Here is a 138,961-nt window from a genome sequence, read left to right on the forward strand (position 1 = left end):
TATCCTGTGTCAATTCCCGAGCCGTGTTTATGTTGGTGAAGGATAATTTATGAAAAACGTTACAAAAGTAATTTAAAACACGTCTGTCATATTTAGAAACAAAAGCAAAAAAACAATGTTTAGAAGAATTAGGAAATAAAAAACATATATATGGAAAACAATCCTTTCAATATGGAATTCATTGAAGGTGGAAAGGCTTTGTAGATTATGAAATCATGGTCCATTGAATGTAGGATTACAAACTTTATAAAAGTATGAACAAGAATATCTTTTTATATTATATTTTATAAACCATTTTTTTAAACGATATTTTATTAATTATATGATGTGGCTGTTGATGGTTGAATTTTATTTTGAATGATTAAAAAAAATCCAGTCATCAACCATCTCCTCATATAACCTACAAAACATGGTTTATAAAGATTATCTATGTAGCATGACCCTAACAGTATTGGTATTTGGTTACGATTTTGGTGAAGTCTTAGTTCTCATGAATCCCAATTTTAAGTTTAGAAGGAATTAATATATACCTCATGTAATGAAAACCACATTTTAAAGCAGTCGCAATTTATCACAGCACAACTAGCTTTCATTACTAGTAGAAGAAATTGTAACAATTAGTGGATAGGAAACCGGATAGTGCAATCCACACACTAATTTTTATTTTTTACATACTATTTTAATTTTTAACTACTGGATCAAATAAATTGAAGAAGATCAATAACAAAAAATTAATAAGGATATGCGGAAAATAAAAATGAGTGTGTTAATAGCATTATCCTAGTAGGTATTTTGATTAAACGTATGGTATACAAAAGAGTGAGTATAGAAAGTTCCTTGTTTTTAAAACAATGTACAAACACTTTAAAAAAAAAAAAAAATTGCTAAGGAGGTTCTCAAAAGTTAGACTATATGTCAATTCATGTTTTTGTATAATGTTTCAAAATGTTGGCATAAGAATTAAATTTAACGGGTGAGATAGCAGATAGTTCATAGAAAATTACACTTTAAGAAAGTCTCCTTAGCATTTCTTTAAAAAAAAAATTGTAGAAAGAGAGAGGGAAAGGGAGAATATTGTTAGGTAAACCCACTACCCAGTCATGTTTTACTGTAAATGCATCCCATCCGTACACAACATATGGATATTTGAAGGAAATAAGTAAAGCTATAAATAGGACTTGTGTAACACGTAATTTTCTAAATCCTAAATGAACGACTTAATTAATTAAGAGAACTGTAATAGACACTTTAAAATTTATATTTTGCATGCCTTACAATTGTATTTTTCTTTTTGAATATAAAAATTTTGAAGTGTATAATAAAAAATTTAAAGTGGTTTAGAAAATTGTTATCGGCAATTAAAAAAATCTTATTTTGCACTTCAAGCTTTCTATAATTAGAAAGAAAAAAAATTTGTAAGGAATGTAGAATGAGAGTTTTTGAGTGCTAAGAACAGTTTCATTCTTTTAATTAATCTTAATAATTAAGAAATGATAAAATGGTAGAGGGACCACTAGATTTGTTGGCCGGCTTGAATCTATTGCCGTGCAATTGTAGCCGTTGACGATGTTAATTTCGGAAAGACAGAGGCTGTGTGTGTTACTGTGTCTCTTTGTGTGTGGGTCTGTAATGTATCACTTTATATATGCATGTGCATGTGTGCATATATGTATGTGCATGTGCATGTGCATGCACATGCATCCCTCAATCCTCATCTCATAAACTCATACATTTTTCAACTATGTTTATTAAGTATTTCTCAATTCTCATGACACATGCCCAGATATATATATATATATATATATATATGACAGAGTAGTAGAGTAAAGAATCTTGTGTTATTTTTCATGTATTTTCTCAAAGTTCTGCAGCGTGACATGTTGTTGTTGTTGTTGTTTCCTTTCATTTTAATAAACAAATAAATATATTTTGCTCCTCTGGAGTCTGGAGTTTCAAGTGTGGATCCAGATTTCAGACTTGAGTTGACTGAGGACCAGAGATTGCTAGGCTCGATCGGCTCACTGTTGGAAAAGGAAAGGAAAATACAAATATGGTAACAACTGGTGTGCAAGTGCAATTCCAGTACCCTCATGAGGAGAGATAAAATTCCCTTACCCTTGTTCCGCTGTATCACAGGGCCCAGTGGTCCCAAGACCCTCTGTTAATCATGCCCTTCATTTTTAAAAACCGATTCAACGATTCACTGCTAATTAATATTAAAATTATTATTTATCAAAACTAAAAACAAGTATATTAATTGTTCATATTTGAAGTACTTTCACACACCAGTGGATAGTGAGTGAGTTATACACACACACACTCAACCGAAGGAGTGAAGGGCGTATATTGTTCATATTCATCAAAACCACCAATACAATAGTACTGGCCGCCCAGATCGCAACTCCACGTGATATACGATCTCACTTGTAAGCTTTTGGGGGGCAATTTTGGTCACTCATGACTCATGGGAGAAACCAACTTAGCTTTAAATATTTTATTTCTTGCATACTCAAGTTGGCTGAAGGGGAGATTCTGGATCTATAGGATAAGAGCGCCAGCTCCCTTTTTTTTTCTTCTAATTTTTTTTGTAAAAAACACAAATATTGCAATAGACACATACATACATCTCTTATATATAAAGCTACAGCTCCATCTTGGTGTCACGGGCTTCTACAAAAATGATAGGACAAAAATGCCCCTCGGCCAGAAAAAATCAAAACGGTCCTATCCTATGGCTGGACTTTGATCTTTCAGTTTTGTCGTAGGCGGCGGACCACATGGTAACGAGCCAATCACGTGGAACCTTCTTTATCAAACAGCGACTCCACGGACTTTGCTGATTTTCCTGCTTCTTCTTTTTCTTTGGTTCTATTTTTCCTGAATCAAGAAAAAAGAAATCAAAAAGTTGCTTTTGGGTCTCTAAATATTTGCCCGTCTTTTCTTTTTCTTGTTTAAGTAATTAAGAATATTCCAATGAGTCTTCCTTTTTCCAATCTCCGCTCATTTTGTGCAACTGGATGTGGTTTCCTCATTTCCATTATACAGTAATTGCAGCGCTTAATTAATTTGTTTTTCTCGTTTCCTCGTCTAATCATTCATCATTTTTGTTTCATTTTGGTTTCACGTGCAACGTTAAGCTCAATATGTGCGCTAATTTATCCTGATATCATGAGCTTCTATCTTAAAACTAATTGACAATGAAAAAAATGACTCAGCTTATAAAATTCGCTTGGAGTTCACGTTCTTGAATATGTTTTAGTTTGCTTAATCAAAGTTCGTATAATTGTACGATAAGCTCCAAAGAACTGACCGCGCAAATTAGTTGGTCTTTTTTCATACCTGGTTCGGACTCGATTCAAACTGGGCCCATGCCTGGTCGCATGGATGTTTGGGTATCTCAAACTAGGCCTTGTTGCGTTCAGTAAAAACCCAACTAGGGAAAGGGAATGGCACAGTCCACAAGCCCTCTAATGCTTAATGTGAACTAGCAAGTGTCTAAACTGGCATTTTTCATTCCTTGGGCCCTCGAATGGGCCGAATATTTCAGTCCAACATAGATACAACGCATGTAGCAAGTGCTTCCTTATAAAGTGTTGACCGATAAACATGCTTAACTTTTTATGACAAATGCAATCATAAACGTTATTTTGTTAGAGCACATTTACTCTTCCCCTAAACAATCCAAAACATGCAATAGTTCTTTATTCGTATTTTCTTTAATAATTTGTTCAAACTTTGTCGTCAAATTAACATGAAAATGGGTGCTACTATCCAGGTGTGGATGTTCACGTACTTGGAGTCATAAATCGAAATAATACTTGGTTGTTCAAGTATGAGAGATAAACTACCAGTTTTAGGCGATTTCTTAAATAATTGATTCCTTATGTTGAACCCACTAACAGAAATGCATGATAACGTCATGAATCAGAACAATAGAGTAAGCATTGTTGCAAAAAGCCAAAAAATAAAGTAGAAAGGTATCCGCGTTTAAGGTGGTCTTTCCTCAATAAATTTTAAAGTTCAAAATTCACCCCAAATTTTACCTACAAAACTCATTTTATTTCAGAAATGGAAACCAATGGACAGCAGCACGTAGAAAGGTGACAGAGAGGAGAGGAGGGAGATAGTAGATGAGACTTGGAAGCATCAAAACGTAATTACGTTCTACACGCTTAGGAAATGGGACCTATATTACGTATATATTTGAGGCAATTAACTTACAAGCTACGCATCCTTCCTTTGCTTCACCTTCCCACTTTGTTGCTTTTCGGCAATTAATTTCCTTTAAACATCCTACTTGCACAGTTAAGTATTCCCCTCCCGGCTCCCGATCTTTCTATATAGCAAATATTTCAAGACAAAAAGTGTACGGCACACACTGCACGCATTTCTTTAATTCTTTTAAATATAACTCCTTTTTTCCTGGTTATTTACTAATAGTAGCTAAGCCAGTTCGGTCAGGGAAGCAGTGGGCGGCGTCCTTCGTTTGAGCTGTCGATCCTTTTTCCTCACTTCTCAATTTAGTTACTCAGCAATTGAAGAGTGGTGTGATCGCAAGATGGAAAGGCTTTCGGCAGGGTTGAGCCACCTCTTCATGACAGTCTTTCTGCACAATTTCGCCACGTTCATGGTGATCCCGGCCATCACCGACGTTACCATGTCTGCCCTTTGTCCTGGAAGAGATGAGTGCTCCATTGCTATCTACCTCACCGGATTTCAACAAGCGGTACGTGCAAATTTCTGACTTAGATACTATAACCCAAATGATCAACTAATCAACTTAATTGTCGACGTCTAATCAAATACATATCATTTTTAACATTCATAATCGTTTGATTATTCCCCGCAAGAAGCAAATTGATATCATATCATCTAGCTCTAGGCTTCTAGGCCTTACAGATATGTTCTCTTTTAGTGCACCAAACCAAATGTCCATGAAAGGATTTGATCCGCTAAACTAACTCAAGTGATGGTAACTGAAGCGACAGAAGTTTGTTTTTGTTTAAAAGAAACTTCCATTTCCTTTGCGTGGGCTATAATCAACTTTCAGATTCAATAATATTGGTCTTTCAATTTATGGAAGGTCTTTCAATTCAACGAAGTGGAGCAAAATTTCAAAATCATGGCCCCACACCCACACTTTTACTAGTTCACTCCAGTCCCTTCTCTGTTCTGCTTTCACCGCTTTCGTTTTCTCACTGAAATGCGGTCCACCACACCCCCTACTTCATATGTAACTATTCACATGTGCATATATATATATATATATATATATATATATTGTCTCTTCTTCTCTAAAAAGATTAAATTTGTAAATAAAATTTACAAACTAAATGATATGTCACCAATAGGAAATGAGCACGTTTATCAACGGTTAAGTAATAATCTTATCATAAATCTCTATGTCATTTAATTTACAAAATTTTATTTATAAATTTAGTCTCCTTAACATTAATCTTTTGTTATTATCCACATAACTTGGGATTTTTTGGGTCATACATTTAAATTATCTCCACATACTTTACTGTGAGACTGTAAAGTGTAAACCTTCTCGTAGATGTGAGCCATTAGGGAAGATCAATCTGTTTTTGTATATATTATGAAGAAGTGAAAAAATATTTTGCATTAAAATTTAATTTTATGATGAAATTTCAACTTCTTTCATACGTAACTGAGCAAAAAAATTTCTTAGCTAACTAGCTAGGTAGAGTTAGCATTGGAATATTGGAAATAAGTATGCCAAATGCAAGAATCTCAAAATATTAATGTCGAGAAAAAAGTTTGACATGCATGCAGTACTCTCTGCCCATCAGAAATTTCTCTTTGGTTTTCCACATGGGAAATGCATTTTGGCATTTTTCAATTATATTAACTCGTGGACAAACTTGCAAATATTAATATTGCTTGTAATAAAAATTAGTATCCGATCTCTATTTACTAATGTTTATTGACTGAGACTTTATTAGTTTTTAAATTTTGATTGAAGTTCCTAACATTGATGTGATAATCAATTTACATGTTTATTACATATTTTTAAAATAAAAATTAGTAATTGATTTAGGGTTTTAATATTCACACCTCTATTAAATCTTAATTAATTTTCAATTCAAACATTTCCAAAATAAATAAATAAAATAGAATAAGTTTGTACCCATTAGTTTTTTATAAAAAGATTCTCAATTTTTTAATCTTAAATGTACCCATTCATATAATTATCAATTTTTTTTTAATCTTAAATGTACCCATTCTTAAATATACCAATTTGTTATATGTAATATATACTATTTTTTAATATAAAATGTACAATTTTTTTATATAAAATGTACCCAATTTTTTAATATAAAATCCATTCAAAATTTTTTCATCCATTTTTGAACTTATATGGATCCATTATTTTTTCGTTGATTTAAGAATGTATTTATGTCAAGTTTAATCGAAGAAATTTACAAATGTTATTAAGCCTAATATCTTCTCTCTTTTTTTCTCTGTGTTTTGAAGAATGTACACACACGCACAAAATATAATAGAGAGTATAATTTATATTTTATTATTTTTAATCCCACAAATTATGTGTAACATCCCACATCGCGTAGGGGAGTGATCCTTAAATGTATATTCCCATCCCTATCTAGTACGAGGCCTTTTGGGAGCTCACTGGCTTCGGGTTCTGTAGGAACTCTGAAGTTAAGCAAGTAGCGTGCGAGAGCAATCCCATGATGGGTGACTCACTGGGAAGTTGCTCCTGAGTTCCCAAAAACAAAACCGTGAGGGAATGGTAAGCCCAATATCGTGCTACGGTGGTGGAGCGGGCCGGGGAAGTGGTCCGGCCCGGACCGGGATGTGACAATTTGGTATCAGAGCCTAACCCTGGCTGCGTGTGTGCCGACAAGGACGTTGGGCCCCTAAGGGGGGTGGATTGTAACATCCCACATCGCCTAGGGGAGTGATCCTTAAATGTATATTCCCATCCCTACTTAGTATGAGGCCTTTTGGGAGCTCATTGGCTTCGGGTTCCGTAGGAACTCCGAAGTTAAGCGAGTAGCGTGCGAGAACAATCCCATGATGGTTGACCCACTGGTAAGTTGCTCGTGAGTTCCCAAAAACAAAACCGTGAGGGAATGGTAAGTCCAAAGCGGACAATATCGTGCTACAGTGGTGGAGCAGGCCCGGGAAGTGGTCCGGCCCGGGGCGGGATGTGACATTATGGGTTATATTTAAAATCTCATTAATATAAACAAATACAATTTTTAATTTTTTAATTTTAATTTAAAAATATATATTAAGTTACACTATTACATTAATGTAAGAGACTTCGATTAAAAACTAAAAACAGATAAGGTTTTAGTCAAAGAATATTGATAACTAAGGACCGCGTCCAAAGTGTCCCTAAAAAATATCATAAAACCTCAATTTCTTAGCCCCCGACCAAAATAAAAGTGCAAAAATAAAAAGAAAAGCCTAAACAAAGGGGTTTACAGTTTATCTTTACAAACATCTCCACATTTGAAAAATGTAAACTGAAATCTGCACTTTTTTTTCTTTTTGTTTTCCTAAATCATGTGTTTATTTTTGTTCATAAATTCACTTTTGATTTATTTAATCTAATTGTTAAAAATAAACGAATGCATGCATGCGGAAAAAATAACGTTGGAAAATCACTTTTCTTCGGAAAATTTGATTAGGAATGGATGGAGGATTTTAACTGAATAAAAAAAGAAAGTGGGTAGAACTTAACAATTAGCCTATCCCTTCTCTATGATCTTTGGTTGAAAACACATTGATTTGTGCATGATTGATGCAGATCGTAGGGCTGGGAACACTGGTGATGATGCCATTGGTAGGTAACCTCTCAGACAAGTGTGGGAGAAAGGCTTTGCTTACACTGCCAATGATCTTCACAATTATCCCTTTGGGTAATCTTTCAACTCTTTGGATCCAAACCAACCACTGACAAAGATAAAGTGACACATGATATTTAGAGAACTTTAATGACAATACTTTGGCTTTATTTATTTTATTTTCTTTTTGCTTAACATCAAGCTCTCATTCTAATTTTTGATTTCTAGATAATCCGACGTAGTTATTATTGACACTTCAAATTAGTTATTGTATATTTTTTCTTAATTCAAAAAATTAAGAATAACGAGTTCGATATAACTATTTTAGACTAATAATAACTTATTATTGACACTTCAAATTAGTTATTGTATATTTTTTCTTAATTCAAAAAATTAAGAGTAACGAGTTCGATATAACTATTTTAGACTAATAATAACAATTCCGAAAAGTAACCAATAAACGATTGATCAAGAAATGGGGTAATTGAACGCTTACAGGGATATTGGGGTACAGCAGGAGTAAGAGTTTCTTCTACGTCTACTTCGTGGTCAAAACTCTAACCGACATGGTTTGTGAAGGCAGCGTTCAGTGCCTCGCCCTTGCCTATGTGGTAACTTTCTAATCTTTCTGTTGTATTTGGGCTTACTAAGGATATCAGGCCCATTAGTCATCGACTATTAGGCCGTACATCGTCCTCAGTGTGTTCAATGACTCGACTAGGTCCATTTTATTCTTAAAAACCAAAAAACAAAAAACAAAAAATAAAAACGCTCCACGTTCATATTGTTCGTTGTTTGATTTGAAATTTTGATGGAGGTGTGAAATATCAATGATTTTCAGGCAGATAATGTGGCAGAAGGGCGGCGAGCCTCGACGTTCGGAGTCCTATCGGGGATTAGTTCCTCTGCATTTGTCTGCGGAACCTTATTCACTCGTTTCGTCTCCACTTCCTCCACTTTTCAGGTCCATTAATCTCTCTCCAGGACTCTTTCCTCTCTGTTAATATGCATAATTGTGATATGATTGCATTATTTTTATAATTATTAACATTATTATTATTAGGTTGCGACTGTGGTGGCGGTTGTGGCAGTTACGTACATGAGGGTTTTCCTACCGGATTCCAACATAGACAAGAACCTTTCCGCTCCGTTACTGTCGGATGAAAAGATCAAAATTAAGGATTCAGCTGAAAATTCAAGTGCTCAGATATTGCAGCCAGCCAAAACATTGCCTTCCTTAAGTGATTTTATCTCCTTGTTGAAAACCAGGTCAGTCACTTTCCTGCTAAGTGTTGCTCTTATTTAATTTGCAGACTTGTAGTTCAAGTAAGTGATTACACTTTAACTAATTTGCAGCACGACGTTTTCGCAAGCTGCAATTGTTGCGTTTTTCAGTAATCTAGCGGATGTTGGCCTTCATGCTTCAATGATGGTACGTCTCTCATCCTACGAATTAGTAACTACTTTAATTTCCATTTTTTGCACTCTTTTATTGTTCGTTTGTTTTCAGTTTTTTACAATGTGGACATTAGTGTGATTAGTTCACAAAAAAATCGTTGTTTGTGGATGATTTGCATCTAATTATGTAGCGGTAAGCTCTATCGAACATAAGAAATGCTGAGATCGAAAATCATTGTTTGTTGAGTAGTACTATCTAAAGGCGCAGTTTCACTTCAACAAGGATCAGTTTGCTGACCTGATGGTTATTTCCGGGGTAGCAGGCACTGTTTCACAGGTACTGCATTTGTTTTACTGTCTTTTGATCCTCCGCATGCCTCCTTTTTCCGCAGTTTTGGTTTTATTTTCCATGGTACTAAAAATAAAACTTGATGCAGCTGGTTCTAATGCCCTTGCTGGCTCCAGCTTTAGGAGAGGAGAGGCTACTTTCGATAGGCCTCATTTTTAGCTGTGCACATGTAATATCTAGCCGTCTTTTATTTACTCACCGAAAGTAAAACTAAAATTTTTGACATGTCCATTTTAGCTAATCATTTACTAATCGAGTGCAGATGTTTCTTTATGGCATTGCGTGGTCCTTCTGGGTGCCATATGCTGCTGCCATGTTTTCCATCTTTTATGTGTTCGCACAACCATGCGTAAGTTTCGTCAAACTTTGCGAGTTAAACATTACTCAAATGTTGTATTTAAAGTGATTCAGTTCAAACTTCACAGATGCGAAGCATTGTATCGAAACAAGTTGGTCCGTCTGAGCAGGTAAATTTCTATATGCATTTCGGATGTTGCTTCCCTAGCCCTGCCTTTTGGGCTCCAATTCTTTTGGCAATGTATGACTTTCTTGTACATTGTTTTCAGGGGAAGGCTCAAGGGTGCATTTCAGGCATATGTTCACTTGCAAATGTTATATCTCCGATTGCTTTCTCTCCTCTCACAGGTGATTTGAAATTCCAATACTAGTTTTTCCGGCGAAAAGTTAATTCGAACTGAGAAATTCAAGTTGTTCTTGCAGCTTTGTTCCTGGCCGAAAAGGCACCATTTAATTTCCCTGGATTTAGTCTCATTTGCGTTGGATTTGCTGCGGTAAGAACCTACCAAGTTATTTGTATCTGTTATATATATGTTCTGCATTGACTTATTATTTCATCTTTGTATTTGGCAATTGGCATTAATTTGTAGATGATAGCCTTTATTCAAAGCGCGATGATTAGGGCTGCTCCTTCCCTTTCGAGCCAAAGGAACAGTGGCAATTGCAATCACACGGAGCCCTAGTTTTCGTAATTTGGAAAGTTGGAACGAAAATAGTTCCTGGTCTAGTTCCCGGCTGACCTTGGCACATCAACTACTGTAAAGCTCAAGGGTCCTGTTGTGCTGCTGGCTTAAGACTTTGCATCCAATTTATAGACAACGTAATTTTGGTTCATGTTTTGGAAGGGTGACATGGTGGGGTCTGGTTTTCTTGTACTAAAGTCACCTTCGGCACTGGCAGTAAACATGACGCTGAGAATCCCAATCCTTGAAATTCTCCGATCATATGAAGAAAAGAGATTCAGAAACATGCTCTGGTTTGTGACAGAGTGAAATTATACATTTCATGCCTCTTTATTGTTTTTTGGTTTTTTTTTTTTTTTGTTTTGCTAGGGGTGGGGTTCTTTATATAATTGAATTGATGGAACTTTGATGAAGCTTAGTGAATATTAAACTATAAAACTGTTATCTATGAATATTAAGCATCTATTTTGTCCACACACAAGATAAGAGAAAAACTTTAGATGCTTGATATTACTAATCAAGTTTAGTCCCCTGATTAAAGTAAGTACTCGCATAATTAAAGTTAACAAATAGAATCTCATGTTTGTTTTTGTAAAAAATATCTTACAAATGATATGGTTAAACGCCTTTACTACAGTTTTTTAGTAATGGAGCCTTGCATAAACTTAAGCAAAAGAAAGCAAAGCAAAGAGGGGAATCTCGTTTCCTTTCCTCGTACAATAAGCTTAAAACATACATATAGGGTGCTTGGAATTGGCTTTTTTTCTAATTGATTTTTTTATTTTTGTTGGCTGTTTCGCTGACTGTATTTTGGCGAGGCACGTGTAATGTTTACGGGAGAGGCACATGCAAGGCTTATGAGATATATTTTTTAAGATTGTTGGAACATGATTTAGTACATTATCTGTTATAGTACAAGTGATTCTAAATTTATTTTTTTAAACACTAAAAAATCTCTAGATTTAAGAAGCTTTAACGAAAAACTCTAGGTACTATTCACTTTAACGAAAAATTATATTTTTACTTTAAAAAATTAATTATAGTATTATTCACTTACACTATTTTTTTTTTTTTTTTTTTGTTAAAAATCAAAATTTTCAAAATATTTTAATTAATTTTCCTCTATATTTATGGGAGCAACGGTAATGGGTTCCCATGTCCCATCACATTAACATCTCTCTCTGCTCTCTATTTAGTATGTATCAGAGTATGGTCTCAAATCTCAAGTCAAACATATGATCAAGATGACACCAAAACATATGGTCCCAAAAAAAGGGAGCATATTAAATTAGAGTTAGACAACTCATTTTCTATGATCTAGATGACACCAATTCAAACCTAATTAATATTAGAATTTCACTACCACAATGTTACCGAGACGGCAACACCAAAACGTGGCGGACAATTGCGTGGGATTAAGAACAAATTAACAATAAAAAATAAAAAAAAGGAGAAACCATTTTGCTTTAGATTAAAAAAAGACAACTTTCTTTACATCGTGGAGGTATATTCTGAACAAGGGCAAAAGTGGCAGTCAAAACACATGTAATATTCTTGTTCATAAGAACAGACCAAAAGTGCTAATTACAATAATGTCTTGATTAATTTCAAGGTCATATGCCTAAAGCTTGCCCTCCTTCCCTAATCTTCCTTTTTAAAAAGAAAAAAAATCCCTTCGATATTGTAATTAATTTGCTCTAAATATCTAGATTTAAAAGGCATGGATAATCGTAACTTAATACTAAGGTTTAGTAATATTCATTTTCACTTGTAAGTGAGAAGTTTTAGGTTAGATTATCGCTAAAGATAAATTTGAACCATGTTATTGCTAGCTCATTATGATGTTTAGCCCAGTTTCAGACCTTTAGTGTAAATACTATCGTTTGTTAAAAAAATAAAAATAAAAGGCATGGATAATCTAATTCTATTTATTTTAAATTTTTGTTGGATAAACTGCTGGAATATTATCACGGTGTCTAATTTGTTCGGTCCTTTTATTACAAGGAAAATGATATTCATACCATGTTTTTGTACCACATTTTCATACCACCTTAGGTGACATTTGATGTGGACAGCCACATCACTTGAATTAATCATATTTTTAAATTTAATTCATTATTTAATAAACTAATTATTAAGAAAAATTAGTTAATTAAATGATGATTATGGTATACAAGGAGTTTTTCTCCTTCATTTCCTTGGGTTTTGCAAATTTTTCAAATGATGTGACTGTCCATATCAGATGACACTAAAATTGTATAGAAATATGATATAAAAACATGGTATGAATAACATCACTCTTATTATAAACGAAATTAGTTCAACTCTTTAAAAAGCAACTTTTCAGTTTTCTACCTAATTTTGAAAATGATTGTTGCATCAAATATAACGATCACGCAATAAAACAGAAAAATGCCACCAAGGCGCCAACCCACAAAATCCCTTAATTAAGCTACTAATTTTCTAAAAATGGTCAAATCTCAAAACCTTCTCTTCTTAATCCTCGCGTACGTCGCCCTCCACGTGTCCCATACAAATTTTTACTTATATACCGCGATACACCACCACTCACGTTTTCCCCTCGTAGGAAGATCGCAACCTCCCCCACATATTTCCTGCCTTTTACCGCCACCGGTTTTCACCGTTGGCTTCGTCGGAGGATCCGAAGCCTAAGGGAGACAACACTTTCCACCTTCTGACGGTTCCACAAAGTCAACGTCGGCCAATTCCTAAAACTCTCCAACTCCTGGTTCCTCCGGCAACAGCCAACGGCAGCTCTCACATTCATCCCTCTTAGTACTGGCATTGTATAACTAATGGCAGCAGAAGAAGATAAATCTCAGACGAAGGTTGTCTACCTCCACGGCGACCTTGATTTGAAAATTCTCGAGGCTCGATGTTTGCCCAACATGGATATGGTCTCGGAGCGCCTCCGCCGCTTCTTCTCGGCCTGCAGCAAACCTTTCACACGCCCGGCGGCCCACCACTCCCACGGCAAAATCATCACCAGCGACCCCTACGTCACCGTCTGCCTCGCCGGTGCCACAGTAGCTCGCACCCGCGTCATTTCCAACTCCCAGAACCCCGTCTGGAAAGAGCATTTCAAGATCCCCCTGGCCCACCCTGTCTCGCAGGTCGAATTCTACATCAAAGACAACGACATGTTTGGCGCAGATTTAATCGGCGTCGCGTCCGTCTCGGCGGTTAGAATCCTTTCCGGCGAAACGATCAGCGATTGGTTCCCTATCATCGGGCCGTTGGGCAAGCCGCCGAAGCCGGACGCGGCCGTTAAGCTCGAGATGCGGTTCACGAAATGCGAGGACAATCCCATGTACCGGCACGGTATTTCAAATGATCCAGACCACTTCGGGATTCGAAACTGTTATTTTCCGGTTCGGCAGGGAGGGCACGTGACGCTGTACCAGGACGCGCACGTGCCGGAGGCGATGCTGGAGGAGATTGAACTGGACGATGGCGTTACTTTTCAGCACGGGAGGTGCTGGGAGGATATCTGCCACGCGATATTGGAGGCGCATCATTTGGTATATATTGTGGGATGGTCAATATATCATCAGGTGAAGCTGGTGCGGGAACCGACGAAGCCTCTGCCGAGTGGCGGGAATTTGAACTTGGGGGAGCTGCTTAAGTACAAGTCCGAAGAAGGGTTGCGAGTTCTGCTGCTCGTTTGGGATGACAAGACTTCTCACAGCAAATTCTTCATCAATACGGTACCGTTTCGGTTTCAATTTCAAATTTTTTGACGTTTAGTTTTTATTGATTTTTTTTTTCGTTTTCTTGTTGAATGGCGTTCTTGCAATGAGTCACAAAACAAAGTTTTGAGTTTAACAACCATTGCATGAAAATGGAGCAATTAATTCAGCTGAATGAAGGTACAAACATTTGGTAGAAAAAAAAATTAAAAATGGTTTCGTGTTTGTCAAATGCAGCGAAAGCATACAAACCTGAGTTTCTTTTAGCATGAAGATCATAGAAGTACTCTAGAAAACATACCATTTGAACTCGCGTTGAGTAAAAATTGAATCTTTCTAATTAAAATCACTTGTGAGTAGTAGTGCTTCCTACATAAACAATCCAAACGAGCATGTTATAATTGATCGAATATATTTACCATTTTAAGTTGATACTACATCTTGTAAAAATTGATTTTGATTTGGAATACTGAGTTCTGTTACTTGTGTATGCAGAATGGAGTGATGCAAACTCATGACGAAGAGACCCGCAAGTTCTTTAAGCACTCTTCAGTTTCATGCGTGCTTGCACCTCGATATGCCAGCAGTAAGCTTAGCATTTTCAAGCAACAGGCATGCCTTACACCATGGTTCACTCACTGTTTAGCTTTTCATTTATCTATTGATCCACATATTTGAACAGAGTTTAAGTATGAATAATAATTTATGGACGATATTTACCTATAGTACGTTCTCACACATGATCTTCTTCTGTGTAGGTTGTTGGAACCCTGTTTACACATCACCAGAAATGTGTGATTGTGGATACACAAGCATCTGGAAATAACCGAAAGATAACCGCCTTCATAGGAGGTCTAGACCTGTGTGATGGCCGCTATGACACTCCTGAGCATCGCCTCTTTCGAGACCTCGACAGTGTTTTCCAGGATGATTATCATAATCCCACATTTTCTGTGAGTAAAAAAATTGCATTTTCCGTTTTGAAATCTAATGACTATAAATGAAATAGTTATTAAACGAACCCTTAGCTAAATGAGATTGTATGTCATGTATGTAGGGAGGAACAAAGGGTCCAAGGCAACCGTGGCATGATTTGCATTGCAAGATAGAAGGGCCGGCTGCCTATGATGTGCTTACCAATTTTGAGCAGCGTTGGAGAAAATCCACAAAATGGTCGGAGTTGGGCCAACGATTCAAAAGAGTATCTCGCTGGCATGACGATGCTTTGATAAAATTGGAGCGCATCTCATGGATACTTAGTCCCTCCCCATCAACTGCCAAGGATGATCCCGCCTTACGGGTTTCAGATGAAAATGACCCTCAAAACTGGCATGTTCAGGTACTACTATCTAACTGCATTTCCTTCAGCCACATGGCTTACATATAAATACTAATAAAATATCCTTACCATACTAGGCCTTAATTAGCAGTTGTTTGATGATTCGATTGGTAAATTGCCAGGTTTTTCGATCCATAGATTCTGGATCTCTGAAGGGATTTCCCAAGGATGTTTATAAAGCAGAGGCTCAGGTTGGCTATTCTTTCAGACGGCATGATCTTACTTCACAACATAGTTATTTTTACTGCAGAAATTAATCAGTGAATTTTGTGGTATTCTGTTTTACTGCAGAATCTTGTTTGTGCCAAGAATTTGGTAGTAGACAAGAGCATACAAACAGCATACATCGATGCAATCCGATCTGCACAACACTTCATATACATTGAGAATCAGTATTTTGTCGGATCGTCATATGGATGGCCAGCTTACAAAGAAGCAGGTTCATATACTATTACTATATATGAATTCCAATTAATTAGTAACAAGCGGTGTTCCAATAAATTAAATTTCTTAACAAATACGTTTTGATTCAGGTGCTGACAATTTAATCCCGATGGAATTGGCGTTAAAGATTGCGAGCAAGATAAGAGCAGACGAGAGATTCGCAGTTTATATCGTCATACCAATGTGGCCAGAGGGTGTTCCCTCCTCTGCTTCTGTGCAAGAAATTCTCTATTGGCAGGTAATTAAAGACTGAAGCCTTTTAGCTTCATACAAAGTCGGCTTAATTAACTCTCACTGCCTTGTAATTGATGGTTTACAGGGACAGACAATGCAAATGATGTATGAAGTCGTAGCAAAAGAGCTGAAAGCCATGAAAGTGGAGAATGCTCATCCGCAGGACTACCTAAACTTCTACTGTCTTGGAAATCGGGAGAAGGTGCCGGACACGCTATCCTGTCACGTGAATCAAGCTAACAGAAACGGAGAATCTCACACGGTAATTATACATTTGCAACATAACTTCAAAAAAGTTGAATTAAGTTAGGCCCTTTGCATACCAAACTGTGCAAGTGCTTTCAGGTTTCGGCGTCCCAAAAGTTTCAACGGTTTATGATTTACGTACATGCCAAGGGAATGGTGGTAGACGATGAGTATGTGATCATAGGTTCCGCAAATATCAACCAACGATCTATGGCGGGTTCTAGAGACACCGAGATAGCCATGGGCGCATACCAGCCCCACCACACTTGGGGTAAGAAGAAGCGTCATCCTCGTGGCCAGGTGTATGGGTATAGAATGTCACTTTGGGCAGAACACTTGGGGATGGTGGACAAATGCTTCAAGGAGGCTGAAACGTTGGATTGTGTGAAGCGCGTGAACGCTATCGCTGGAGATAACTGGACGAGGTTTGTGGCGGATGACTTTGCACCATTACAAGGGCATTTGATGAAATACCCGGTTGCGGTAGATGTCAATGGGAAGGTAAGTGCAATTCCTGGACGAGAGAGTTTCCCTGACGTCGGTGGTAAGATCCTCGGAGGCCGAACTACCCTTCCTGATGCACTCACTACATAACTTTAAACATTAGGCAGGCTGCAGACTCCTTCAATTTTTTCTCCCATGTTTATATTTCCATCACCATTCGATCCGAAAATGCTGACCTGATTGAAAGAAGGGGTTCCATACTATACAAAAGGTGTGGGAGCGTACAAGTATTAGTGACAAATCGATCGCAAGCACCCTATTACTGGAATGAATTTAGGGTACATAGCTCTTGTAATTTATCACCTCAATAGTGTATACCCTATTGAAATTAATTCAATTTATTTCTTCTTCTTTTTTTTTTTTTTTGTGCTTTTGGTTTATTTCTTCTTCTCCTTCTTCTTTTTTTTTTTTTCTTTTTGCTTTTGGTTTACCGTCAGAATGTAGACCCAATACATTTTTTTCTTTCTTTCTTTTTTAAGTTAATATTCTAACCTACCCTAAATAAAGAAGGGGACAGAACTAGAATGCAACACTGCGTACATACTATCTTAATGAATAGTGCAGTTCACACACTAATTTTTGCCTCTCACAACCGTTGTTAATTTTTTGTCATTGATCTTCTTCAATTCATTCAATCCGACACCGAAATTTAGAGGAGTGTGTGAGAAGTAAAAATTGATGTAGATAGTAGTACCCTATCCTAACTAACTGGCACAATTTGCGTTTGTACAGACATAACAGTTTAGTCACTACACTTATAACCTGTTTTAAGGTCTGTTTGAGACTGCTTCTAAGGGGTTAATAGTTTTTTACTACGTTTAATAATAAAATTAGAAGAGTGCTCCGATTTATAAAAGCACTTTATGAGAAAGCATTTTTTGGTAGTGTTTATAACAAAAAGCACTTGTAATAGAGGGACAAGTGATTTCTAAAGAAGCAAGCTCGAACAACCCATAAGTAACGAAATGAAATCAAAGCTAGCACACAAAATGAACAACTTTAAACAAAGAAGAATGATGAAAAAACAGGAAGGCGCTCAATATATAAATGGTTTCACCTCGCACATTGTCTCTCGTGGCAATATAATCTGATGAGTACAGAAGCCCTACTTTACCTCCCAAAAAAGGAAGCATAAATACAATTCATCAGACACAACTGAATTAGTTAACGGTAACTTTACCGACCATGCCAGCTCCCTGGTGAGGAGAGCAGTAGAAAGAGTACGAACCTTTTTCGGTCAAGGTGACGGCGTAGGTCTCCCCGGGGGCATTCAGGAGGTCCTCCTCGCTCATCGAGATCTTTCCGGCATCCACACCGCTAGGAACCTCGTCCTCGTCGAAGACAATGTTGTGTGGGAATCCAGCATTGTTCTTGAACACAATCTTCTCGCCGGGGGCGATGGAGAAGCTGTTGGGGACGAAGGCCAAGCCACCGTCATCGCTGCCGAGCAAGACCTCAATGGCCATGGCATTACTGGCGAGGATAGCGCTGGCTGCGGTGGCGGCGACGGCCACACCGACATCCTTGAGGGATGACTTGACGACGCACATCTGCCTTGGGGAGGCTGAGACCTTAACGGCAGCGCCAACCTTGGCTGCGCCGGAGGACTTGAGTCCGGTGAATGATGGGATAGTGACGGCGGCGGGGTTGACGGAGGCCATTGTGTGTAGTTGAGTGAATGTGTTCTAGGGAGCGGTCGCCTCAAGTTTTAAAAGGGATGATCAAAAGGGGAAGATAGGAAAGGGTGAGTTTTAATAGGGTGGGAGGGGATTGGTTATGTGTGGTGGAGGAATTGATGATTGGATATAGTGAACGAGTGGCATTGGGGGTGAGGTGGAGGCAGGGTTATCCGGTGAGGATGGGTCTGATTGGCTGGGGGAGATGCTATCCGATGACGTGGCAATTTGATTTAGTGATGGGAGGTGGAGAGTGAGAGCTTGCAAGTATGTCAAACTAGTGGAAGTGGATATATGGGGACAAACAATCTATGATCTACATGCTATATGAATGAGTGGCCAGGCTTATAGTTTGGGCTTAACTTGGTTCATGTGTGAGAATATGGACGTTCCAAGATATCATATGGAACTAAATTAGTTTAGTTTCTTGGTGCAAAAGGAACCAAATATAGGATTAAAATTATCTACTAGACCTTGTGGTTGGTTGTGTCAAATTTTAGTTACCACAAGTGATGGATTTACGTTATTTTTCTTAGTGAATTTTTTTTTCTTTTCATTTTCCATGTTTTATTTTTTCTGAAATTAGTGGTTTTTTCACCAACTTGCAAATTGTTAACAAATATCCTTACACATTTCCTAATACAAGTTGAATGGGGTAACGGAAATTCAAAGCCTGCATCATCAAGTTAAATAATTGGGTAAAGTACAAAAAACTACTTCAACTATTGGTGTCATGATACTTTCATACCTCATCTTTTAAAATTAATAATGTCATACCTCATCTTACGAATTTGTGTCAATGTTATACATTCCGTTAGCTTGGCCGTTTATTTCTTAGTTAAATGTTGACGTGGCTTGATCTGGGACCCATTTTTATTAAAAAATTATTAAAAACAAAAAAAAATCATTTAATATTATTTAAATATTAAAATAATAATAAAAAGTACATAAAAAAACAAAAAAAAAAACCTCTCCTTTCGTGCATCTCCCCTCTCTCTCTTCCCATCATCTTCCTGCAACCCAGAAAAAAGAAGAAGAAGAAGAAGAAGAAGAAGAGAAAAAAAAAAAAAAAAACCCAAACCAAACCAAACCCAGTTCATCCCCCCTCCCCCCACCACAAACCCAACCCCCTGCAACCTAGAAAGGAGGAGGAAGAAGAAGGAAAAAAAAAAAAAAAAAACCCCAACCTAACCCGAAGGAGGAAGAAGAAGAGGGAAGAAGAAGAAGAAAGAAGAAGAGGAAGAAGAAGAAGAAGAAGGGAAAAAAAAAAAAAAAACAACGGGAAACCTAGTTCGTCCCCCCACCCACCCAACCTGCAGAAGAAGAAGAAGAAGAAGAAGAAAAAGAAGAGGAGGGAAGAAGAAGAGAGAGAGAGAAAAAAAAAACAACGGGAGAAAAAGAGGGAAGCAGAAGAAGAGAGAAGAAAAAAAAAAAAACAATAGGAAACCCGTCCCCCCCACCCACCCAACCTCCAGAAGAAAAAGAAGAAGAAGAAGAGGGAAGCAGAAGAAGAGAGAAGAAAAAAAAAAACAACGGGAAACCCGTCCCCCCCTTCACCCACCCAACCTGCAGAAGAAGAAGAGAGAAGGAAAAAAAAAAAATACCCAGTTCGTCCGTCCCCCCCTTCTTTTTCTCCTCGCCCAGGAGAATAGGTTTGGCGAAGATTTCCCGATTCCACCTCAACGGGATTTGGGTTTTTTTCTGGGTTTTTTTTTTTTTTTTTTTTTCGTGGGTTGTAGGTAGTGGGTGCGAGGTTGGTGCGTGGGTGGGGGGGGGGGGGGGAGAAGAGGGGGTGGGGAGCAGGGAAAACAAATTGGTTTTTTTTTTTTTTTTTTTTTCTCTTCTTATTTTCTGGGTTGCAGTTGCAGAAAGGGGAAGAAGATGAAGATGGGGAGAAGGGAGAGAGGGGGGAAGGGACGAACTGATGTTGGTTTTTTTTTTTTAATAACTTTTCTTTATTATTTTAATATTTAAAAAAATATTAAATGTTTTTTTTTAGTTTTTAATAATTTTTTAATAAAAAATGGGTCCCGGATCAAACCACGTCAGCATTTAACTAAGAAATAAATGGCCAAGCTAACGAAATGTATAACATTAACACAAGTTCGTAAGATGAGGTATGACATTGTCAATTTTAAAAGATGAGGTATGAAAGTGTCGTGACACCAATAGTTGAAGTAGTTTTTTGTACTTTACCTTAAATAATTGGATGAAATGAAATTATAATACAAATTTCGTTAACTACGGGTTTTAGAAAAGTCATCATACACTTCAAATACATTAATAAAAGTGTCGAATGACTTTTTTGAAGTGTCTTTAACAACTCACTTAGCAAAATAACAAACAAATATGATCCGAATACTTTCTTTTCCCTTCAATGCTAAAATTGCTTCCAATTTGCTAGAGGAAAATTAACAGCAGCGAGCCGACCGACAGTCCGTACTTACGTGGCAATTACATTGGCCAACGCTCCCCCCTGCTACATTTACACTTCTAACCATTTCTTCTCCTTCTTTCTTCTCACTCCCAGCATTAACAATTTTTTCCAATATTCCATAGTAACTACACATGCTATGAAGCGACATGTATACGGTGAAAATACGTTAATTACAATTGGACGGACAACCAAGTAGGCAGCAACGTCCAATCAATAACTGACTCACACGATAACATTGGCAATCTAATAAAGCATATTTATGGCTACTGCTGTCTGTTAATTACATTCACGAAGATGGTCGCCGGTCAAAGCAAAACCGGAGAGTGAAGTATATTAGGATTCTGTTCTGTCACATCGGCTGAGCAAGTGTAATACGCAAAAAAAAATAATACATAGGTATTCAATTGTGAGTAATTTATGTACTCACTTTCTAATTTGGCCCAATAAAAAGCCACTGCTTCTTATTTTCTAAAGACCAAAAAAATTAATAATATGTCAATTATTTTTTAAAACAATAAAACATGTGATAGCATATTATGGATAAAATCAAAAGGGGAGTACCGAAATTAAGAACAAAATTGAAATACTGACTAGATCGATATCGAGCAAGCAAGGAAGGAGGGCAGAGGCAACCGACGTGAGAGGATGAAAGAGCACTGGGATATTGGCGCGGCTCAATCAGATTCAGGAGACCAACCACAACATACGTTCCTACGTACATGCAGATGCAGCCGTAAGCAGTTTTCTTCTCTGAGTGAAACCGGGCCAAAATCACAGTAACTATTTCAATAAGGTGATTATATATACGCAAAACACTATATTTTTCCTACATGCTGCATCAACTATATATAGAATTATTTAGCAAATGAAGAAAACAAAGAAGTTGAAGAGGACTGACTGCTGAGGAAGATATATATATTGATAATGACGATGGTGAAACTGAGGGCAGAGGGTGTGGTGAAAGCAATGAGAAGAAAATTGGGGATGTCATGGATCAACATTTAAGGAAGGAAGAGAGAGAGGGAGTGAGAGAAGCATATTGCAGTTGCAGGGTGGTGGTGGTGCATTAAAAACCTGCAGCTACCGAATTACAACCCTAATGCCAAAGGACCATAGCAGCATTCAATACCATGCCAACGTCCCATCCACCCGGCCCATAATATTCTTCTCTCTCTGTGATCCACGCTTCTACAGAAGCTAGCGAAGCGCAGAAAAAACAAGGTTGCAGTTGCAGGGCCTCCACATTAATAACGGAATCTCGCGCTCTGTTGGTTGCAGAATTATTTATTTTACTCTTCTTTTTATTACTAACAAAACATGCAGACCCATAGGCACACACCCAGCTATCTAATATGATAACATCTATCTAGCTCTGTAAGGGCTGCAACACCAGCAAAAACACAAACACATTAATCAAAATTAAATAAAAGTAAAAGGAAGGAATATCAAATGAATTGTCAAAGTAACGCCTCCACCATGCACCTCCCACAACGACCATGCAAAACGCTTGCTTTTAATTATTATCTCCCTCTTTACTGAACCAACTACTTAATCCATCTTAATTACTAGTTGTGGAATCTCGTCAGTATTCACAATTGTGATGCCATTTTTATCCCTTGCTTTCTGTTTACTAGTTAATAACCGCGGGATATGGAGACTGGAAGAGGGAGAGAGACTGACTTCAGTTGAGTTAGCCAAGCCTTGTAATTAATTAATTAACTCTTTAGTTGAGGAACATCTGATACATTTTCCGGTCAAAAATTTAGGAGACTAGGTAGGTGATGATGTTTAAGAACATTGAACTCTTTACATATGTAAAAATATTGTTTAGCTCCTTAAGACCAAACCCAACCTTAGACTAAATGCTATTTTTTTAGGTTTTATTCCCTCTCCCCCCCCCCCCAAAAAAAAACCCAACCTAACGCATGCTAAATGTGCGGGCTAAAAGCTAAAAACCAAATTCTCCCCAGGATTTAGCCCAGAAAATGGTGTGGGCACCACTAGTGAGACCTCACTCATATGGGCATGTCTCCCAAGATTTATTGAATCCAACAGCTGAAATCGAATATAATCAAATCTAACGGTAAAAAAAAAAAAAAAAGATCTAACGGCCCAAATTTAAATCCAACGGCTAAAATAATTAAAAAAAATCATTTAACTCAAAATTCATCCAAATTTAGTTAATTTTCAATATTTCTCGGAATTTAAATATTTTTAGGTTAAAATGTTCATAAAATTAAATTATGATAGTGTCCATAATTTTTAAAAAAAATTATTTTGAAATAAAAAATTAGCCTAAATTTATTCTTTAATAATCTCAGGCTAAAAAATTTAGGCTAGAAATGTTGGAGCATAAAAGTTGTTTCTAGGCTAAAAAATTTAGGTTTTAGCCCAAGGGTTGGAGATGGTCTAAGGGATTGTTCGATGACTATATTGTTTTCAATTCTTAGTTTAATAACCAATTTTACATCGCCACTTAGTATTACGGTTTAGTGGTATTCATCGTTATTCGTAAGTTAGAGGTCTTAGGTTCAATTATCGTCAAATATGAATTTGAACCACATTATTGCTAGTCTATTATGAAACTTAACCCACTTCCTCATCCTTTTAGTATAGATAATATCATTTGCTTACAAAAAGAAAAAGCCAATTTTGCATCACAAAACATGTATTGACCTAATCTCCAAACTCAATAGAGGTTTATAACTTTGACCTGGCCACTTGAGTTTTGTCACTTGCGGACCTAACCCGAACTCCAGGACCCTGAAAACATCCTCAAGGCGAAGCCAGCCCAACCTTTTTTATGAGGTAACAGACCCAATCTCCATGGAAAGTAGTGGGTCATGAATCTCCATCATCTCCTCTGGATTGGTCATGCCTGTACTGAGCCCGATAATGTATCTAATGGCCGATTATAATTGGCTGAAACCCCCATTACTTGATTAATATGCTCAAACAACACAATTAACTATTATTACGATTTTATTTTCTTTGAGGACTAAAATGTGAATAACTGCTACCTCAGTGGCCATCATCATATTCAGATTGGATAAGTGGTAGCAGTAGTAGTAGTTCGTTGGAGCCTGGTGCGTGTCTGCCAAGTACCCAAGTGTTAATACCATGTTTGCCAGTGTCAGACACGTGGGCCCGATACTCTCATCCACAACCATGCTGCACGTTTCATACCACTATTTACTATTTAGAATCTTAGATTAGATTAATCAATCATCTTTTTTATCCAATAAAATAGTAAAGCTTTGGTTTCTTCATGAAATAGCACCCACTATACCACAATTGACTTGCATGAATGCCTATGAAAATTGCAAAGGATGTAAGGAGTAATTAGCACCGGTGCACGTATGCTGATGAAAATTGTTACTTGCATCCAAATAAAATAAATATCTCCTACAAATAAGTAATAAATTCAAGAGAACTATGGTATGCATCGTAAAGGATTCTAAGCACAGACAGTTTAGTAACGAACTTATGCGATTTGATCAGAGTTCACAAAACCTAAGTGATAGATTAAAACAAAAGTTTATATGAAACCTCACTCTCGTCTTCAATAGGGCCTGCTCTTTTTTTTTTTTTGGAAGAAGCCCAAAGAATAACAAAGAAATGTCTTAGCGTTTGTCGATTACTTTCATTATGCAAATTTATTAGAGTAATGCTATTTTTACCATATTTTATACCACATTTTTTAACCATTTTAAGTGGCAGATTAGTTGGACAAGCTCCATCATTTAATTTCAATCTTTTTATTAATTAAAACACTTAAATAATCTTAGATAGAAGAATGAGACTCCTAATATACCACAATCATTATTTAAAAAGATTGAAATTAAATGATGTAACTTGTCCAACTCATTTGCCACTTAAGATGGTAAATAAATATGATATAAAATTATAGTAAAAATAACATTACTCAATTTATTGTCACCATGGAGTCTCTAACCACTAATACAGAATCTTATATAAGATTTATTTTACATAACTCGTAGCTCAAACATGACGAGGACAGTATATCATTTTTATTAAAACCCTTTTCTTATACAGCGGAGTATGAAATAGGTATGCTTAGATAAACCTCCACCGATTAAAAAGAAAAAAAATTTGAAGTTGACAGACCAATAAACAAAGACGTATATTTTACCAAACGCGTATGGTTGCGTGGAAATGAGACACTCCGGCAAAGCTGATTGGCTATGAGTGGAGGCGGGGCCCCGTGGTGATGGTATCAACGAATGAAGCCAACTTGTAAAGGTCCTAATCCAATTGACAATAAATATAATCTTAATTGATGAAGGATTATCGTTAAGTAGTATTTTAATGGAGGATGAATCCAATAACGATAAGAGCAGGCGGTGTTTCGGTGAGTGGTGGATGATATAAGCAAAGCAAAGAGAAGAATAAGGCAATTGTGAAGAATCCACGTCAACATCAATTGACACGAACTTCGCGGGGGGTGCGCATTGCGCTTCTATGGACTATTAATTAACCTTCTTCTTAAAAATTCCGACTACCAAAGGGGCAGACACACACACACAAAAACCGAAACCAAATTAAACCACGGGCTCAAAATCGGTAGCCATTCCTGTTTCTTTCCGTACAAGCAAAGACACTAGAAAATCCACTGTCGTTTTGTTCCTGTACAACTAGCACTAACCAGGTCCAGGAGGCAGAGGGAGGGACCGACCGAGGGGTTTTTGCTTACGCGGACTCGGAACGCTGCGTTTGGAGTTTAGAGGGGCTTCAGGTAGGTGCGGCCGTGGATGGTGATCGCGAAGAATAATCATGGAAGACACGGAGAGTTTCTGTAACAGGCCCGCTGACTTTTCGCCCGCTCCGACCCGAAAGCAGAAGCTGCAAGTGTGCATTTACAATGAAGTTCTTGGTCGGCTCCAGGACTCCGATGTCGGAGAGGCCAAGGTTCCTGGTTTCGAAGATGAACTGTGGGCCCATTTCAGTCGCCTCCCCACTAGGTAACCTTCGGAAACCTAGCGCGCGCGCTCTCTCTCTCTCTCTCTCTAAATTGTAATCGGTGGAACTGCATATTCCTTGTTGATTCTGGTTTGATCAGAATCTTTGATGATTCTTTTTTGGTTCTGTTTGGAAAAATAGATGGATTAAAAAAGATGTCACTGTCGCGTGACTGATTAAATTTAATAAATCCTTGAATTTTGAGTGTAAGTTCGTCACGTTTCGTTGAAATTGTGCGGTTGATGCTGAATAGGGAAGGATTTAAAGTGGCCATAATTTGATTGCTGAGAAAACCAAAGCTTTTTTTACTTTTTTGGTTGGAAGAAAGAAAGGCAAGGCTTAAAGCTTTTTAAGTCAAAAAGTTGTGAAAGATACTTTTTTTTTTTTTAATTTAATTTTTTTAGACTTTTATTATTTGGCTGTGTATATATTATAAATTCATCACCCTCCCACCTGCCTTCAAAAAAAAAAAAAAAAAAAAAAAAAAAAAAAAAAGAAAGAAAAGAAAAGAAAACATATGACCCGCCGACTCAAATACATATACGTGTCCGTTGTTGGTGTCAAAATTTGAGAAAATAATATAAATGTTTTTTTCTTTTTCAGTCGGCCACGCACTTGTTTCCCATTTCACAAATTTTGTTGTCTTACGTAATGAATTAATTTTTGTTGGTATACGTATGAGTGCTAGTATATTAATTTTTGTAAGCTTCGGTCGGAACGTTTGCTTGCACGATTGCATTTTTTATGTGATTTTTTTGTTGAAGATATGCGTTGGATGTGAATGTGGAGAGGGCACAAGATGTTCTGATGCATAAGAGATTACTGCATATGGCGCATGACCCGGCCACTAGACCTGCAGTCCAAGTTCGTCTTGTGCAGGTAAAGTTCGTCTTGGACTCGGAATTATTGGCATTGGAAGTTGTTTGCTTAGCCAATTTTTTATGCAGGTTCGTTCTGCTTCCGGCTCAAATTCATCGAGGAAAGCGAATGCTCAATGTTCTGCTGCTGCCAGCAATGAGAGGCACGGTTATATGAATATTTATTCGGAGTTGGCTTTCTCTATTGAAATTTGAATACATTGATCTTTAATCTCTCATATGACACGTTCTTTCCATATCTTATGCTTTCAGTCATCCACCGCCAGCTTTTGGTTTGTCACCTGATCTTCAACTTGCTCTTGAAGCTGAGCAGTTACACGTTGACCAGGGTGATAACTCTGTGTATGCCAGTCAACTTTTTACAAGGTATGTAGGTCTGAAATACGTTCTTTATGATTGTCATCATTTTCACACGATGGTGTACACGAAAGAAGATACTTCTCCATTTTGCAGTACAATGTTATCTGTTCCCGACTTACATTATCCGCACTGCCTTCTATAGCTATCATTTCTATATGTATCTAGGAATGTCTCCTATGATTTCACTGTGTATGAGAAGATCTTTGACAGGAAGGAATTACAGCAGATAAATGATTGCTATAGTTTTACATTGTTCTTATCTGATTAACTTTGCTATACTTCAAATTTACAGGTCGATGCATGAAATTACTATTTCCACGAATGACAAGCCCAAACTCCTCAGTGAGGTAGATTTGTTGTCGCCCTTTTAATATATCCTTAAAATTGCTGTTCTGCAATGTCAATCAATATATTGCGGTTTTCAATTTACATCATCTTTGTTGATATTTCTCGATGATGTATTGTTAACATGTTAAGCATTTCTTAGGATTTTTATAATCGCTTTCAAGATACGTTCTGCATAGTATGTGACGTGATTCACTTACAGTTCCGAATCTTCTGACATATATAAGGTGTTTATTGTTTAACTTCATATTTGATATTCTTTAACTTCATATTTGAAATTCCGACAAATAATGAGGATGGCATGCACTTGTTTTAGGAAATTCTAGTGGGCCCTGGTCCCCTCCCTCCACCCAATGTTGTTATGCTTAAAGATTACTTCCTCAAAGTGTATCGTCACCCTAATGCTCACTCTGATTCTTGACCTTTTCAGAGGGTCTGGAAGGCTTGTGACTATCTCGAATCCCTTGGCACTCTGTGTTAAACCCACTCAGGTTATCAATAAGAGGTAGCCTGTTTAGTCAGTCATGGTGGGTGATTTGTTGAGATTCAAGTAAATCGTTATCAGTAGAATTCACTATCAAAGTCAAGGTTGATCTATACTGTATTTTATTTGTCCTGCCATATCTTGTGCCGTAAATTGTCCCAAGGGAATCTCGTCTTTATATTTTTGCAGATAAAATTGACAAAATTGATGTTTATGTGTAGAACATTTCAGTTAATTCTGTTTGGAAATATTTTCTGTAATATTTTTGTGGTTGTTCCTTATAGAAAAATGATAGTTTGTGTATTCAAACAATGTTTCTAATTCACTGTTCAAAATTTTATGTTTTGCATCAGTTGACATCCTTATTATCTGACATTGGACTGAACATTCAAGAAGCACATGCGTATTCCACAACAGATGGCTACTCTTTGGATGTCTTTGTTGTTGATGGTTGGCCATGTGAGGTATTGGCTTGCCGTGTTCATATTCTGCTATAAAACAATGATAAACTGCTTGACATACATGTTTAATGTAAATTTGTAGGAAACTGAGAGGCTTAGGCATGCACTGGCAAAACAAATACCATGGAATGAGGTAGGTCCTTCAGTGCGAACTTAACTTTTTTATAGATTCCGATTACTGATAACAATTTTCATTCTCTAATTATTGTCGATTAAGCATGATATTTGTATTGCAGAAGAATCCTTCATTGGACTGTAACATCATTTCTCCTGCTCCGGATCAAGAGACTGCAATGAAGTTTATAAATGATCATGTAAGCACACTCAATGAGGAAAAGGATGTCTGGGAAATTGATGCAAGCATGTTGAGATATGAGAAGAAAATTGCATCTGGATCGATTGGTGATTTGTAAGTTCTGTCAACACTAAACATACTAGGTCATGTTTAATTGGTAAATGGGTACTTGTTAAATAGCTAGGTTAATTGACACAGGTATCAAGGTAGTTACTGTGGTCAAGATGTGGCTATTAAAGTTCTTAGCACTGAGCGCCTGAATGAAACTATGAAGGAGTTTACTCAAGAAGTCTATATTATGAGGTCGGTCATGTCACAGCACATCCTTACTCCAGGCTCTGAGTTCCCTTGTATTTTCTTTGTTGTTGTTTTTTAAGCACTCTCATTGTGCATCTTAATGCTTTCATTAATAAGGTAAATGCTCAAGAGGGAGAAAGGCCACTCTCAAAATCGTGTTTCATGCATTTAATCTTGCACTTCTCAAAATTGTATTGTCTTGGCAGAAAAGTTCGGCACAAGAATGTCGTTCGATTTATTGGGGCATGCACTAAACCTCCTAAGCTTTGCATCGTTACTGGTAATTTTGGATGAATTATGTGCACATTGAGTACCATGCTTTTGTAATTTATGTATTTATATTTGTTTATGCCCACACATGGTTTTCTGTTCAATTTGAGTTATGCCCTTTTATATTTCTTTTTCGTTCTCAGAATTTCTGTCTGGTGGAAGTATGTATGACTTTCTGCATAAGCAAAGGGGTGTTTTATCACTTCTGTCCTTGCTCAGAGTCGCAATTGATGTTTCCAGGGGAATGAACTACTTGCACCAAAACAATATAATCCATAGGGACTTGAAAGCTGCTAATCTTTTGATGGACGGAACTGGAGTAATAGATTCTTTGTGTCTCTTAAATATGTTGCATTTATATGTACTTTTATTTATCATACTTTTCTCAAAACTAAAAGGAGGCATGGGCAGGACGCGTGCGTTCTTGTCCTGTTACATCTCTTTCTTGACAGGAACTTATCAGGTTATTCTAAAGTGTGTGTAGATTTAACATGGTGATCAAATTTAATTAATTTGATTTTCTTGAAGTTTGAAATTATTGTTGACAGGTAGTGAAAGTAGCTGATTTCGGCATCGCTAGAGTACAGGCACAGTCTGGTGGTATGACTGCAGAAACTGGCACTTACCGTTGGATGGCTCCCGAGGTCTGTTTTCCCTAGATATTTATCCTTTGTTGTTAAGTATTAAACCATTTATTTGCTTCATTGGAATTAAGCATATGGATATCACACTAGTGTCTGACACATGATTGCTTTCTGTTGATTACGGAAGGTTATAGAACATAGGCCATACAATCATACAGCTGATGTTTTTAGCTTTGGGGTTGTTCTCTGGGAGCTGCTTACAGGGAAGGTAATCTCTTTTATACCATGAAAAACTATTCCAGTTAATGCTTTTGTTTATCTTTAAACTAGTTCATGGTTGCACAGACTTCACACCATCCTCTCTCTGTGTTTTGTGACTGAAATGTCAGCTTCCCTACGAGAACTTAACTCCGTTACAAGCAGCAGTTGGCGTAGTCCAGAAGGTACTACTTTTACTTTTTCCACAATTAAGCCTTTCTTTTATCTATGTCTTTCTTGTTTGGAATGGATTGATTTAAGTCCCCAATGAGTGGAAATAAGTTTCCTTTTCCTGATGAGAAGTTGTTCTATTTAGTAGCTGGTAGCCTTGTAAAAGTTGTGCCAGGAATTATAGCTGCGTAAAATAGGGTATCTTCTACTGGTCCGACTGATTTATTATTTCCTAGCCGGCGAGCTGGGCAGGCATAGCTTTTGTTTTGATAATGAATAAGCTCAAAACTAAAAAAGAAGTCCATTTAATTGAGTATTCTTGGTGCGTGAATTACACAGGGTCTGAGGCCTACAATTCCGAGGCACACGAATCCAGTGCTGATGGAACTGATGGAGAGATGCTGGCAGCAAGACCCATCATTGAGACCCGAATTCTCAGAAATTGTAAATATGTTGCAGCACTTGGCCAGGAAGGTACGGGGAAAAAGATCCAACACTCGTCTTTATGCTTCCTTATCCTTTCCATTCCTAATGAGCAATTCTAATATATCTTGGCACACTACAGGTTGCAAAGGGAAGTGAGGATAGACGAAAGGGAAAATCAGCTAAAGTAGTTCCTACTTTCAAGCAAGGCGGTGATGGTAGTGCCAAATGAGGAGAAATTCTTAGGCAGACGAGTGATGTGACGCGGCTGATCGTACCAAGGACTTGCGAGAGGATTTTGTTTCTAATACGTGTGTAAATGAGCTCTTCACAAGTCATTTCTTTCCCTCCAATCTATATATATATATATGCTCCGTTGAAAAACTGGACAAGTGTAGTCAAGCTAGCAAAAGAACGTGTCTCATCTACTAGATTCAAGTTTGAATTCCTGTCTCCTGGTTTGGATTTGAATGAATCAAATTAGATTACCCAATCAACGAAAATTCGTTCAAAACACCAACCTAATATGTAATATCTCACCATCCCAACTAAAATCCTTCTTTTTCACAACCAAGAAGCCACCAACCTAATTTCCCCGTATCCTTATCCTACAAAAATTCAAAATTGCACAACGATTTTACCGAGGAAATCAAAAGTAAATTGAAACAAAATTGCAACACAGAAACCGTAAATAAAAACCCATCCAAAAGTAAATAGAAACAAAATTGCATCAGAAACCAAATTAGAACCAACAAAGTGATTCCGTAAATTCAAAATCAAAACTGAATTAAAAACAAAACTGCAATAGAAACCAATCATAACATAGAAATACGTACCTTTCAACTTGTGGCCACTCACTACTATGGTTTCGTGGTATTCATTTTCACTTAGAAGTTAGAGGTCTTAGGTTTGAATCTCGTGGATGGCGAATTCGATACCTAATTAGGCTGCTTATTGTGTAGCTTAGCCAAACTCTCCCTTCTACTAGTGTAAAAATAGCGATGTACTCCAAAAAAATAAAAAAACTTAAAGTACTTGAGAATTCGAAAGTAGGGTTTTGACTTGGCAATAGGAAACATAATAAGCGGCAAATATTCTAACTTTTATTGCACTGCAGTTCCTTAATTGGAAGTTTGAAAAGAAAATCTTCAACTACAACTACTAGAGCAGCAGCAGCAATCGTATCAACAAGAAGAAGAGGACTATCAAATGGCAACGAGGGAAGGACAAAGTGTTACTCAAAGTGTTCAGAGAGCTCGATATTGAGTACCGGTTGCTGCCTCTTGATGTCAACGTCCGTGGCATGCCAAGTTTAACCTCCGACAAGCTTCCTTCAAATTGGACAACCTTGCTCCGACGCCAGCAAGTTAATAAACTTCATGTACGCCATCGCCACTTTCAAACTAAGACCTGCAGCACGGGAATGACGGATGAGGGTTCTTTGGAACACATGATTGATGAGAAATAACAAAAGATGGTTGTACTTTCAGACTAATGTAGCTTTAACATCATCTATTTAATTTCTTTCGGTAGGTTACTGCCGAAAAATAGTGATAGTTCGGTCGAACGTCCCCGAACAATATTTTAAAAAATAAATAAACAGTACAAAGACCCAGTAACATAAGATCCACAACTCCACACCAAAAAAACTCCTCTTTTATTGGGCTTTTGGCCCATCTTCCAAAACACTTTTCACCTCTCCATCGTTGCCCTCTGTCTCTCTCTCGTCTCAGAATCCTTCTCAATCATTCGTCAACAGACAACAGAGTCGAAAAGAATGGATGAGAAGGATGCGAATGAATTAACAGCAAGCCCTAAGACGACGCAAGAGCTAGCAATGGAAGGCCAGAAGCATTTGGAAGAAACTATCGAGGCAGCTTTCCAGATCCTCTCCTCCATGAACGACGAGCTCTGCAACCCCACCTTGTGGTCCACCACCGGCACCGCCTCCTCTAACACTGCAAGTGGCCCTTCTTTCCACTCAAACGGCGTCAATAACGGCGATTCGTCTTCTTCTGAAAACACTTCTTCCCATCAGCATGGAGACTTAGTTGGCGCTGGTGGTCCTGGCACCGGAGGAGCTCTTGAGGAGGCTCGATTTCGGTATAAGAACTCTGTGGGCTTGCTTCGTGCCGTTCTCGCTGCAATTCCCAACTCTCAGAAGGTGATTTCAGACACCCTTTGCTTTAATTTGGTTAATTTTCCATACTTGTCAAATTAAATAGTGAAATTGCCTGCATAATCACGTTTATGTATTCATATTTAACCAATGCCAATGATTCTGTAAAGTGTGATTTCTTCAAGTGTTATTTGTGTGATGGAGGATCCAGTGCAGTGTTTTTTATTTACAATAATCAAGAAATAAATTAAGTTCTTGATTGATTGAACCACTGTGTTGAACTGGATGAGTAGAGATTTCTGTTGATTTTGTGTATGAAAGTGACGAGCTTTAACCACTGAATTGAACGAAATGTTTGCTCCGTTTACCCGTAATCCCAAACTGCGTGAAATGCAGCAAATGCTTCAGGGCAAAACTTGGAATGTTATAAGAGTCAATACTTTAGGTATATTGTGATCGTGAATAGTTGTTTGTCTTGAGTTTATGTGTGTGTATGCATCTAATTGGAATGATTTTATTTCACATTGAGATGTCATAGTTTGTGAACCTTATAGTTAGCTAACGTACAGTTGTAAATTTTAAAATAGGCAACATCCAAAACCAGTTCAACTGCCGTCGGTGCAGAATCAACGGCAGATCAAGCTGAAATTGACAAGTTGGATGAGCGAGCCTCCAATTTGAGAAAGGTAAGCTTGATGATTTCTCATATACCATGTCTAGAAATAGATTCGCTAGTGGAGGGGTTGAACTTTGTTTGGAATTTTTAATCTTTGAAGGGCGCTACATTTCTTGCTCCAATATTTCTGTAAAAGTTTGTACTGACATTGTTTTTCTTTGTAGGAGCTTACGAACAAGAATGTGTACATCAAATTTCTTATAGATCAACTACGGGATCTTATCACTGACATATCAACGTGGCAAAGTCCTTGTTCCGTCTGATTTCAGAAACAATCTTCCTGCAGGTGATGCTGCTTTTGTATTAAGTTTGCACAATCAGTGAAACCTTAATATCCTTTGATTGTGTACGTTTTCCAATCAGTTCAGCGAGGGGTTTATTATGTTTCAATGTCTGATTTGAAAGATGTATGGAGAAACATCAGTTTTCTAAGTCTTCGTTTCTCGTCCTGTTGGTGCTGGGTGAAATTGTTTATGTGCATGATTCACTGCTGTGCATCATTTTTATGGGTGAGCGGTTGAGATTTAACTAAATCTTATTCGTTCTTTACTGTCTTTTGATGCTTAGGAGAACAAAGCTCTTTTTAATGCTAGGGTGATTAGGGTTACTGGGCCGAGCCCTGTTACATTAACCCAATTCATCTATTCTCGTTTCATTATTTTCTTTAAGCTCAAAAAGGCCTTTAAAATTGTTTACTTTGTAAAATTCTAAAGCTACTTATAAACCAAATTCTCTTTGATAATTGAAAGAAGTTAAATGACCAAATTAACCCTGTTTACAAAACAAACAAAAAATAAATAAAGTTAAAGTTATGGGCAATATAGTAAATTAAACATAAAATAATTTTACTTTTTTTTTTCCTTTCAAAGTCTTACCCAAATAAGCATTTCAGTTGCTCCTATTTCTTATTCCACGTTTTCCTCCCAAACAAAATAAACATGAACCAAAAACGAGCTTCCTAACTTCTAAAGGTAGCTAATTTATTGTCGTTCATACGCTGAGGACTCATTCATTCACTGAAAGAGCAGAAGAAGGATACACTTATTTCCCATCATAGGGCTTTCTACCTATAGATTAAGCCATTACCAAGGAGCTACTTCGTTCATAACTCAGTTGACTGAGGGGTAGATCGTGTCGATTAACTTGGTCCAGTAGCTATTCGATTAAAGATATGAAGAGCCTCTTCAACGAAGACAAATCATTTAAAAGTTGTCACCAAAAAGTTTTAGCGAGCTTTTTTTTTTTTTTTTCTTCTCCGTTAATTATTAGCATGTGAGTCGCACATTTGAGAGTAAATTTATCTTTTTAGCCTTAAATGTAAGGCTCACGTGCTAAAAATAAATAGAGTTGACAGAACTTATCCTAACAGACTTTACCACATAATTTTAAAGCCCAATTTTTGTGTTACAAAAACTATCTTCTAACTATCATGTCACTGCTACGACTTTTAATCCATTAAGCCTTAAAAAAAAGGTAAAAGTAAACTAAATTTGCAAACTAAATGATGTATCACTAATAAAAAAATTAACAAGTTAATTAATACTTAAATAATAATTTAATAATTAACTTTTATATCATTTAGGTTACAAAATTTAACTTACAAATTTAGTTTCCTACCCTTACTCATAAAAATACTCGTAGGCTTTATCTTTGTAAGTTTAAAGGGCTTCTTTTGTTAGTTAAGCTAGGTGGCGGGCCCCATCAAACCCACCATTTTGGAAGAGGATATTACGTGGATTTAACCGTACATCATGCAATCAATTTTTATCAGATACTATTTGTGTTTAATTTTAAATAAAAAATTTAATAATTTCTAATTGCACGATAAACGATTAAGGGCTAAGTATGAGGATCTTAAGATCTGGATGGGATCCAATTCCCACCATTTTAGCAAGGGATAAAGTAGAGCAGCTCGTTGTCCTTTAGTATGGTGTAAAACAGGACACGAAGTCAACTTGAAACTCCAAATTTCCCATATAATTTATCCAGAAAGAGATAAAAACCCATCCAATCTCAAAGCCTAAGTGCAAATCAAATGGCGGCTCGGGTGAAGGTGTACGGATCACCGTTGTCGACGGCGGTGTCAAGAGTATTGGCCTGTCTCCTTGAGAAAGGGGTGGACTATCAGCTCATTCCGTGAACATGGCCAAAGGCGCGCACAAGAAGCCCGACTGTCTCAAGATTCAGGTATCGTTTCCTACATAATATAGCGCATGTATAATATATAATATGTATGTATTATATATTCTCTAACTCAAAGACTCACGTTTAAGCCATTTGGACAAGTACCCGCTTTCGAAGACGAACATATCTCCCTCTTCGGTATATATCCTAATTTCATTGTTTTACTAATTCGGCAGCGCATTCCTAATTATGGATAATTTCATTGGGAGCTTGCATTTTAATATATAAATTTTTATACAATTTCCATTTAGAATCCAGAGTCATATGCCGGTACATATGTGACAAGTATGCAGATCAGGGAAACAAGGGTTTGTACGGAATGAATCCATTGGCAAAAGCGTCAATAGATCAGTGGCTGGAGGCTGAAGGGCAGAGCTTCAGCCCTCCGAGCTCAACGCTGGTGTTTCAGCTTGCATTCGCGCCGAGGATGAAGGCAAATGCAAGCTGAAGCAAGACGAGGGAGTGATAAGGCAGAATGAAGAGAAGCTTGCCAACGTGCTGGATGTGTACGAAAAGAGGCTGGGTGAGAGCCGGTTCTTGGCGGGAGATGAATTCTCGCTGGCTGATCTCTCTCACTTGCCCAACACGCAGTACCTGATGAATGCCGCGGACAGGGGAGAGCTGATTACTTCGAGAGAGAATGTGGGAAGGTGGTGGTCTGAAATATCGAGACGGGAGTCGTGGCAGAAGGTGGTTGAGATGCAAAAGCCCACCTAATTAAAGTTGATCAGCATTGCAGTTAGTTCACTTAATCGCAGACTTTGAATAAATTAAGTGTTGGTGTTCTTCAACCAGAAACCTTGTTGTTAGGTTTTGATGAGTTTGGAGACTGTTTTGGTAAAAGAGTTTGCACTCTCTGGTTTTGCCTTATGAAATCATGTTTGGCAGAATTCTTTTGCATGTCTTGATTAGTTGTATTATGTGTAATGGTTTTTCTAAATAAATTCTATAAGGTTCTCACTACAGCTGGATATGTAACGATTTCTTGTTAAATTTGTCAATCGTTTACCTTCACAAATCAATTTTCTAATTGTCTTGCTAAATTTGTGAATTTATTTCTTTAATAAAATGTTCTAAATTACTCTAATTTACGAAAAGAAGAACTTAAACCAGGTACACCGTTTTAAATGATGTAAAGTACATGTTGCTGTTGGACTTCATCAATGAACTAATCTATTATAATTCTTTAAAGTAAGTAGAGGCTTTACACAAATGTCAGTTCGCAATTCACAATAGAGAGTAATTCAATTTTTTTATAAGCTTATGCGAGGTTTTTAACTTTTTAATGTGGATAAGTCTTCTTATTTTCGAACGCTTCCTAACTCAAATACATGGACAATAAATACCAGGTGGCATAAAAGGCATGTGGTCGTCGGACTTCACTCGATCTTAAGTACTTAATTGACTCCTAATTAGGGTAAGTATTCTGGTGCAAGTGGAAATGAAACACCCTCCTCCCCACGTGGCTTGAATGCACCTAGCAAAGAAAACCGAAAAAGAAAGATCCCGTCGGCAGTGGCTTCTTTTCTTTCTCCTCTGCTGATTTTCCGAGAGACCAATCGCCGATGGAGTCAGATGCGAAGGGGAAGGGGGAGATAAGCGTGGAAAGATACAAGGAAGGCAACATAAAGAAAGCCAGGTTGCAGTCGACGCTTGCTGCCCTTGTCAGTGATCCTATACTTTCCGACGTTCCCAAAAAACCAACCTTATCCGATGTCGACACTCTCATCAGCCTCGAATTGGGCAGCGCCATGCGCATCTCCGTCCTAAAGCTCGGCGGCACTTCCTTCGGTGGGTACTATTCACCTCGGCATTTTCTCGAACACTTCATCTGCCAACTTTTTTTTTTTTTTTCTGTATTTATTAATGTATACTAAAGAAAAAAACTGATGCATTTGATTTGGGTTGACTGTGAAGATGTGGCAGTGATGAATTCTTCTACGATGAAGGATCTTAAGCTTGCAATCAGGAAGAAAATCAATGAGATGGAGCAATCTAATATGGGTCACCGCCACATTTCATGGTAAGTTCAATATTATTCTGTTTGTGTTTGAAAATGAATATGGTTATCTTGTCATCGTCTGCGGGTTGCTGATATAGCTGGGTCGCTTGCCCTTGTGACATTTTAATATAGTTTTTCCTTCTTTCCGGCTTTACGCCCCTTTGTCAACCAAAAAGATGGATATGATTAATTACATTTTGATTTGATGTGTTTGCAATCAGGAAGCACGTTTGGAGGAATTTTTGCCTCTCATACGACAATGAGAAGCTACTAGATGACAGTGCTCCAGTTCAGCATTTTGGCATACACAACCATTCTCAGGTTTCCCCTCCTATTTGGAATGCTATCTATTCGAATTGTATATCTATATTCTGTAAGATTGTTACTTAATTTAGGCAGGCTTATAGCAACGGTCGTTGAACTATATCTGGATTTGCATGTTGGGTTCTTAAGTTCAAAGTCTTCCAGTTTCACCCGGAGTTGCTTGTTATTGTTTTGGTGTTTGCCTCTCTGTAGGCCTTTTATGAATTGGTTTCGGGCGTTTCAAAAAAAAAAAAAAAAAAAAAAAGTCTTCCAGTTTCACCCGGAGTTGCGTCCTTGGTATTTTCCGTCATTCCTGTCTATTTAATTTCTGCTATCCATGTTCTCAGGTGCCTTTTGTTCCTTATATTGCTCCCAAGGATTCTTGTAAGCATTCGAAGAGGAGGAGACACTGCTTTCACGGCCTCAGCAAGCTTTCTTGATGCTTCATAGTATTAGCTTGGTATATCTGTTTTTTCCTTTGCTTAATCTTTCTTGCAGCACAGCGATGCGCAGCTTATGGTTCGTTATTGTTGTAAATACACAACATTCTGTTTTCCCCCTTGTTTCTAATGGATTAAACGCATTTTGCACTAAAATGAGATATCAATGGAGCTTCATTTCATACAAAAACTGAAAACCACCCTCGATACTCTTAACAAAATACGATAAAAAAGATCGAAACAAGGAAGGAGTTGCTAAGTGCATAGTGCATTGAAAGTTTGAAACTAAAGATTGAGATTTAGATCATTTCTCAGAGCAAAATGGTTGCAATAACTTTCTGTTTGGAAACCACAGACTACTATATTCTCTCGACAAACATTCGAAAAGCTAACTCAAACTGGAATCGACCTAGTTAATTTCCATGGCCAGCCTGAATCCTGAGCTGCAAACTTTCCTTGTACTCTTTCAACTCTCTCTTGTATCTTTCTTTGTCTTGCAACCCAATGTTCTGGTAAACCTGATAATTGACAGAAGAATGCGATAATTATGTATATGAAAGAAGGAAATTACGCAACTATGTATATATAGGACCAGCTAAGTTGGGATCCCATTTTACTGTACCAAAAAGGGGTTGGTGAAAGGACTATTGTAGGGGGCCTATATACCATGTATTCACCGTAAGGATCTCGTATATATTTCACTAATTTCCCATTTTGCTTCAGAATACAAGCATCCGATATGGTAAATACATGGTTCCCACGGGACCTATTGTCCCCTTTTTTGAAATAGTATAACAGACGCCTGCTACTGTGCTACAAGTATATAGGTTATCCGATTGTAGTTACCAGCCTCTCTTCTGCAGGGAGTTTGTTCCAAGACTCGCCAATCATCTTGGTAAATTCCCTCTCTCTGTTTGGGTAGAGGGACTTGAGCTTGAAATGCGTTTCAGCAAAGAAGAAATTGTAGCCGCTCCGGTTGGGTTTTGGGTAGTTGGGATCTGTCCTCCTCCTTGATCTCCTCCTCCTCCTCGAACCCGCAACACGAACAGATCTTTGGGGGGTGTAGGGTACAATGGCATTGACAGGTTCGGGGGATGGAGTTGGATTAGGAGAACCGGCTAGAGTCTGCTGGTTAGGGTGGTAGAGTACTCCACTGAGAGTCTCCGAACCGAATTTCACAGTTACGAGATAGCCGCAATCGAATTTCCCATCAATTGTTCCAGTACCTGAAAAATAAATTCACCATGGACATGTTATTATGCTAATTAACCGTAATTAAGTTCAAATTAGATAGATCACAGGTTTAGATCTTAGTTACATGCTCCAAACAGAAACCTCATTTGTGAATGATACGAGGTAACATAATTATTCGTCAAAAACGTGGGATTAAAATGGTCCCACTCCCATATCTGTCATGTCATACGCGTGGGGTGATATCGATCCATCAATGCATATTGTGACATACAAAATGTCTGCCAAAAAGTTAAAATTTTATATGGAGCCTGCATTGCTAGGAGCCGCATATTTGTTACATAAGATAGGAGTGAGGCCCTGGAAAATAAAACTCAAATCCACTCAGCTTTCTACATGCACATAATTTTAAATAAATAAATAATTAAAAAGCAACAAAAATGTCGTAACAACGACAAAACTTAAATTCTTATGTGTATAGCTTTATTCTTCCCTTTATAATTATGTCGCATTATATTATTATCTAAATGTTAAAATTAAAACTATTTGATTGAGAATTGTTATTGGTATTTTAAAAGTTTCATTATACATTCCAAACTTTCTATATTAAGGAACAAAAAATACACTTGTGATTCCAAAAATCTTATTCTACAATCTAAACTTTCTATATTAGGAAAGAAAAATACACTTGTGAGGAGTGTAGACTGAGATTTTTGAAGTGCTAATAATACTTTTCATTCGATTTTGTAATACTCTTAAAAGGTCGTCTTTAAAAACTTTATTCAGTTTGGAGATTGTTTAGTCATCCATATATGTTTAATAAATTGACAGCTATGGTAACATGTAACATCCTCATGATGAATCGTCAACCTTTTTAATTCATGTGGTGACCAAAATCGTCTTTAAATCGAATAATTTTTTTAGAAATACTTTTTAAATGATAATAAGAATCCAATTCCGACGTTTGTACAATTAATAACGTCACATAATCAGTGAATGAGGAAGGACTGCCTACATGTAGAGAACCAACCACAGGAGTCAACATAAAATGATAAAGCTTGCTAAATATTCCTTTTAAATAAACAAGAGTATTAAAAAAATACGAAAATGTTGGGGGGCAGAAAAACCATATCAAGCATTTGTGGTGAATGGTTGTGTGATTGAAATCACCTTATCCGATATGATTTTGTATCGAACAAAATGAACCCTATAATATACCTTCATCAGTGACCAAAAGCGGACAACCATTTATCGGTTTGCTCCCTTTGGCCCCTTTGCCTTTGGGGGAATATTCCACCAGCGCCAGTTCTGGTTTCTCTGCATACTCAGAACGGTTACTAATTAAATGGAAGATGCTGAAACAAAAACTAAAAATATAAAGGCAAAAGCCGGTAGAGCAAAAAGATACCGGAAAAAGGAAGCACTTATGAGCAAAAAGGTCATGATATCCGCAGTCCAGATACAAAAAGCAGAAGCCAATTGCATCAGTAGAAAAAAGAGGGTAAAAAACCAGAGCAGTAAGAAGTAAATGAATACCTGAGGGTGTTGGGGTAGATAAAGGACCCTGTGTCCTAAAATAGTGAACCTGTTCGTAATGGTAGAGAAGGGTTGAGTAGTGTTTCCTGAGCACAAACGAAGCGCTCGTTGTTGTGGGGGAGAACATGAAAACACCTCCCACTTCCCTCCATTTCTTCTCTGCAACTACCTACATATATAATTAACACATTTGAATTTCTTTTATCTTTTTTTTAATTGAAAACAATAATAATTCAACGTAGTGAAATGATGAAATCTGGATAAAATAGATAGCCAAACCTTCTCAAAGCCACCCCTCCTTGTTACCTCCACATATAATATGTGCAAATCTAGCTCCTTCCCTCCGATCACAGGAACCCTTGAGGAAAAAAAGGCAAAAGATACAAACATTAGAAAGATGGGGCAAAAAGCCACGTTATATAAATTAATTTTCTGATCATACTCAAATCCCCAAGAATAAATTAATTTTGCGGAGCATAAAATTAAAAAAAGAAAAAAAAATAGGAAAAGGAGAAGAAGGGTAGGGTTACATAAACTTGGAGGTGTTGATCATGAAATGGAAGCGCCGGAGAGTGTCCCAAAAAACAACAGCGTTTTTCACGACCTCCTCATGAGTGGCAAGTGGTGCTGGATAATGCAAACCCTGCAGCTGCGACCCCCCATTCCACGACTTCCGTCTCCCCGCCACCGGCGACATCTCCTGCTCCTCCTCTTCTCCGCCACACCCTCGCCGGAAAACCACCAACAAGGGTAAAAGTTTAAGAAAACAATAATGAGATGGAACAATTTTAAGTAAAGAGTGAAGAGTGTACGAAGAGTAAAGAACGCGATGATTTCCGGGAGAAGCTTAAGGTGTAATTAAGCAATACAGTAAATACTCTGACCAAAGCTGTTTTTCAATAAATTAAAAAAAAAAAAAAAAAAAAAAAAGAAATTGGGACGCGTGAGATGTAATGTAACGCTTGTGCCAAACTGGTTTTTTCTGTCATTTCGAAACCTCCTCTTACGCTAATTAATTAATTGCTCTCTGTCTCTCTCCCTACTCTCTCTCCCCTCCGGGTAATGTTTGAGTTGTTCGAAGACTGACATCTCTGCAGCTGTACGTAACTAGCTTGCTCTCTCTGTGTAATATCTCTCTGAGGACTGAGGAGAGAGAGAGAGAGTGATGGAAAGAGAGGAGGAACGAGAAACCTCACTTCTCTCTCTTGTCTTTGTGCGAAGTCCGAGAGAGGAGGTTTGACATGCACCCTCAAGGGGAGAGAGAGGGGTTTCTGTTGTGCCTATGAAACTGTTGACTGAAACAAAATCTTGGCGTACATCTGCTGGTAGATATCTGACCACCCTTCTCTGATTGTTTCCAGTGCGTTCAACCCCATCGGGAGCTTATCCATGCACGTTATCTGGACCGTCGATTAAGTTTGACTATTTGACTCCGGTCCATACGCTGTTTGGGGCCCGGATTTATCCATTGGCAAATACCAGATAGTACATGTTTGGTGGTTTATGTGCACCACTGCGTGGTGGTTGAAGATTGCCGTGCGCGAAAACCCTTTTCATCATTTATGCTGATCGGTCTCATTTTATCACTCCACTACTTATCAATTATCATTAATAATCCTGTGGGAGTAACATTTGCCCCCTAATGTTTGAAGAGTAATTTTATTCTGGTAGACAAATCATAATGTGATATGTTTAAAATATAGTTTGTGTGATTTTAATGAGGTAGTTTTAAAATTCAAAAGGCTCAACCCCCCAGCACCGCAGTACATATAGTCTAACCAGAGCTATGGTAAATATTGTTTGACTAATGTTGACTTCAATGATGATAACAATTCCAGCACTCGGGCGCTTCTAATGAACAATGGTTCTCCGTTTACTATATTTAGAATAGTAGTTGACCTCTTGGGGTAGGTCAACTGTATGTCCTCTATTTCTTAAAGCGAATCTGGGTTGTGATGATGTCTATATTTCAGACCAGTAATGATTTACAGTTAAGTTAAATAATGGGATACAATTGTAATTATGGTATTTAAAAGTTTTTTGCCAAAAAAACCGCAATTTTATATCATAATTGTTATGTTTGAAATTAAGAAATTTTAATGAGTTAGTTTTATGTACGCATCATATAGTGATTTATAGTTACAAAGAAACGAAGTAAAAAATTCCCCTATAATGGGATGCAATAGGAAATTATGGCCTTTAAAAGTCATAAGGATGAAGTAAATCCAATTTTTTGTCATTTAGTACTATATGGTAATGGTATTCTTATTTACTTATAAATGTAAAATCTTAGATTAGACTCACATGAATGTCAATTTTAATACCAATTTATTATATAACTTTATTTAAATCCCCCACTCTCCCCACTTAAAGCAACTATGTAAGGGGGTGGATGCAATCATGTCATCTTCTTCTGCCCTTCGTGGGCTTAAAACTGAGCCGAAATCGATAGCCCAAAACATATAGTTTGGTCAATTTTCCCAGTTTAGTACTATTCCATCTGTGGTCTCTGATAATCGATAGTAATCCAGGGCTTAATATCCAGTGCTCGAAATGCCTCGTAACATTTTGGAAGCAACTCCAACTTCTTGCACTCATTAGATGAAGGCTTAGCACAGCATGTTTTGTTCTGTTTTGTTTTGTTCCCCAACTTATAATACCTTGAATATTAAACTTCAAAAGTTAATGAAGTATCGATGAGGGCATTTGGTCTAGTGGTATGATTCTCGCTTTGGGTGCGAGAGGTCCCGAATTTGATTCTCGGAATGCCCCTATCCTTTCATGTTTTCCTATATTCTTCAACTTCCTCAACGTCTTTTTTTATCTATGCAATACATCACATATGGCTTCTTCAAACGCTTATATAGATTAGAAGAATGGATTTCAGATATTCATTTGATAGAGACCTCTATCATCGTTTACTTGATAATTAATTAAATATTAATATTTGCTGCGTAGCTCCATCTCCATGGCGTAATTCCAAAACGAGCTCCATACGACACAAGCATGGTGGAAGTGGGACTCTTATCCCACCAAATGAATGATGAGTCCTGTTTCTGTTCCTCATTCCTCCCAATTGGATAATGGATCCAACTCCAACCATCCAACAGCCCTTTCCTTTGTTTTGTTTAAGGGGAGGGCGAGCTATTATATACATATAATTAAATAACAAACTTGATTAACCATCCGGCCACATTGTCAAGATGTTGTCATGGACCTTTCAAACGATGCATGCTACACCTTGTTGTATATATCGTTTAGCTAGGTACCTAATGCATATACATTAGATTATAGCCTGTTGATCAATCGAGATTCAACGAGTAGTAGTGGGTCTCTTTCATTGCCAAAACATTATGGCTTGCTTTATCTGTTTCATTTTTCAACCATACACACTTGTTTTATATGGACATATCTATCAACTAATATCGATTTGAAGAGCATGGTCTAGTTGGGTTAACATCCCTTATTTAGAGATTTGTTTCCTTAATCCTATTGCAAAGATTGAAAGTTAATTTATCTTGGACGCGTAAATTTCACAAATTTAAATGTTAATAAGTGGAAGCATCTAGCATTTCATAAGTAAGATCAATCCATTTCTAAGTATACAAGGTTATGGAATTGTAATTTTTTTTTTCTTTTCAAAGTAATGGAATTGTAATTTGTTCTTACTATTTATCATAAGTACAATTATGAACGTAGACGATTACAAGTAGATCAAATATCAACAATCCATTGAATCCAATATCCATACGAATTACGATCCAAGAGACCAAATATGGGAGGGCACTCCACATCCACTGGCACTTTGCAAACTTGGCAAAGTAACTGCACCGAGTTACACCATGCATTCAGAGTTAGCCAGACTCGATCGGCTCAATATCCATTCGGAAGATTCTTAAGAATATACCCTCCTCATTGTCCTCAGTGCCCTCCCTCATCATTACCATCCATCCTCCATCACGCTCGTTTGATTGGGCCCCATTATCCATACCCTAATCCTGCAACTCCTTCTCCTCACTATATAATTCAGACAAACAGAAACCCTGCATGCTTTGCACTTTGCCGCAACACTTTATCATCTTTTCCCTCTCAAAACTCAAAAGCAAAAGCAATCCTTATCCCTCCCTCTTACTTTTTCACACTTTTGGTTTTCCGTTTCCAGAAATTATTCTGGTTACTTTTTTCACACTCTCTAGAGTCTATCGGGAAAGTTCAGAATTGTAAAAATGAACCATTCTTCTCCTCCTTGTATACCAACAATCTCAATATCGGACCAGCAACACCTCATTGAGAAACTTCAAGTCTTTAAGATCCAAGGCCGGGACAAACATGGTCGAAAGGTTCTTCGCATCGTCGGAAAGTTCTTTCCAGGTAATTATTCTCTAGAATCCGTACCTTTTTATTTTAGCGCCCTCCTTAGTTATAGGCCGACGCTACCAAACTCAGACAAATATTTGTTACTTAATTAGGACTTTACTAATTGGGTACTCTGAATTTACTATGGTTATGTTAAATGTTCATGACCAGCTCGAAGCGTGAGCAACGAGGCTGTGAACAAGTACTTGGAGGAGAAAATATTCCCAAAGTTAGGTGACAAAGCCTTCTTCACGGTGGTGTACGTTCACACAGATGTGAATCGCGGCGATAACCTTCCCGGAATTTCAACCCTGAGATCCATCTACGAGGCAATTCCGACCGCCATCAAGGATCGCCTCCAAGCCGTTTACTTTCTTCACCCAGGATTGCAGGCCAAGCTCTTCCTTGCCACCTTTGGTCGTCTCCTTTTCACCGGAGGGTACGTTACGTAAGTAAAACTAATTTAAAAACATCAATGCATATTTAATTAGGATGATAATTAATACGACAAATATTAATTAACAATTTTATCAAACGTTGACCCACGGGCCACGGCGCATGTTAGTGAATGGTAGTGGTGATGCGTGGCTTGTGGTTTTTATTGGTGGAGCTGCAGGTTGTACAAGAAGCTAAAGTATGTGACGAGGCTGGAGTTTCTGTGGGTTCAGGTGCGGAGGAATGAGGTGGAAGTTCCGGATTTCGTGTACGATTACGATGAGCAGCTGGAGTACCGTCCGATGATGGACTATGGATTAGAGAGTGATCACCCCAGAGTCTACGGGCCTTCCTCTTTGGCGTCTTCTACGACATCGTCCATGCTGGATTCGCCTGCTGTGTCCATGTACTCCATGCGTTGTATTGCCTAGCTAGGTTGCACCTATATTGGAGGATACCAGTTTGCTTTAGGTTGTTCACAGTAACTTCAAATTGTACAAAAAATTCAAGTTTGAAAATAACCGGTTTGATTTCTGTTTCGTACTCAGTGCCTCAGTTAAAATGTCTGCGCTATACGCAGCATAATCGCATTAGACTCTCTACTCTATAATCGGTTGCAGGAAACCCTTCTTCTCCGATGTGTTTTTGTTAGAAGTGTTTTTACTAAAAAATTGTACCAAGCCCTTCTTGACACAGGTGCGTATCCAGAAAACGATTCAATGAGCCAACCAAAGTCGTAAGTTTTTCAGTCAAACAAATTCAAAATCGCTTTTGCCCTCCCTATATATCTGTTTGGACCCAAATTTACATCATCGGCCTGTGCAATCAAGGCCGTTGAGTGAGCATAGCTTCCAATTATCAGATAGAAAAGTGAAGATAATTTTGTTATTGTTAAAAGATAATATTATGATTTTTATCATAATAATTATGTTTGAATGTGAATTATCTTGCCTTCTTCTTAAACCAGATAAACGTGATGCAAATAATATCTCTAACCTACAATTCAAATTAATTAGAGATATTCGGCATACGGCAATGCATCTAGACTTGGCATTTTGGACCCGACCCGTTAACCCGACCCGACCCGTTAATATTAGTATTTAGGTGGATGTTTAACGGGTCGGGTTGGATCTTTAACAGGTGAACCCGTTAAATAACGGATCACTTTGGGTCAACCCATTAGCACCCGTTAGTTGAGGATGTTTTAGTAATTTCAGTAAAGTCTTAACAACAAAAAATAAACTATGCAAAAAAAAACATAATAATAATTGTTAACGGGTGATCCGTTAGCTTAACGGGTCAGATTCGGATGACCTGTTAAGCTTAATGGGTTGGGTTCGGATGACCCATTAACTTAACGGGTCGAATTGAACCCAACCCATTTACAAGTCTAAATGCATCTACTACTGGATTAATTTCATGCAATTAATCTATGCATGAGATGAAGGTGAAATTGCGAGATAGTGATGTGATGTGCTTGGGATGATTATATAGGTAAACAAAGGAGTAGGGTTCAGCTGATGGACATGATGTGAAGGACAAATTAGCAGAAGATAATGGCGTGATAGTTTTTTGACCATTGATCATGTGATAATGGGATAAAGCCATTATTATTTGGTCAGATGTGATGTATTTAAATATTAAAGACTTGTGGCGTAAGGAGACTCAGGGATTACTCCTTGGTAGTCGTGATACATCAGAAGACTAAGAGATTATTTTCTAGTAATCGTGACACATCACGAGATTCATAAATTTACGGCTTGGACTACCAGCGAGAGTAGCATTATAAATACAAAGGCAGTGGCAACAGAAAAAGGTCTATCCAATTCAACACACAAACTGCCATGCGCAAACTTTCGCCCTACGCGAAACCTCTCAATAACCTTGAGATTTTTATTTTCTTTTTCTCGCCGACACATCTTCAGTTTAGATAAACAGCACTGTGAAGGCAACCGGCGATATCTTCAGTTTGGATAAATAGCACTAGAGCCGAAGAATCAGCCAATCCATAAACACCTTTAGTTTGGATAAACAACATTGCTTCTCGGTCGACTGATTACCTATCCAAGTCTCGGTCGACAAGGATTTTCAAGCCCTTGTTGGTAGAGGTCATCTCATCAGCCTTTTCGACGAAGTGAGGTGTTACCAGGTTACTACATTCGACACATTGAAAGCCGAATCTGATATTGAACTTCGCAGAACTAGCAGCCTTGTCTTCAGGGTCTAGAACCCGAAGGCCAAGACGTGTTCCTTCCTCGGCCGTAGTCCCAAGATCAAGAAGTTAGCGCTCAACGCAACATCAATACATTTTACTCCCCAACCGAGCTCGGCCGACGAGTTAGCACGCCCCGCACACAATCTAAGACCGCAGTTAGCTTATTAATTACTCGACCTACGAGCTTGGTAATTTTTAGGGTCAACAATATCACATAATATACAAAAAGGTTTTGTCTTGGTTAACTAACAAGCACCAAACTGGGACAAAGATACCGGCCCCAAAAGGCCACTTCTGATAGCAAAAGGACAAGATATGAAACCTGTCGTCCGGCCAAGCACGTGAAGTAAATAGGTAACGTGCAAATCACCATAGCTCTTTGGTGCTCAATTCCAATGATGAAATAATTTCAGCACAAACGGAGAATCCCTCTACCAATATTCCCAGTTCCCTACCAGAGGTCCAGAACTTTATTCTGCAAAACCAAAACTAATCACCACCATAATGTTTCATCTGTAATTGTACATCACAGTCGCTTTGAGACGAGCGAATCTGCCATGTAACCGGATCATATCCTCTTTTGTACTCAGAGATACACATCCGGTGACGTATCAGAGTTTAAATCATGTAAACATCACTAAAGTTACCAGGGAGTTGATACACAACGGTGGTATCTCCGTTATTAAACATTGACATATACCGGATTACTGCAGAGAGTCAACTGTTACATGGAATTCTAAGCGCGGCTGTACACACATCATAAACAAATATATGAAACAGAAAATATATCATATACAAACCGTTGTTTAACATTATGATTAACACCTGATAACTGCGATTACTTACCATTCAATTGAAATGATGATCCTGCCTTCACTGCATCAGCATGGATTTGGAGTTACCCAAAGAGGTAGAAAGCCGGCAGGCCAATGCACCTCATAATTCGAATTCCTTGGATAAGGGGGCAACTCTTGAATTGTTCCATCCCATAATTTGAAAATGCCCGAATAATATCCCCCAACTCCGCTCTCATTGTTTGATTCCAAATAATCGTCTGTGAAATAAACGCAATTTCCAAGACTTTCCGGAAAATCAGACGCCGACAATGAAAACGATGAGTTTTCGCCAATAAACACCATCCTATCACCCAAGTTCTCAACCTTGTCCCACCTCTCCCCCGCCCAATTCATCCTAAAAACGTCAAATTTTGCTGTCCTGTAATTTACATTTATACTGTCCACCAGAAAACCGTAATCAATCTCCAAATAACGACTCACCACTAACAAATCATCCCCTGAACTCACCAAATATCGCATGTCGGCCTCCTCTAGTCTCGGCGTTCGGATAATCCCAACCCTAGACGGAGACGGACCATTAACATCGCACACCACCACGGTTCCCTTCTTGTCGACGGCGTAAAACAAGCCGTTGACAGATATGACATCCTCGGAATACGACCGTGCGCCGTCGATCAAAGTCCAAGACAGGTCTCCTTCCCTGCAAAACACCAAGTCGCCGGTTTGATTGACAATCGCTACGGCTGTGAAAGTGAAACCGTTGGCTTCCAGAGAACTAGATGAAAGGACGACATTTTTCAGAAACGAATCGCGCATTTGCGTCAGGCTGCGCGCGTAGACGTCACCAGACGGGGATCGGAGGGCGTATTCTCGGCCAACTTCGGAGTAATCAAATCGAACAACGTTGGGGAAGGTGGAGAGCGGAGGGAGGTGGCGCTTGGCGCGCGTGAGGGGGTTAACAAGGAGGACGGAAGGTGTTTCGTCGAGGATGACGAGCCATCCGTGGAGGAGCCGCAGCGGCGCTTGCGGTGAGAGGCTTCTGGAAGGTGGAGGAAGTGGACTCTGCTGTTGGAGAGGTTGAAGAAGGCGCGGTGGGATTGGTTGGGCTGGGATTGGGGGAGCATCAGCCAGGGAAGCTGGGGAGGGAGGTGGTGCGGGGTTTTGGGGACGGAGGCTCGCCAGCTGTGACACACAACTCGGAATCGGAGGTAGTCGGCGTAGATTGTGAGCTTTTTGGAGATTGATTCGGCGAGTTCTGGTGGTAGTTGGGTCCAATCCACCCCCATTTTCGCGGGTAGACACGAAGGACCCCCACCAATCCACCCCCTGTTCTTCCAACTTTAACAATTATTTATTTATTCACGAGAATCACGACACCTGAGTTGACATTGGACCATTGGGAAAGTCGCTCGATTTGGAATTCGGAAATGAAACTGGGCCGTTAAACCAAGGCCCATAATGTAACTCTTCTCAATCAATTCTCTGTGGACTTGTGCTCTGTCAAAGTTAACGGACATCTGTGTACAGTGACTCAGCGAGTTTCCCCATTTACTCTTCTAAAAAGGGCTCACGTACGGTTCACGTGCTTCGTTTTGATGAAAATTTTCACGTGAAAGACCAAGGTCCCTTATTTTGCCAAATTCAAATATTGATGTTAACGGAATGTAAGTTCAGAAGCCAAAGATACAACTTGGCCGTAGTTTAAGGGTCAATGTCCCAATTTTCTCCTAAAAAATATATGCACGTCCATCGGCTATGGATATGACGAACCACGGGAAAAAAAAAATTAGGAGAGAAAGGAACCTGCGAGACAAATCAACTTTCATAAAACCCTTCTGTAATCATAAATTTCTCTCTAAGAAGAATTACACAGCAAGTAACCTAAATCATGAATGAAACTAGCCCACATCTTTTGTTTTCCCTAAAAGACATAAGAGCTAGATGCTGTATTCATTGAAGAAATAAAAGGCATACATTGCAGAAATCGGATTCCCTGTGGAAAAAAAACTTACTCGGCAACGACATTACCCGTATCAGCACTTATTCCGCTGCTGGTATTTCCATTGTTCTCAGCAGGACCTAAATCCGGATAGTTACGGTGGTTGAGGGAGTGCAACCAGAGACCCACAACACCTTCTTTATGCTCAGTGGATGCTATGTGAGTGTATATATGCTTCATCTTGAAGTCTTCTGCCTCTTGTTCATAGCCTTTCATTGACAGCTCTTCATGACTGTCTCCCCATTTCTGGTTATACGACGAAAAGAAGCACTCATCCAAGTACAATCCCACCTCAGGAGCTGTCGGCACATTGATGTTAACATCCCTGAATTTTTGTGCGTTAAACATACATGCTTTCTCAAAGTCAAAAAAACAAAAAGCATACACAAACATACTATGATCATCCAAATACTTACTTTTGCAGTGCTCTTTCGAGCAATGACTCTGGAGCACATCCCCTGAAGATTGCCACCGCAAGCCCGATCATCTTCCTAATCTGATGAAGCATGAAGCTCTGCCCTACAACCTCACACTTAACGAATTCCATAGCCTCAACTGTAACCGTGGTGTTTGCATTGAACGAAATGATGTAGCGCTGAGCAGCGGGGTCTACAGCTTTAGTTCTGGTGGTGAAGTTGTGGAAGATATGAGTCCCCTCATAAGTATTCAAAATTTTGTTGAACCTTTCCCTCTCCTTCTCACCATAACAAAACCCATTTCCTTTTCCACTTCCTTCCTCTGTCTTCCCTTCTTCATTAGCCTTCTCTTCACCAAAACTAAAATTCGTATCATTCAGTGACTCGGAATTCAAATCAGCAGCCTCTGCCTCATTGGGGACCACTCGATTATTCTCAACCTCAATTTCAGAAACCTCATTCTTATTAATACTAATGCTAATTTCAGCTTTGAGTTCAGAATTCGAATTATCAACCCCAGCATTCTGCGTAAGAACACTAAGGCTAACTTCATTTCTGGGCTGAGAAATCAAATTATCACCGCCAGCATTTCCGGGAAGAACCCTAAATTTTTCACCAATTTTAGATTCAACCATAGACTCATTGGTGTTCGACGAAATGCTTACCTCAAAATTCGTACCTCTCAATTCATACGTGCGCTTACCCATCAAGCCCCCGACTTTACGCCCTCTGTCGGAGCACTCCAAGCACTTAACAAACTCCTGATCAGACCCAAGACTAGCCAACACGCTCCCTCTATCGCGATGAGCAGAAGGATCAAGGGCAAATACGGGAATCAGATACACATACCTTCTCCGATCACAGAACTTCTTCGCGTTAAACGACGCCGTGACGCGTTTGTAGCCGAAAATCCGAATCTGAGGAGAAAGGTTCGAATTTAGGCGGTCGATGAATCCCGGCGGATCGACATAGAAGCGGCCCGAGACAACCTGGCCGACGGCGCTGACCCCCTTATCGGTGCGGGCGGAGCGGGCCCAATCGTAGCGCTTAGGGCTGTTGCGGTCCTGCTCGGGGACGGCGTTGGAAAGGTAGAGAGCTTCTTCGAGGTCCCCCTCGATGGTTTTGGCGCCTGGATTCTTTTGCATTCCTTGGTATCCGACGCCTAAATAAGCGAAGAAAATTGAAACCTTTCGGCGCTTGTACCGTGGCGTTTTAGCGGCGTTGGTGGTGGCGGCGGTAGCTTCTTCGTCGTCGCTGGTGGTGGTGGTGGACATTTTGAGCTTCTTGGGGTCTGGCTCTTGTGACTGCGGCGACGGCGGTGACCTAGTGGGTTTCGTATCTGGATTGTCAGTGATGTGAGTGGGGCTTGTTAACGTTGGTGGAGGACACTCCATTTCAATTAACAGGAAGTAGACATTTTGCAAACTTGCAGTTGTCACTGTACCCCGATAAAACCCTAGAAGGAGACCATGTTTTGCTTGCTATTTTGTTTCGGCTTAATTACTGGTGTGCCCCTGAAAGTGGCCTTCAATTTGCTGTGCGAATCATGCGACCGAACTTGGGGAGTTCGAAGTCAGTCTCGCAGGCCCAAGCGCATTAGTGGGTCCTTCTGTTTCGGTTGGGCCGATAGATAGGCCTAGATTGGAAAGGGAAATGCGAAGGCCCAAGGCCTTCTATAGTCTATAGTGAAATGCCACGTTTCAATGTATCCGTACCTCGTTTCTACGGTTCATGTTGCAGCACGAAAGCCTCCTTTTGGAGTATGAACATTCCCTCCAATCCTCGTCTCCCCTTTCCCCTTTCCCCTTCCCCACCAAATGGGAAGACAAACATCCGATCACCTCAACCCATTCCCAACGCACCTTCCCTTCCCTCCATCGCGTTTCGCAATCGAATCCTTTTTCTTCCTTTTACAGCACAGCTTTCAATATTCTCTTTTCACTTTTTCAACTTGTGTCGTTCGTCGGCGTGATTCGAATTCGGTGGTCTCCCTCCAATTTTCAGCTTTTTGTTTGTGCTATTTATGTTGCCCAACGGCGCAACCACAAACCCACAACCGCAATCGCAGCCAGCCGTAGAGCCTTCGGTACGTCTCTATTTTCTCCCCTTTGAAATTCGTTATTAAGAATTTAAGAATGCGTAAAAGGTCCGAAGCCCTGCATTTTTTCACATTTCAAGCTCATGGAATCATCTTGTAGTTGTAGATTTGCAGTTGAGCAAGTTAAATATACTTGTGCTTACATTCGTGTTTAGTTTTATTAATTTTAACCTGTATGACTTTGTTCTCGCGAAAAATCCTCTATTTTTTGTGCTAGTCAATTGGGATTTTATAGCTTTATGGTCATCTGGCCAATGTTTTGGTGCACTCATGTTGTTCATCCATGTAGGTTAACTGTTGGTGCCTTATTTGCAATCTGGTGCCGAGTTGGGAAATTACATCGTGAGTCGAATGGATCACCTACGCAGCAATGTATGCACGCCTTCTCAATCTCTCTCACTCATTCGCGCAGCGCGCACACACACACACAAGAGTAGAGGACTTCTTTTCTCTAATTTTCTATTTTGATACAATGCAGGATTCACGAGAAAATGCTCAGCAGACTGATATTGGTATGCTTTTGCCTTTGCCCGGCGATGCTTTCCATTAATTCTCTGTGATTAAAGGGGATAAGGGATTCAAATAGGCCGTATGGAAAGGAAGACCTTACTTTCTCTTGTGAATTTGGAAATTTCAATCACCAACATTAAGAATTATAACTGCACATGTTGAATAGGCATAGATTAGGCTCTCTAGTTATCTTGTGTTCATATAAATGTGGTACTTTTCTGACATTAGAATGCTTGGTTCATGGAGGACATTTTACGTATCTTCCTTTTCTTGACACTAAAGTACGCTTTCAGATTCATTTGCAGGTGCAGCAGTGCGCAATGGAAGAGAAATCCTTTTTCAGGTAAATTTGACAGTTTCCATATAATACTAAGATATGTTCAACAACTTGTTGGAGCCATTTTATACATAAAATATATAGTTGAAGTGATTAAACTGCGGTGTTCTGTATTGTTGGATAAGTAAAATGGTCGCAGCTGTATGTTTCAAACTTTTTTTTTTTAACTTAATACTGTAATGATGGTAAATTGTTTTGGTTGCGTTAAAGCTATTATAGCTCTCAGCTTAATCAAGAATATGGTTTGACTGAACTCTATCTACGGGCCTTCAATTGGGAGTCTCATAAACATGATTGGTGGAGAAATTTAGAAACAAAAGTTCTGGATATAGGAAGTTCTGGTTTTACGTCAGCATGGTTGCCACCAGCAACTCAATCCTTTGCACCAGAAGGTTGGATGCACAAATTTTCTAGGCTGGTTTCTTATTCTCTCTGCATATAGATGATTAGACCATCAAGTTTGTTTTCTTTTTCTGTTATTGTAGGTTACCTTCCACAGGACATATATTCCCTCAATTCTAAATATGGATCTGAGAACTTATTAAAATCTTTACTTCAAAAAATGAAGCAACATAAAGTTAGAGCAATGGCTGACATAGTTATCAATCATCGTGTTGGGACTACCCGAGGGCATGGTGGAATGTACAACCGCTATGATGGAATTTCATTGTCATGGGATGAACATGCTGTCACATCTTGTACCGGTGGACTGGTAATTGATGCGAGATTTATACGCACACAAATTAAACCCTCTTTTTATCAATTGTAGTAAGTATGTAAGTAGGGATCGTTCTGGACCGGGGATTAGGAGGGATTGTTAATCACTTGGATTTGACTCAAAAACGTAAAAACACAATATAAAACACTATACTAGACTCAAAGAATGCAAAACTAAACTTTAAAATACTAAGACAAACCAAAAGACTCAAAACAAGTTCAAATGACTCCAAATACTTAAAAACATAAAATAAAACAAAATCGAATGAATAAGACTTAGCAAAATATGGGGGGATTGTGGTTGGACGAGATTAAATTAAAGGCACAGATTCTAATTTAAAACATATAGGAAAGATGAATGCGATGAAAATATGGATGGAATGCTAGCTAGAAGGTTCTTCTCCACACATGTTACACTTGCATACAAGATTGATTTTCAGTTGGTCTTTCGATAAATTATGAAACTCAACACCCCGGGTTAATTAGGTCCGCTTAAATTAACCGTCAAGTTCTCCTTAAGTTAATGAATTGGATGGGTTTGCGCAACGTAATTCACAACATTCTCCAAAAGTCCTTTACGTGAACAGCACAATAAAGATACAATCAAAGATCATTAAGCAACATGAAAACTATAAGTGTTGACGAGGCCTTCGTTACTATGAACAGCATGAAACTAGTGCCAAAAATTCATTTAACGCGATTGTTTATAAGCAACCTCCACTACTTGTGAATATAAGTTCATAACTATTAGGTGAAACTCACTTATATTCTAGCATCATATTCATGCATGAAAATTAAGCGTGCACTCTCAATAAACATACATAAATAAGTTATCAATCAAACGGTTAAATAAATTGAATCCACAACTTATGAAATTCCAACCAAATGTAATCAATTCATATTGAAAGCATAAACATGTATTTCGAATCACCCCCTAGCTAAAGGGGGTTTAGTTCCTCATACGTACAAAACAAAGAGAATTGAAATTAAACATTGAAATCAAAGAAACACCTAAACATTCCAACAACTCAAACTTGAATTGTATGAACGTTTAGGCCCTCTTCTCTTCCTCTTCGTTGTGGCACAAGGTCTAAGGATAGGTTATGTGGTTGTGTGAAGTGTTTTGGAGGGATGGGGAGTGGTTGGAGTGGCTGCAATGGAGGAGAAAAACTGCAGGAAATGGAACTTATATACACGGCAAGGATGGGCAGTTTTGTGTTGTGGTGAATGGAATGAATGAATTGTGGCTGCAATGGATGCTTATTTATAGGTAAATAAGAGGGAACATGACAGCTAGGAAGTGGGTGGAAATGTGGCTGCAATGTTAGTGAATGATTATGAGTGAATGCATGTGGATGTGGCTAGGTTGGAAAGCTGGAATTGTGATGGGAAAGCCACGGCAAAGGGAGGAATTTCTGTGGCTGCATGTTTGGGTTTGTTTAAAGGGTGCATGTGGGTGAATGTTAGGTTGGAAATGCATGTGGAATGCTGGAATTAAGGTGGGTTATGCACGGCAAAGATGGGTTGATTGATTGAGTGTGCATGTGGCTGTTTTATGAAGGGAATGCTAGGTTGGAAAGCATGTGCAATGGCTGGAAATGAGTGTGTTTTGGACGGCACAAGGGTGAAAAATGAATGTGTGGCTGCATGGTTAAATGATTAATAGTGAATGCATGTGAGTGACAACTAGATTTGCTTGGTGGAAAGCTGGAAATGAATGGAAATGCACGGCATAGAAGTGTTTTGGTGCATGTGGCTGCAATGTTGTGCAATGATGGAGGAATAAGTGCATGTGGTTGAATTGGTGGTGAATGTGCATGGCAAAGAATGGATTTGGCTGCAATGGTGTGTAATTGGGCTAGGGTTTAAGTGCATGAAATGGACCCAAATTGCTCCCCCTTGCATGGCAAGGAATGGTGTTTGTGTTAAGCCCACGGCAAGGTGAATGTAATTGGGTTAGGGCCATTGTTTTGTGTCCTCAAGTGCATACAAGGCCTTCAATTTCATCCAACACTTGGGCTCCAAGCATAAGCTATCCATCCTTAGCCCAATAGTACTCCAAAAGGCCCCAAAATGCTCCACAATGCATCCTTTCGTCAAACACGTTCTATGATCCTGAAAACACACAAAAGAAGCATAAAGGACTAAAATAACTAAAGAAACATAACGTAAATGTACGTGAACAAGCCATTTAAGTCGCATGAATATGCTCCTATCAGTAATGAAATCTGTCACTGCTTGAATGACTCTGCATGATTCATGATGCAATGTCTGTTAAACTCATTGTATTTCTCTGTATTTTATATATCAGGGTAATCAAAGCACTGGTGACAATTTCCATGGGGTTCCGAATATTGATCATAGCCAACTTTTTGTTCGAAAAGATATTACAGGATGGCTGCAGTGGCTACGTAATAATGTTGGTTTTCAGGATTTCCGATTTGATTTTGCAAGGGGGTAAGACATATACATGCATAAAATTGAGTTTCGTTTCGTTTTTAACTGGGTTTATTCACTGCTTACTTTTTTTTTCTTGTCTTTGATTTAATTGGCCATTACATGTTTTCAATGTTACAATAGTTATTCAGCAAAATATGTGAAAGAATACATTGAAGGAGCAAAACCCATTTTTTCTGTTGGGGAGTATTGGGATTCTTGCAACTACAACGATCATGGCCTGGATTACAACCAAGGTATTGGATTATATGGTTTTGAGATGTGCAGGGTATTGGTCTTTAAGAACCTAATAAGGTTGACACTGCATATTACCGTATAAAGGGTAGCTTATCCTTGTTGATAGCATTCCTTTTTGCCCTTCCATTTGACCTGTATTGTAATTTGCTGTCGTAAATGGGTTCAGGGATCAAATCTCTTTCTACTGAGGATTTAGCATTGAGCTGACTGTTTGATCTTTATCATGATTGGTAATGTTACGCAGATAGCCACAGACAGCGGATAGTAAATTGGATTAATGGCACTGGACAGCTATCAACTCTGCGTTTGACTTCACAACCAAGGGGATTCTTCAGGTATCTTCCATTTGCAAACAGACTGGCATATCCAACCGCAGCTCCCTTAACACACACATACATAACAGTTTGTTAAGAATGGACGTCTGTAATCACGAATAAGGAGTCCTGGTGAACCTTTTATATATAAGAAAACATGTACTGGTGAACCTTTTTATTATATATCAGAAAAGAAAACATGTAGCAATCTTCATCAAAATCTTTCTTCACCTATGATTCTATGAATACTAGTACCCCTTCCAAGTATGTTCAGTCTGCTGTATCTGTAGTACTGGCTACCTTTTTTCTAGATTGTAATAACGTCCATACTCATCAAAATATCTCTTCATCAAAGAATACCATTTCCCTTTCCTTTTTCTTCCAGTTGCCACCGCTTCTTCCTATTTTCTTGTTTGGTGTTTGGATATTTATCCATGCATTCATTGCAGGAAGCTGTTAAAGGGCAATTGTGGCGCCTGCGTGACCCCCAAGGGAAGCAACCAGGTTTAATTGGATGGTGGCCTTCAAGAGCTGTCACATTCCTAGATAACCATGATACAGGCCCAACGCAGGTACGATTGCTATTCTGTTCTGCTGAAGTAAATATCATTGAGAAGTGAGAACTTAGACTTACAATCTTTTGGGCTGAACAAGTCAAGTTTGGGCCTAATCAACCCTGATTAATACTCTCTGCATACAACTACATTTTCACTGCATACAAAAGTATCTTGTTTATGTTACTGTAGTACCTATCTTTTCAGAAAGTGACCCTTTGGCTCCATAGTGAAAGTAGGAAATCCACTCACATTATAATCATTTTATCTTGCAGGCTCATTGGCCCTTCCCTTCAAATCATATTATGGAGGTACGAAAACTTGTTTATTAAGTTCAAATGCTTTGCATTTAGATGGGAAATCCAGATGCATGGTAGTGATGTCATAGTATTCTTGTCATTGTTGTTATTGCTGGCAGCTGCTATATTCTAATTAATATGGGAATAATTCTTTAAACCTACCTAAAAATTGGAGTGCAAGTTCGCTAACTTCCAAGTCCATGCTTTCCGCAGGGTTACGCATACATACTCATGCACCCAGGAATACCAACAGTTTTCTACGATCATTTCTATGATTGGGGTGACTCCATTCATGATCAGATTGTGAAACTGGTATGCAGTATACGGCCATAGGCAGTTCCCTGTTCGGACTTGATGCCTTTTGAACACACGTTTCTCATTTGTTAGCATTGGCACTTGTCTGCAGATTGACATCAGGAAGCGTCAAGACATTCACAGCCGATCATCTATTACGATCCTGGAGGCCCAGCCGAACCTCTACTCTGCTATAATAGGGGAGAAAGTGTGTATGAAAATTGGGGATAGTTCATGGTGCCCGGCCAGTAGGGAGTGGACACTGGCAGCCAGCGGCCACAGATATGCTGTTTGGAACAAGTAACTTAGAAAGATTAATTATAGATGTAGGATGTAGCTTCTACTTATAAGACGAAACACTATTTATTCTACGCACTGGGAACTGACTGGCGGCTCAATGCTTCCCATGGTTGCTAATACGTGTTTACACCAAATAGCCCTATATACTTAGATAAAGGAGGATGTACATGAAACGAAGACGCTGGAAGGAAGAGCTGAGACCTTGTTGTATCGTTAGGCCGTAGCTACTGCCCCCAAAATAAAGCAGTGTGTTATTGAGCATTGTCATATTGAGCGGTCCTCTATGCAAAGTTTGTGTGTTGCGACCATATCTCCAATAGCGATGCGCATCAAACAAAAATGATAAGAGTAAAACAGTAACTTGAAGCACGTCCAGTTGACTAAAGTGCGACTGATTATCATAAAGGCGGGAAAAAGGTGTGTTGTGTTCCAGGTGACTTGTATTATCACCTCTGAATAGCACGACCCATAAAAGCAATCATCCAATTTTATAGTAAAAAGAAGAGAAAGTTAACTTGGTCCCGTGAGAGAATATATGATGCCAACCCCACCCCCATATGGACACAAATATGTGATGCAATCATACAATTCTTTGGTAAAAAGAGCACAATTCTTTTAGTAAAAAGAGTACCACCAAATATAATAATATTAGTAGTATCAATGTGCAACACCGATATCACAATTATAATTCACAATGACAAATACTAGATGCACATGATAATAATATAGGAAAACTAATGGAAAAAATGTTTGAAAACTTTAAGTTTTAACGAAAATGACAAAATAAAGGGTAAAGTGAATATTAATAAGATTGATTTTTTAGTGTAAAAATATGATTTTTCGTTAAAATAAAAAGTACCGAAAACTTTTCATTAAAGTTCTCTAATAATATTGGCATATCATATGACGTGACAAGTGATGTACACTTGTCACGTAAATTAATGAATTTATCTTATTGAATGTTGTTTGTATGAGTCACTTGACACATGAAGTGGTACACTAGTATAGTCTCTCTTTGGTTAAATTAATTGGGTTACCTACTTGATTTTACTTATTTTCATTTTTATTTTGTATTTAGACAACTATATAGTTATTTTTTAGAACAACGACCCTTGAACAGTGATCTAATATATGGACCCGGCTTCTCTCTGCCCTCCTAGTTCCCATGCATTATCATCCCCTCCTATTTTGTGCGGTTACGGTTAAGCTACGTCAACATTTTATATTAATTTTTTTATAAAAATAATAAGACAAAAAACAATAGTAATATAAAATATTAACGTGACTTAACCGTAACTATATAAATAGAAGGGAATGGAAGTATATGAAAACTGGGAGGGCAGAGAAGCCAGGTCCCTAATATATAACCATTGAGTGCACTTGTTTTGCGCATTTTATTGTACAAGACTGATATATGTAAATCTATCACTTTTTTTTTATTACAATTACTGACTTGTTTGTATTTAATGGGTTTACAGAGATGTGGGAAATCATCATGTCTAAACTAAAGATAGATTTCAACATCATTTGTCTCTGTGGGCAGTACTTATATAGGTTCATGAGGAGTTTTAATCTATTAATTAAAAACCTTTCTTCTTTTCAAAACTATATTGTAAACTATGGCAATAGTGATGGTGGCGGTTCTCGTTCCAATGCTTTTCCTTGAACAGATGAAGGGATTAAACGTGCTTTCATCAATCATGAAGACGAAGAATAATATCTTATGTGAGTGAAGTGAAAGTGAAACTGCAGATTTCCTTTTCATCACTTGCAGCCTTGCAGAACATGGTAATTTTCCTTATTTTTTTCACATTGTCTTCTACCACAGTTACCCTGGGATTAAGGTCAACGGAAGAAAGATTACTCTTTGAATAAAAACAAGGAATATTGACTGAGCTCGTGATGTAACCCGCATGTGAGTGGCAAGCAGGTAAGGCGTTGAGGGGCATATAGCCAACAAAGGATTGTGACCACCGGCCCACCACAGCGGAAAGCGATCCCGCTCCACTCCAGAAAACACTAATTATTCTATTTTGCATGGCGTTTATTCAAAATTAATTAGGCATGTAGGAGGCTCGCATTTAATCATTTCTTCTCCTTTTCCGTTTTTGCCTTCAACCAGTTGAACCATTTGTTTATAATGACGTTATAGAGACGCTCCAAAAGAAGTCGAAGAAATGCAAGTGGTGATAAATATCACCCATCACCCAAGTTGTATGGTAATTAACCGTCAATCACGAACGAGCCAAAAGAGGGGTGTGTGGAGTAATGTTTCTTCTCTGCGTTGCTATGTAGGTATTATGGCAATAGGTACAGGCCGTGGGGAAGAAGAGTGGAAGATATCAGACAGTAGAAACGCATTCTCCTTCTTCTCGACTTGAGTAAGTGGTAGGTCTGCAATGGCCTCATCAGTCGTGACATTAAAAGACGTTGGTCCACCAGAAAACCATAATTAAAACACAAATCACTGACACTAAACACAACTGTGGCAGGCATGCATGCATGCCATGATCACTAATATACCCCTTTGTATTGGTATTGATTTAATCTTGTAATCAGCATCATTACACATCAGAAAAGAAAAGAAAAGAAACAGGAATCACTGCTAATAAAGATAACATTAATGTCAAAGATAACAACACTTGAGGAAGCCATAGCCATCACTTTTGGTCTGACAGCGTTCTAATGATATTTCTTGTCCATCATCAAATGCTACCTTTGTTTAGAGTCCTTGCCCTCCCTCATCTTGCTTCCTTCGCTTCCCCCGATATGATCTCTTAGGAGTTGATGACCCTAGCTATAGGTTAATTGATTTGGTTATGTTGTTTGGGCCCCCTCTGTCCCGCTCCCTTGTAAAAAAAACAAAGAACAAACAGAAATAGGCTCAGAAAACCCTAACTATAGTTAGATCGGATTAATACTACCAAATATTTGTAGAGCAAAATTGATCCCCTCATTGATGAGGTAAGAAACTAAAGATTTCAGAAATTGGGTATATATCTACACAAGTAAGCAAAACACAATCGGAAACTAGGGTTCCATTAGCTAGCTACTTCCCAATCATCAGCAGTCGCGGCACCAATCAATTATTAAAAAGAAAATTAGCCAAAATGAAGTGTAATTGGTCAAACAGAAACAAATTTCAAGAGTACACTGGTGATGGTTGCGCTGTTCAAGAGTGCTCAACAGGCAACATAATTCTTGGACCCTGCAAATTAACAGACCAATCAATTATGGGATGAAAAAAAAAACATCTGATTTGTACAAAATAGGAAAATGTAATGAACTGGGGAATCAGGATTAGCAGCACCATCAGAAACTGATGCCGTTGCAGATGAATAGTTCTTACCCTTGTGTCTCGAGGAAGATCGAGTACTGCGTAACGATACATATATATATATACCCTCAAGAGGGTTTTACAAAGAGAAGCCAACAGAACTCTGTTGGCAGTATGCCCACCTCCATCCATTAAACCACATACATACACAGCAAGTGAGGGAGAAAGAGATCGAAGAAAGAGGAGGTGGACAGAATGCCAAAGAACTCTGTAAGAAACGCTTTGCGAAACCCACGTGATCATCCACGTTTACAGAGCTCGCCACGAGACCCACGCATACAATTCTTCTAACACAGAAAGAGATGGAGATGGACAGCGATAACGTACGTATATATTGGAGAGGAGTGAAGGCTGATTAGGGTTAGGAGGGGCAGATGGTTCTATTTATTTTATTACGTGCTCACAATAAATGGGATGGGAGGTTGTGGGTGTAATTAATTTATTGAGAGCTAGGTTTCAGTACTCTTTTCACAGAGAGATGAGAGAGAGAGAGAGAGAGAAGGGTAAGTTAGGTTAAAAAGAAAATGAGAAGAGAAGACGGCAGAGAAGAAATCTGAACAGAATCGACTGATGGTTGGAATCCTACTCGTAGAGGGAAGGCTACAGGAGGCATATTTTACAAAGGATGGATATCAAACCCGATCATGTATCATCATCATACTTATTCTTCTCCCCACTTTTCCCCTCCCTCGGTTCTGATGAAACCCTCCCCTTCACTCTTTTCTTGCCTGCCTTCCTGTCCACGCTCACCCCCAATTAAATGGAGGCAGATTGTCTGCCCTCGTTTGGATGTCCTTCTCATCTTTTTTTATTTGTGTGATTACGGTTAAATTATGTTAACATTTTATATTTTTATTATTTTTTATCTTATTATTTCTATAAAAAAATTAATATAAAATGTTAACGTGATTTAACCGTGACCACACAAAATAAGAGGGGATGGAAATGGCACCAATCAAGAGGACAGACAATCTGCCTCCCAATTAAATCCCCTTTTCACTTAGAGATTTTTTAGTGTGTCAAAATACATTCAGGTAAACTAAGTGTTATAATTCAAAAAGAAAACTAATGAAAATAACTGGAAAACTTTGAGTTTTAACGATAAGGACAAAATAAAAAGTAAAATGAACAGTATCATGATTGACTTTTTAATATAAAAATGTAATTTTTCGTTAAAGTGAACAGTATCGATGCTTTTGGTTAAAGTTCTCTAATTCAAATGATTAGATACTTCAAAAATAAAGAAATTTCATGATTGTATACTTGAGAAAATCTTTTTAACCACTTATATAATAACATTTAATGTGCTAGCCTAACACACTAAAAAATTTATCCTTCTTGTCTCATCCCATACGGGAGCATTTTTTCTCACCATCATTTAGTGTGGTGTATGCTCACCATCCTATTTATTACCATTAGATGAGTTTGAATTTCTAGATTCATGTAGTGGATAAGTACAAATCTCAAAATTTAAACTCATCTAACGATGATAAATAAAGTGATTAGTATACACTACACTAAATAATGATGAGCAAAAATACACTCATTCCATACCACCTCTCTTCCCATCCCTCCCTCATTTCTGATGCCCAACACTACAAATCCAATAAGATACGTCACCTCTCTCTCTCTCTCTCTCTCTCGTCTTTTCTGAGGTGTTTAAGGAAGGAAAATCACTAAAATGAGAAGGAAACAAAACACCTTTTACTTTGTGTTTTGCGAAAATCTTCCGTTACTTTACGAGAGAATGGAGAGAGAGAGAGAGAGAGGGAGAAATGGGATGATACGACGGTTACGTGGTAAAATTTATTTGCCACTGTAGATTAGAATTAATATTTAAAATTTCTTTAATATGATTGAAAAGTTAAATAGAGGGTAAAATCTGAACTGCACTTCATTTTACATGGGAGAAATGTTTGAGCTTAGACTAAAATTAACAGATATTTTTTGGCACATTTGTTAAATATCGAATAGACTTTTATATTTCGTTCAAATTAGTGTTTGACAATTTCTAAAGTTTTATTTTAAATTTCTTTCATTTCTATTGAGGCTAATACCAATATCGATATTCGATATATCTAACGATATTTTCACAAATTTAAATATCAATGTTTTTACTAATACTGATATTATAAACACCGTTGAATAATTATTGCTCTTTTTATCTTAAGGCATACGATCACCTAGATCCCGTTTATCTTGAAGGATAAGATCGATTATCCTTTTTGAAAGGATGGGGAGGGGTGATTGGACTTACATATTTAGTAGAGCGGATGCTGAATAGATTAACTTATAAGTGGTAGAATAATTACTAATGTTATCGAGGTTTTGTATTATAGAACTTTGCACCAATTAATAGGCCGTCGTGTGGCCTTTTGTTAGGGACATGCTACTTTACGCCATCTCTAACTGAAGGGTCCAGATGACAAAAAATAGCCCGAAAACGGTCTCCAATCGATGGTCAAGGCAAAGGGCTTGTGGGCCTCACTAGACAAAAAAGGGCCAACCGGGCAGCCCAAATGAGCTAGTCAGCCGACCTCGGGCCGGGCCAGATTTCAAAAACCCAATGGCTAGTTGCTGACGTTAGCTAGCCGTTATTTTCAATTCTTTTTTTTTACAAAATTTGTTTAAATAAGGCCATCTCCAACCGAGGGCTGGCCAGAGAGCTCGTTTGAACCCCCTAGCCCTCCAAGATATTAATATTTTAATGAACATTACATGGCCATATTTGCCTCCATATCGCCATATGGCTCGTTTTAGTCCTGTCACAAAAAACCGTCTCCAACCGAGGGTCAAAGGGCCATATGGCTCATTTTAGCCCTGTCACAAAAAATCGTCTCCAACCGAGGGTCAAAGGGTCATAGAGCCAAACATAATTTATTATTTAAATTTAAAAACTACAAGAACTTAAATTTAAAAACTACAAGTTATATTTAAAAACTTCTACTTAAATTTAAAAACGATAAATTAAATTTAGAAACTACAAATTAAATTTAAAACAACATTAACCTAAATTTAAACACTACAACAACTTAAATTTAATATCCATAATCAATATTATCTTCATCATCCGTCATTGTAGGAGTATAATAAGAGGTAAACAACTGCCACCAAGTCATAATTTTTTTTTTTTTTCCTATCAAAATAAGCTTTACTCATTGGAGTGTAATTTGAAGTGTTCATTTCCATATTCTTATCATCCATCTCTTCTTGTATTTGTTTGGCCTGTTCTTCATGCCTACACTTCATTTCTTCCGCCTCAAGGGCATTTTGCTCCGCCATTAATCGCAATGAGGCCACCACTTCATGTTGAGCGGCGTAATCATCATTTGTCTTACCCTTTTCCTTCAACCTTCGCACCTTGTTTCGTCCCATAGCCCTAGATATGGAACCTTCACCCGAAGACGGATTTTCTACCCTTGTTTGTTGAATGGTAGAAGATCCATCTTCATCCATATCTAAAGCTGAGGATGCAGTTCCAAACATCGACGTAGGAGCTCTATGTTGAGGTGGATCTTCAAATAACACCCACCATTCACAAATTTCCCAACAACTGTGAAACTGAAAAGGTTTCGAGCTGCTCTCCATATGCAATTCCTTCGATTGGCGTACCTAGAAAATATAATTACAAAAATTAAAGGAAATTAATTAATGAAATTAAATGTAATATAATTAAATATTTAAAATAAATTGTAAAAACACTTACTTCGTCGTAGTAATTAGCACCGCTTTCATGTCTACATGCGGTTGCTAACAATGTTTGATGTCATTTGTTCAAACTTTGCTGAAGATGTTTCTTCCATCTTGAAAAACAACTCTCGTGGTTTTGGATATTCAGTGGAGTAGTGCCTTCATAGAATTCTAAGTATTTTTTGGACACAGGAGTCCAAACACCGTCATTTGTTTGACAATTCCCCCTCACACTATCTTTCGACACCCATCTATAAGCCTTGCAAAGAGTTTCATATTCTTTTCAAATCTAAGCCCTACCTTTCATTGCAGACGGGGCCATTTGAAAATTATTGAAAAAATTGAAGGATGGATTTTTGAAAAAGGAAAGAAAATATGAGAATTGAAATGGTGAATGAATGGTTTAGGTATTTATAGAAAAAAAAAATAGAATTTTTAAGAATTAAAAACAAAAAAAAAAATTCCAAAAATTTGAATCCAACGGTAACTAGCTTCAGTTAGCCGTTAGATTCAAATTTTTGTTTAAGCATTTTTTTCGAATATAACCGACAAGAATATATTTAATATAAATATATTCCTGTCGATTATATCCAATAGGATTGCTGAAATTTCTGGCCAGCCTCGGGCTGGCTGCATGTGACCAGCCCTTTGGCCATTTGGCCCTTTCAAATTATGTGGGGCCCACGAGCCCTCTAGGCGCCTTCGGTTGAAGACGATTTTCAGGCTATTTTCGGCCATCTGGACCATTTGGTTGGAGATGACCTAATTTTAAAAATTATTTTTTTCCCTATAACTTCCTAAACCATTAAACATTACATAACATTAAGTAACATGAAACAACATTAAACAATTTTAGACAATATTAAACAACATTAAATAACATTAAATAACATTAAGCAACATAAAAATTATACAACATAAAAATAAAAAAATTATTTAACAACATGAAACTTAAACAATATTTTTAAAAACATTTAACAATATAAAACTTAAATTCCTACTCCATGCTATTTTTGGCCCAAGGATGTGCAACAAGATCCTGTTGTAAGTACTTGTTTGTGGCACAGGAACGTATCATTCTATAGCGTTTCATGTACTCATTTATAGAGATATTACCAGTTCTTGGATTGAAAGGAAAATTAGGCCCATCATATATTTTTGCACAAGCCCTTCTTGATCTATTTGGATCGTCTTGGTTGTCGTCGAACTCTCCATCAATATACCCATCTTGCTCATCCTCCACAATTATATTGTGTAATATGATGCAAGATATCATGATGGAGTCCAAATTTTCTCGACTCCACCCTTTTGTCGGTTTTGCTGATGATCTTCCACCGTACTTGTAGAATACCAAAAGCTCTCTCAACATCTTTCTGGTATGCCTCTTAGTGTAAGGTAAACAACTTTTCGGCGTCATTCCAAAGGTTTGGAATTGCTTGGACAAGTGTCGCCCACTTTGGGTAGATGTCATTTGCCAAGTAATACCTCATATTGCACCGACGGTCGTTGATGTAGTAGTCAAGTTGAGGTGTTTTACCTTCCATCAGGGTATTGAATAGAGGTGAACACCAAGAACTGTAATGTCATTTTGGGATCCGGTTGCCTCGAATGACACATGGATTTGGCATGCTTTTTTGCCATCTTGTGGGATGGTTCTTCCAATCCCAATGCATGCACTATAATGACCCTATCGTGCTCAGAAACCCAAGGTATTCAGCTTTGCGAATAAGTAGATCCAGATATTCTTGATTTAGCTCGCGGAGGCACTCTTCTTTGTAAAGCTGAACAATTGTGTCACATAATTCAGCAATAGTATCAAGGCATCTAAACTCAGACATACCATGGGTTTCATCCATCGAATCAATTGGGGAGCCATAGGCCATCATTCGGAATGCAACAGTAACCTTCTGATGAGGTGAGAAATCAAGTCGACCTACTTTGTTCTTCTTCTATTGAAAGTATGGATTGACCTGCTGGACATCATGAAGTAAACACTCGAAGACATGACTCCTCATCTGGAAGCGACGTCTGAAATCCTCTTCTATGTACACTAAGTTGAGGTTGAAATAGTTATTCATCAGACTGGCATGCATCATCGTTCTGTTTCGTGGTTTGTAAGAACGACCAGCAATAGAGCCAACCTATTAAGGTTGTTCCTCAATTGGCTGATACACCATGGCCACAACCATGGCTGCTGCTCTGTTTTGTTTGTTGCGCCTTACTTCAGCTTCTTTATTAGACTCCTTATCTTCTCGTCTCATTTGCGCCCATTTTTCTTCCAATTTGGATTTGGATGAGGACCCCTAATTGGAATCCGAAGAGGATCCAAAGTTGGAATTTATTGCAAACTTGAATTGAAAGAGATTGAATTGAAATAGGTTGAATTCAAAGTTTTTTGAATTATAGCCCAATATCCACCCTATTTATAGCAAAAAAAAAAATTCAAATCCAATGGCTAGCTGAAGTCACTTAGCCGTTGGATTTGAATTTAAGTTATAGTTTTTAAATAATAAATTATGTTTGACCCTCGGTTGTAGACGGTTTTTTTGTGACAAGGCTAAAACGAGCCCTATAACCATTTGGCCATCAGTTAGAGATGGAGGCAAATATGACCTTGTACTATTCATTAAAATATTAATATCTTGTAGGACCAGAGGGTTAAAACGAGCCCTATGGCCAGCTTTCGGTTGGACATAACCTTATCCTTTTCTTTTTTCTTTTTTTTTTGACATCTCTACATCATCACATGGAAGGGACACCAAACTTAAAAACGAAGATCATATCAACTTGTTTTGACATAGGATGGTTAAATTGAGTTATAATGTTGGTCGTAGAGTAAATTATTTTTAGACATGTCTCGAGCTTGATTTACTAGGTTTAAATTTGCTTTCTTCAGTTGAATTTTTAAAATGATGCGCTAACTTCAGCTTAAGAATAGTAGTAAATGAATGACTAGGCATTCAGAAATATGTTGGTTGTAGTATATGAATAATGCTCGAGATTTCGAAAAAAAAAAGTGTAAGCTCCAACATATTAATGAACAGTTTGTAATGTGGAAATAGGTTTTCTATTGGACTATGTGGGAGTCTTGCATTTTAGAGGACCGTATCAAGATATAACAAAATTGAATATAGTAAGCGAGGATCTGCAACAAGGTCCCATGGTACGTGAGCCAACCTGTTAGTTTGTAGAAGTACTTAGGGGTATATTGTGGGCCGTAGTGTCATGTGTCAATGAAATGATATCATGACATGTGTACGTTTTATATATCTCTACATGATTTTGTATACTTAGTATGAAATATTACAACGACAACAACATATAATCAATATCATTTATATTACTCTCCCCAGCCAAAAAGCTAGCTTAATTTTGTTAAATTTTGACCTGGTTTGGTACTGAGGTGATTCTGAAAAAAGCTGCTATAAAAAAAAGCTGGGAGCTGTTTTTGTGTTTGGTAAACACTCAGCTTCAGCTTTTTTTCACAATTTTGGATGAAAAAAAGCCAAAAACAAGAAGCTGCAAAACCTAGCTTTGAAAAACCGGCTTTTTTTCACATCTGTTTTACATAAAAGTTTACTAAACACTTTAATACTGTTTTTTTTTTTCAAAAGCACTTTTACAAAAAAGTTTACCAAACACTCTGCTGCTTTATTTCACAGCTGCTTATTCTCACAGCACAGCAGAAACAACTTTTTTTCAAAGCACAGCAATACCAAACCAGCCCTTTATCACTCCATTGATTGAATGATGCTATAAAGAACTTCACAGAATTTGTATTTGACTATTTGTGAATATAAATTGAGCAGTTAAAAAGATCTAAGCATTTAAACTAAAGCTTAATGGACAAGCTCAGTGATAAGCTTAATGGACAACCTTGTTCAGTTGATGAAGGGGTCCAACAAAACCACTAAGTTTGGAATCCTAGGAACCCCATGATCATCTCCCTCCTACAAAATATATTCATTTTGACCTATACATAACGCACAATATACTACATTTGACGATGTAACTCAAAGGTAAAGTTTAGGTCAATCCTCTCCAATTATTACACCATACAGTAAATAGTCTTTTGTGCTTCCTTTCCATAATTCCACTGTGTGTATGCTATGCATCATGTGCAGCGCTTGCTTTTTAAATTTGTATAGCATCGAGTAGTCTCTGAGAGGTTAATTTCAGACAACAAATCTTTCCCTTTGTCGATTGATACGTCCTACTCATGACACCCACAAACCAACCCATATGCTCTCATCAAAATCACTTCCCAGGCCATCATCTTCTTCCTCAGTTTATTACTTCCCTGCTAGATCATAATATGTGCTTATTTTATATATTTATTTCTAAGAGCAAACTTCCACAAACTAAATCTCCCTAGCAATTAGCAATCCGCATGCATTTACTATGGACCAACCCAACGTCTATACTATTTATTGATTCAAACTACCCTCCAACTATACGGTCCATGCCCAATAAATATTTTCACTGTTTGAAAGCTTTCACAGGAAGGAAGGAACTGTACAGAAGTACCAGAAGAGCAGAAATTAGGATCCCACTCCCACGTAGAATAAATGTTCATCGACTGAAAATTGACATTATTTTGTTCTCATCTGACCTGTCAACGTCCCATTAGTCGCTCTCTTTCTCTCTGCGTCCATACCAGTTGTCATGGCTGAGTTTCTGTCAGAAGTGGCCATGATTGAATCATTGGGACAAGGAAATTACTTTTTTTTTTTGGTAAAACAAAAGAAATTACTTAATCACACTTCACGCTTGTTTTGCCATTTTCCAGAAGAAATTGTCAGTGATTTTAAAGTTTAAACTTTAGATAGAGCTAATATTAATTTTAATAATTAATCAACTGATCATCTGGAAAAGAGAGTGAACGATCGATCCCCCAACATTAGTTTTTCTCAAAACCCTGGCTAGGGTTTCCAATGCAACCTTCAACAAGCTCTTCTCTTATCCATCTTCCCTTGCGTACGTATGAAGACTAAGGGCTCGTGTAACTTGTAGGTGTAACCAAAAACCAAAAGATGTTGAAGTAATTAGGAATATTGATTAATTTTGTATTTAGGAATATTTATTAATTGAACTACCAAACTTACTCACCGATGATAGATTTTTTAGTGTATGTGGAACACAAAGATCAGTACACCACGTGTTATATTACAAATGAAATGACACTTGAGAAAAAACTTATCTTCACTTATATTATGCAACAAAAAACTTCTCTTCAAATTAACTAAAGTTATTTCCCATAGAATACTCCTCTCTAGCTGGTGCCATAGAGAATTACATGAGTCATATATGATACAAGTTACACACAAAATATATTGATTAATAATATGGCTTAACTTTTAAAGGGCAAATTAAGCATACAAAACTTTGTACACTGTACTGTATCTGTTTCTGTTGGACGTGAGAAATCAAAATAAATTTTAAGGTCAAGAATCGAAGGAAATAAACAGATGGAGTAAACTTTTCGGTCCTTTTAGTTTTCTGCCTCCTACTCCTAATTAGTCGATCTAATCAGCCTTGAAAAAAGTTCATTCGCTTTGTTTCCTCGACTCTTTCTCTGTGTGTGCAACTTAACGTGTCAACTTTTATCCCTACTTTTCTTCTTCTGTTTCCTTTTCAAAAGAGTGTATTTATATTAGGATTGAAGGTGGCAATGGAATTATGGGCTGGTGGGCACGAATATTTCGATTTGCAATTGCAGCATATATAAATTTGTTCATGAAAACAGAAGTTAAACATTTACTTTACCAAAGGTCAAATGATCAATTAAACGTAGCACTGTTTTCAAATGTGGTTGACTAGTCGTTCAATTTTGAAAAGCGGAGGACTCAAAAGAGAGCTAGAAGAAGATATATCGCAGAACTCGATGCATGGAACTGGAATAATCCACCCTTTTTTATGATTGTGCGTGAGCGGTGGATGTTTCTTTTCTAGTGGATCCCCTCCCTCTCTCGCATACTCTTAGCGTTTCCTCACATATTAGAGCATCTAAAAAAAGTTGTAAAACTGCTTTAAATAGTTAATTTAAAAAGGAAAATTTTAACGAAAAACTATCGGTACTGTTCATTTTAACGAAAAACCACATTTTTACATTAAAAAATTAATATTGATACTATTCACTTTACTTTTTATTTTGTTCTTATCGTTAAAACTCAAAGTTTTCAAACTATTTTCATTAATTTTTATTTTAAAAATTCATCGCCTACACACTCTATAATGAATTCTATATAATAAATAAAGTACAGCTTTTTTTTTAATTTATTGTCATTAATCATGGATTTGGATCTCATTCAGATTCAAATTGTGGGGATCTCAGATCTCTCACATTTTAGCTATTCATCGTGCATCGTGTGGTCATAAGTTATTTAATTTTTATTTAAAATTAAACACAAATAATACTTGATAAAAACTGGTCACGTACAATGAACGACTAGAATGTGAGAATCCCTAGGATCCGAATAGGATCTTCTTCCATTAATCATATGCTCAATGTTAAAAAATTAATAAAGCTCAATGATGATGAAAGTTTAACTGAGTGGCTAAAATAAACTTTTAACACCGTTTACTTACTAATTTAATAAAAAATTAAAGGTTTTTTTGGAAGATGCTCTTAGACATTTCACATTTAATTAAATTTTGAAAATTTTGCAAAAGAGAAACGAAGAGAGGCTGATTTGCTTGTAGGGTTTGGTCCTTGTTTTTTGGATTTGAATCCCATTTGGATTCAAATTGTGAGGATCTTAAGGATCTTCATATCTCAATCAATTATCTTGTATTATGTGATAAAAAATTATTTGATTTTTTTACTTAAAATTAAATATAAATAATACCTGACGAAAATTGATGACATGATAAACAACTAAAATATAAGTATCCTCTTTCCTTGTTTTTATATCACTTATACTACAGATGGGAACTATTTGTAAAAATCTAAAAGGTTTTTGCGGGGATGTCGTTTGGTTGTAGGTTTGGGAGCTATAATATTTGTGTTTGAGTTTTCAACCCAAGAATGATGGGGATATGGCGATCTTACGTTGATGGTGATGTTGGCGAATTACTGTATGCCATGTAATCTCTCTCTCTCTCTCTCTCTCTCTCTCTTTCTCTCCACATGGATGATGGATCAGTATATTCTCTTTCTTTAAGAAATGGTAATATTTTAGTGTTTGCATGCAAGTGGTTATTTCTTGATGTGACAACATCATTTTATTATGTAAATATTATCATTTAAACTAGTTATTCTATTTATCATCACTTTAAAATTATTTTTAAAAATTTATTTAATTTAATAATCGTTTAATTATTTATACATGTCAAATAACTAAGCAATTATAGTAAATTAATATTATGTGGTTGTGTAAAGAGGAATGTCTTTCATGCATTTTATGCATAATGCACGCTAGTAAGGGATATTTGTTAAGAGTTTGAAATAGAGAATTATTATTAGCATTCTAAAAAATTCATATAATATTTCAAACTTTCTGTAATTAGAAAGAAAAATACACTTGTGAGAAGTGTAAAATAAAATTTTTAAAATACTAATAACAATTCTCTTAAAATATTAAAGATCATCCTGGATGCTATTTATGATCTTTTGAAAGAATATATTTTGTAATATCTACTTTACTCTTTTCTTTACAAAAGTTTAAGTAACATTGGTAAAAGGCTTCATTATTATTAAGTTCCATAACATGTTATAACAGAATACCATTTTCCTAACTCAGTCAAATTCAGATTCCTGGTTTTGTTAAATGTTATCATTGTAAAACCATTATTTATTTTAATAAATCCTACTAATTTTTTAGATGAGATACTTTGGATGCGATCCCTAGTTTCTAACACTCTTTGACTAAAACTTGAATGATATTCAAAGTTTGATCAAAGTTCCTTGATATTGTACACCTCATTATATTACTATTAATATTAATATTTTTTATAGTTTTGACATTAATTGTTTGATACTTTATGAGATTTATAATCCTATAAATTTAAAATCCCTCGTTAAAATAGTATTAGAAACGGCTACAATAAAAAAATTCAAACATTTTGATTGAATAAATGGATAAAAACTATGTAACAGTAAGAAATAATAAATGGCAAAAGAATATATCCATAGTGTTAAAAAAATTGGTACGCTTTACAAAAAAAATTGGTACATTTCACATATAACAAAGTGATACATTAATAAAGAAACATGGGTACATTATAAATAAATTAGGGTCCAAATAAAAGATTAAAAAATTATGAGTATGAATGAAATTTTAAAATATATGGGCGCAAAAAGAAATTAATACATGGGTACAAATTAAAAAAAAAGGGTTGCAAATTAAAAGTTGATACAAACTAAAAATATAAATATATGATACAAAGTTTAGCCATAAAACGTAAATATACCATATGTAATTTTTCTATCATTGATTAATTATACAATGTCACGTGACGATAAACACATAGGCACAAATACAAATAAAACTTTAAAAAATGTGGGCACAAAAAGAAATTAATATAAGGGTACAAATTAAAATTGAAAAGAAAATTGGCACAAATTAAAAAAGGTTTGCAAATTAAAAATGGGTACAAACTAAAAATAAAAATATATGATAAAAAATTTAGCCATAAATATAAATATGTTGCAATCCTATTGGAATAGGAATGTGATTGTGTAAATTCTAGTAGATATGAGAATGTATCTTATAGTCCTATTAGGAGTAGATTACCTATTAAATGTTGTAATCCTAAAGGGTAAGGAATTAACCATCTCTACTACTATAAATAAAGGCACAATGAGATAAAATAACACACACCCACAATTACACATCTTTCTCTTCCATCCATTATTGCCGCACCTTTCTCTCTCTATGGCCTCCATAATTGTTCAGTAAATTATGTCTGCAAGATGTTATCAGCATGCTTTTGACACTACACTAAAGAGAGTTTATTCTTCAATCAGGGGAGTATTGCGTTTTAATCATCCTTTTCCTGATTAATTAATTTATTATTTTGAATTGATCTACATGTTATTTATTCAATTTAATTTTTCTTTGTTGAACGTGATACAACGCATTGGAGAAACAATTCTGGCTTTTCAAGAAGGATCTTCAACAAATTCAAAGACTTTTATCGTTTTCTGCCAATTAGATACGCTTAAAATAAAGTAAGATATTTGAAACAACCATGAAGCATGAAAACATTCCCCATGATGCATGAACCCCCTACATTTATATTTAGTTTCCGATATATATATATATATATTGTATATGTTTCATATATTTATCAATATATATATATATATATATATTTGTTTCATGCATTACATAATTATGCTATGTGGAATTTGTGAGTCAAAGAATATGAATAAATTAGAAGCAATTTAGGGTTTGTCAAACCTTAAATATGTCGAAAAAAAAAAAAAAAAAAAAAAAAAACAATTTGCGGTCAAGCCGCGTGCCGTCACGCCAAGCTCACCCCAAGCCAAGCCTGCAGCTCGAGCCTTGGGCGCTGGAACTATAAGGTACCAGCCCTTTGGGCTTTGTTGCATGCGTTGACCATGCCTCTGACCTGGGTTTTAAGCTTGCATGGCCCACTATTGTAAGCCTGATGCTTGATAAGCCTTACCTTTTGTCTCGGCCCACATTCCATCAACCAGAAGCTGACTGGGCTTGCTACTCGCGTATTGGACCAGGCTCGACTTACTGGGTTCCTTGATGCTGGGCTTCGGGCCTGCAACCTCTGACCCAAAAGCCAGCCCAGGCTGTGCTTTTGCTCATGCCTTATGCCACACTTCCTACAGCCCTTATACTGATGGGCTTTGTCTCCTGGCCCGCTGATCTGCAATCCAATTGGCTTGCTATGCAGCCGTGTTATGTAACCCAAGGCTTGTAATTTTTGCAGGGCCGTGTATTGCAGCCAACCAAAGTGTGTTGGGCTGCATTCATTTTCGACCCAATGCTATTTTTTTGGCATTTTAAATAATTTTAACTCGAATGTTATTATTATTTTTGCTTCTACAATCGACCCCGAATGGTCCCGATCTATTGAATTAATTAAAAGAGACCTGCAGTCCATTAATCTGATAATGAATCCAAAATTATTAACCTGAAGATCACTTTTGGACATTAACGATTAAATAATTTATTTTTATACTTTGAACCGTTGACATCCTTTCGTAGTCCCGAAGCGCTCATACTTGAGTTCCTGAAGAACCTCAAATCCACTACATTTAAATCAACATATTGCATTCTGTGTTCTTGCAAGAACCTCTCTTTTATGAACTAAATGTTCATAAACTAAATTGAACCTGTAGTTTCAAATTTAGTGCCTTTGAAACCCGAAATTTTCTTAAAACAATACACCCATGAAAACCCGACTTTTTTCATGAAAATCATGTCTTAGGACTCGAATGTTCTAACTTTAATGCTTATGGATGATTCCTTCCTATAACACTAATCACAATCTTGTTTCCTCCAAATTCAATGGATTGCCGAACCGTCACAAGTACGATTTTTCCTATTTTTTGGACGTTTCTAATATAAACCACTTTATGTGGGGTACAAAAGGTGAATCTCCACTTGATTATTAAAGTAGCTGAGAAACCATTGAAGCCAACAATGGCATGTAAGAGTTGAATAAGCCTCCGCCATGATCTTTATTAGAAGACTTATACCCGAAGCATTACAAATGGAAATACCTCCCAAACGAGGATTCCATGGCTCTTTGGCTCGCTCCTACAAACTGTTTAATCATGAAAGACATTGCCTGAAACACATCATGATTACGTCCATGAATGAGTACAATTCTGAAGTTTATAAATCCGATCGAATGTTGACTAGAGAATACTTTTCTCGTCATTCCTTGTTTCTAACTCGCTCCTGAAGCAATAAGTGTAGATAGTGGAAGTTTACCAGATTCTCGGATCTGATTACTACCACAAACGTGAAAGAAAGGTATGGACCCAGTTCGGCTGAAGTCTACCAAATAACTCGACCCAGTTCGGTCAAAGCCTACCGAATGGTAATGCACTACTCCGGCAGGGATACATCGAATGACATACTCTTTCACAATCCAATTTCGAGTTTGTTTTTACAACATATGGTAGAATCAGGGCCTACCAAGGTGTGGCATCATGCCCGAAGCATGATCCTTGGTACCTAAGACCTAAAACTTTAAGAATAAGGGATAGTATTCCCAAACCTCAACCCTGCAGAATCTACTTCCGTTTTGATGGGAATAGATCATTGGTTATGCACCTGTTCGTACCCCTACCAATGTTGTTGAAGACTACCATTCTAGTAGTCAATATGTGAGAATAATTTTGCTCCACCAAACATCGTTGGAAAGGCAAAATTTTGACATGGATAGCTTTGTTGGCCGATTCCCCTTAGTAAATCATTTACTTTGTGAACATTTTTCCATGTTCTTGGATTCAAGTTTAGTGTATGTTTTACTTATGGATAATCTTGTTGATATTGTCATCGAATATGAGTTACTTGAATCATGTTTCTTAATACATGTGACCAATTTAATTAAACACGTGATTATGTTGGAATGTGGGAAAGTTAGTTATCTGGATGAATGCGCATTACGCACATTAACTTTACATCTAAATCACATCTCTAACAACGACTTCAGGTCTATCCAACTTGATTAAGAGCATTGGCACGCTCCTCATTGTATGAATGGTACTGCATTACCATTTAATGGACCTTAAATTCTCCCTGACGTTGAGTTTTTAAGGATATTCGAGATGACAATGATAATAAATGAAACCACTGAAGAAAATAGAGTGAAATATATTTGCATCACCTCCAAGAATGAGCCTGAAACTTTGATGTGGGGCCAACGGGTTGTCTCCCAACTGGGAATACACCACATGTGGCCGCCCTGGAGCCTGGTGGTTGAGCAGTTTACTTGCTTTGGAACGACCTTTTGGGACACTTAGATCGAACAATGATACTACAATGCATCTCATTCTCTGAAGTAAGGATATTGTGCTTACAAACACACTTTGCCAAACATGCTTATTAGGGAAATTGATTTTCTATATCATTTCTCGCAAAAATACGAACGACTCTATTTTCACAATGGATTCAAGGGAATATATATGGACTAATCCAACCACAATGCGGACCATATAAATACTTATGGTTTTGGTTGATGAATCGACAAACTGGTCATATGTTTGTCCACACACATTGCTGCTAAACCTCATGGCCGATTAAGGGTTCACCACCCTACTTATCCCTTAAGGTCCTGGAGATTGGATGATGCTGGAGAGTTTATATCGACGGTTTTCGATAAAGTATTGCATGTGTTTTGGGTTTATAATTTGAACATCGAATTCCCATGTTCACCCCAACTAGCCTCGCCTACCAATCATAAAACGCAATTTAAATGATCACCCGAATTTTGGTAAACGTATCAAGTTTTCGATTTTTGCCTAGGGCAATGCAATCTTGTACGCAGCTATGTTGGTCCGCCTTGAGGATTATTGTCACCCAACCTATATGACGTTACAGTTGGTTAATGGGTGCGAACCTGACGATTTTTGTATTTACGCATTTGGGTGTGCATTCCATGTGCCAAGTTGTGTCGCTGCAACGTACCACCATAGGTCCTCAAAGAAAAATGTGTATCTTTTGTCGATCATGATTCTCCTTCACACTAGCTCTCTTAGAGTCCTTACATGCGATCTTTTTACCGCTCATTTGCGGGTTGTCACTTTAATGAGACAGTCTTCCCGCCATTAGGGGGAGATAAGAATGTGAACGTTCCTGTAGAACGGCACGAAATTGCGTGGACGTTACCCACTATGTCTCATCTCAATCCTCATACCGCACAAGTGTGATAAGCAAGTGCGATGAATTCTAGTTTTCAGAATGTTGCTCCAGACGCATTCCTTTAATCTACCTAAAGTGACGAAATCATATACCAGCTGTAAACATGCCTACAAGGATAGACATACTTAACGGATGTCAAGTCAACATCCCTGGAGGGTGTGCTGCCCTTATTGGACGGTTTGGACGCCCCTGTTGGACGGTTCAGTACACCAACAGATAGCCAATCAATCTGTCTTGGCCTGGAGCATGACATATCACTCGGTTTGTAGGATTCACTTTCCTAGAAGAGGAAGGCATGACACAAAATGAATCTAAACTCGATCGCTTTCAATCTCATAACATTAATCCGGATTTCTCCCAAGACTTAAAGTTCTTGGTCCAGTATACTAGTTTGGATGAGCTAAATGGAATTGAAATGAGATTATCATCGATGATGTTTTCACTTATATTGTAGCTACCAACATAAATGAAAAACGATGATATCGAATCGTGTTCCGTTTATTAAGTGACAACGTAGAACTGATTGGACAACTAAAGTTACAATCTAGGTCAAATTCCTTACCAAAGTGTGTATTGGACCTGTCGTTCCTACAATGTCCAAGATAACCCTGTTGTGTTACAAGTGGGAAAGTAAGCGTTATGAGATGAATGAAATAGTGCGATATGATGCACTCCTTACCGCGCAAGGTTTATCTCAAACGTCCTGTGATTGATAGCAGCATTATGAAATGTGGTTAGTGTTTTCTCCATGGGGATATAAATACGGAGATTTACATGTAAGTTCTCCAGGAATTACATAAACTGTTTCAAATAGTTCCAAAACCACGGAACACCCTCTTAACTTGTTTGAGGCATTCACTTACAATCCGACGGATGTGGTATACCCGTCTAAGTGATTATTTGATCAATCAGAGATATGAATTATGGCATTACGTGTTAAACTATGAAGTTTTATTCCAAATTGCTAGAGTTACAGTTTATGTCGTTGACACGAATCTCACTAAGACTCCAGAAGAGTTTGAGAAAATTGTAATGCACCTGAAGATGGAATTTGAGATGAAGGATCTTGGGAAAACTCGTTTATACCTTAACCTGAAGTTGAAGTATTGTTCTGACGGTATTTTGGTCTACCAGTCGAACTACATCCCGAATGTGTTACCTTTGAGTATACATTTGATCGTCTATACGTTATATGCAAATGAGACCCTTGAAGAGGTTATGGAATATGAAATTCCATATATGAGTTCAACTTTGCGCTTCGTTGTACTTAGCTCATTGTATTTAGACAGGATATTTATTTCGCTGTTGATCTTGGTAAAAGATGCAGCACCGCGCCTACATGTAACCACTGAATTGGTATTAAAGACGTACCCTGAAGGTACTACGAGGGCAAATCCCAATGCATCTCGAGCGAATCCAACCCCCTGATCCTCAGAAAGATGTTTGCCTTGTTTGTTATGTTAACGTTGGTTACTTATCAAACCCGCACAAGGCAAAATCCCCGAATGGTTATGTCTTTACCGTTAGGGATATCGCAATATCTTGGAGGTTCACGATATGACCTTAGTTGCGAAATCTTCGAATCGTTCTAAGATTCACCTCACTTCACTACGCCACAAATGAGACATGGTTAGAAGTTCTTGTTGAGCATATTTGAAGTACTTGTTGTGTTTTCATCCATCGTTGAGTCCCAATGACGATCCATGAAGGCTATGCTACATTTATCAACCCGACTAAGACATGATACATCAACGAAGTTAACGACAAGACATATTGCGTCTACATCTACATCAGCAAAGTATCAGGAGATTGAAGTCATGCAAGCCGATCCCAGACAACCTTGCCGACCTCTACACGACGTCATTGCCAAATTCAACCTTCCAGAAGCTTGTTCTAGGAATTGGTATGTCTAACTATTCATATGCAATGCTTGTAGTTCTCATTTGGGAGTTATGTCAAACTCAGGGGGAGTATCCAGAAGTATACTCACTTGATCTTAATGTACTTTTTTCCCCTACAATTATGAGCATTTTTCCCACTAGGTTTTTGCTACCTAACTAGGTTTTAACGAGGCACCCATCCTAGGCTGATCATACCCTCGTGAGATATTCTACTTGCGTCCAAAAGGCATATAGTTTTGACTTAATGCAACTTCTCACTTTTCTCCTTAGTCTATGGGTTTGATCTCACCTTGGGTTTTACCATAGTGAGGTTTTGTGAGTTTTACTTTTTATGAATTCTTCCGTTGATTTGAGACTCGCATTCGTTCATTGTGTCGACAACTTCATCAACTGTACTTGCTTCATCACTGAATACTTGATGTGCCATTTACTTAAGTATTTACGCACTCAAAGGGGAGTGTTGAAGTCCTATTGGAATTGGAATGTGATTGTGTAAATCCTAGTAGATATGAGAATGTATCTTATATTCCTATTAGGAGTAGATTACTTATTAAATGTTGTAATCCTAAAGGGTAAGGAATTAACCTTCCCTACTACTATAAATAAAGGCACAATGGGGTGGAATAACACACACCCACAATTACACATCTCTCTATTCTCTCTATTATTGCTGCACCTTTCTCTCTCTCTATGGCTTCCATAATTGTTCAGTAAATTATGCCTACAATAGAATATATTAATTGTAACATTTTTAACACTAAGGGAATATATTTAAAAATAAAAAAATATTTTATCATTGAAATAATTAATGATGTTATTAATACCCAATGATCTTGATCAAAAATTGAAAAGGAATAGGGTTTTAATCAATGGAGTATCAAAGAGAGGGATGAGAACCTAATTTCTCCTTTTTAGATTGTATATTTTATTATCGTGTAAAATGTATATATTAATTGGGGAATAATTTAATAACTATTCAATTTTATTTTTTGTATCATATTTATAGTCTATAAAAAAGTATGCGGGTTTAAAGGAAAATGAAAAGGGTCAAAGAAGAACAGTGGAACGGATATAAAATGAATGTACATGAATCGACACAAAATGAACATAATCAAAAGATGAAAAAAATTTGAAGTTTTAATTATTTTGATATTATATACTTCACTTCTCCAGTTCCCCCTCATCCTTATTCCTCCTACGGTCCTAACCCTCTCTTCATCCTTGTCCATTCTTTATTTTTCTCATGAACTTTTCCTCCATCTCTATTCTTGAAAACTAAAAAACAACTAACAAATCTTTACTGTCCAATCATCATAATCGGAATCATTCAATATTCAATTTGGAGATCATTTAGCTATTTATATGCATAAAACAAACGGAAGATTCATCATGATGATGTCATTTGTTACCAAAACCGTTGATTAATGTAACATGCGTAGATGATTAAACGATCTCCAAATTAATTAATTTTTACAAATATAATTTTTAGTTGATCATAAAGAGAATTAACATCGATTATGATGTTCCCTTGACAATGGACACAAACATTATCCAAAAAGAAATAAGTTATCAAAGGGATGTTAAATTAAAAGTCTAACATCATATGAATAATACAAATGAGCCCATTAGCCCAAGTACAGAAAAAATGCAAATGGGCTTGTTTGGGCTTTATATTATAGATTTGGACCTGCCTGAACGCATAATAATTTGTGCAGAATAAAATCAGGTTCTTTGACGGGTTGTTTCTTCATTCGAAGACATCAACTGTCTTTGGCAACGTGTGCGTGTGTGTTTTTTTTTTTTTTTTTTTTTGGACTAAATAATTAAGTTTTGTTTGTCCGTGCATTTGTATAAACAAGTTTTGAAGCAGATTGTACGGTATCACTTGGACATGGCATTTATCGGTCATCGTGATTGCATTAGTTAGTTAAGCATCGGATTCTCTGACTATATTACTGGATCATAGAGTAATAAAACACGGCATATCATATACTAACCTTATTGGTTACATATGACAGAGAAGCTGGTCAGCTTACTATTTCAACTTCATCAAAAGGTTAACTTTTGTAACTTGTCATCCAGCGCGTCGCTAAAATTACTGTTCTTTGTTGGTTTATTATATGTCATTCCACCGGGGCTTCTACCTATCTGATTCACAAGAGGATCCAATGCTGATAATATAATGGAGAGGTACGATGAATTGAGAAAGGGACTGGGTGATATCCGCTTCTGTTTTGGCAATGTGCCACCAATCCTTCCCTGGTCATACAGAGACGTAGACTCCGCAGCTGCCCGCTGTTTGGTGCTACCATCTACATATAGTAGATCATCTATCCTTGCCATTATGTTGAAGGCTATGCTTTCCATCACCCTAGAGTAGCTCTCAAGGATCGATTGCCCCACATCCTGCAGCACGCAGAAAATTAAGTTCTTCCGATTAGAACATAAAATTCACAGCATAATTTTCCGACTAGAGAACAACAATACAAGACAACAACATGCATTTTTTTTCAAACTAAGACTCCTCATGCATAACATTGAATTAGTAATCTTCCAGTTTCAATATTTTTGTTCATGCTTGTGACTGACGAGAAAATGTGCTCACTTGTATTCGAGCAAAGATGATAAAATTTGTTAGGCGCATACCTTGTTGTACTGAATCTTGTTCATGTCCACAGCGGTCTGTGGGAGGCCAGGGAACCATATTTTCAGATTCTGTAAGAGGGTATCTGCCCTATACGCGAGAAGCTTACTCTTTTCTATGTAATTGACAAAGCCCTTGAACTTTGCACCCCAGGATGACTTTGCAGAATTTACATGAGTTGGACAGGGTTTTGCGTGCTTATGCTTCCAAATGTGCACGGCAGCCTCAATCCTGTTTGCTATTTCAAGAGTGGTGTATTTGTAAGTAAATTATGCAACGGAAAAATTTATTCACAATTATCAACTTAACCACTTACCTGTGGAAGACATCGTCTTAAAGAACTAGGATTAATAGCTGAAGTTCTTCTGCAACTCTACACAACCGAAAGCAAGGCTCGCTCAATGGGGCTTGAATTTTCTGTAAACTTGCGTGTACTGTGACAGAGCAGGGACCTCAGTTTTATACTTCATACGATGGAATTCAATAAGGATCCCTCCCATTAAGTGATCCTTATCAAGGAGTAGCCTTATCGAGAATGTATCTGAATTGAAACTTTAATTAATACAACTCCTGATAAGTCTACCACAAGTGTCAATCCTAATCTCCTTATCATTCCAAATGTCTTTAATCAAATCACCAAAGTGTTTGCTCTCATATAGAACTTACAGTATTCCGATGAGAGGTCCAAGTAATCAAGAAGGCGTTCTGGGGACAACCGATCAGCAACTATGAGACGGTAAATGACTTTGCCTAAACAAGATTTCCCACTCTGAGGAGACTAGTAAAATGATGTCAACATACATATGGTAATAAATCAGATCAAATCGAGAAATGAACATCAAGCATAACTTAGCCATCTCATGCCTAGACCCCTAACTGGAAAGGATAGCCAATTCGAACACAGATGCATCTAAACTTCAAAAACGACAGCACTCAACATGGATAAAATCTAGACAATCTGGAAAAGTACAACGATGGTTGAAAAATTGACTTACCAAGCCTCAAAATAACTAGAGTCCATATTGGTTTCGAAAAAAAGCAACAAGAAATGAATGTGTTGATCTCTGCATATTCTATGTGCGCATCTAATATCTACACATGATTGGTCATGCATAGGAATAGATACAAAAGTACAGATTTTTTTAAGGAAATCTTGTTTAGGGAATTATGAGATGAATGTGGATGTGGACGTGCTTCATCCGTTGTTTAAGGAAATCTTGCTTTTAACTATTGACGTTGAGGTTAATTAATGATGATGTTATCTATACATAAATTAACAAAAAATGTGTGGAAAGTCAAAATAAGATGCGTATAACACTATCTTTAATTAATAATCTTGTACTTGTGCAACATCACCATATTATAACTTACTATCACCATATGTTAATTAAGATTTGTTCATGGAATCAGTGTGTTATGATTATGATTCTATGGCCATCTCATCCTTACAAATAACAATTGTTGGGCCCTGATTCATTTCTTGGATAAAAATCTGAGCAACTAATACTAAGACAAGTGTTAGGGTTGAAATTTCTTTTATCATGTGTGCTCTCGTAAAATGACACAACTTATAAAAAGTTATCGTATTAATTATCTTTCACATTTTTTTTATTGGAATTAACCATCGAACCACAAATATGAGTGTCATGAGATTCGATGCTTGATTTTTTTTCTGGAGAGCTTCGATGCTTTATTTTAAGCCCAAATATTCTGGGCTACAAACCAAAAGCGTAAAGCGTTGGGCGCAAGCCATGTTGTCATACGCTCGACATGCCACTGCCTTTGTACGCAATCCCCATTGCCCACCATCCCTTTTCATACACACATCATCAGTTCTCAAATCAATTCCATTTCCAATTTGCTCTCTCTCCTCCTCCTCCTCTCTCCCAAAACCTAGAAACACGAACGCAATGGGTTCCCTCCGTGCCCTAGACGTCCCCTTGCACTACCCTACCGCCCGCCGAGACGAGTCCGTCGTCGACGACTATAACGGCGTCAAGGTCGCCGATCCTTACAGATGGTAATACAAGCAACTCCACTTTATTAGGGTTCAAGATTTTAATCGCCGATTTTTTGTTTTCAAAGAATTTGATTGAATTTTGGGGTTTTCTTTCGTCGTTTAGGCTTGAAGATCCTGACTCCGAAGAGACGAAAGAGTTCGTACAGAAACAAGTAGAATTGACGCAGTCGGTTCTGAAGGAATGCGATACGAGAGGCCAGCTTGGGGAAAAGATCACCCAGCTTTTCGATCACCCGCGTTATGATTCACCTCTTAAGCGAGGGAACAAGTACTTCTACACCCACAACACTGGGCTTCAAGCCCAAAGTGTCCTCTACGTGCAGGTATTCCCTTTGCCTCAGAATTTGATTACCAACTGCATATGCTTTCATCCATTCGATATATTTGTCTGTTTCTTTAATTTGTGGTTTTAGGATAGTTTGGATGGAAAAGCAGAGGTGTTGCTTGATCCAAATACGCTTAGCGAAGATGGGACTGTTTCTTTGAACACTTATTCAATTAGTGAGGACGCCAAGTACTTGGCCTATGCCCTTAGTTCAAGTGGCAGTGACTGGGCCACGATTAAAGTGATGCGGGTTGAGGATAAGGCGGTCAAGCCTGAAACTATATCATGGGTAAGTGCTGAGTTTTCCTTGTTTTGATGTAATTAGAAACGAGTGTTATCAGTGAGACTATTTGTCGTTCTGAGCGTACGATTTTTTGTCAACGTTGGTTTCCAGGTCAAGTTTTCGGGTATTTGCTGGACACATGATCATAAAGGGTTTTTCTACAGCCGCTATCCAGCTCCAAAGTAAGAAGCATTCTGTATCTTTACTTTAAAGTGTGACATGTGAATTTTTATGCGGTTATATAATCAGAATGGTTGTTAGTTCAAAACTTCAGTTGTAAAAAATTAATGACTAAAAGTTCAAAGAAAAGGACAGAAGTGGTGTATAAATTGTTGCTTTACTTATTTGGTGAAGATCTATAGATGGTTTGGCAATTGCAAGGCTCTGCTGTGCTTAAGTTTGGGATGTGAGTATAGCAATGTAGATATGATGTTACAGAGACTATGGCAGTGGATAGCTATCTTAGATTTATTTTGAAATTTCCTCGATTGCAAAAGCTATGTAAAATAGTGAAATTAAATACTTAGCCTGCTCATTTATTCTGAAGAGAAGGAGAAGGAGAAGATATTGATGCTGGGACAGAGACCAACTCAAATCTTTATCACGAGTTATACTATCATTTTGTGGGTACTGATCAATCAGAAGACATATTATGCTGGAGGGATTCTGAAAATCCTAAATACTCGTTTGGAGCTGATGTTACAGATGATGGGAAAGTAAGTAGATTTATTATCTTCCTGGGTTTTATGGCTCTCATTTTCTTATTGTTGAAGCAATCGTAATATGTGTTGTTTTTGAAATGAAGATATGTCAATTTTTGTCTCCATATTTTTGGGACTCTACAATAGAATGGAGTTTACATTTTAGGATACATCAAATACTCTGCCCTAAGGGGAACTGCTCAACATGTATCGAAATTGCAATGTCAGTCACAAATATTGGCTTTTGGCTGTCTAAGGCATTGCTTATGTTTTGTCTAATTGTTTAGATCAGATTTTTGTCTAGCCTAGAAAGAGCAGATTTCTTGTGATATTATTTTTAACTAACATTTCTTTTAATTTTTTGTAATCTGCAGTATATTCTTCTGTATGTTGAGGAGGGTTGCGACCCAGTCAACAAATTTTATTACTGTGACATGTCTGCACTTCCTAATGGTCTTGAAGGTCTAAGGGGGAAAAACGATTTACTGCCAGTTATGAAGGTTATTGATAAATTTGATGCACAGTACCATGTCATTGCAAATGATGAAACTGTGTTTACTCTTCTGACAAACAAGGATGCTCCAAAATATAAGTTGGTCCGAGTTGATCTGAAGGAACCAACTGTTTGGACTGACGTTGTCCCAGAATCTGAAAAAGATGTGCTTGAATCAGCATCTGCTGTAAATGGTACCCAAATGATTGTTAGTTACTTGAGTGATGTGAAGTATGTTGTACAGATAAGGGATTTGAAATCAGGTAACTTGCTGCATCAATTACCGATTGACATTGGATCGGTTAATGGGATTTCGGCAAGACGTGAAGACAGTACAGTTTTTTTTGGGTTTACAAGTTTTCTTACCCCTGGTATAATTTATCAGTGTAATCTAGACAATGAAATTCCAGACTTGAAGGTATTTCGCGAAATTACGGTTCCTGGGTTTGAACGCTCAGAGTTCCATGTTGATCAGGTAGAAGCTTGTTGCACTGATATTTTAGTGTCACTAACTTGATCTGACTCATTCTAATCTATCTTCATTTTGTTATAACATTTTACCATAGTTCATTCTACTTTGTGATTAGATCAGTTCTAATATATCTTCAGTTCTCTGGTGTTTGAACCTTCGAGTGCTGTTTCATTGATTGGATTTTCCGTTCTCCAGGTATTCGTTCCCAGTAAGGATGGCACTAAGATACCAACATTTGTTGTGGCCAGAAAGAACATTAGTTTGGATGGATCACATCCATGCTTGCTATACGGATATGGTGGATTTAACATTAGTATTACGCCTTCATTCAGTGTTAGTCGTAGTGTACTTACAAGGCATTTAGGTGTTGTTTACTGCATAGCCAATATCCGTGGGGGTGGAGAGTATGGTGAGGAATGGCATAAAGCAGGCTCCCTCTCTAAAAAGCAAAATTGCTTTGATGACTTCATTTCTGCAGCTGAATACCTTGTATCTGCCGGTTATACCCAACCCAGCAAGTTGTGTATTGAAGGTGGAAGTAATGGTGGACTGCTCGTTGGAGCTTGCATAAATCAGGCGAGTTTTGTCTACTATTTAACCTGTTGCGAGTGATTAAAGAAAATGAAATAAAATAAAAAATAAAAATTTGCTTTCTTGCAGAGACCTGATCTTTTTGGTTGTGCGCTGGCTCATGTTGGTGTTATGGATATGCTACGGTTCCACAAGTTTACCATAGGTGAGTTTCCTTCCTTTTAATCCACTAAGACCAACTCCAGTGGTTGGGGATGAAGCTTAAAATTTTAAGCCATAACCCAAAAAATTGCCCTTCTCCAATGGTTATGGCTTAAAAGTTTAGCCTGAGATTATGAAATAATGATTTTAGCCTTTTTTTTTTTTTCCGGTAACTTTTTTAAAACTAAAATTTATGTGAATTATGTCCTAATTTATTTTTATGGACATTTGAACCTAAAAATATTTAAATTCCGATATCAATTACTAATACAAACTATAATTAAAACTGTACATAAACTTTAAAACAATATACCTTAGCAAATAAAAATTACAACAATTAGTAATACTAGTATTCGTAGGGAGTTGGTTGAGTTGGTGGTGGACTTGGGCAATAGACATTAGATGGATCATTAGATGAATCGAACATATTCTTTGTGGCATGGCTGGCGCCTTAAAATTTCTGGTTGCTTATCATGGGAGAACTTCTTCCCCCTTGGAGTATATTTGTTGAGGTTCTCCTTCATTACCTCAAACTCGAACCTTTCTTGCTCTAAAAGGTCTCTTGCATCTTCGTTTTCCATTTGCTTCTCCATGAGTAAGTGCCTTTGGACGAATTATTCATTTGTCTCCTCTCGCCTATTCTTCCAAAATCCTTCCACTAGCATTAACCATGGCTTTATCCAAGCTTCCCTTCCACAAGTTACATGCTTTGCCGATACTCTTCCATCAATTGTAAACACCTTAGTTCGATTGGTGTTGGAGATGGAATTAATTTGTCAAGGATTTTAGTTTATGCCGATTGCACCATCTTTTTGCTAATAGAAACCCTTGCCAAGCACAAAGCAACACCTTCATCATTTTACAAGCACAAAGCAACATCATGAAAAATTTGGAAAAGGGAAGAAATAGTTTTGGAAGTGGAATTTGATTTAAATTTTTGTGGATGGTTGAACAAATTAAGACGTGTTTATAAAGTTTTTGAGTGAAATTTGATTTCATTTAATTTGAGGACATTAATATAATTTTGGGCTGACAGATCTTTTTTTTAATCGTTAGATATTGATATCATTTTGATCACAGCAGTTGGATTATAAGTAAAAAAAGAAAAAGAAAAAAGAAAAAAAAAAAAAGAGGTTTGAAATAAGACCGTTGTTTGATCCAACAGTCATTATTTGGACCATTTGATCACAGTTGAAATAGGACTGTTGCCTGGGCCCCTTCGTGCTTTGTTGGCGTGTGGTGCTTGCTTTGGGAATTTGGGCTTCAGTTGTGGAGCCCACCTTCATGGGAGACAGTTTGGTGGGTCCAGAATGATTTAAGCCAAGCTTTTAATTTTTGGGGGCAATCTAGACCAAAGATTTATTTTCTCTTCAAGGCTTATTTTAGCCCTATGGTTGGAATTTGTGTGGGGTGATTTAAGACTTAAATTATTTAAGCTTTATCCGAACCATTGGAGATGATCTGAGTGTTTTCTTTTTCCTTTCTTTTACTGTATATGTGTCAACATATGTCTGATTTAAGAGATGTTTTCAGGTCATGCCTGGACTTCTGATTATGGCTGCTCTGACAAGGAGGAAGAGTTCCGTTGGTTAATTAAGTGAGTAATGTGTCTTTTTTTTTACTTTTTTCCCACGTCCTACTGTTGGTGGTGTTAATGTTTTTGATTGCAACTTGCGGTTTTACATATGGTAATTTTTTAAAGCAATGTAGTAGTAGTATTTCACTACCTTGCTAATTTTTGTTTCTGGAATGAGAGTAACTATTAGAATAAGAGGGATTATGCATTATGAGTCCTCTCTTCATCAATCTGCTTAGTAGGCGGTTTGCGATCATATTTATTATGTTTCTGGGACAAGCACAGATTTCTGGGTTTTCTTACGAATATAAACTTGTGCTTATCCTCTCCCTATTCTACCTTCTGCTTTCAGGTACTCGCCTTTACACAATGTTAGGAGACCATGGGAACAACATGCAAGCCAACCTCACCAATACCCATCTACCATGTTATTGACTGCGGATCATGATGACCGAGTTGTACCACTACACTCGTTGAAGTTATTGGCGGTTAGTCTCTTTTGCGAATAGAATCCATAAGACATTGATGAATGGGAATTTAAACCTGGTGGCCTTAATGTTATATTCTCACCGTTACTGCTGTTATCACTCATTATCAAACAAAAATCTTTTATTGATGTGTGCTCATCTTTGTTGTTAGACCTTGCAATATGTTCTGATCACAAGTTTGGAGAATAGCCCACAGACAAATCCGATTATTGGTCGCATTGAATGCAAGGCGGGGCATGGAGCTGGACGTCCAACCCAGAAAATGGTAAGTATTGGATGTTTTCGTTATTAGATTATTAGTTGTGTCATAGTCATTGTATTTGTTTATCTGCCCCTTGTATGAACAGATTGACGAAGCTGCTGACCGGTATAGTTTCATGGCTAAAATGTTGGGTGCATCATGGATAGAGTAGATTTTATCGATGCTGGAGAAAAAACATGAAAAGTACGCCTGATGATTTTATAAACGCCCAAGATTTTTGGATACCTCTTATATTCGACTGTCTGTAACCTTAATTTTTGGGCCTCCTGTGTTTGCTTACTCTTTCTGTGCTCGTCGGCCTTTTTTACAAAAAAAAAATAAATTGAAATGTACTTTTTATGAACTATGGTGGGCCCTATGTTCGATATTCCCTCTTTTTCTTTTTTTTTTTCTTTCTGTTGATGAACTAGAGTGGGCTGTAGATTTTAGTCACCTACAAATCACTATGAAATGACCATCTTATCCTCACATATGAGACTTACGTGCATGCTACTAACAGAGGAATGACGAAGCATTAATTCCCATTCAAAAGATTTCCCAAAACAAAGAATTTCTATTTTTCGCAGGATCTGCGTGTAACCCACGTTTTCAATTGGCTTTTTTGATTAAGCTTATTGTCGAGTCATTCTTGTTGCTCATTTTTTTTTAATATTAGCATAGAACACTCCAAAGATTTAGACACCTAAAAATAACTTTTGAGACCCATAATTGTTTTTATTTAGTTTTTCTACTTTCAACATAAAAATAACTTTTGGGACCTAATAAATGGTATGACTGCATCCAAAGGTCTTGTAATACTTTCCTCAGTTCCCATGTAAAAGATTTTCCAAAACTAAAAATTTCAATTTTTCACATAATTCGTGAAGCCCATGTTTGCAATGGGTTTTGTGAAATTTTGCAAAATTCATCATAAGCCTATTTTCAAGTCATTCTTGTCGCATCACATGTTTTATAATATTAATGTAGGACATTCCGAAGATTTTAGACATCGAAAAATAACTTTGGAGCCCTTATTATTTTTATTTAGTTTTTCTACTTCGACCTTTAAAAATTCATACAGAATACTTTCGAAACCCAATAAATTGTACAACTGCATTCGAAGATCTTGTAACTTGTTCCTCAGTTCCCAAGCAAAAGATTTTCCAAAACTAAAAATTTCAATTTTGTTATAGAGCCCGTGAGTTATAACCCACGTTTTTAATCAATTTCATGATTTTTTTTCAAAATTCGTCATAAGCCTATTTTTGAGTCTTTGTAGCGGCATCACATGTTTTTTAATATTAACGTAGGACATTCCAAAGATTTTATACACCTAAAAATCACTTTTGGGACCCGTAAATTTTTCTATTTAAACTTTCTATTTTCAACATTAAAAGTCCATAAAAAAAAAATACTTTCGGGACCCAATAAATGGTATGACTGCGTGACGACCCGTCCCTAATTTTCCTATGTAATTTCTCCCTTGACTTGTGAATTGTCTATTATGCCCTTTGAGGTAAGTGGTGTGGACATGTTAATTTCTCTCTTTATTTATTTTCTCACTTCCGTAATTATTTTGTACACATTGTTATGAGTATACGTGAATTTTTATCAGTGTGAAAACATTGTTATGGATAGATTTCGATTTCCTCTTACTGTAGAAAAATCAGAAGACTTATCCCTAGTTTCCTATTTATCCTAGCTGTGCCCTTCCCTTTGTGTCACTCACCAATCAACTCCCTCAAATCTCTCACCAATCCCATCTTTTCCCTCTACACTGCACCCAATCAGAAATAAAAAAAAGGAACTCTCTTTCTTTTTCTTCTCTCTCTCTTTCTTGTATACCATTCCCTCTGCAGCAACCCTATATGAGCTTCAAAGGTCACAGATCGAACCCAAGAATCTCATTTTCGTGCTCATCTGACTTCCACGGGCACAACCATACCCTTAGAACTCAATTTAGACGAGATTTGACTCGTTAACTCCGAAGGTCAGAACTTGGATGATTTGAGTTCGACGTATTTTCGAGTGAGTTAGGAAGTTTTGAAGTTTGGGGAAGCTCCTATGCAACTCCTTGAGGCTCATTCAACAATTTGGAAGAAGTTTGGAAGTGAAACAACTGAGTTTCAAAGAGTTTGCTTTTGGCTGGAACTTTTGAGGTGTTTTCTGACCACCTCCATCCACCTTTTAGACTCCAAAAATGTATAACACGATTCTACTCTTCATAAGCTTCAAATCCATATAATGTAGTCGAAAATGGTTAAGAAATGAAGAAGTTATGCAAGTTTGAAATTTTTCCAAAATCTAACGAAGTTGAGTTGTAGACGGCGGAGGAGGCGGCGGACGTCGGAGCTCGACGAAGAAAGAGACGGAATATTTTAACAACGTTAAGTAACGCCATTAAATTCTGTTAAGGACTTAACGGAATATTCCTAACGGCCGTTAGGCCTCTGTTAGGGTTCGCCTGCTCGTGGGGGCGCGTGCAAGGTCCAAAATTATTTCTAAAAATTTAGAGATGTTCGTGACGTCGAGTAGCTCGATTTCATGTATTTAAACCCTAGGTTTGAGCAAACTATAAGGGTTTTATTTAAGTTTCCGTATATGTGCTTTAATTAATTCTTTTATAGTTATTTCACATATAAGGGAAACGTATCTCGAGGACTTATAGGGCCAGGCTAGGCTCAGGGGCTACGACCCGACGACGTACTTGTGAGTGGGCAGTTTGTTTTTATACCTATACATAGTTATAGTTTCCATAAATGTGTATTTACTTCATTTTTACGCTTATATTTGTCAAGTATTCGTTATTGTGATATAAATTGTGATAAATGCTGCTATATGGTTGAGATATTACTATCGTGACATTCATACATATTTGTACATGCTCATCTGCTGCACCCTGGTGTTAGTACTCGCCCCAGGGCCAGAGCCAGTCCTTCATGTGTATGTTCACATCCGCACCATTCGCTCGCCTTGGATCCAAGTTAGGTGCCAGTTATGTCGGGTAGATTGCATTAGGCAATCCGACCTGTATGTGACCGTGCTTCTGCACCAGCCTTCACGTGATCGTTTTACTAGAGCGTATGGATTACACCCAGTCCTGTTCATATCAGAGATTATCTGTTCGAACTCGTGTGTCAGCTTAGATGGATGAGCACTTAGTTATACTTGATTATCACATGATTATATTACTGTGGCATTTCATATCTCATGACTTGGCATATTTCTTGGTTATATTGTTGTTATTGTTGTTTACATACCTATGCAGTATGTTTTAAGGAAACTATACTTGTTTTACGGCGAAGGGTTAGTATATTCGAAAATAAGGGTGTTCTTATAAGCATTGTTTTGCTGATCCACTCAACTTTGTTTTTCACCCCTCCAGGACCTAGATAGTTGTACTATTTGTGGTACTTTAGGATCATTTGGCAGTTCTGACATTATCTTCGGTTTAGATGTACGAACTTATCATTGTTGTGTAATAAGTGTACTTTAGCTGCTTTGACTACTCTTTGGTAATCGTATTGTCTTTTAAGCTCTGAAATTGTAGTGGGTTATTCCCATGACCGCGCACTCTTTCACTGTTCAGTATTATTAGTTCTAATTAGTTTTAAATTTATTTCACTTTTCACATCACTTACCCTTATGGTTACGTCACCTCACTGTGATGACCAGCATACTTCGACTTTCCCAGGTCGGGGTGTGTCAGATTGGTATCAGAGCCAATTCCTAGTAGGAAGTGTGCTGACGAGGACGTCGGGCCCCTAAGAGGAGTGGATTGTTAGATCCCACATTGCCCAGGGGAATGGATCCTCTATGCCTTATATGTACATACCCACATCCAATTAGTACGAGGCCTTTTGGGAGCTCACTGGCTTCGGGTTCCATTGGAACTCTGAAGTTAAGCAAGTTCGCACTAGAGCAATCCCAGGATGGGTGACCCACTGGGAAGTTCTTGTGTGAGTTCCCAGAAACAAAACTGTGAGGGTGTGGTTGGGGCCCAAAGCGGATAATATTATGTTATGGTGGAGTCGAGCCGGGATGTGATGGGGGCTCGGGCCAGGATGTGACAAAAAAATACTTTCGAAACCCAATAAATTGTATGACTGCATCCGAAGATCTTGTAATATGTTCCTCAATTCCCACGCAGAAGATTTTCCAAAACTAAAAATTTCAATTTTTGTTACATAACCCGTGAATTACCCACGTTTTTAATCAATTTCACGAATTTTTCAAAATTTCATCATAAGCCTATTTTTGAGTCATTGTAGCACCACATGTTTTCTAATATTAATGTAGGACATTCCAAAGATTTTATATACCAAAATCACTTTTGGGACCGTAACTTTTTTTATTTAACTTTTCTATTTTCAACATTAAAAATCCATAAAAAAAATACTTTCGGGACCCAATAAATGGTATGCCTATATCTAAGATCTTGTGACAATTTCCTCAGTACCCTACAAAAAATTTCCCAAAACTAAAATTTCAATTTTTTCACAGACTCGTGTTTTCAATCGATTTTGTGAATTTTTGCAAAATTCATCAAAAGTTTATTTTCAAATCATTCTCGTCACACCACATGTTTCATAATATTAATGTATGGCATTCCAAATATTTTAGACACCTAAAAATAACTTTCGAGCCCCTAAATTATTTTATTTAATTTTTCTACTTTCAACAATAAATTCCACAACTACATCTGAAGACCTTGTAACATGTTCCTCATTTTCCACACAAAAGATTTTCTAAAACTAAAAATTTCAATTTTTTTACATAATTCGTGAGTAACCCACGTTTTCAATAAGTTTCGTGAATTTTCGCAAAATTCATCAAAAGCTTATTTTCAGATATTCTTGTTGCACCACATGTTTCCTAATAGTAGTCTAGGAGATTCCTAAAATTTTAGAAACCTAAAAATAACTTTTGAGGCCTATAATTATTTTTATTTAATTTTTCTACTTTCAACACTAAAAATCCATAAAAATATTTATGGGACCTAATAAAAGTTACAATTGCATCCAACGTGTAAAACCATGCTCATTAATGCTGAAATCGTCGCCCGAAGGTAAATCCGTAAATCTCATTAATGAGGTAATCAACTAGGGGTATCATAATCACCTAAAGGCAGTACATGTCCATCGCCCGAAGGTGAAGTTGAATAACATGTCCATCACCCCGAAAGTGAAGCTGTATAAAATAGCATACATCCACACCGACACTAGCCTTGGCTAGTGAAGCTGTCCGACACTACTTTTGGCAGTGAAGCTGGAGGTATGTAATATATCATATCTCACTCCTCCATCATTTGTCATATGGCCATAGACATCTATACCAGTGGTGTGCAGATGTGTCGTATGATAACCCACTAGATAAGTACCAAAAACATATCTCAAAAACTCATATTAAATCTCAGAGTTCAAATGCACAAAGCATCATCTCAAAAAATCATATAACTTTCTAGCTCAAACCATCTTCATAACCATAATATATCCATAGAAATCCATATTGCAAATCCGATATTTCATAACCTTTAATAAAACGTAATTTTGATAAATTAAAATTTTTGTAAACCATGATTATAAAAGTTCATAATCCATAATATAAAAAGATATTCAAATAATGGAATATGCAATGCATGCTAGGCTAATATTTTGTAAGGCATAATAGTTAAGAAGGGGTCCACTCACAGTTATTTAGTAAAACTCTACTAAAACGTTAAAATTTGGGAAAACGAACTGCGGATTCGGATTCGGCATGTCGGAAAACCTAAAAAAGGACCTCGGGTTTCCCCCTACACGCCATCGCACGAACAGCCAAGAGGCGGCGGCCCAAATGGCCACGAGTAGCCGCACTCAACGGTCGACCACCTCGACTCGCCAGAAAGTTCAACAATTCTAAAAATTCTCAAATTTTACAAGAATGAAGATCTCAATGAGAGGAACAACTACTTTCATACCTGGGTTGAGTTCCAATTCGGCCGGAAAACACCCCAAATCGCCCTCGATCCCACCGGAACCTTAGAAATATGTGGATTCGATATGTCACCTTCAGTGGTCCGCCGCCCTTACAATTGTTTGGGCGGCCTCAAGGGGAGTTTAATGGTGGTGGTAATTGGAAGATGACGTTTCAGAAATGGTGGATCTCGGCAAGGATTTTTCGTGGCACCCACAGTGGGTTTTTCACCAAACTACAACTAAATTTCTTCTGATTTTGGGTGGAAATGGAATAGGGATGGTTGAGGAATGTTTTCCAGGTGGTGGATTGCCTTGCTTCGTCGGAGAAATGGTGAGAGGGCTGTCGAAATTCATCAATTTCGTCCGGTCGGGTCGAGTCAAAGAATGAAACCGGACTAAGTGATCCAGTGAGTCTCTCATCTCTCCCATCCCCTCATTTCTCTCCTTTTCTTCTTCTCGATTGCCCAACACTCCCCTCATTTCTCTTCTTTCTCCTCCGTCCATCTCTTTCATTTCCCTCTTTTATCTTCTCATTACTCTATCGTAGCCACACATGTGGCACCATCAAATTAATGCTCCAACAATATATGGAGCCTTCCAGATTTATGGTCAAATTACCATTTTGCCTTCGACTTCATTCGTTAATAACTCATTCGTTATAACTCCAAATTACGTTCCATTTACGCCCACGCGTTTGTAGCGACAAGTACTATGAGGATACACCGAGAAAATGAATCTTATGTGACACGACAAGGTGGTCAACAAAAGTCAACGTATTTGCCTCGAAGGGCATTTTCGTAAATTCACGTTTTAAAATTAGAAAAACTATAATTTTTGGGGACGGGTCGTTACATCACTTTTGGGACTGTAACTTTTTTTTATTTAACTTTTCTATTTTCAACATTAAAAATACTTTCGGGACCCAATAAATGGTATGACTATCCAAGATCTTATGACATTTTCCTCATTTCCCATACAAAAAGATTTCCCAAAACAAAAATTTCAAATTTTTCACAAACTCCATGAGTTATAACTCGTATTTTCAATTGATTCTGTGAATTTTTGCAAAATTCATCAAAAGTTTATTTTCGAGTCATTCTCGTCGCACCACATGTTTCATAATATTAATGTAGGGCATTCCAAAGATTTTAGACACCTAAAAATAACTTTTGAGCCCTTAAATTATTTTTATTTAATTTTACTATTTTCAACAGTAAAAAATCATAAAAAATACTTTTGGACCCAATAAATTCCACGACTACATCTGAAGATCTTGTAACATGTTCCTCATTTACACACAAAAGATTTTTTAAAACTAAAAATTTCAATTTTTTAAAAATAATTTGTGAGTTATAACCCATGTCTTCAATAAGTTTCGCGAATTTTTGCAAAATTCATCAAGAGCTTATTTTCGGGTATTCTTGTCGTACCACATGTTTCCTAATAGTAGTGTAGGAGATTCCTAAGATTTTAGAAACCTAAAAATAACTTTTGAGGGCTGTAATTATTTTTATTTAATTTTTCTACTTTCAAAACTAAAAATCCATAAAAAATACTTACGGGACCTAATAAAAGGTATGGTTGCATCCAAAGATCTTGTAATATTTTATTCATTTCCCATGCAAAAGATTTTCCAAAACTAAAAATTTCAATTTTTCACATAATTCGTGAGTTACCCATGTTTTCAATTGGTTTTATGAAATTTTGTAAAATTCATCATAAGTCTATTTTCAAGTTATCCCCGTCGCACCACATGTTTTCTTATATTAATTAGGACATTGCGAAGATTTTAGACACCTAAAAATAACTTTTGAGCCCTTAATTATTTTTATTTAGTTTTTCAACTTCCAACTTTAAAAATTCATAAAAAAATACTTTCGGAACCTAATAAATTGTACGGTTGCATCCCAAGATCTTGTAATATGTTCCACATATCCCACGCAAAAGATTTTTCAAAACTAAAAATTTTAGTTTTTGTTACAGAACCCCGTGAGTATAACCCGCGTTTTTAATCAGTTTCACGAATTTTCCCAAAATTTCAATTTTTTCACAAATTCCCTAAGTTATAACTCGTGTTTTCAATCGATTTTGCGAATTTTTGCAAAATTCATCAAAAGTTTACTTTCGAGTCATTCTCGTCGCACCACATGTTTCATAATATTAATGTCGGGCATTCCAAAGATTTTAGACACCTAAAAATAACTTTTCAGCCCTAAATTATTTTTATTTAATTTTTCTACTTTCAACATTAAAAATATAACATCCCACATCGCCCAGGGATGAGGATCCTGTAAGCCTTATATGTATATTCTCATCTCTACCTAGCACGAGGCCTTTTGGGAGCTCACTAACTTCGGGTTCCATCGGAACTCCGAAATTAAGCTAGTTCGGGCAAGAGCATTCCCAAGATGGGTGACCCACTGGGAAGTTCTTCTGTGAGTTCCCAGAAACAAAACCGTGAGAGCGTGGTCTGGGTCCAAAGCCGACAATATCGTGCTACGGCAGAGTCCAACCCGGGATGTGACAATTTGGTATCAAAGTCAATCCCTGGCCAGAAGTGTGCTGACGAGGACGTTGGGTCCCTAAGGGGGTGGATTGTAACATCCCACATCGCCCAGGAGTGAGGATCCTGTAAGCCTTATATGTATATTCTCATATCTACCTAGCACGAGGCCTTTTGGGAGCTCACTGGCTTCGGGTTCCATCGGAACTCTGAAGTTAAGCGAGTTCGGGTGAGAGCATTCCCAGGATGGGTGACCTACTAGGAAGTTCTCGTGTGAATTCCCAGAAACAAAACTGTAAGGGCGTGGTCGGGGCCGAAAGCAAACAATATCGTGCTACTGCGGATTCGAGCCAGGGATGTGGTGGAGCCCGGGCTAGGAGGTGACAAAAAATCCATAAAAAAAAATACATTTGGACCCAATAAATTCCACGACTACATCTTATTTTTGGGTATTCTCATCGCACCACATATTTTCTTATATTAATGTAGGACATTCCGAAGATTTTAGACGCCTAAAAATAACTTTTAAGTCCCTTGATTATTTTTCTTTAGTTTTTCTACTTCCAACTTTAAAAAGTCATAAAAAATACTTTCGAAATCCAATAAATTGTACGACTGCATCCCAAGATAATATGTTCCTCAAGGCTTAAATTACTATTATCACCTTCCTTATTGAAGTTTTTCTACGTATTAATCAAACAGGCATAATAGTCATTTTACTTCTTTGGTTACAATGGCAGACACTAACTTACAGTCTAATGATTTTCTTTATTTATAAGTGGATGTTAATCTTACCATATTGTTGTATAGATATAGATACATAATTGACACTTTAGAAACATGTGCAGTCAGCGAGAAGGCTCTCTTCTGGATAGCTGCGAAGCCTTCGATGTTGGTATGAGACTTTGTTTGCTTCCCGCTCTCAGGACAACCCTTTTTAACCTGTTTGGCATGACGTGTTACAAATCGGATAGTATTGTGAAAATTCATAATGTCCATTATTCTTTTTGTCATTCATTGATCATAAACCACCAAAAACGCAGCAACCCCCGATGATACTTCAGATTCTTTCACAGTTGCTCCACCTTGATGAGTAATCAAATTTAGAACATTGCTCTACAATGCTAAAACACCATGTTTTGACACTTGTAAATACATCACCTATTTTCAATACTACGTATCTTTTGAATGTATCGAGTGTTTTAACCATTAAATTTAATTTTCATAACTATTTATATCTTTTTATTTTCAATCTCAACTATTTATTTTTTGAATCATTCAATGCTAGATATTATTAAAAAAATTACAAGTTCAATACTTAATTATGATTTATATGCATACTTGCATATTCCTACTTCGTTAAAGCAGAATATCATGTATCATCATCATTGTATTAAAAAGAATCTGGTGCACTTTCAAATACAGCTTGTATAAACGCGAGGCAAGGTTGATACATATATCTCAAGGTTAATATAAAAGTTCTACTAATGGAAGGATCGACTCTCCATCGAACCAAATCAGCCGAAGGAGTGCTTTCACGAGCTCATGCCAATATCCACGACAGCAAGTCAACAACATAAATTCAGTGGTCCAAGCAAGATGACCGACCAAATAAGAAACATCCACTCAAAGATAAATTCAAAATAAGTCCTCAGTTACAGTCCCGGTCATATCGAAAACACATTTTTTCAAAACTTTGATCCATCTAACAATAACATCAACGTACAAAACCACATATTGCCAAGACAAGGGGCAGACATTAAAATACATCCGTTTCTGGCAAATCACATTCTATCTTCTCTTTTCCTTGGTGCACAGGTGATGATCTCGTCGACTCTAAGAATCATCTCTGCAGCCTCTGTTGCAGAGAGCAGGACGGCCTGCTTAACTTTAAACGCTTCTGATATGCCTCGTTCTGCCATGTCTCCTACCTGCCAGCGTCAAAAAAATGCCATGCATCAGATCATTATAAGAGTCCAGACACCCCGCAAGTAATTTCTCCCCATTAACATCATTCTGGTACTTACTGTTCCAGAGATGACATCAATCCCAGAAGTGCATCCTTCTTTCTGGTGCTCTGCACGTAGCTTTGCAATCAACTCAGCACTGTCCAAACCGGCATTGTCAGCAATGATAGTAGGAATGGCCAAGAGTGCCCGTGAGAAAGCTTCAATAGCATGAGATTTCTTTCCAGGCGTTTTCCTGGCCAGCTCATCAACTTCCTTTGCCATTATCATCTCAGGCCATCCACCTCCAAGCAAAACTCTGCTGTCATTGACCGTCTGAGACAGCACACACAAGGCATCATGCAAAGACCTTTCAGCCTCGTCAAGAACGTGATGGCTGCCAAAGTACAAACATATCATACAATCATCCAACGAAAAGTAAAAAGAACCAATTTTAACTCTTTAACTGCCGGGCCAAAACAAAAGCTTCCTACATCTTTTTGGAGTATACTTCAAATGTAAATCCTAATTACTAGGTGCTACAAGGAATATCCGTAAGTGGAAAGAAAGGGAAATACAAGTTGACAAGAGTAGCAGTTTCCAGTCAGCTAATAACAAAACCGTCAGTAACACAAGCCACAAATGTAATACCTGCTACCATAATTTTCGGGATTCCAAGGGGCATATGAGTCTCACAGAGACTCTCAGCCAGTTTAACTATGGCCTCAAATAAGATAAGCTACAGATGTATAGTACTCCATTTCATGTATTATCTCTCACATTTCATATACTATCTTTCACACACACACACACACACACCAGGTTAAAATTACATCTGTGCAGGCACAATAATATTAGCCAGTGCAGAACATTAGAAGAGAACAAAATGTAAATGAAAAAAATACCTCGCGCCTCTCAGCACTATTGTGCAAGCCTGACCCAGTTCAACTCCAGAAAAGTGGATCAACTTGTCCTCACCAATCATAATTTCCTCAATGAGCTTGCAGTGCCCAAGCTTAACGGACTCTGGGTTATCAAAGGTTGATGCAATTTCACCACCAGTAACTAAGGCCAAACGCTCAATGCCATTAAAATCAGCATGCTCAATTGCAAGTATTCCAGCATCTGCAAAGAGTTCTTCTGGGAAATTGTAGATCAACTGTCTGTTAACAAAACAGTTAATTCCATGACCTATGATCTTCTGCACTTTTTCTCTCATTTTATCTTTCTCAGCCCCTTCAATTTCAGCAACCTTCGCCATTGAATCAACACGAACACGTGCCCCATAAATCTTCACTTTGTCTGTATCCATTGCTGTGTTTGCGACCAAAATGTTTGCATTCTCTATGCGCTTCGGCTGACCAAGACCTATTTTCTTGTCAAGAATAAATCTGAAAAATAAAAACAGAAGTATAGAAGAAGTCATGAAATAACAAAAAGAATCCAAGACTCACATTCCAGAATTTCCAAAATTGTCAAAACTAGCAGTAAAAATAACATAAGCTCAAAAGTTCATTTTCCTTCTTACCCTTCATCTAAAAATGAATCTATAAGTGATCCACCGGGCTTCTTTATAATTTGGATAGCCTCTAAGTTGGTGCTTCCCTGCCAATGGAAACAGCTTGTTAAGTAAATGAAGACTAAAGAAAAAGATATGTTTTCAACATTCAGACTGAACCTTAACTACTAAACGTTAATTTACAATCACCTTTAGGCGCATCACAGCATCCACAGCTAGCTGTGCAAAATGTTCTTTGTCCTGAGAAAGAATTTTGGAGCTCAAAGTAGTCATTGCGATCTTCATTAGGTCCGACTTAAATTTTTCTGCACAATTCAGTGATGGCTTCACTTAGTTACAATTTTACAAGGCAAAGATAATGAATACGATGTCAATCAATTCAAAAGCTCCAATCTCAGAGGGCAGCATGCATAAAGACCAAACCCATCAAATTCAATATTGAACATCATGTAACTAAATGAAAGTTGATCCATGAGGTGAAATATTCAATGGATTGGACAGAATAAGGGAAAAATCAGTAGTGAATACCAGAGTCAGCCTTGTTATCCACAACCTTCTGCAATAAAGCATTACGAGCACATTCAGCTGCCATCCGATAACCTAAAAAAATCAAACTTACAGCATTAAAGCACTAAAGTTACATGGTACCACATAAAACTACAACAGAACAGAACTACAAAACTAGTGAGATACGTGTTTGCAGAAACCTAAGACAAACCTGAAATGATTGTCATTGGGTGAATCTTTGATGAAACCAGCTTTTCAGCCTCCCTTAAGAGCTCACCCGCCAAAACAACAACAGAAGTTGTCCCATCACCAACTTCATCATCTTGAACTTTTGAAATATCTGACTCTTGTATTAAGGATCATCACCAAATGCGAGATATATCTCTACCACTCCCATACACTTTCAGTACTTCAAGATCAAAGATAACTTGCCAACAACAGTTTTGGCCAAATAGATATGTGTCAAGTGATAAGTAGATAACTGAAATAGAAAAATATGTCTACAACCTGTAATAATCAGCATAAACAGTCACAAATTTAAAATCAAATGGTCAGGATACCAACAAGAACTTTAGCAGCTGCATTGTCAATATGCAGGGACTTTAAGATGGTGGCCCCATCATTAGTAACAGTAACCTCGTGTCCTCTTCCTGTTGATTGCAAAATTTTATCCTGTACAAAAAATATTAACAGGAAAGTAACTAACACAAGTAGGAAAGCATTGTAAAAGCATTAGTGTCTATTAGTTTGGCAACAGATTAAGTAAGAGAAACTCACCATTCCCTTCGGCCCTAAGGTTGTCTTAACCAAGTCAGCAATTGCCATTGCGCCCACAAATGAAGCCTAAAACAATACAAATTAAAGATAAGTTGTACACAGGGGGGGGGATAAGTCAGAATCTTGCCATATCCGTTTGAATTCGAATAACAAAATGAAAATTGAAATTTCCTAATCTACATCTGCCTACACTATTACATACTGAAAAACAGTATAATCCAGGACAGTAGCGAATCCCAGAAGGCCTTGCGAACACAACAAATTAAAGCCAAACAAAAGATTCAATGGAACACCTCATACATCCACCCTAATCCCACAAAAGTAAGTTCGAACAAATGCTGTGATTCTAGTCAAGAATATTATCCAACAAAATTTCAGGACACAAAATCTTTCAATCATTAACCATGAAATTCATAGAAATAACATTTTGTTTACTACAAAACATTGTGCACTTTCAAAGCACAGTACTGGAAACTCACCAGTCTGGCGCGCTCTCCTTTCTCCTCACTAGCTTCATCTTTGAAAATTCTCTCCACCTATCGCATTTACCAATAAAATCAAATTAAAAAAAAAAAATGAAACCTGAAAATAAAATGCCAAAGTTTAAACCCTAAACATTTGCTTACCGCCATGGAATAGAGATATCAAAAAACTTCGGCCGAAAGAAAACCTGTGAGATTTTACAAAACGGAGTAAAATCAAACGGCAAAAAACAATCCGATCACGCAAATCACAAGGAAAATGAGAGAAGCGAGGAAACTTGAAGCAAAGAAAATCTGAAGTCTGTAAAACCCTAAAACGCAAAATCTTAAGAAACGGAAACCGTGAAAAAGAAACTACCTGATCTTACCGAAGAGAAAGCGAAGACGGAGATGGTGAAGGGAGAATTGAAGACTCTAGATCCCGCCCAAAATAACTGGTTTCGGCGTCGAGGCTTTCTAAGTTGAACCGGCAGCACAGGAGTGAAAGAGAGTGTAGTAAGAAGAACCGGGTGTATACCTCCGCTGGGTTGCTCGGTTTTTCAAAATATGATGCATCAGAACAAGGGTTGTGGAACGAACGGTTGGATTGGAAGAGAAGGGTGGTCCAGCATGATTTCTAGCCGGTGATTGGAAATGACAAGTACCAGATGCCCTAGCGAGTTTTATATAAAGGTCGCACAAGAACCCTTTTTGCGTAGTCGCGCGAAATCGCAGGAAGGCCCTATTGCTCTTTTCCTGTTTCGCTTTTATCGTTTTAATTTTTATTTGGTTTACAATATATAAAAACTTTTAATTAGGTTTTATTCGTACTTGACTTTCTTTAAAATGGTTGAAAATTATTTTAGTGAAAGGCAGGAACCAGGAAGGCCCTATTGCTTTTTTCTTGTTTCACTTTTATCTTTTGATTTTGATTTGGTTTACGATATACAAAAACTTTTAATTAGGTTTTATTTATACTTAGACTTTTTCGATGCTTATTTTTACGATGGTTGAAAATGTTTTAGTGAAAATATTTGGAAAATTTTATTTGAACCCATCTAACTTCACTTTACACTCAACTTAAATTTTAAATGTTAACTGTCATTTTTAATCTATTGCATAATTATCATTAAGTACAAAATGAAATTAATAATAAAACTAAAAGTTATCAATAAACTCATACTCAATAATCAAACTCTACCAGCACTCAATCTTTATCCTATGTTCATTTTGACTAATGGATGATGATTTTGAAGTTCCGAATCCTTCAACTAAGATATAAATCGATTTATCCACGTTTTTTTCATTTGATTTTAATTTTTTTTAGAGTTTAAAAGTATATTGCTTGCAAAGAAGATCTTTGTTAACCCATGGATAAATTTCTCTATACGACTCGTAACTCTTCCAAAAGGCATTGGGAATTCAATACTACCACCAACTGAAACATAAAAATAATGAAGCTAAAACGCTAGTAAATAGCTTGGCATATACATAAAAAGAACAGACAAGGTAAAAACAACTGGAGTGAAAAAATGTACTTTTTGAAGTTCTTGAAAGCAGCAGTGTCATCCATCAACCAATGTGAAATGATTCATCTCCAAAAGTGAAGTCCAAATCCAGAACATAGTGATAATTAGCAAAATTGTTCTTACTTCTAACAACTTGAAATACAGCAAATACGACTTTGAGAAAGTCCTTGAGTTCTGCTTTGATATATATTCAAGAATAATTTAAACCGATGAACATGAACTCAACAGATAGCATATGATTGATGCATTAAGCAAATATGGTTTTTGCGTGGCATTAAAACAGAAGAAGATTGGGGCATTGATGATAACGATTATCATTTGTCCTATACAGATGAGAACAATGTATATCATTGTGACTATATTTTCGACTCTAGCGAGAAAAAAGAGAAGAGGATCACCATCTTGCATGGGCACTTTCTTCCTGAGAAATATTGAAGTAGCAGGTTTGCACACTTAAGAAACAGATATGAAAATAATTTCAAAAACAGAGTTGTCTCCAACTGATTTTGGGTTTATTTTCTAAATTGGTGTAAAGATAAATTTATATATTGAATTGGGTTCGTGAGGGTAGTTTAGGGAGATATTTGGGTTGAAAGAGATATTGATAGTGTAATTGAAATTAATAAGGGTGTAGAGAGTAAGTTGGGTGTAAAAAAAGATTAAATGGATTTAAATAAAATTTCCCAAAATATTTTTGAAATCAATTCTTTGTAAAAATACAAGTAAATTTTGTAAACGTGAAGGACTTCATGTGTTTTTAGAACTCAAAAACATTCTCTAAATGTGTTTTCAGTTATTTTAAAAGCACATCCAAACAACCCCTTAGTATTACAGTCTAGTGGTATTCCTCTCCAGTTGTAAGCGAAAGGTCTTAGGTTTGATTCTCGCCAAAAGTGAATTTGATACCACATTATTGCTAACTCATTATGAGGCTAAACTCATCCCCTCTCCCTGGTATAAATAATATCGATTGTTCCAAAAAAAAAAAAAAAAAAAAGAAGAAGAAGAGTACATCCAAACAACTACTCAATTTTTGCAAATTGAATCATATTTTAACCTATTTTTGAATAGTTGCTACATTTGAATTCGATCTTGCACATTATTATGCCTCTAAAATTTGGTCATGAGTATTGTCGTGATGAAATTAATTCAAAATTGTGACAAAATTGATAATTTAAGGGGGAATGTAGCAAAGGTATATATATACGATACGATGCTAACAAAAAACTAGAGAGTGGAGATGATTGAGAAACAACTTGAGGACAGGAGGGTCACCCAACCTGATGATAATTACTAATTAGGCATACGAAAACCTGGTACAATAACAAAAGGAATACAATCAATCTGTTATAGGAAAGAATTAATGTGACCTCGAGCTGAGGTCTTTGACATAAATTTATATATCGTAATCAAACAGCACCCCTGAAAAATCAAATTTGAAGCAACATGTCGAGTGGACTGTTGTTCTATCTTCATCAGCTAGAGCTAAAACTCCATAGCAGAGGCCCTTCACTCACTCCTAGTTTAGAGTTTAGAGGGGTCGTGTGCGCCGGCCGCTTGCTCTGCCACATAGCAGCGCATTCCTTGGAATAGGGTATTCATCCCTAATTGAAGTAGATGAAGTATAAACACGCAGATATAACTGTTGTCCAAGGTACTGTCGTGCCCAAAACTCTGTCCTCAAGTTCCACATTCCCACGTTATCTAGCGGAATGTATATAGCCGTCCACGACTTGGGATACACCTGCATTCAAAGTAATCTATAAATCAACCACATATATACACGTATGTTACTGTTTTTCTGTTTTTTTGTTCTTCTCCCCATTGTCATAGTTAGAATGTGAGCATCAAATGCACAAGGAGTAATTACGTACCTGAGTGGTGCAACGTGAAACCGCATCTCTGAGATTATACGCATTCCTGCTACCCGTTGTCCACTGCCCTCCATCCATACTGCAAATATTTGACAAGCAATTTCGAATTACTTATCAAGAAAAGACTGGATTAAATTGAGCATATGGAACTGAGGGTTGGGTATGCTTACCCAACAACAAAGAAAGAGTAACCATCAAGATGCCAGCTCTGAATTATATCTTCGTTGTTTTGGAACACAATCTCGACGAATGCTCTATAATCAGCACCCAGTACCGAGGTGTCAAGGTACAATCCCCCACCAGTAGGCCTGTCGGAGATGCTTCCAACACGGAAAACTCCTCCAATTTTGAAGTAGTCCGCGAGCTTCAAGGGAGTGTCTGCTGGAACAAACGACACGCTGTTCACCCCATATCTTTGCTTACCGCTCACTTGACCAGCGGAATTTTGTAGCACATAAGTTTTGGTTAAATTGATCAGTCCATAGTGGTATGAGCCCTGTGGGTTTGGCCGCGGTCCACTTGCTGTAAGATTGGTCCTGAAATAACATGCATGCGTAATGGAGAATGGTCAGGACTTTAGTCCAATTTGATAGAAATAGTATGAAACGAGAAAGTACCTGATAGAGCGGGCTTGGTTCAAAGACCAGTCGACTTGGATGGTAGGTCCACCAGGGGGTGGGCCAGAGACTTTGCCAGCAGAGTTGGCGTAATGGACAGTGCCGGTTGTGGTGAGGATTGGAGAGGTGAAACGAGAGGAAGCTACAAGGTAGTAGTCTTGTCCGGGCTGATCAGCTGTTACAAGAACGGAGTAAGATTGGCCAACGTGTACATCAAGGGATGAGTAGGTGGTTTGGAGGGTGTGTGTTCCCTCTACTTCTACCAGCTTCATTTTGTGGTTTTGAATGCGGAAGTTGAGGGAATTTTGCAACCCAATGTTTGAAATTCTGAGCCTGTATGTTTTTCCTGCAATGAGATGCATAATACATATGCACCATTAACAATCTAATGAAGATTAATGTAGGATGCTTGTGATTGTAAAAGTTGATATCGACATTAACTGTGAAGGCACACCTTGCTCAAAATTAAGAGAGAATCCACCAGGACCGCGGCCGTTGATAAGGATTCCATCAGGGAGAGGTAGCTTCTTACCACGGTCCAGATGAGCCTTCAAGGTCTGTACAAGACAAATAAAATAATCAACACTGATAAATTAACAAAGCAATCAAAACTAATCAAAGTTGTTGTCGAGGTAGACGTGAATGTAGTTACATTAACTGAGCTGATGAGCTCGAATCTATTTTTTTGCAATTTAAATAATATAAAGTAAAATATTAGCTTGTATCAAAACAAAGAGGTCGTTGAGGGAGGAAGTGTTCCTTATTCCAGTTGTATCAAAACAAAAATATTTGGCAGGTTCTGGCTACAACAATACTTCGCTGCTAGCAGGAAGTATCAAAACAAAAATATTTGGCAGGTTCTTGACTGCTTCCTTCCCTGCATCTTTCCTTCCCTGTTCACCGTCTTCCTTTTTCTCCTCTCTCTATCCAACAATTCTCCCACTATTTACCGAAGAAAGATCTAGGGCTTCATGATGGCTGCAAATCCTAAAATATTTTTGCATCCTACTAATTTTGAACAGATAAAAAAATTGGAAATTCCATATTTTCATTTGTCTCTCCTCCCTCCCCCTGTTTCTCTCTCTCTCTCTCTCTCTCTCTCTCTTCTCTCTCCCAATTTCTCCACTGCAAGGCTTCATGCTTTATCTTTCCCTCTTTCTGGCCCTTCCAGTCGGCAACCCCCGCTCAACCCACCATCTGTTCATGCCACCATCAAAATTGTAGCCTCTTGTCAACCATCATCCCCCACCACCATAGCCTAACGATCCTCGCAACCCAAATGAAATCTAAGGAGCTGGAGAGGAAGAAAGAAGAAGGTGCTCTGTTTTACTTGGGTTAAATAACTAAACCAGAGTTGAAAGAGATTTTGGAGGGAAACAAAAAAAAACCCACACGTGTTGTTCTGTGAACGTGCCGCGTCACTTTTGTGCAGGACTTCCTGCTGTGTTTACAGCAGCGAAGTATTATTCTTCTGGCTACTGAGATATGGTTTCAGAGATTTACTGTTCGGAATTATTAGCCTGGGTCACAGGTCAGGGAGATAATGCGAGTGACCCACAAGAACAAAACAATGGGCTACAAGTTATATAACATTAAGACAAAACTGGGTCACCAAATGGGCCATTTGGAGTGGGCAGATAAAGACAGTGACGTGCTCAACTCTGCGTTCGTGGTCCCACACACACACACACAATTATCCCGAGTCTCGCAACACCGATAAGGGTTACCGCAATTTCGATAACAAAAATGAAAAAGAAAATTGGTGCGTCAGATGTAAAATTTAGTCCTAGTTACAATTTTGGTCTCTAATCCAATCGTCATTATGTTGAGAGCTGGTTTTTTTGAGTAACACTGTTATAACTTAGAGCTCGGCTCTTATGTCTTATCTGCCTAAATTTTTTATTGTGAATGAAAATTTTATTGTTATTGTTAAAAATGATCGTTCTCTATATTGTGACAATTTCATGAACATCAATACTCACCAATGCTTAGTTCAACAACCAAACCTTTAATCACTTGTAATTCAAAAACCATTACTAGTTTTCCTTTTAGAGAAAATTTGGATTACTTTCGAATGGAATAAAAACGCATAAGGGCTGGTTTTACCGACATAGGATCACATATTTCAAACAGGTCCAGCTGTCTTGAAAAGTAAGCGGTTACATGCTTACCGACGTAAGCGCTTTATGGTTTTTGTTTGTTTTCTTCCTTTCTAAAATGCGCGAAAATTTCGGATGAAACAAAAAAAACACGCGGGAAAATGTATGCAACTAGGAACACGGATAAATTAATGTGTTTGATTTTAGTTGGAGAAGTAAAAAGAAGTGGAAATATAGGATTTACCGTGTGATTAGCCTTGTACCAATCACCAATAAGAACAGTGTAATCACCGGCAGGATCAGGGAAAGGGACGGGAATTCTGGGCCTGCTGAGAATTCGGATGCCTCCGAAGCCGCCGGCAGCCTTGTGGAAGGCGAGAGATGGGAAGTAGTAGAAACTTCCGATTTGGTCCTTGACTTGGAGAATGTAGGTGAAGTTCTTCCCCGGTGGAATTGGGCAGGTTGTTCCATACACTCCGTCCTCAAATGAATTCCTTCTTTGTTGGATTCCGTTCCTGTTTTTACAAATAGGATAATTACCCAAATTAAATAAACAATTAATTAGTTAAATAACCTCCTGCATCCTTTCACAGGAATTAATTAATTTACTGGATTTATTTTATTTTTTTCTTGTTCCTTGTGTCAAGAACAATTAAGCCAACAAACTTATAAAATCGTAGCATATTTTATTAAGAAAAGTCAAAAATAAAATAAAGAGCAATTTATATGTTAGGAATTCACCACCATATAGCGCTCTTATCTAGTAATTACTCATTCTACTAATGACTAATGACTAATGGTAGGAAAATTAAACATGAGAAGTCAAAATAAGAGGAGGTTGATTAACAAGAATCAAATGATTAAGCTCAGCCGCAGCAGAGGAATCGATTCGTTTTCTAGTTTCTAGATATAGAAAGCTGAGCTGGTGAGAAGTCACTAGTACCAGATTACTACCATTATTGTATTGATAACGAACCAGATCTAATTGAATTGTTCCTTCCATGCCTTCCCTCCAATAACAACAATTAACAAAACATTCCCCAATTCCCCAGATCTAAACTCAAAAGTAAAATATAAATACTAAAGAAAGATAGATAATAATGTGGAAACCAACAAAGGCGTCAGTCTGACTGTCTGAGCCGGAGGTGTACGTGCGCAGCTGCACTAACCCCGCACTCTAATCAAAGGCTTAAAAAATGAAGAGGGAAATCTTGTCTCTTAGGTTTTACTTCATATGTATTACAAATCACTAATCAGAGAGCCAGAGCAGAGAGAGAGAGGGTGTGTGTGCTGTGTGTTACCAGGAGAGGAGGAACGGCTCGTCCAAGCTGTTGAAGACGTTGATGATGAGATTATCATTGGTGACGGAGTGGATGTCTGGCCCCGGGAACTGTCCATTTATGAGTATTCCCTGAGATTAAATTCAACAGATCGGAGGAATCAGATACTGATTTGAGTCAAAGTATTAAACAATGCCACAAACTGATTAAAAGATAATTAGATTTGGAGGATAAACCTTTTGGCGAACACCGAGAGGGTAAATGTCGCCGTAAGTGACATTCCATTCGAAGAATCTGTAGGGATCTTCAGCGACGGCCATGGAGAAGAGAGCGGCGAGACATAGCAGTGCCCAGATGGCACCTTCCGCTCCGTTTAGCGGCATTTAGTTATGCGTACGACTATGTGATTAAGCTAATGACTGACGGAGAGATTTTGGAGGTGTTGGGATGGGTTGAAACTGGAATAATAAGGGAAAAGGAGAGCTGTGGAGAGTGACTTTCAAAAGAGAAGTGAGGGAAAGGGAAAGAGTGAATGGATTATGACATAATCGATGAGGACTGGAGGAGGAGGAGGAGGAGGAATGACACCTATATATTTAAGTGCGGTACAGACAACCACGGTGACATGGAGCATAGCCGCCACCGCAGAGAGGGAAAGCTAACAAAAGCATAATCTTTTTCTCCTTTTTTTTTTTCCTGAAAATTATATAGTATAATTTATATTGAAAAGAGGTGGCAAGAAAATTAAGTAGCGGTGGGTGTCGGTGGTGGTTTCTATTTGCATACCTATTAATTAATTAATATAACATCCTCTTTATCTACTAAAATCAATAAAAATATTATTATTACGTAATTGTAATAAAATATTTATAAAAAAAAGATAATGCTAAAATGATTAAATTTGTATATTAAATTTGTAAATTAAATAATATGTCATCAATAATAAATAAGTATGTTAATCAACACTTAAATGATTTAATTATTAACTTTTATTTCATTTAACTTACAAAATTTAGTTTCCAAATTTAACTTCTCTCGCATTACCGTAAGAAACAGGATAATGTTGGAGAAACTAAATTTGTAAATTAAATCATGTGTCAACAATAAGAATGAATACGCTTATCAATGCTTAAATAATAAATCAATTATCAACTTCTATGTTTTTAATTTTCAAAATTTTGTTTACAAATTTAATCTCTCTAACATGAGCATTTAAATATTTACATAAAAATAAAAAATAAAACATTTGCTTGCAGCATCTCATGTAACTATAATTTTACTCCTCCAACTTCTCCCCACTCCTTTTTTTTTCCCTTTTTTATATCTTAATTTACATTCAATTAAAACTCCGTTTAGATTATAATTTTAAAAAAAATTGTTATATATTTAAGTACACACATAATGTGTGGCTGTTATCCATAATTAAATTTGAATTATGAAGTGAATAAATTGGGAGTGTGAAGTGTGTGTCTGCCACATGGGTTGGGTTGGGTGGGTGGGTGGGTGTTTGTACTTGCGACTGTGTATGTCCGGAGGTGAGATGGTTGGGATGGGTGGGGGTTTCGCTTTGGCGCCATCCCAGGACCAAGAGAATGCATGTGAGAGAATGTGGAGTTTTTAACAAAGCGGGGCCCTCTTCTGCCCTCGCTCAACCCATCCCTCATCACTCATTAGTCAACTCAACCATTTTCCACCCAACTCTGATTTGCCATTGGCCATATACTTTTAATTTAATATATAATGCCTAATCCAAACCAAAACTTAACGCAAAAAAAAAAAAAAAAAAAAATTACATATATCACGGTCAATTAGAGACGATAATTCTAACCGTTAAACCGGATAATTATGGATAACCGTCTGAATGGATTGGATTTGAATATGAAAATTCGGGTATGGTATGGATATGGGGAAAAACTATAAATTTTATTTGGTTATGGTTTTGGATATGATTATAGGGATCCCCAATCCGTATCTGACCCGAATATTATATATATATATATATATATTTGATATATAATATAATTTTATTCAATTTACCAAACCCTCCCTATACTAATTCATTATGCATACATCAAACCCTGTGTTATCTTTATTATGCACCAAACATCATGCATGACCCATACCAACAACTTCATCAATTCAATACTCTTATTGTATACTCAACCTAATTAATTCATTGAATCATTTTATATATCAATTATCAAATGTTACAAGTTTATTAGATTCATCTCTCTTCAAGAGTCTCACTGTCAAGAAATTGGTGCATGTTATCATGAACAACTTCAAATATATTGTTATGTTTTTTGTAATTGGATGTTGCTATTTAATGACGGAATTAGTATCTACTAAAATTTATAATGCGTCAATTTGATGAATATATATATATATATATTTTTTATGAAGTTGGATATAACATATAACGGATTGAACCAGTGGATATGGTTATGGATAATCACTGATGAGTAATTTGCGGTTATATATATGGTTAATTTTCGTGGTTATGGGGATGGATATAACATTTATGTGACATCCCACATCGCCCAGGGGAGTGATCCTTATATGTATATTTTCATCCCTACCTAACACGAGGCCTTTTGGGAGCTCACTGGCTTTGGGTTCCGTAGGAACTCCGAAGTTAAGCGAGAAGGGGGCTAGAGCAATCCCATAATGGGTGACCCATTGGGAAGTTGCTCGTGAGTTCCCAAAAATAAAACCGTGAGAGAATGGTAAGCCCAAAACGAACAATATCGTGCTACGGTGGTGGAGCGGGCCCGGGAAGTGATCCGCCCCGGACCAGAATGTGACATTTATGTCCTCAAACCAAACCGTTGTTATCCCTACGGTCAATGCTCTCGTGAATCTTAGACGTTACCTCTACATTCTATAATTGTAATTTTCAACAGATATAGCAGCATCTTTTGCATGTCGTGATTTTACACATTTGCACACATCTTTTGTATGAGTAATGCTTGACAAATTAATTTCTACATTAAATTTTATAAATCAAAATATGGTCTACTATTTTTAGATCGTATTTTTCAAACCACATAACGTGACAATTAATTGTTCTTATTCCAAATTACTTTAGTATGTTATTACAGTTGTTATACATAATTTGAATGTCCACCAAAAAGTCACTTTGTTCACGTCCCTTTCTTTCTTTTCTAGTTATTTTGACATAAATGGGGTACGGTAATACAATATCCGTGGAATAAAAGCAAGTATGTGAAAGTTGGCGAGTCTTTATTTTTCAAGTTAACTGAATTCAGACTTTTTTTTATTAATGACACTATACCGGCCTTTTATTTCAACCACATTTTACCCACACTTTTTGCTCCTAGAATGTCCTAAAATGTTGTAGCTCAAGTTAACAATATTTGATTCTGTGAGTTTTTTCGACCCTTGAAAGAAATGGATAATCGTGGCTTACCACCACTTATTCCTCTTTTATAAAAAATAAAAATAACAACATTTGCTCCTAACTAATTACCAATTAAGTTACTGTTTATTAATTTATATTGTCGTAGCATAAATAAACATGCAAGAAAATCCAACCAAAGATAAAATAACAAGTGCAAGTTGCACATTAAAATTCATAACTCAATACCTAAAATCAAAATTCCTATCATATAGGAAGCGATTTGATCGCCCACGCGTTCGTTCTTTGTTTCCCGCAATACAAGAAGAATAGTTGAAGTAGTAAATTTAGTGATAAAACAAAATAAAATAGCAAGTTTAGGATCCACGCCACGAGGCTCACAACACGGCCACTCCCCGACGTAAAACATGCGCACGCAGTTTCTAAATTCGTTTTCAAATGCGGCCCAAAACCCAAAAATTTAATTGAAATATGTTTGTTTGCTTTGCTGGGGGTCCCATGAACAGGGCATGTTGAACTCAAACCATACCACCACAAAAAAAACACCAAATCAATCCTAGTAGACTGGTAGTATAGTAACGCAACACAACACAAGACAGCTGTTCCACAAAAACATTTATTTCAAAAAGGATTTATAACTTTTGTTCGACTCATAATCATGTAGTCAGTCAGGCTGAGGCCCACAAAAAGTAATACGATATGTAAGCAAACATTGCTCTCAAATCTCAATCAACCCACAACCTAATCCCTAATCTCTCTCACTCTCTCTCACATGGAAAATGGAATGGAAGTGTGAAGGCTACAAAAGTTCCTTACTTGCACTACAATTTAGCTGACCAGTTCTCAAAAATTCAAATATGATGACACCACTCTATTACTAATATGATGAGGATTCTCTCTTGATCTTCTTCGAAGAGGATCTTAAGAATCTTCATATCTTAACCGTTCATCGTACATCATGCGTTTAGTTTTAGTTAGTTACTATTTATGTTTAATTTTAAATAATAAAATTCAAAAAATTTCTAATTGCATGATGTACGATGAATGAGTAAGATGAGAGGATCCCTAGAATCTCCATAATTTGAATCAGGATGGGATCCAAATCCTACTAACATAACACTTTCCTTTTCTTTTTCTTAAAATTAAGAGGGCCTTAAACTGACCCTCCCAATTGCTTCAATGCATTCATTTCATACTATTGAAGGCTCACATGAAATTCGTTCAGTGAGATGCATGCAAGGGAAAGTAATTTCGGGTCACACGGTAAAAGACCTCTACAATTATGTACCAAAGGAAATAAAAGTAAAAGCACAATGAACACTGCTTGATTTCTTACGTATAAACAGTCATTCTTCTTTAAGTGTCAATTATAGTTCGACACGTAAGAAAATCTCTCATTGAAACTAGAAAAGGAATAGTTCTACCACATATCTGAATCGTCTACAAAGAGGAATGACCCCTTACATGCAAGGAACCAAATGTTTTCCAACCCGAATAGTTGAATACATAGGCTAACAAGTCATTTGCCCAACCAATCATGCAACACATAGAAGTTTAATGCAAAACGCCCTAAACCTATTAGGATAATTGAGTCTTCCATCCTCCTTGTTCGTGGATGAGACTAAAGAATGTGGTACCGGCTTCAACGGTGCAGAAGCCTATGTGTGTGCAAGCACAAGAACCAATGATATGGCAACACAAGCTTTAACATGATAGAAATTCCATGAATTGGAGCAAAAAAAGCTTTGGCCACGAGAGGAGAAACATAGAAGCGTATGAAACCAGTATGTAGAAGCTTTACTCAATCAGAGGAGATGTTCAAAGTGTGTTGGTAGAGGGGGAATATCTAACCGGTATATAGAAGTTTTACTCAATTAGAGGAGATGTTCAGAGTGTAGTGTGTAGGTACTAGGTAGTGTTACAGAACTAGATGCAGGGTGTCCGACACATCAACCCTCAAATATCCAGACACAAATACATAACACAATATCCGCTGGCCACTTGAGAATTATAAGGAAACATGAAACTGAAACAGACTTTAAGCACTTGATTCGCCTGCCCAAGATGTTTCATAACTAAAACAGACAACCATCCATCACAGGATCAGAATCAATAGAACGTTTTCAATCCCAAGCTCCAAGTCCAAGCAAACCACTAAATCTTGTTTACCTGAATTGAATTCGTACAGAACCTGACCTAAAATCTTTACTTTAAGCTGAGCAGTGAGCACTGACAGCAACAACGCTTTCTCAACCAAAAGTCACTCAAATTTCAACGTCAAAACCTATAACCAAGGACCAAATAACATGCGTCGTTTCCTTTATACGAAGTTTCGTGAACGAGATCAGAAGGTGAGCCTGGTGTGGTGAGGCAGCTGATATTTTCAAAATTTTCCGTATAATAACAAAACTTCTCTTACAAGTAATGCTCCATTGCCCACTCGACCTAGAAAACTAATTTGTTTTATTGATGAAAATCTTGTGACAAAATTGGAAATTACACGATTTAATCGTATCCTTAGGGTAAACATGTCAACTAAGCTACAGATGAGGAAACGTAAACAAGTAATTACCCGCTAAAACCAAATCATTACAAGTGTTGCAACGAATATCCAAACCTAGCTTTACCATTACTGTCAATCATGATTTTATACCATATAGCCTGCACGTTTAATCAGTAATCCAAACTCCCACATTGCTTGCTTTCAATACTTTTTGTTCCATTTCTTTCCTTCGTATCATTCTTCCCATCGTTATTAAGTCCTCGACTCCGCCCAATTCCCAGCTTTGGCAAACCCTTATTCAGCCCCTCTAGCAAAACACAAGCCTTGCACCATTTCTGCACAATAAAACAACAAATGTTCAGATTCTCTAACCAAACTCTACCCAAGTAACGAAAGCAAATGAGTATGCGTAACATTAATCAGATATCTCAACCACGTCACGTATGCTAGGGTAACAAACTTACCTGGCTGGAAATGTAACCGCACCGTTCACATGTCCCCTGTTCTGGCATTTTTGTACAAGTTGAAATTCTGAAATTCTCCCCTGATTTGATGATGTCAAGTATAGCCCTAGGTCTTCAGTTGAAAGAAGTCCAGTAAAATGTCAAACTAGGAGTACAGAATGTGCATACTGAAAATGTAATATAATAAGTCAATTTTTTTTTGTGAAAACTGAAAACTACAACGCCAACCAGTGAAACATTCTCTCAGCAAGGCACTCACCTGATTCTTTCTAAATCCTTGATGAATTCACGAGCAAAACCACGATATGCATTGGGTGAATAAATGCCTGCAATTTGACAAAAATGTCTTCTGAGATATAACGGTAAAAGCATTAAACATAGAAATATAGTGCAAATGGTGGTTGAGTGGAGGGAAAATAACCGAGGAAGACTTGAGAGGAAAGATAGATTACATTCAGTGGAGAAGTAATCCAGCCTCTTGAAATATGCATACGTGCAAAATTAGTCAAGGCTTTGCAAAGAATTCCAACTCAACGTTAAGATGAATAACAGAGATGAAAGAAAGAGAAAAAAAAAAAATCAGAGTATTGAATATTTCAGCAGCCAGGATATATAACAATCTCCTTCTCATAGGTGTATTTAAAAGGTTTGCATCTTGGAATTGACCCGTCTTCACCAGTGACAATTGAAGTGCATCTACTTAATCTGCAAAACAAAACCATAAATTCAGTTCAACATACAAACAAACTGAGGAAAAAAAAACCTTGATGGAATATGAACAATGAATTACCTTGCAATGTCACCTCTTAATATGTTCAAAAGAACTGTTTCAGCAATATCATCTGCATTATGTCCAGTAGCTAGCTTGTCTACCTTCAACAGTGCAGCACCACGATCGAGGGCCTGGGAGGTAAATAGATATATCCATTATGTTGAATTGTTCCTTGTAATCTCTCGCAACCAATAGAATTCGATCATGCCTTCCATCCTTAAAGAAAGAGAAAGCTCACAAATGCCAGCGTTTTGGAGGTGTTATATGCAGAAAGTTTCAATGACCAGTTTTAGTGCTTAAATTACTCATTCATAACTAAGTAACAAGCAGCATAAGTTTCTGTGGAAATATCATATATTGTCAAAAAATCAAAATGCCATGCTCATGTCTAAACACATCTATACAAGATGCCTAGAAAATGAAAAACAGCCAATTTCCAAGACAGCCAAATACCTGACGACGAAAAACACCACAAAAGGTGCAATTGTTCTTGAGACCTATCATCTTTACTATTTCATCCATGGTCCACCCATACAAATCCTTGTAGGAGACTATTTTCAGCGGCAATCCATACTGAAAGTAAAGATTCCAAACGAGAGTCAATTAAAGCTTTAAAAAGAGAGAAACACAAAGCATTAGACATGACCGAAAATTCATAGTCGAAATTACTTGACCTGGATTTCATTTCTTTTGACGGTTTCAAGAGAATCGTCCCTGTAGCCAGTAATGCCCTCATCAACTGACAAGAGGAAGAGATCCAAACCGTAATTGTGCCGCCTATTCAATTCGGATAATACATAAGCGAGGACAGTGGAATCTGAAGGCAGCAAATAACACGAAAGGAAATGAGCAGAAGGAAGTTAAGGTCCACATAACATAACTTTTACAATCCAAAACGGCATATAATTTATCACCACTCAGCAGCACTGGAAGCACAGCTTGATTAATTAATTTACCTTTACCGCCGGAGGCACCGAGGGCAATGCGCTCACCAGGCTTAAATAATGACCTGATGAATCTCCTGCTCAAACACCTCGTAGAAACACACCCTGCAAATCTTCACATACAATAACCGATTCAATTCAATTCTAGGGTTTTACTCCCTGCAAACCAGTAGGAGAAATCACCTGCTCTAGGGTTTTGGGTCTCCTGAGGGCGGCCCGTCTCTCATGACAGATGCAGCACTGGCGCCCCCCCCCCCCGCCTTCTTCGGCTTGCCGTCGGCTGACGACTCCATTGAACGTGAAGACACTTGGTGGAAGCTCAGGAGCTGCGAACGGATGAGGAATGTTCGCGGTTATTGTTTGCGACTGCGACTCAAATATTGAATAGGAGAGTAGTTTTGTTCCGCTCGCCTCTCTCTCTTTACTTTCGAAAACACACGAAGAATTTTGGCGTCTGTACATATTTACGAAGCTGCCCTTCACTTTGGTATGCTACTATTCCTTGGTACATATATATGATCGCTATCAAACATAAACGACTTTTATACGTCAACCACATGTCACATTCACAAGAAAAATTAAAATTCGTAATTCAATAATCGTAAAAGTTTAGAGGAGCCCGCACCAAATACTGACATTAACTAAAAAAGCCGTCAGCTAATCTATTAACTCAGATTCACAACTGATTTTTGTGTTTACAATAGAAATCAATTAATAATTTATGAAACTGGTTGGTTCCAACAACGAACCAAATGGTACATCCCAGGCAGATCAAACCAAACCCCCAATCCCAATTTGGACATCGACATTCTGATCAATCTGTAAAACAAATTTCAAATGACAACTCTAAAACACAAGTAAACCCACGATCCTCCCCGTTGGAAGCCATATACTGTCCATAGCAACACCCACCCGCCCGCCTGCAAGGCAGTATTAGCACTTGTCCTTCCCTGAATCACCCTCAAGCCGTCGCCGTATGTCCCTGCGTAATATTTGAACATATTCCTGCACAAGTGAAAAAGGCACAACCGTTTAAATACAGCACGGATTAATCTCAAGACTAGCACCTCCCACAAACGTCAAGCATACAACACATACACTGGAGAGATGCTCGTCCCTGCACAACTCATCCACAAGTTCTTGAGGACCACTTCCTCCGCCAGACAGCTGAACTGAATTTTCAACTAGAGCATGAAAAACGTCTCCCGGTGCATTCAGGTTTTCAATCCTCTGAACCACTTCTTGGAGATTAATCTAGAGCATAAAGAAAAAGAGCTATTACAAGTTGCAATTTATGGCTCAATTAAAAAACAAACCATAACCCTTTACGGCCAAAAATACAAAAACCCTCACTGTCCCAGAAAAGTGAAATGTTGATCCAAGACTTTGACGAATAGACAAGTTTTGAAGTCCATATACACACCTCAGAATTAGGGATATTATCATCTCTACTGAGACCTCGCTCATTGTGGGGTGGACGAGATTCAGGAACCAAAGCAGAGGATGGCCGGACGGGATTTGATCCAGCCCCAAGGGCGCGAGTTACAATGGGCATCATTTGTTGGAACATCCTGGACATATCAATCCCACCACCTTGGCCTCCTCCAAACAAGGTTCCCAAATCTTGGCTGTCAACCTGTTCAGCAATCTGATTGACAGCATTCCTCATCTGTGGATTCTGTGTAAAGTTCTGTAACATATTCCTCACTATATCGGGAGAACCCGCTCCTGTTTGGTCTGAAACACCTGCCAACAGACCATTCAGGGCTGGACTCTGCAGAACCTGAGACATCATGCTTCCCATATCAACTTGGCCAACAAGACCTTGCCCTCCCAATGTTCTACCATCTCTGACCTGCCCAACAGCAGGCACTGTTTGTCTTGCCGGCACATCACTTGAATTCATCCTACTTACATCAGAACTACGAGATGCAAGGGACTGCGAAACTTGCTGGCCACCTATTACTTGCTGATTCTGATTGATGGGAGAACTAGTTATTCCACCATCTCCATTCTTGGTCAGTGGTTTTGGCTGCCTGGCTTGTCTCTGATTGGATCAATGATACAGTTTCAGTAACAACCTAAATGAAAGTTGACTGCAAAGTATTTATTTATTTTAATATGTAGGAGCCTGAAAAAAAAAACAAACCAATAGTATGTACTCTTAATTGCTTCCCCAAGCACTACATCCATCATATTGTGGCCAAGTATTTATACTTTAAACTGCTGATATATCAAGACTAAAGTGGGGGGGTGGGGGAAATTTGGTTTGTAACAGATTTTTCTGAAATCAATGAAACAGATGCAAAATTATTATACCTTACGCTCCAAAACTCCGAGTCCTAAACCAAGTGGAACAGATTTCGCACCCTCAACTTGCTTCTCACTGGATTGTGGAGCATTTCCCCTCTCATCTTCTCTCACCATGGTGTTTTGGCCACTTGAAGAGCTTAGAGAACCTCCAACCGGGAATATTGAATTGTTTTTCAAGGTACTAACACTTCCTGAATCCTGAGAATTACGAACTTTGACACATTACGGTTGGGCATCGGATTACATCAGTGAAATAATAAATAAATATATAAAACAACCTAAATGAAGGGAATTCCAAGAATGTGTGAAACATACCTTCTGACCTTCACTTTCAGATGTGCAACCAGGTAGTGACACACCAGCTACATCGACATAGCCAGTACTTGGAGGTTCACTTCCTGCATAATTACGTGGTTCAACAGATGGATTCTGAACAGTGGACACATCCTGACCTGATTACAGAACAAAATAGCTTAGGAAAACTAGAATGACATTCTATATCCACAGAAGCCAAAGCACATACAGCAAGGTACCTGATTGAACTGTGTCTTCAGCTTGTGTATCGCCAACAAAATTTCTAAAATGTGAGTTAAGTTCAGCAACAATGGAGGAAAGCGAGGAGCCAGAAGGCTGCTGTGAAACTGAAACACCAGAACTGGGTTGTGACGCATTGGAGACTGAAACACCAATTTGGGAGGATGGAATAGTGGCACCAACTACATTTCTCACTGGCAGCACCCTGCCACCTGAATCCCTAGAACCAGATGGGATACCCTCCCCATTACTACCCCTAGCACCAACTGCGGAAATAATTTGTGCAAGTGAGGTACTCGATGGTAAAAAGTGTTTTGCATTGATACATAAAAGGTAAAAGCTTCAAGTCAGCAATAAATTTTACTTACCAGCATGTATATGGATGTTTACATTCCTTGGAGCACTTCCAATTCCAACAGGACCAAAACTCACAGGGTTTGATTGAGGTACAGAACCACCAAAGAGTGAGCTTGTTTGAAGAGGGAAAGGCTGCAAACAAAACATTATTCGCGGGGGTTGGTTGGCATCTAAACAAAATCAATATAATTAAACCAAAATTAACCAAACCTCAAAAAATGGATATACCAACAAAAAGATAAAACGCCGAGTTAAACAACCACACTTATTGAACTAATGGCCATACTTTGCTTCTCCACTATACTATCAAAATTAGTCCCCAATAATAATAATTTTCACTCGACTAATTTATATGTTTTCATTTGCATGTCTTGCTTAATCCATATGTGATAGTATGTATACATTCATAATAAATGCATCAACAAACCTGGACCATTATAGGATTAGGCCCTGATGGGGATATATAAACTGCTGGCCCAGCATTCACAACAGCTTCTCCCTGTAGATTTTTTTGCCACAACAATTATAAACAACTATAGCCTATTATTCACAGATTTAAACCAGGACATTGAGATCAAACTAGAACATACTGGAGACTGCCCCATACGAAGGGTCCAAATCGTTCGGCCAAGCTCAAGAAGAAGAGAACCTAAATGTTGCATTGCAAGTCCTAATTGTATAGATTCTGTCTGAATTTGACCTCTCACAGATGGATCAGGAGACGCTCCATCTTGTTCCAAGCGTCCTGCAATGTGCTACAAAGTTGCAGCAAATTAAAATTAAACTCAGAATCAGTTAACACAAGCAGTAAATAAAGATGAAATGGTCATGAATCTTTATCAGGATGAAGCTTTCCATTTTAATAAATGAGAGTTGGTAAGCATTTGAAAGTATGGAAACAATAACTTTCTTTGAGAATTATGTTTGGTACATGATATGAGCAAAAAACTTTACAATAGCTTCAATCTTCATATTACACGAGAATCTATTGAAATTGATCCAATCCACCAAACTGAACTGATCAGCTGGGCGGATTGAATAATGACTGTGGTAAGCAAGCACTTTAATAATCCAAGCCTCAAAAAGTTTGTATCCTTATAAAAAGGCAAGTTTTAATTCCTTTAATCATAGAAGACATGAAATCTTTGAACTGCATTGTTATACAATGCAATTGAAACTTAGATACGATATGCTCTAGCATGCAAAGGAACCCTTCTTCTACAACCCAAATGGGAAAATACAAAACTTTTTAAGTCCAAGACTAACAGTTAATTCGAGGGAAAATGATCATTGTATGTGTATGGTGCCATCATAGTTTCTCTGGCAAAAATAGCATAAACAGCATAATCAATAGGGAAAGATAAATTTAGAAGTCTTACAGATAGCGCAGAAACAGCATGATTGCTGAGTAGTCGCTCTACATGACGAAGAACAATCACCAATGCCTCAGGTGTGGGCATCCCCTGTGCAGTGGAAGGTAAGTTCACCCTAGATGGGTCTCCTGTATTGGTTGCAGATGTATTTGGCTGATAACCTAAATAAAACCAGAAAATTTTAGCTTATTCCTTATGTCTTACTGTATAGTAAAAGACTTTTTGGTTTTTAACCATTTTGCGATAATCCCTGCTCCATTCTCTTCATGAACTCGGAGAGTGTATCCAAAGAGTGTGGAATTGGCTGAACAGAAAACATAAAAAACATTAAGCAGTCACATACATGTCCAATTCACTTATAAGACATGCCCAAAAAATCATAACAATACCATATTTAATGAAGGCATAGGAAATGCTGCAGCTGCAAGAGGAGTTTGCACAGCTTGAGGAAAAGTTTGGAATGGTTGAGTAGGAAATGCCTGTCCAGACTCTGCTTGATGTCCTCCTCCGTTGACATTATGAGACCCTTCTGTTTCATTTCCATTACGAGGCTGACCAGGAGTGTTTGACTGTAGGAAAACCACACAAGAAATTTATACTTTTTTCCTAAGGAACGTTAGCCCATGAACACTTATGACATTTTCTTTAGTTTTACAAGATTACAGCAGTTTCAAGAAACTAGTAATTTAATCAATTTATTTTATCTGGACCACAATTGCAAGTGAGAAAAATACGTAGGATATTAGACATATCTGGTTGTAATTTCAAGAAACATTCATTGCTCACCGAAGTAGTGAACTGTGGGTTGCCTGTGCCATTAGTTGTAGCCTGGGTGCCAATTCCAATAGAATTCAGAACCGCGCCAATAAGCTACCAAGAAAGAATAAAGTATAATGTGCTTCCGGAAGTACAACTTTAAGGCTCCTCACCCATTTATATATAATACACACACACACACACACACACACACACACACACACACACATATAAATCCATTACTTTAACACAACAAGAAGCGAATACGAACCCGACTAAGATCAGGAACAGCGCCTTCACCTTGATCTCCAACATTAAATGTCCCAAGAACTACACTGTGAGATATCTGTCCAATGCGACCACGAGGAACACCACTAGCATCATTTCCTGCCAAATTACATCAAGAAGCTTATATACCAACATTGCTCAAAAAACAAATTACTCTAAACCTGAAATAGAAGTACCAACACTACTAAAATCAAATTACTTATTTACCACTATTCACATGTGCCTCGCCAGAACTTGTACCCGATGAAGGTTGTGGCTGGGATGGCTGCCTAATAACTAAGTGCAATGTGTGCCCATTTTCCAAATCTACAAGAGGTTAAGGGATCATATGCTGAAACTGATCAACAGTGGCTAAGATGTGCAACAGCAACCACATTGCAGGACAACAAGGATTTGATCATGAGGCACTCCCAAAAGGTTTAGCAATAGAAACTAAGTGGGGGATCAACAATAACTATTGTAATACCTAAAATTTTGAAAGCTTAAAAAAATTGAAATGTCATACAAGAGGTTTGTGTGTCAACATATGTATTGTGGTGATAAAATAAACTAACCAACCCAGCTGACAGATGACAGGTAGAGATCCAATTCAGTTACTCAAATTTCAAGCATTCTGCCTGGGTGAACATACTACACGCACCAGAATTCCTATATAAATCTAATGTAAACAATACATGTTCGGAATAGTAGGATACGATACTCAGAAAGAGGATGGTCATCTTTTAACACCCTTCCCCTGAAAATCAGCCGCTGCTGACCGACTGGTACACCTGTTTGATCAGCTATTTTTTCCTTGAACAGTGAAACTCGCATCTGAAATAAAAATGTATATGTACAAACATCTCAGTATATAAAATAAATAAGATCTTGAAGGGATCATATCTTGATAAGGGCAGGGACAAACATGTAGTTCCTAGCAGTTGGCTCACGGTTTAGATATGACAAATAACAAAACTAAAACCCATATAAGTAAGCATTACGAAAGACATGACCAAAGACTAGAACTCACATTTTTATCAACTTGAAAACTGTACATCTGTGAGTCTAAAGTCTTAATATTGATCTCAAGATTTGAATCAGAAGTGGCCCCAACAACATTGCCGGAACTGGCGCCTTCATTGGAGTGCTGATCTTCCATGCTAGTCGAAATGGTTCAGAAAGTAACCTCAAGTTTCCAACCTTTAGTATCTGCCTGTAGAATCAAACATCATTTTTCCTTTCAACAACAAAGATCAAACTTCCTAGTACAGTAGTACATAATTCGCAGAATCGACAAGCAATATAACAGATATTGTCTGATTTTGCAATACGAAATAGAATCCCGGATGATGCTATTGCTCGACAGAGCTGAATCTGAACGTGCAAACAAATATTTAGGGTTTTGCAGTCAAACCCTATAAGACTGGAAATTTCATTGATTTGGGAATTGCATTGGACCCTTCAAATGCCGAATTGCCGAATATCACGGGCTATATGTCATGCTGAGAATATAAATTCCAAACTCCAACAAACAAACAAACAAAACATTTGATCTTCAAAAAGCAAATCTACACACCCGACAATCGTTCAATCCTACGGCGATCGCAGGCCTCAACTGGCTGATGCAAAGTAACAACGTTGGAAAGTCCGGTTCCGGTGGTCTTCAATTACAATACAAAAGCCCCTAATTGCAAACTTGGGGAATTTTCGGAAGGTTCCAGTTCCGGTTCCGGTTCCTATTAAACGAGAGGTGTGTACGATATCTGTTGGAATTTAGAACTTAAAATGACTATTTTTTTTATAGCAAGCAAAATCCTAAAATGACTTGAAGAAAACAATTCTTCTTTTTTTTTTTTTTTTTTTTTTTTTTTTTAATTTAAAAGCTAATTTTCCTGTTGACTTCAACTTTCTTCCTCACATTTGGGATTAAATTAGGAAATGGCAAATACCAAGTGCAAGTTAAACTTGGGATAACTCAAAGTAAAAAAAATTGGGATAACTCATTCGTTAATGAACAAATTTCAAAAACCTTAGACGTTTGACTTAATTCCAAAATAAAATAAATAGATGTTTGTGGTTAGGTGACTTAAGCGTCTACATTTATTTACTCATGTCCTTTGATATTTAATTCTCACTTCGTAGAATTTCTTGTATTAGAAAAAAAAATTTAGAAACTGTCCATAAGATTTTGAGAAGGAATGAAAGTATGATTAGTTGTATATTATTGATGGTTTTATACTATCAACATTGAACAATGATGTTGTAATTTTCAAAACTTGCATGGATGTAGTGTTATTATTTTCTTGTTTAGTGCACGAAGAGTGCATATGAGGATGAATGAAAGTATGTTGTATATTATTGATGGTTTTATACTATCAACATTGAACAATGATGTTTTAATTTTCAAAACTTGCATGAATATAATGTTTGTGACAGCCCGTCCTGAGAATTTAAAAAACGTACGCGTGAAAAGACAGTTTTGCCCCTAGTTCATTTTCTTTACGTTTTGTGGTTGTTTTTGGGTTCCTTGTTGGCATGTTTTGGCCACACACCCTATCCTGCACCCACATCCATTCCCTTACCTTGTACTCCCCTGTCCCGAGCCCCATTCCTTTCCCATTCTCCTTGAAACGTACGGACACACACACAAACCTATCAAACCTCCACAGATCGAGGAAACCAAGACCATATTCATGCTCGTGAGGCTTGTGGGAGTCCAACCATACCTTTTTCAGGTGAGAATACCTTCGTTTTCACGTTGAACTCACGATGCCCGATTTTGGTACTGTTTATGCACACGTGATTTCTCACGTTTTAGGGAATTTCAAGCTTGTAGGAAGCTTGGTGAGGTTCATAGGAGGCTCGGGGTGGTTCGTTTGAAGGTTTTGGACGTCGGGATCACGAGTTTCGAGGTTGGCTGGAGTTGGGGTGATTTTCCAGGTGAGATTTTGTGGATTTTAGCACTTAAAAGTGGTATGATTGTGTTCCTCTCGTTGTAAGCTTCATTTTGGTACCAATTTCGTGAAATTTGGTTGAAAAACGAAGAAGATAGGACGATTTGAAAAATTCCCAGTTTTCCGGCGCCGGAGGCTCGCCGGAGAAGACGACTGAATATTCCGTCAAATTTGACGAAATATTCCTGACGCCGTTGACGGAATCCGTTAGGAATAACGGAATATTCCTAACGGCGTCAACAGACGTCGTCAGCGTGCCAGGCACGTGCCTGCGCGTGGCCGGCGCGTGTGGCCGTGCCTTGGCCGGCGCGTGCAACGGTGAAAAATTATTTTAAAAATATGGGGATGTTCCTGAGGTTGAGTAGATCACGTTGGTGTATTCATACACCCCATTTGAGCATTGTATGAGAAGTTATTTCTAAAGATTGGTTGTGTGCTTTGAAATTGACGTTTTTGTAGTTGTTTCGCATATAGGTGATACCTATCCTGAGGACGAGCGTGGTCACTCGAGGCAGGGGGGCTACGACCCTTCCACATACCAGTGAGTGGGCTTTTGGTTTTCTGTATATACCTATATACATATATTTTCCCATAAATTGATCGAAATGTCTATTTGTTATATGCCATGCATTATATTACCATTGGTTATACATAGTTAGTTGCATTCATACATATGCATATTGGGTGCTGCGGACGCACAGGTAAGTGCCATTCATGTTTACATTCAATAGTGGTTTGAGATGCTTAGAGAACTCATAATCTGCGCCCCCGGTGTTAGTGCTCTCGCCCGGAGTAGGGCACAATCCTTCATGTGATGTTCACCTCCCGCACCACATGCTCAGCTTGGATTCAAGTTAGGTGCACAGTCTTGTCGTACAGACCACATTAGGTGGTTCCGACTCGTAGGTGACCCGCAATCATTCGCCTAGCCTTCACGTGATCGTAGCACTCGAGCGCATATACATGTTACACCCAGGCCTGTTGTACAGACCACATTAGGTGGTTCCGACTCGTGGGCAGGTTTAGTTATTGAGATTGAGATTTGAGCTCTAGATTCAGCCGTACAGGTCACGTTAGGTGACTCCGGCTGCCAGACTATATGATATTGATATGATTTCTACCTGAGCACTTGCATTTCATTTTGAGATTTGGCATGGCATATCCTGGAGCATGATTGGTATTTATACATATCTATATATATATGTCTATTTTCTGGGAAGTATACAGGTTTTACGGCGAGGGGTTAGAATTTATTTATTAAATGGTTTTCGAAAAGCTTTGTTTTTGCCCATTCATGCTTTTGTTTTGCGCCCCTCCAGGTTCTAGTTGATTGGCAGGTTTGGTGGTTACCCAGAGGACTTTACCGGCATTTCTGACAGACGATCACCAGTGTAGGGCCACCTTCAGGTGTACTATTGTCGCAGGATTTTCTTTTGGACTGCTTTAGGCGTTATGCTCTGAACTTAGCGTCGCACTTGTTATTTCTTCATGTAAAACCAGTTTTTATTTATTCATATCACTATTTCCATTAGTATTTTATTAGCTTCCGTACTGTGCACATGGTTACGTCGCTCTCACGTGACGGCCAGCACGCCCTGATCTAGGTCGGGGTGTGTCAATGTTATTATTTTCTTGTTTAGTGTACGAATAGTGCATATGAGGAGGGTTTTTTATTTTTATTTTTAAGAAAAAACGTTAAAGTTGCAAATCTACCCTCAAGTCATGGGATGATGAAAAAAAAATAGCTTAGACATTGACACCAATATCAGTAAAGGCCACTGTATTACGTTTGAGCTAGCAAAATTGATGCCACTTGAGTCGGTCATACCAAGGGCCGCCAACTTTTGTTTTGACTCGAGAGGCTGTTGCACAATATCTGGGGGTTTGCCGGGTAAAATAGCACCTTCAATTCTGCACACACAATCTTTGAGTGGGGAGGGAGTTAACAATAAATCGGTAATTTAGAAACTATTTTGTTTTTAGTAATCCAGAAACTAATTTGCTTAGTCCCTTTAGTTATAAATGAGGGACGAGGGGCTGCCTACACGGGCATGAATCACATGATTAGACATATTCCGATTCTCTGATCACATTTATATCCTGCATCTTTGTCATTTATTATTTGATTCCACTGGACGGACTCGATCATTCATTGATCAATTAGTTTTATTATATAATTATGTTATAATATTATGAGCCATTCAATGTGTGGATGGTCAACCCACTACATCCCACTCATCCCACTCATCCCACTCTACATGTCCTTCCACTAGAAGTTGCCACTGCTTTGCCTATAAATCAAAGGAGATACGAAGAGAATAAAGATATAGAAAAAAAAAACGGAAGAGAGAAGCCAGAAGGCTCATGGCAGAGAGAGGAAAAAGAGAGGAGATAATAGAGAGGGTTATATTTGTAATTTTATTAGTTCAGATTATAATGAAAAGCACCACTACTGCCCCTACGCCAATCACACTGACAGTAGAAAAACCTCGTAAATTTTGTGTCTTATTTATTTATTCCACTGCACACACCGTCAATTTTACAGCAAATTATATATTGTAAATTGAGAATAAAATTCATAGTTTAATTTAATTGTAGGCAGGTTGTCTTTTTTCACTAACCTACTAATCTACTGATAATATTTTCTAATCACATATTTTATTGCTAAAAACTACTGGTTGGCCACTCCCAACTCCAAGGTCCAAAGTCCAAGGGCCAGCCAAAATTCCAAATGATTACGTTTGTAACGGTCCTTATTCACGTGCTTTTTCTGAATTCTGACCAGAAACCTCTAAAAAAATAATGTTATTATCGTATTTTTGTATTACAATTATATCTTATTTTTTATGATATCTGATGTGGACAACCACATTATTTAAATTAATTAATATTTAATTTTAAAATATTAATTAATAATTAATAAAAAGATTGTTAATTAAATGATGATTGTATTATACGAGGAGTCTCCTTCTTCCACATAAGATTATTTAAGTGTTTTAATTAACAAAAAAATTGAAATTAAATTATGTAATTTATCCAACTCATCTGCCACCTAAAATAGTAAAAAATGTAGTATAAAATTATGGTAAGAATAACATTACTCCTATAAGATTATTTAATTGTTTTAAATAATCTTCACGTAAGATTATTTAAGTGTTTTAATTAATAAAAAGATTGAAATTAAATTATGTAGCTTGTCTCACTCATCTACCATCTAAAATAGTAAAGAAATATAATATAAAATTATGGTAATAATAGAAATACTCCTACAAAAATGGTCCATGCCTAATGCCTTAAACGCACTCACAAGTCACAGCAGACAGACAGGCTCACAAGTTGAGAGAGAGAGAGAGAGAGAGAAAGAGAGAGAGAGAGAGAGCGAGCGCCTTAGCAATGGAGCATCAGAAATTGTCGGGTGGAAGCAGATGGAGAGGGAAGCCTATTCGATGCAGAGTTTTCTTTTCTTTTCGGTTTTTTCTCTTCTTTGATTATTAATTATTGATTAACTTTCTTGCTCTTGCTGCTAATGAATGCATGATTAAGTTCAAATGAATAGTAGTCTGACTCTGACTGATATGTGTTGCACTTGAACTTGCATGTTAATTAATAGCTGCGGTGAGTCGGAAGGCAGGGGAGCCGCTAATTCTGGAAGAGATCCTGGTGGCGCCGCCAATGCCTCACGAAGTCCGCATCCGAATTATCTGTACCTCTCTCTGCCACAGCGACATCACTTTCTGGAAAATGAAGGTTCCTTCTTTCCTTCTTCTTTCCTCCTATATAATTAATTAATAAGTAGTTGGTGCTTAATACTTCCAAAACTTTTTGTTTGTTAGGACTTTCCTGCAATTTTCCCCAGAATTCTTGGTCACGAAGCTGTGGGGTGAGCTCCAACGCTTTCCTATACGTCTTATTGCCATTTGCTTTCCAAGACATGATAAAGTAGCAACTAGCAAGTTAGGAACTGCCAAAAATTAAAGGGAAGAAAGAAAGGCCAAGTCTATCACTTTATTAATCTTTACCATGTCAAATGATGTATGTATACTTTTTTTAATTTCCTTAATCAGCACAAGTATAATCGTTAAGGGATCGGTCACCAACCACATCTAACTTTTGCTGCAAAGGGCAGTTAGAAGCTTTGGTTGTCATATGTTTCAGACACATTTGTTTGATCATCACTGCTGATATACTTGTCCATCAATGCTTATTTGTCATAGGGTTGTGGAGAGTGTTGGGGAGGATGTCAATGAGGTCTCAGAAGGAGATACTGTCATCCCAACTTTCATGCCAGAATGTGGAGAATGCGTAGATTGCAAATCCACAAAGAGCCACCTATGTACAAAACTCCCCTTCAAGCTCTCACCTTTTATGCCAAGACACGAGACTAGCCGATTCACAGACCTCAATGGGGAGGTTCTATACCATTTTTTGTCCGTGTCTAGTTTTTCAGAGTATACAGTGGTTGACGTAGCCCATGTCACAAAAATTGACCCTGCAGTACCTCCAAATAGGGCATGCCTTCTCGGCTGTGGAGTATCAACAGGTACACTAGAAATTCCTTATAATTCTTATTGAGATAGTGTGGTGTTTGAAAAATCTAGAGTTGTTCTAAAAAATCCATTTTTTTGTGTACATGTGTAGTCGCATCTCACTAAAAATTTAGATAACATCTATATCAATCTTTGACAAATTTGGCTTTAGGAGTTGGAGCTGCTTGGAAGACAGCAAATGTGGAGAAGGGATCAACTGTTGCTATATTTGGGCTAGGTTCAATTGGATTAGCTGTATGTTCTTGCAGAACGTAGTCTGCATATCTTTTTGCTACTTTTCCTCTTTATGATATGTGATTAATTGCATCACGTCCATTATTGAATTATCCAGGTCGCAGAGGGAGCAAGACTTTGTGGAGCTACTAGAATTATTGGAGTGGATGTGAATCCGGACAAATTTGAAATTGGTATTTGGATTCTATCAGAAGAAATTGATCTTACTTTTGTTAGCAAAAAGCTTTGTATTCATGTGAATGTGCTTTCTGCAAAGAATATAGACCTTATTGTTCATTTTCTTATCACCACTTATTGTTCTTTTTCTTATCACCACTTATTGTTCTTTTTCTTATCACCACAGGAAAGAAGTTGGGCCTCACCGACTTTGTGAATGCTGCAACTTGTGAGAATAAATCTGCGAGCCAGGTTTTCTCTAAAACTATGCCTGACTATTCAGAGATTGTAGTATTTAATTTTTCACCTCTGGTTCACTTGGTTATCCTACTAAGCATTTCCAGTTCTTTTTTCTCATGTAAAACAGGTGATCATTGAGATGACTGGCGGGGGTGCAGACTATTGCTTTGAATGTGTTGGACTGGCATCATTGGTGCAAGAAGCTTATGCTTGTAGCCGAAAGGTTCTATCTCTCACACACACAGACATTATCACTATCATGTCTTTTGCTGTCTTTTGTTGAACATCTTTCCCCTTCTGATAATTAGTTATCAAAACAAGAAAGTGCATAATTCTGATCATGTGGGAGCTAGTTGTTTTAGATTATAACATGCATCATATTTTATGTAAGTCTATGCCCAGAAGGCTTGTGAACCTCCATCAGCCGTCAGGATGAATTTAGGCGGCTATAATTTGTTTTCACTGAACAGTGTATTAATATCTTTCTTTTCAACTGCAGGGTTGGGGAAAAACAATCGTGTTAGGTGTGGACAAACCAGGGTCAAAGGTGAGCCTTCCCTCTAGTGATATCCTTCACAGCGGCAAAACCCTCATGGGATCCTTATTCGGAGGACTCAAACCTAAATCGGATATCCCTGCTCTCATCAATCGTTACATGGACAAGGTGATTTAGGAGTAAACTGTTTACTTGGATTGTTTTTCGCTTTACTGTAACTGGATATCCTTTTAATTTTTTGATTTTCATGGTATCAGGAACTACAACTGGATGAGTTTGTGACACATGAGGTGAGGTTTGAAGACATCAACAAAGCTTTCGATTTGCTCATTGAAGGGCAATGCCTTCGATGTGTAATCTATATGAGCAATGAGTAAATTACTTCTGTGTGTAACAGCCTTTACATTTATATGTACTCTAAGCTATCAATAAGCATGTAAGGTTTCATTTTCCAAATGAGTACTTATTTGCATCCCTTGTTACCTTTTCTTCTTATTTTCTTTAAGAGGGATACACATGAAAGAAAAATACTAAATAAACATTTAAGAGACTGCAAATCCACTAGATGCGCCAGTGAAGCAGGTGTTGGGGGAATCCTTGGTTTCCTTTGCTGAACCAAAATGCCTTAGCCTGTAAACCCCCGAATTTGCATCCCTCGGTCTTTCCCCTTCTATGGTTGCTGTGCCATATAAGCTACTGGTATCTACATTCCACTTGAAAAAGAGGGAGAAATCATCATCGTCGTAAACAGGAACCCAGTGTTTTCCTTGAAGCATCTCTACCACTGCATATGTCCCTTCCGTCAATAAGTCATATCTTGAGTTAGCACTCCAAAACGTGGCAGTTGGTCTATCTCCCTTTTTGAATGATCCACTTTTGGGTAAGTTGATATCCTCTTTAATAACCCCCAAAGTTTGTATCTGGGGGAGGTGAGTTGTTAGATATCCTCTATCCCACATCGGCCAGAAGGCTTGAGAATAAACCTTTTAAATAGAATTACCCCACTCTAACTAACACCGAGACCTTTTGTAATAAAATTTCATACTTGATGGATTGAGCAGGTGGCCAAGTGGGGACAATATTAATGTTGTTGGAGTGGGCCCATGGCCCGTCTACCCGTTGGAGTGGGCCCATGACCCGTCTACCTGAAATTTAAGATGATATCAGAGCCAGAAGACGGGCAATCAACTAAGAGCGTGAGTTGTACAAAGGAAAGAGTCTCCAGAACAATCAACTACGAGCCTGAGTTGTAATCAACTAAGAGCGTGAGTTGTACAAAGAAAGAGTCTCCAGAACAATCAACTACGAGCCTGAGTTGTACATAGGAAAGATGTGGCGGTAAGGGACCTTAAGGAAGGCCTTTGTCTCCCTTTGCCATGGAAAGAGTCTCCAGAACAATCAACTACGAGCCTGAGTTGTACATAGGAAAGATGTGGTGGTAAGGGACCTTAAGGAAGGCCTTTGTCTCCCTTTGCCATCGCTTTGGCTAATTTCTCGAATTCTTGAATGTAAGATGATGACGTGTGAGGACCATAGAGAGTGTAAGAGAATTTTCTCTCAACTGCGTGCTATAAGTAGTTCAGTACCGCCAGACATGCATGATATTCAGTACCGAGTTTGATAATCAACGTGAATCATTTGTGTCGTGAAATTACCCACCAACAGGTAAAGTCGAGACATCAGAATGTGGGCTAAATGTAGCAATGTTCATCATGACCCAAAAACTAAAGACTAGAGCGCGAGGAATGTGCGGTGGTTCCTCCATTAATTCCGGTACCATCCCATCCGTCCATCTGCGAGAGCTTTCCGGTCACAACGCCTTTTACGTCAATGAGCCGCAATTTACGGCTTCAGGGAGACAGACAGACACGATCACTCCTTCATTTTTCTTTTTTATCTTTTTGCTGTTTTCGATCCTTCCTCACCCCCCTCCCTTCGAATAGGCAAATTGGCTCGCTATCAAACAATAGAGAATTTGTTGATCAATCAACTGACTTAGAGATTAAATTTTCATTACGGATTAAGATTCCATATATGAAAGGATGTTGAATGTAAATAATATATGTTATATTATTACTGCCACATCCCAGTTCCGGTTCCGTCGTAGCACAATATTGTCCGCTTTGAACCCTGACCACACCCTTACGGTTTTGTTTCTGGGAACTCACATGAGAACTTCCCAGTGGATTACCCATCCTGGGAATGCTCTCGCCCAAACTCGCTTAACTTCAAAATTCTAATGGAACCCGAAGCCATGTGAACTTCTGGGAACTCCATGTGAACTTTTGGGAATTCACATGAGAACTTCTCAGTGGATTACCCATCCTGGGAATGCTTTCGCCTGAACTTACTTAACTTCGGAGTTCTAATGGAACCCAAAGCCATGTGAACTTCCCAGTGGGTAACCCATCCTGGAAATGCTCTCGTCCGAACTCTCTTAACTTCGGAGTTCCGATGGAACCCGAAGCCAGTGAGTTCCCAAAAAGTCTCGTGTTGTATGGAGGGGAGCATGTACATATAAGGCATATCACCCCTTCTCCGTTGGTTGATGTGGGATCTTACAATCCACCTCACTTAAGGGGAACCCGGCATCCTTGCCGGCACATTCGCACCGAATGGCAGAGTCACATCCTAGTCCAGGCTCCGCCGTAGCACAATATTGTCTGCTTTGGGCCCCAGCTACGTCCTCATGGTTTTGTTTCTAGGAACTCATATGAGAATTTCCCAGTGGGTCATCTGTCCTGAGAATGCTTTCGCCCGAACTCACTTAACTTCGAAGTTCCGATGGAATCCGAAGCCAATGAGTTTCCAAAATGCCTCTTTATATATGGAGGGGAGTATGTACATATAAGACACATTACCCCTTCTCCATTGGTCGAGGTGGGATCTTACAATTACTTCGTAGGAATATGAAGCATCAGCTCATGAGTTGTAAGAAACGGACGATCGATCGAGATAGTAAGATGAGTGGTGCAAGCACGATCCATCATTTTCCCAACGGACATCATCTTTGATATTTTGGTCCAATTGAAATAATGTAGGTATAAAGAAGCAAGCAGGTGAGATCCAAGTAGATACAACAAGATGACAATGTAAATGTTGTAACAATATTATTGAATTAATTGATTCAAAGAACCCTTCCACATTTTGTGTTAACATGCGTCTTTACATACTAGAACAAACTCACGATAAGAATAGAGAGGCAAAATTAGAAATTAATTTATGCTACTTTCGTTGCTGTATAATGTATATAGACTTATAATATCACAAGTTAAAAGTCTAAATTAAGAGATATGACTGATATTCCTATCTTGACCAATCAAGCCTCCACTTTCTTTTGCACCTCTGCGCATTTTGACATCATGTTACTCTACTTATCACTCCCACCTCCATGTTACTCTTCACTTTCACGCATGTACAACACTATATAGTACATGGATCCAAGTGACCGTCCGGATTAATTAAGGAAATGGGGATCCCTTGAGCATTTTCTTACATTACTTCATTTGCTTCTTCAATAGTTAATTTATTAAGTTACTCCAAAACAATATCAACATTGTAAAATTTGGCCATAAAACAAATTTACAAAGAACCATTCAGCATATAATCCCGTTCATAAATATGCATAGCATATATATATATATATATATATATATATATATATATATATATCTTATACATAAATACACACACACACACACACACACACACAGAGACCACACGAAGGGAATACAAAGGAAGAACAAATATCTTATTAATCAACAATAATGTTTAAATAACATACAAAAGAAATTGAAGGTCCTCCCAAACCAAAGAGAACCCTACAACGGAAACCCTAAACAAACTTGCATATAAGCCAATATACTCTCAATAGAAGATGGCAAATAAACCACCCATCACAGGGAGGAGGAAATTAACAAACCACAAATGAAACCACCATAACCATTCTTTCCGAACACAAGACAAGATTATATATGTTGTTTTTTTCTTAATCCCTTGATTAGTAGGAAGGAGTATCCTTCTCTTTCTCCTTGATGTCCTTGTGATCTTCCTCGGCCTTGGAATGGTACCCAGGAAGCTTTTCCTTGATCTTCTCCAT

At 37.6% G+C, this 138,961-nt stretch overlaps 17 protein-coding genes, 1 long non-coding RNA gene and 3 pseudogenes across 29 annotated transcripts in view; 10 read left to right on the top strand and 11 right to left on the bottom strand.

Annotated features, from left to right (window-relative positions):
• Nucleotides 1-4,227: 4,227 nt before the first annotated feature.
• LOC137714397 (uncharacterized) lies at nt 4,228-11,017 on the top strand. Of its 3 annotated transcripts, XM_088685695.1 has the most exons (14): nt 4,228-4,304; nt 4,441-4,726; nt 7,802-7,913; nt 8,337-8,449; nt 8,680-8,802; nt 8,902-9,107; nt 9,195-9,270; nt 9,487-9,573; nt 9,674-9,754; nt 9,848-9,934; nt 10,011-10,052; nt 10,152-10,230; nt 10,306-10,376; nt 10,473-11,017. In XM_088685695.1, the coding sequence occupies exons 2-14, from the start codon at nt 4,559-4,561 to the stop codon at nt 10,563-10,565; spliced, it is 1,338 nt and encodes a 445-aa protein (XP_088541821.1). In that variant the 5' UTR covers nt 4,228-4,304; nt 4,441-4,558; the 3' UTR covers nt 10,566-11,017. The 3 variants fall into 3 exon arrangements, with proteins under 3 accessions (XP_088541821.1, XP_088541822.1, XP_088541824.1); XM_088685696.1 differs by lacking the exon at nt 4,228-4,304 and having other exon boundaries at nt 4,338-4,726; nt 9,520-9,573; XM_088685698.1 differs by lacking the exons at nt 4,228-4,304; nt 7,802-7,913; nt 8,337-8,449 and having other exon boundaries at nt 4,354-4,726.
• Nucleotides 11,018-13,088: 2,071 nt separating this feature from the next.
• Nucleotides 13,089-17,392, top strand: LOC137744417 (phospholipase D delta). Its single transcript, XM_068484237.2, has 9 exons — nt 13,089-14,293; nt 14,771-14,887; nt 15,034-15,228; nt 15,333-15,614; nt 15,737-15,805; nt 15,906-16,053; nt 16,148-16,296; nt 16,378-16,554; nt 16,638-17,392. Exons 1-9 carry the CDS (start codon nt 13,382-13,384, stop codon nt 17,130-17,132), a joined length of 2,544 nt encoding a protein of 847 aa, XP_068340338.2. The 5' UTR covers nt 13,089-13,381; the 3' UTR covers nt 17,133-17,392.
• Nucleotides 17,393-18,056: 664 nt separating this feature from the next.
• Nucleotides 18,057-18,784, bottom strand: LOC137744409 (plastocyanin). Its single transcript, XM_068484228.2, has one exon. It carries the CDS (start codon nt 18,701-18,703, stop codon nt 18,203-18,205), a length of 501 nt encoding a protein of 166 aa, XP_068340329.2. The 5' UTR covers nt 18,704-18,784; the 3' UTR covers nt 18,057-18,202.
• Nucleotides 18,785-25,333: 6,549 nt separating this feature from the next.
• LOC137708928 (serine/threonine-protein kinase STY46) lies at nt 25,334-31,409 on the top strand. Of its 2 annotated transcripts, none has more exons than XM_068448094.2 (16): nt 25,334-26,137; nt 26,900-27,014; nt 27,083-27,156; nt 27,266-27,379; nt 27,666-27,720; nt 28,556-28,666; nt 28,746-28,796; nt 28,900-29,072; nt 29,157-29,261; nt 29,462-29,535; nt 29,669-29,844; nt 30,074-30,169; nt 30,297-30,377; nt 30,499-30,552; nt 30,878-31,012; nt 31,104-31,409. In XM_068448094.2, exons 1-16 carry the CDS (start codon nt 25,950-25,952, stop codon nt 31,191-31,193), a joined length of 1,692 nt encoding a protein of 563 aa, XP_068304195.2. In that variant the 5' UTR covers nt 25,334-25,949; the 3' UTR covers nt 31,194-31,409. The 2 variants fall into 2 exon arrangements, 1 of the variants encoding a protein (XP_068304195.2); XR_015956211.1 differs by having other exon boundaries at nt 25,471-26,137; nt 30,455-30,552.
• A 1,194-nt stretch (nt 31,410-32,603) lies between these two features.
• Nucleotides 32,604-34,310, top strand: LOC137707585 (mediator of RNA polymerase II transcription subunit 30). Its single transcript, XM_068446490.2, has 3 exons — nt 32,604-33,125; nt 33,668-33,766; nt 33,921-34,310. The coding sequence occupies exons 1-3, from the start codon at nt 32,739-32,741 to the stop codon at nt 34,017-34,019; spliced, it is 585 nt and encodes a 194-aa protein (XP_068302591.2). The 5' UTR covers nt 32,604-32,738; the 3' UTR covers nt 34,020-34,310.
• A 1,382-nt stretch (nt 34,311-35,692) lies between these two features.
• On the top strand, nt 35,693-36,970 carry LOC137725858 (glutathione S-transferase F11-like; annotated as a pseudogene). Its single transcript, XR_015956212.1, has 3 exons — nt 35,693-35,943; nt 36,030-36,078; nt 36,192-36,970. The product of XR_015956212.1 is annotated as a glutathione S-transferase F11-like (transcript).
• Nucleotides 36,971-37,301: 331 nt separating this feature from the next.
• LOC137710093 (U11/U12 small nuclear ribonucleoprotein 25 kDa protein) lies at nt 37,302-38,841 on the top strand. The gene is made up of 4 exons (XM_068449327.2): nt 37,302-37,731; nt 37,858-37,963; nt 38,164-38,263; nt 38,593-38,841. Exons 1-4 carry the CDS (start codon nt 37,506-37,508, stop codon nt 38,683-38,685), a joined length of 525 nt encoding a protein of 174 aa, XP_068305428.2. The 5' UTR covers nt 37,302-37,505; the 3' UTR covers nt 38,686-38,841.
• Nucleotides 38,842-38,937: 96 nt separating this feature from the next.
• LOC137742039 (high mobility group B protein 9) lies at nt 38,938-42,732 on the bottom strand. Of its 3 annotated transcripts, XM_088685115.1 has the most exons (7): nt 41,943-42,732; nt 41,692-41,770; nt 41,413-41,581; nt 41,285-41,299; nt 41,095-41,193; nt 39,532-39,911; nt 38,938-39,203 (listed from the first exon to the last, which is right to left on the bottom strand). In XM_088685115.1, exons 1-7 carry the CDS (start codon nt 42,107-42,109, stop codon nt 39,099-39,101), a joined length of 1,014 nt encoding a protein of 337 aa, XP_088541241.1. In that variant the 5' UTR covers nt 42,110-42,732; the 3' UTR covers nt 38,938-39,098. The 3 variants fall into 3 exon arrangements, with proteins under 3 accessions (XP_088541241.1, XP_088541242.1, XP_068337881.2); XM_088685116.1 differs by lacking the exon at nt 41,285-41,299 and having other exon boundaries at nt 41,095-41,184; XM_068481780.2 differs by lacking the exon at nt 41,285-41,299.
• Nucleotides 42,733-45,456: 2,724 nt separating this feature from the next.
• LOC137726933 (uncharacterized) lies at nt 45,457-46,746 on the top strand. Its single transcript, XM_068465889.2, has 3 exons — nt 45,457-45,783; nt 45,940-46,207; nt 46,385-46,746. The coding sequence occupies exons 1-3, from the start codon at nt 45,639-45,641 to the stop codon at nt 46,632-46,634; spliced, it is 663 nt and encodes a 220-aa protein (XP_068321990.2). The 5' UTR covers nt 45,457-45,638; the 3' UTR covers nt 46,635-46,746.
• Nucleotides 46,747-48,610: 1,864 nt separating this feature from the next.
• LOC148691040 (F-box protein SKIP23-like) lies at nt 48,611-50,571 on the bottom strand (annotated as a pseudogene). The gene is made up of 2 exons (XR_015956780.1): nt 49,265-50,571; nt 48,611-48,893 (listed from the first exon to the last, which is right to left on the bottom strand). The product of XR_015956780.1 is annotated as an F-box protein SKIP23-like (transcript).
• A 448-nt stretch (nt 50,572-51,019) lies between these two features.
• LOC137748162 (uncharacterized) lies at nt 51,020-53,145 on the bottom strand. The gene is made up of 2 exons (XM_068488262.2): nt 51,631-53,145; nt 51,020-51,539 (listed from the first exon to the last, which is right to left on the bottom strand). The coding sequence occupies exons 1-2, from the start codon at nt 53,022-53,024 to the stop codon at nt 51,224-51,226; spliced, it is 1,710 nt and encodes a 569-aa protein (XP_068344363.2). The 5' UTR covers nt 53,025-53,145; the 3' UTR covers nt 51,020-51,223.
• A 234-nt stretch (nt 53,146-53,379) lies between these two features.
• Nucleotides 53,380-60,037, top strand: LOC137747967 (putative alpha-amylase 2). Its single transcript, XM_088685909.1, is given in 14 exon segments — nt 53,380-53,716; nt 54,018-54,100; nt 54,207-54,240; nt 54,544-54,580; nt 54,840-54,967; nt 55,061-55,287; nt 57,604-57,749; nt 57,873-57,985; nt 58,231-58,286; nt 58,289-58,321; nt 58,750-58,872; nt 59,130-59,165; nt 59,367-59,465; nt 59,560-60,037. Coding segments are annotated over 13 exon segments (1,245 nt in total). The 5' UTR covers nt 53,380-53,716; nt 54,018-54,079; the 3' UTR covers nt 59,752-60,037.
• Nucleotides 60,038-62,221: 2,184 nt separating this feature from the next.
• Nucleotides 62,222-63,829, bottom strand: LOC148691041 (uncharacterized). The gene is made up of 2 exons (XR_015956456.1): nt 63,097-63,829; nt 62,222-62,955 (listed from the first exon to the last, which is right to left on the bottom strand). It is a non-coding gene; the product is annotated as an uncharacterized LOC148691041 (long non-coding RNA).
• Nucleotides 63,830-83,578: 19,749 nt separating this feature from the next.
• Nucleotides 83,579-84,502, bottom strand: LOC137741879 (rop guanine nucleotide exchange factor 1 pseudogene; annotated as a pseudogene).
• Nucleotides 84,503-85,896: 1,394 nt separating this feature from the next.
• LOC137736407 (uncharacterized) lies at nt 85,897-91,868 on the top strand. Of its 2 annotated transcripts, none has more exons than XM_068475684.2 (12): nt 85,897-86,193; nt 86,297-86,516; nt 86,607-86,807; nt 86,913-86,983; nt 87,355-87,517; nt 87,877-88,470; nt 88,663-89,043; nt 89,128-89,203; nt 90,733-90,796; nt 91,128-91,263; nt 91,415-91,528; nt 91,611-91,868. In XM_068475684.2, the coding sequence occupies exons 1-12, from the start codon at nt 85,925-85,927 to the stop codon at nt 91,674-91,676; spliced, it is 2,355 nt and encodes a 784-aa protein (XP_068331785.2). In that variant the 5' UTR covers nt 85,897-85,924; the 3' UTR covers nt 91,677-91,868. The 2 variants fall into 2 exon arrangements, with proteins under 2 accessions (XP_068331785.2, XP_068331781.2); XM_068475680.2 differs by having other exon boundaries at nt 85,898-86,193; nt 87,349-87,517.
• A 9,696-nt stretch (nt 91,869-101,564) lies between these two features.
• LOC137733805 (T-complex protein 1 subunit beta) lies at nt 101,565-105,912 on the bottom strand. Of its 3 annotated transcripts, none has more exons than XM_088685550.1 (12): nt 105,564-105,912; nt 105,340-105,383; nt 105,193-105,249; nt 104,714-104,779; nt 104,497-104,608; nt 104,148-104,276; nt 103,958-104,029; nt 103,619-103,734; nt 103,439-103,515; nt 102,816-103,301; nt 101,992-102,307; nt 101,565-101,895 (listed from the first exon to the last, which is right to left on the bottom strand). In XM_088685550.1, exons 2-12 carry the CDS (start codon nt 105,343-105,345, stop codon nt 101,749-101,751), a joined length of 1,584 nt encoding a protein of 527 aa, XP_088541676.1. In that variant the 5' UTR covers nt 105,346-105,383; nt 105,564-105,912; the 3' UTR covers nt 101,565-101,748. The 3 variants fall into 3 exon arrangements, with proteins under 3 accessions (XP_088541676.1, XP_088541675.1, XP_068329114.2); XM_088685549.1 differs by having other exon boundaries at nt 105,554-105,912; XM_068473013.2 differs by lacking the exon at nt 105,340-105,383 and having other exon boundaries at nt 105,554-105,845.
• A 2,035-nt stretch (nt 105,913-107,947) lies between these two features.
• LOC137729800 (L-ascorbate oxidase homolog) lies at nt 107,948-113,288 on the bottom strand. Its single transcript, XM_068468827.2, has 8 exons — nt 112,810-113,288; nt 112,595-112,704; nt 111,538-111,808; nt 109,649-109,751; nt 109,195-109,540; nt 108,748-109,113; nt 108,578-108,656; nt 107,948-108,447 (listed from the first exon to the last, which is right to left on the bottom strand). Exons 1-8 carry the CDS (start codon nt 112,954-112,956, stop codon nt 108,235-108,237), a joined length of 1,635 nt encoding a protein of 544 aa, XP_068324928.2. The 5' UTR covers nt 112,957-113,288; the 3' UTR covers nt 107,948-108,234.
• Nucleotides 113,289-118,398: 5,110 nt separating this feature from the next.
• LOC137732266 (cytoplasmic tRNA 2-thiolation protein 1) lies at nt 118,399-121,052 on the bottom strand. Its single transcript, XM_068471576.2, is given in 12 exon segments — nt 118,399-118,790; nt 118,920-119,031; nt 119,179-119,245; nt 119,372-119,412; nt 119,532-119,624; nt 119,710-119,822; nt 120,145-120,264; nt 120,366-120,508; nt 120,648-120,697; nt 120,699-120,748; nt 120,819-120,887; nt 120,890-121,052. Coding segments are annotated over 12 exon segments (1,062 nt in total). The 5' UTR covers nt 120,929-121,052; the 3' UTR covers nt 118,399-118,625.
• A 206-nt stretch (nt 121,053-121,258) lies between these two features.
• On the bottom strand, nt 121,259-128,044 carry LOC137732242 (uncharacterized). 2 transcript variants are annotated; one of them, XM_068471546.2, is made up of 18 exons: nt 127,812-128,044; nt 127,266-127,448; nt 126,952-127,069; nt 126,464-126,562; nt 126,240-126,355; nt 125,999-126,082; nt 125,602-125,781; nt 125,447-125,516; nt 125,219-125,373; nt 124,430-124,594; nt 124,267-124,338; nt 123,851-123,971; nt 123,482-123,748; nt 123,264-123,400; nt 122,955-123,146; nt 122,059-122,682; nt 121,734-121,889; nt 121,259-121,640 (listed from the first exon to the last, which is right to left on the bottom strand). In XM_068471546.2, exons 2-18 carry the CDS (start codon nt 127,392-127,394, stop codon nt 121,569-121,571), a joined length of 2,757 nt encoding a protein of 918 aa, XP_068327647.2. In that variant the 5' UTR covers nt 127,395-127,448; nt 127,812-128,044; the 3' UTR covers nt 121,259-121,568. The 2 variants fall into 2 exon arrangements, with proteins under 2 accessions (XP_068327647.2, XP_068327655.2); XM_068471554.2 differs by having other exon boundaries at nt 127,266-127,444; nt 127,812-128,028.
• A 4,438-nt stretch (nt 128,045-132,482) lies between these two features.
• On the top strand, nt 132,483-135,318 carry LOC137732257 (Zinc-binding alcohol dehydrogenase family protein). Its single transcript, XM_088685154.1, has 10 exons — nt 132,483-132,642; nt 132,800-132,936; nt 133,023-133,069; nt 133,404-133,729; nt 133,888-133,970; nt 134,068-134,143; nt 134,314-134,378; nt 134,494-134,589; nt 134,866-135,030; nt 135,120-135,318. The coding sequence occupies exons 1-10, from the start codon at nt 132,615-132,617 to the stop codon at nt 135,237-135,239; spliced, it is 1,143 nt and encodes a 380-aa protein (XP_088541280.1). The 5' UTR covers nt 132,483-132,614; the 3' UTR covers nt 135,240-135,318.
• A 3,274-nt stretch (nt 135,319-138,592) lies between these two features.
• LOC137737378 (uncharacterized) overlaps nt 138,593-138,961 on the bottom strand; it is a 2,218-nt gene continuing 1,849 nt past the window's right edge. Inside the window, exon 2 of the mRNA XM_068476834.2 lies at nt 138,593-138,961. This exon is cut by the window's right edge and continues 405 nt beyond it. Coding sequence (XP_068332935.2) covers nt 138,863-138,961 — 99 coding nt within the window. The 3' untranslated portion in view covers nt 138,593-138,862.

This window comes from Pyrus communis, chromosome 15 (genome assembly GCF_041283825.1).
Source record: "Pyrus communis isolate YQ-2024b chromosome 15, ASM4128382v1, whole genome shotgun sequence".
NCBI classification, from domain to species: Eukaryota; Viridiplantae; Streptophyta; class Magnoliopsida; order Rosales; family Rosaceae; genus Pyrus; species Pyrus communis.

Excerpts from the sequence above, each read along its gene's own strand:
- LOC137714397 (XM_088685695.1), top strand. The coding sequence starts at position 4,559 with ATGGAAAGGCTTTCGGCAGGGTTGAGCCACCTCTTCATGACAGTCTTT. Across the intron at positions 9,935-10,010 it reads ATGTGTTCGCACAACCATGC|ATGCGAAGCATTGTATCGAA; the intron begins GTAAGTTTCGTC and ends CAAACTTCACAG. Across the intron at positions 10,053-10,151 it reads AAGTTGGTCCGTCTGAGCAG|GGGAAGGCTCAAGGGTGCAT; the intron begins GTAAATTTCTAT and ends CATTGTTTTCAG.
- LOC137744417 (XM_068484237.2), top strand. The coding sequence starts at position 13,382 with ATGGCAGCAGAAGAAGATAAATCTCAGACGAAGGTTGTCTACCTCCAC. Across the intron at positions 15,806-15,905 it reads TTTATAAAGCAGAGGCTCAG|AATCTTGTTTGTGCCAAGAA; the intron begins GTTGGCTATTCT and ends GTTTTACTGCAG. Across the intron at positions 16,054-16,147 it reads GCCAGCTTACAAAGAAGCAG|GTGCTGACAATTTAATCCCG; the intron begins GTTCATATACTA and ends GTTTTGATTCAG.
- LOC137744409 (XM_068484228.2), bottom strand. The coding sequence starts at position 18,703 with ATGGCCTCCGTCAACCCCGCCGCCGTCACTATCCCATCATTCACCGGA.
- LOC137708928 (XM_068448094.2), top strand. The coding sequence starts at position 25,950 with ATGGAAGACACGGAGAGTTTCTGTAACAGGCCCGCTGACTTTTCGCCC. Across the intron at positions 27,157-27,265 it reads GCTGCTGCCAGCAATGAGAG|TCATCCACCGCCAGCTTTTG; the intron begins GCACGGTTATAT and ends TTATGCTTTCAG. Across the intron at positions 29,845-30,073 it reads TTTTGATGGACGGAACTGGA|GTAGTGAAAGTAGCTGATTT; the intron begins GTAATAGATTCT and ends TATTGTTGACAG.
- LOC137707585 (XM_068446490.2), top strand. The coding sequence starts at position 32,739 with ATGGATGAGAAGGATGCGAATGAATTAACAGCAAGCCCTAAGACGACG. Across the intron at positions 33,126-33,667 it reads CAATTCCCAACTCTCAGAAG|GCAACATCCAAAACCAGTTC; the intron begins GTGATTTCAGAC and ends ATTTTAAAATAG. Across the intron at positions 33,767-33,920 it reads GAGCCTCCAATTTGAGAAAG|GAGCTTACGAACAAGAATGT; the intron begins GTAAGCTTGATG and ends TTTTCTTTGTAG.
- LOC137710093 (XM_068449327.2), top strand. The coding sequence starts at position 37,506 with ATGGAGTCAGATGCGAAGGGGAAGGGGGAGATAAGCGTGGAAAGATAC. Across the intron at positions 37,964-38,163 it reads GGTCACCGCCACATTTCATG|GAAGCACGTTTGGAGGAATT; the intron begins GTAAGTTCAATA and ends GTTTGCAATCAG. Across the intron at positions 38,264-38,592 it reads GCATACACAACCATTCTCAG|GTGCCTTTTGTTCCTTATAT; the intron begins GTTTCCCCTCCT and ends CCATGTTCTCAG.
- LOC137742039 (XM_088685115.1), bottom strand. The coding sequence starts at position 42,109 with ATGTCGCCGGTGGCGGGGAGACGGAAGTCGTGGAATGGGGGGTCGCAG. Across the intron at positions 41,771-41,942 it reads ATCAACACCTCCAAGTTTAT|GGTTCCTGTGATCGGAGGGA; the intron begins GTAACCCTACCC and ends TTTTTCCTCAAG. Across the intron at positions 39,204-39,531 it reads TCCCTGCAGAAGAGAGGCTG|GTTTACCAGAACATTGGGTT; the intron begins GTAACTACAATC and ends GTCAATTATCAG.
- LOC137726933 (XM_068465889.2), top strand. The coding sequence starts at position 45,639 with ATGAACCATTCTTCTCCTCCTTGTATACCAACAATCTCAATATCGGAC. Across the intron at positions 45,784-45,939 it reads CGTCGGAAAGTTCTTTCCAG|CTCGAAGCGTGAGCAACGAG; the intron begins GTAATTATTCTC and ends GTTCATGACCAG. Across the intron at positions 46,208-46,384 it reads CGTCTCCTTTTCACCGGAGG|GTTGTACAAGAAGCTAAAGT; the intron begins GTACGTTACGTA and ends GTGGAGCTGCAG.
- LOC137748162 (XM_068488262.2), bottom strand. The coding sequence starts at position 53,024 with ATGGAGTGTCCTCCACCAACGTTAACAAGCCCCACTCACATCACTGAC. Across the intron at positions 51,540-51,630 it reads CTCGAAAGAGCACTGCAAAA|GGATGTTAACATCAATGTGC; the intron begins GTAAGTATTTGG and ends ACAAAAATTCAG.
- LOC137736407 (XM_068475680.2), top strand. The coding sequence starts at position 85,925 with ATGTTGTCATACGCTCGACATGCCACTGCCTTTGTACGCAATCCCCAT. Across the intron at positions 87,518-87,876 it reads ATGTTACAGATGATGGGAAA|TATATTCTTCTGTATGTTGA; the intron begins GTAAGTAGATTT and ends TGTAATCTGCAG. Across the intron at positions 90,797-91,127 it reads GAGTTCCGTTGGTTAATTAA|GTACTCGCCTTTACACAATG; the intron begins GTGAGTAATGTG and ends TTCTGCTTTCAG.
- LOC137733805 (XM_088685550.1), bottom strand. Across the intron at positions 104,030-104,147 it reads CCCAATGACAATCATTTCAG|GTTATCGGATGGCAGCTGAA; the intron begins GTTTGTCTTAGG and ends TGATTTTTTTAG. Across the intron at positions 103,302-103,438 it reads GATTCATTTTTAGATGAAGG|ATTTATTCTTGACAAGAAAA; the intron begins GTAAGAAGGAAA and ends TTTATTTTTCAG.
- LOC137729800 (XM_068468827.2), bottom strand. The coding sequence starts at position 112,956 with ATGCCGCTAAACGGAGCGGAAGGTGCCATCTGGGCACTGCTATGTCTC. Across the intron at positions 109,541-109,648 it reads CTCTCTTAATTTTGAGCAAG|GAAAAACATACAGGCTCAGA; the intron begins GTGTGCCTTCAC and ends ATCTCATTGCAG. Across the intron at positions 108,448-108,577 it reads TTTCACGTTGCACCACTCAG|GTGTATCCCAAGTCGTGGAC; the intron begins GTACGTAATTAC and ends CTTTGAATGCAG.
- LOC137732242 (XM_068471546.2), bottom strand. The coding sequence starts at position 127,394 with ATGGAAGATCAGCACTCCAATGAAGGCGCCAGTTCCGGCAATGTTGTT. Across the intron at positions 126,563-126,951 it reads CCATCCTCTTTCTGAGTATC|ATTTGGAAAATGGGCACACA; the intron begins GTATCCTACTAT and ends AACCTCTTGTAG. Across the intron at positions 123,972-124,266 it reads CTAATCCTATAATGGTCCAG|CCTTTCCCTCTTCAAACAAG; the intron begins GTTTGTTGATGC and ends TTTTGTTTGCAG.
- LOC137732257 (XM_088685154.1), top strand. The coding sequence starts at position 132,615 with ATGGAGAGGGAAGCCTATTCGATGCAGA. Across the intron at positions 133,070-133,403 it reads CTTGGTCACGAAGCTGTGGG|GGTTGTGGAGAGTGTTGGGG; the intron begins GTGAGCTCCAAC and ends TATTTGTCATAG. Across the intron at positions 134,144-134,313 it reads TCCGGACAAATTTGAAATTG|GAAAGAAGTTGGGCCTCACC; the intron begins GTATTTGGATTC and ends TTATCACCACAG.